The 139,087-nt window shown below is 41.8% G+C and overlaps 1 protein-coding gene across 1 annotated transcript; it reads right to left on the bottom strand.

Annotated features, from left to right (window-relative positions):
• Window positions 1-6,130: 6,130 nt before the first annotated feature.
• On the bottom strand, window positions 6,131-109,370 carry LOC120538374 (sodium-dependent lysophosphatidylcholine symporter 1-like). Its single transcript, XM_039767864.1, has 14 exons — window positions 109,265-109,370; window positions 91,076-91,195; window positions 78,186-78,310; window positions 69,479-69,611; window positions 67,647-67,725; window positions 64,464-64,618; window positions 60,698-60,788; window positions 57,607-57,728; window positions 55,313-55,396; window positions 54,233-54,316; window positions 39,230-39,342; window positions 37,683-37,826; window positions 21,901-22,077; window positions 6,131-6,460 (listed from the first exon to the last, which is right to left on the bottom strand). Exons 1-14 carry the CDS (start codon window positions 109,310-109,312, stop codon window positions 6,418-6,420), a joined length of 1,518 nt encoding a protein of 505 aa, XP_039623798.1. The 5' UTR covers window positions 109,313-109,370; the 3' UTR covers window positions 6,131-6,417.
• Between the last annotated feature and the right edge of the window lie 29,717 nt (window positions 109,371-139,087).

Raw genomic sequence — 139,087 nt, forward strand, 5'->3', positions numbered from 1 at the left:
GGTCCTAATCTGGATCCTGAGTTGGTTTGTGGTGGGTGCGGCAATGCACTGTATCAGTGAGTGCTCCTAACCTTACCAGCACCATTTATCGAGCAGTTACTGACAACAACAGATCAAACTTGGACTTAGGTAGTCAAAAGAGGAACAAGGAATCAGAGCATCTCATGAGAAAATAAGACTGAACTTACCCACAGGTATAACTTGCTTCCAAGGTCTGAAGAACATTCTGCCTTCAAGTCCAGTTAAAGAGAAGCAGGGGCAGAAGAGGGAAGTACTCGTTGTTGGAGATTCCATCCTTCCGACAAACCAGCAGCTCGATATAAGTAGAGATCAGGAGTCAACCACAGTATCCTGCTTACCAGGGGAAAGAATTTCCCACATGACTCATAGAGCGGACCGGTTATGGGCGAGGGTTGGAGACGATCCTTTAGTTTTAGTTTACATTGGAACAAATTAAAATTGGAAAGACGGGTGCATATTCTCTGCAGGAAAAAAATGTAGGGAACAACCTAGGACTGAAGCCAGGAAGCACTTCTTTACACATAGAGTTGTGGAACTCTGGAACAAACTATCGAGACATGGAGTTGAAGAAGAATCAAACTGAGATATTGGGACAGCTGAGCTATTAGCCAAACAAACGGACTTGATGGACTGAATGGCCTCCTGTCATTTGTCAGATTTCTTATGTTTCTTAATGTTTAGTTGCTCAGGATTCACAATTGCACAGGCATGCATTCGCACGTGACCGCACACAAGTCTTTACACTAAGCCGGCAATGAAAAACGCAGATATGTTTCTTTTGGAGTCTGCACTTTGCTATTCAAAGACAACTCCGGTCAGCAAAATAAGTCTAGCTGCTAATACTATTTCTGTTGTTTGTTAGGGTTTGCCATTGGTTTAAATGTTTTATCTGTTTAAATATTTCAGAATTTCATCTTGCTTCTTTCGGGTTTAAGGTTACGGTAGTGCAATACATGTGTACCAACGCAGACTGTGTGGGTACTTTTTTTTTGGAAATCCCCCTGGAATGAAACTTCTCATTACGCACCAAAAAATGAACTAATTTCCTCTGCATGATTGTTGCTTTCGATAATCATTCAAGAATAACAAATAGTTTTGTGAAGATAGCATTGATTAAATAGAAGGAAAGAAAAAATGGGCCACATTACTACATTAAGTATTATACTGCCCTTCATTAGTCTGTGCACCAATGGAAAGTCCACTAGAAACCATCGTTATTGTTGGACGTGAAAGCTCAGCATACATCTCATGCAAAATAAACTATTTTCCTTCATTCAGTAGCCCAGGCATCACTCTCCACAATTTGAAGTCAAACAATAAATTCATAATAAAAATGTTACATCCTGATTCATCACTTGAAAAATATCAAGTATTGCTGGGACATTGAGCAAGTAACATTTATCATAACGCCAGGGAGGGTGGCATGGTGGCGCAATGGTAGTGCTGCTGCTTCGCAGTTAGGTCCTCCCTGCATGGAGTTTGCATGTTCTCCCCGTGTCTGCTTGGGTTTCCTCCCACAGTCCAAAGACATGCAGGTTAGGTGCATTGGCGATTCTAAATGGTCCCTTGGTTTGTGTGTGTGTGTGTGTGGCCTGCAGTGGTTTGTTTCCTGCCTTGCTCCCTGTGTTGGCTGGGATTGGCTCCAGCAGACCCCCGCGAACCTGTAGTTAGGATATAGCAGGTTGGATAATGGATGGATAATGCCAGGGATTCCTCACCTGGGATGGCCACAGATGGTATTTCAAGTGGTATGACAAAGAGGAAGGCTACGTCACCATTCTCCAAAATTAAATAAGGGGTGTTGTCCGACTTCATCGTCATCATTTGTAGGTCATTTAGTAGTTAGTGCTCCTGTTCTATGATGTGAAAAGAATCAAGCATTGCACCTGCCATTGTCGACTATGAATGAGCCGCAGAAATGCACAGGTTCCTTGCTGTAGGCCGAGCATTCGTAAAGGTGAATAGCTCTTTTTAAGAGAATGGAATTTGGACCTTGAAATGATCCACAGAAATGGCCAAGGTCTAGTAGTGACATCTACACAAGCCCTGATCGTTATTGTCACTGATTGTGAAGTTTGATTGACACTGTTGTTGGGGGTTGGCAAAGGGGACTGAATTGGATGTAACACCTGCTGCTTAGACTTAGCCCATCTCTCCTGCTGGTGGTCCTGGCAGTGGCGCAGCAATTTGAACTGTGTGTCGCCTCTGTGTTTGAACTGCAGTGCAGCACGAGAAACCTCGTTGACTGTGTTTGATCGCCTAGTAGCACACCGGCAACCGTTGCATCATGGGGGGTCTCCAATCCCCCATACCCTTCAATTGTTGGTCTTGTGTTATTTCCTCATGACGCTTGATGTTTCATGGGATAACCCAACCCCTGAAATCATCTATTGAGTGCCTGAGCTCATTGAGATTCATAAAGGTAATTTATTTGGAAATTGTATACAGTTAAAAGCTTATTTTTTGAGTTCACCCCCCAGTACTTACTGTATGTGCTTCAAGAAATTTAACGTCATCATTTTCAAATGTGGTTTTACTTTTATAGGGGTGCAAACATACATCAAACACTTTATGGGGTGTAGGGTATAGAAAAGGCTGGGAACCATTGCACTGTGCAATGCAGAATTTCTCCCAAGACAAAATAATATTGTAAAATAGATGCAGGATATCGATCCAGGAAGCTCCATCTCTTATAATGTTCAAAGTATATTTATCCAGCTTGTTTGGACCCCACTGGTTGACTAACTTAAACCCCACTCTTTGTGGCACATTTGTGTCTAATAGGGTAAAAGGGAACACACGCTGTTACTATTTTTCATAAACAGCACAGAATGTACAGATATGAGTCAGAGTGCTAACCAGTGTTTATTAGTTATCATGACAGTACAGTCATGTAGCACGTAGCAAACAATGCTGTTGGTTTTGGCAATGACTGCAAACTCGGTAAAGAAAATCAGACTAAATTATAAATATTAAAAAATGTTATTTTCATTGCAAAGAAAAGTATTATATAGAAATATCACCTCTAAATGAAAGCCTTTTTTTAAATAAATAAAATGATCAGGTGACTAAAATATTGCAACATTCTCTTATAAAAGATGTACAGTACTGCATTTGACTACTTTAAATCACAGGTCTCTTCATGTAACTATTTAAAAAGTGTCACTCGTCTACAATGCTTGTCTAATAAGTCTGAATGGGTAGCAAAGCACAACTGCAGAAGGCCAGAAAAACGTCTGCGAGACATCATTTTCAGCATATTATCCAGCCTGCTATATCCTAATTACAGGGTCACAGGAGTCTGCTGGAGCCAATCCCAGCCAACACAGGGCGCAAGGCAAGAAACAAACCCTGGGCAGGGTGCCAGCCCACCACAGGGCACCATTTAGAATCACCAATGCACCTAACCTGCATGTCTTTGGACTGTGGGAGGAAACCCACGCAGACACAGGGAGAACATGCAAACTCCACACAGGGAGGACCCGGAAAGCGAACCCAGGTCTCCTTACTGCGAGGCCCCGCAAGACATCATATTCAGCATATTATCCATCCATCCATTATCCAACCTGCTATGTCCTAAGTACAGGGTCACGGGGGTCTGCTGGAGCCAATCCCAGCCAATACAGGGCACAAGGCAGGAAACAAACCCTGGGCAGGGCGCCAGCCCACCACAGGGCACCATTTAGAATCACCAATGCACCTAACCTGCATGTCTTTGGGAGGAAACCCACACAGACACAGCGAGAACATCCAAACTCCACGCAGGGAGGACCCAGGAAGCGAACCCAGGTCTCCTTACTACAAGGCAGCAGCGCTACCACTGCGCCACCGTGCCGTCCCACAAGACATCATATTCAGCGTATTATCCATCCATCCATCCATTATCCAACCAGCTATATCCTAACTACAGGGTCACGGGGGTCTGCTGGAACCAATCCCAGCCAAAACAGGGCGCAAGGCAGGAAACAAACCCTGGGCAGGGCTCCAGCCCACCGCAGGACACACACTCACACACCAAGCACACACCAGGGACAATTTAGAATCGCCAATGCACCCAACCTGCATGTCTTTGGACTGTGGGAGGAAACCCATGCAGACACAGGGAGAACATGCAAACTCCACACAGGGAGGACCCGGAAAGCGAACCCAGGTCTCCTTACTGCGAGGCCCCGCAAGACATCATATTCAGCGTATTATCCATCCACCCATTATCCAACCAGGTATATCCTAACTACAGGGTCATGGGGGTCTGCTGGAGCCAATCCCAGCCAATACAGGGCACAAGGCAGGAAACAAACCCTGGGCAGGGCGCCAGCCCACCGCAGATTCAGCATATTAGACATACAGTATATAAATGAAAGACCTGAGTGTGTATGGAGCAGTCTGTTCAACCACAGCCACTAGACAGAATATACTTGCCATGTTTTTGGCTTTTGTATGCACCTCACTTCTCACTACGAAAGACCTACGTGCTGCAAACACTGCCGCACGACAACGACATTGTGCTAATGAAACAGAAGAAAAGACACAACGTTGAAACGAAGCAAATGCTGCGATTCAACAAAGTATAAGTGAAACACCTCAGCAACAGAGGGCACGGCTTGAAGTTTTCGCTAAAAACATTTGTCTATCTGGAGATATTTTCTAGAGACACAGACTAATAGGACTCATATACCAGCGATACGACTAAGATACAGTATCACCAGTGTCTTCTTATGAAAGCCAGTGGGGCAGCAAGCACAAGGTTGGGCCCACGTCCTCTGCATTGGGTCATTCTTTAGAGTTAACTGACGCCACTCCAAGTTCACGAATATAATAAAACTACTAGGGAGTCTTTGGGTTGTTTTTTGTCCCGAAGACAACACCCAACTACTACAATATATTACCAAAAATGCATTTACAGAAAGAGGCCAATGGGAAGGCAATTCTATTCATGTTAGAGAAATAACAATCATCTGACCACAAGTGTGTGAATACTATATCAGGAGGACATTTCCATTTTTTACTTTAAGATTTCTGCTGAAAGGTATACGCACCATGAGCATAAAAAAGGTGATATGTAATTTAAATGTATTATTATTATTAAAAAATATTCTTTTTAAAACTGTTTTCTTTGGGCACAAGTATGTAATAAAAGTACACATTGGGTATAATGTGCGATTTGTAAATAAGCAACATTTGAAAACCTTTAAAGGGTATGAATATTTTTGTAAGAAATGCATATAAAATCCATACCATCAAGTAACAGAAAGGATGCCCTCTGCTGTTTTTAGTTTGCATGACACACAACAATTATGAACGCACACTACAGCATAAAGCAGCTAATCTGCAAATCTCACAGAGCGCTCCTCTGGTTCATCAAACTCTGTCATCGTTCACTATAGTTATATGGAAGATAATTCATTGTTAAAAAGTCGTTGCTGACCTGTTCCTTTACATATACAATATTTTTCAGGATTTTTTTATTTTCAGCAGTGCCATTGGCAAGCACCGTATTCTGCTACTCTATTATATTGCATATACAGTATATCTAGGGGCCAGAATGTCTTTGTAAGGATAATAATAATCATGAGCTGTGCTGCTCTTCCTACTAAATATCAAGCAGCGGTCTGCATTAAAATCAAAAGTCATATGTGAGAATCATCAAAGGAGGTGCAGGACAGAATGTAAAATTGAAGAAACAAGAAGAGAAATTCAAAATTGAAGTGTGAAACTCATCACTCCATAATTGGGTAAAAATCTTCCATACATAAGAGTGCCAACGTAAATGTAGTGGCGGCCAGTAATCGAGCCCGCTAGCCACTGCAGGTGATATGGCCTTGATACCTTTACAGTGTGGTGTAGTGGTTAAGGCCTTCGAGGTTGGGGGTTCAAATCCCACTACTGAGCAAGTCACTTGACCAGCCTGTGCTCCAATTGCAAAACCTAAAGAAATGCAACAAATTTTATCTCACGTGTTGCAAGTCACCTTGGATAAAAGTGGCACCCAAATATTTAAATAGTAATATTTTAAAACAGGAGAGTCTTTCTTTGTGTGACGCCAATATTATGAACCTTGTGTCCATTTCATAAAATCTTGAAAAAAAAACATTACGTTAGTATTACTACATGAAAAGTATACAGTACTTTTAATTAATATGAAAATCCAACATAGTGTAAAAATGCAAACTTGATCATAAGGTCCTGCATATTGCTTCTTTAAAAAGTAGTTATAATTACAACATCATAAATCTTGCCTAATGTCGACAAAAGGCTCAGAAAATTTCCAGTTTCACCACAGCTGTCAAATCTTCTTCTGTTCACAGAATAAGGAGTCCAGTCACTTCGGTCATTTTTGAACGTGATATAAGGAGTACACTGTGCAGTGTGTAACGGTTTCCGACATGTGACGTTTGTTTAAATCACAGTGTCTTTGTCTTCATGTGTTTCCTTTTCCTTCCTGCAATAAAAGAATGCAAGGTTAACTGGCAATTCAGACTTTGCCTGCTGAGACTGAGTAAGTGAGAAAAGCGTGTTTGTTTATGCAGCCGTTCTACATGATGGAGCGATGCACCTTCAAGGATTATGTCCTGCCTTGCGCTCGATGTGGTTGGGATTGTCTTCAGCTTCCCACTACCCTGACTTAGATTAAGTAGGTTCTGGAAACCTACTGCCCCCATTAGGGGCCGCCACAGTGGATCATCTTTTTCCAACTCTTTCTCTCCTGCTCTGTCACACCCAGCACCTTCATCTAATGCCATCTCTCTGACGTTGTCTCCAAACCGTCCAACCTGAGCTGACCCTCTAATGTCCTTGTTCCTAATCTTGTCCATTTTCATCACACCCAATGCAAATCTTAGCATCTTTAACTCTGCCACCTCCAGCTCTGTCTCCTGCTTTCTGGTCAGTGCCACCGTCTCCAACCCATCTAACATAGCTGGTCTCACTACTGACCTGTGGACTTTCCCTTTCACTCTTGCTGATAACCGTCTGTCACAAATCACTCTTCTCGATCCACTTCACCCTGCCTGCACTCTCTTCCACACTCCCCTGTTAGTCTGTCCGTAGGACTCCATATTGGCATATCAGGTGCAAAATAAGACTAATCTTGAATGAACTGCCAGTGCATAGGAAGGTATGTTCATGAATATAATTATTTAACTCACATCAGATCAATTTAGAGCCACAGATTATTCTAAAACAGGAAAAACATTTGCAAATAGTGAACATTTGATGCCAAGACCCTGTAATGACAACATTTGACCGCACAGCCACAACGCCCTTACTTTTAAATCAAATATGTGCTGTTGGTTTCATGGTTCTGACTTCTTATTAATTATTACAGTTCAAGGTATCTGTGCATGTCACTGTTAATAGTCTTGGTTGTTAAAAATAATTATTGTTTCTTTACTATAATATTAATATTAATTAATAATTATAACACGACAGTTTTGTGGGGTAGTGTTACGAATTACCCCACACAGTGAGAGTGAGTAAGTGAGGGAGTAACAACAGCAAAAACAGGTTAAATATAATTGTATGGTCCTCATGTTCAAAAGGGAACCTTCACTGACTCCCTACCCGCCCAGGAGACTCACACCGACTGAGCAATAGCTTGAGGAACTTACAGCTCCGAGGACTTTGTTTTGACTTCCATTGTCTCAGGTGTGACCAATAGGTGGCATTGCAGCACTAGAAAACCCCAGACACAACCACATAGACACAAGTCACAGGCTCAAACGCAAGATTAATTATAATTATAATACCATACAATGATGAGATAATACAATGTAATAGTGGCACCAGCACAACATAATTCTTTTTTTTTCTCTCTTTCTTTTTGCCCTCTTCTTCTCCACTCTGCCCAGTCGACTCCAACTCATCTGGATGAGGTGGAGCAGCTTCTTTTATCTATGATCTGAGAGGGCATAGCCAGCTGGAAGCACTTCTAGGTCAAAGAGAAGTCCCTGAAAGTAAGATTTATGAATCCTGGCAACTCCCCCTGGTGGCCCTCACAGAACCCGACAGCTCTGTCCCATGGGACTACAGATCCCAGCATGCCCTGAGGGTGTCCGTGTGGGAATCCTAACTCAGGGATGCTGCCACCTAGCGTATCTGGGGAGCAAATGGTCCGAGCACCATTATACTGGCCTCCCATCCAGGTAAGGAATCCAAACCTATCCCGGCTGAGATGTCAGCGTAAGTAGTTGTCTGGCAGGGAACATCCTTCCTTTCTTTCTGATTTTCCTGGCCAGATAATAGACTGGAACCTATCCTGGCAGGGATGTCAGTTCGCACATGCTTTCTTTACACTGGATACTCTAATTTCTTTGCTAAAATTTATAATGGGCTAATTAGTGAGCCAGTGGGAATCACTGCATGAAAATATTCTGTAATGGGAATTTAGTCACATCCAACTGGGATGGGGCGCTGCTTCCCATTACTTTAAAAAGAAGTGGGTGAGATAATTATCATTAATTAGTTAAAAATAACGGTATTTTTAAAAAATGAGCCTGCATTTTCTCTCTTGCTGCAAATAGTATGAGATATTTTACCTTTAGATTCATTTTCTGTTTTATATTATGCAGTACCTGTTATGAATAAATGAAAGATTGCTTCATTGTCAATGGGCCATCAAAGCCTCCACCGTCTGTATTTGCTAAAACGGTAAACTTGATTTTGCAGCAAAGTGAAACAACTTCCTCCAAATGTTTCCCATTTTCCCCCTATAACCAGTCTTCAACTCACATCTCGTGGCAGTCAGCATGCCTTTCTGTCAATTTCACAACATCGGCCATATTCGTTGACACTTTCACCACCTCTTTCCTGGCTAACTGCAGTTTAGTCTTCAGTACCCTTCTTAAATAAAATGTCGACAGATCACAATAACTTAAACTACCAGAGTGTTGACACACACAAACTCTAAGGATCATACCATCCCTGAAACTGTTCATTTTAAACACCCGTGACTACTTGTGGGGCAGCATGGTGGCGCAGTGGTAGTGCTGCTGCCTTGTAGTTAGGAGACCTGGGTTCACTTTCCGGGTCCTCTCTGCATGGAGTTTGCCTGTTCTCCCTGTGTCTGCGTGGGTTTCCTCCCACAGTCCAAAGACATGCAGGTTAGGTGCATTGGCGATTCTAAATTGTCCTTGGGGTGTGTGTGTGTGCACCCTGAGGTGGGCTGGCACCCTGCCCGGGATTTGTTTGTGCCCTGTGCTGGCTGGGATTGGCTCCCGTGACCCTGTGTTAAGATATAGCGGGTGCCAATTGACTGACTGCTTGTCATAGTTATATTTCCCCACACAACCTGCCAAGCATGAAGAGATCTGCTGCTGCTGGCCTCCTCACTATTGAGAAGACGGGTTACGTAACTCACAGAGCATGTTTGTGAGTCAGGGACTGAACCGGGATCCTTATCTGATTAGGAGGCCCCAGAAGGACCGGGGAAGGCAATTTATTTGGGACATTTTCTTCCTTAAAATGCTGGGTAGCAGTGTCCCTGGATTGTGATACCCACAAGGCATCTTGGGAATTGTAATCCTCCAGAACGGCCTTGCTGGGCACTGCGATCGATTTATGGTTCCTGCTTTGTGGGGCTTCAGTCATACCCTGTGGCCTGCAGGGGGCACACTAACCGCCCAGACCTGACACAGACAGGCACCAGGTACACGTTCAGCACACAACGCACGTTTATTAAGTGGGGGAAGAGTTTCTCCCTCGCTCCCCACAGCAGCACAGCACACTGTCTTTGCCTTCTTCTTCTTTCTCTCCCTCCCTCTCTTTCTTTCTTTCTTTGCCTCCACTCCTCCTCCAACAAGCTTCGTCCTCTTCCTCCCGACTCTGGCTTGTCTCCGGAGGCGTGACCACGGGGGGGCTGGGGTGGGCACTGCCCCCCAAGACAAGCCGTGCCCCCCCAGAGACAAGCCGTGCCCACCCTGTGAAATGCTCTGTCTGTCCAATGAATGCTCTGGAGAAGAATAACATTTGATTTTCAAAACTGAGTTGCTTTCCAATTAGACAGGCACCGTGCTGCTCACAGTTCACTTCGCCGCACATTTTGCAGCACGTTTTGAAACTGCTGACTGCATTCTTTAATTAAAACAGCGTATACGTTCCATTCTTCTTTTATTTTCTGGTTGGTAACACCAAAGGCTGTGCATAGGCGGCTTATTAAAAAACAGACATCTTCAACCTCTGTCCCTCCGCAAGCTGCTGGCTCCATGGTCGAGCCCAGCATCGCTGCTACCAACACGGAGCACAGCGCACCCACGTCAGGAACTGACACTCCAAAAGATGTAGATAAGCCTACACAATCCTCCAGCTCTGTGCCTGTGTCGGGTACTCCAAACCTCTGCCTTCAACAAAATATACAATCCGGTCTGCCTGACTTAAATATGGAGAGCCCATCCCAGCCCATTTTAATTAATTATCCCAAGCGCGCATTCGGAAAGACACTCAGATGTTTTAGTGCAAGTTGGTATCAGTATCAACCATGGCTTGAATATTTTGTTGTCCGTGATGCCAGCTTTTGCTTTGCCTGCCGCAAATTTAGTGTTTCCAGTTCGGAATGCGAGGACCTGTTCACCAAACATGGCTACACTAATTGGAAAAAAGCTCTAGAAAAAGACGGTGGCGGCTTCCACAAACATGCGCCTAGTATCCCGCACGTCAGAGCCATGTCTGCATGTGTGGCTGAGTTAGTTTATTATGTTTTATATTTTTGTCTCAAAACTACTTTTTTATACTAGCCAATCCGCGGTGTACCATATGCCGCATAATCAGGCCGGTTTCTTAATGATTTTTAAGCACAGGGAGAAAATTTACATTTGAAAAATCGGTTAATGTAATAAATCAGCAAGAAAAGCAACATTGTAACAATGCACGGAACGAACCAACACACAGTCGTCCATGATTGAAAACTGGCGGAGGGATGGGGGAGGAGGGTGCTCAGGCACGGAGGGTGGAACGGGAGGAGAGGAGAAGGACGTCCATTCCGCTCCCTCCGTCATACTAGTCTGCTGATTTCTTGTTCAGTATGCACTGCCTGCTCATGTGCCCACCTCCAACTCATCATTTGAGTCGCTGTCGTCTTTGCACAGTCCAGATGCACCTGTGACTCACGTAGACTTTTCATTGCTCTGTGCAGTTTCTATATATAATCCACCAAGACACCCGTCCACGGTAGTAGCGAGGTGGGAGGGGTGTGTGTACAAAGGGTAGGGACGTAAAGCGTGTAAAACAGTTTGCTATGTTGCACGCGGTCGTGCGTTGTAACCGAAAACTCGGTTTTTAAAGACTGCTTACTTCATTGTGTTTTAACTTCAGTTGTAAAGGATTGTTTTAAGGATCCCATGGGATACCCCTCGCAAACCGTTTTACACACTGCATATCGCGATTCACCTCCGCGAGAAACATGCTTCTATGAACAGTCAGCGTGGCTCAGAGGTGCATGTGGCCTCTATGACAGACGAATATAAATGACGCCGTTTTTTCTGTGTCGTTGCGTCCAAGTTGGTGGGCGTGGCTCTGCGAGTTGTCGTCGTATCCAATGGTCTTAGACTTGGTGGGCGTGGATCCTTCCTAGGTGTCTTACTTGTCGGCGGCTTAGTGAATCCACGCCCCTTCCAGCGTGTTTTCCATGGGTGTCTTGCCTTAGTGAATTATATATATAGATACTGAAATTCCTCTGTTTTATATATTGTGAATTTTGTTTTTGTGAATGCAATCATTGTATCTTTTATATATAGTTCCTTTTTGCCTGTTGTAGCGGGGGGGCTTTAATTATTGTAACACCCTTAAGACGCACATGCAGTGTACAGCAGACTCCTGGCAAAAGTTTGATGACGATTTTGCAGGTAAGGCTCTTCTTAATACTTTCCGTCTCTCGTGTAAGCTGACAAGTTTTGAATTAGTGTTTTCTGTCTGAAACTGCATGGAAACATCACATAATATGGTTATTAATGTATTTTGAGGTTCTGTCGTCACTTTTGGTTGGCAGAAATGGATTTTAAAAGTGTTTGGTTTAACGGAGATCCAGCCTCATTAGCATATTGTTTGGCTTGCTATAGGAGACTGAGGTAGCGCCTGACGCTGCGTGTGCTGACTGTGCCCCTTACTGCTTGTTTTATAGGTATGTTACAACGTTAATTATTGTCCTTCATTGTGTATATGCATTTGTATTTATTGTATTTGTGTATATATGTAAAAAAAAAAAAGTTTGATGACGCTTTTGCAGGAGACTGAGAAAGCACCTGACGCTGCGTGGGCTGACTGTGCCCCTTACTGCTTGTTTTGTAGATTAAATGGCAGAATCCAAATATTGATGTGTCTGTCTTCCCTTAAAGCATCAGCAACCATTCTAAAGCCGCTACACACGGCAAAAGTATCGGCACTGGGTAGCGACGGGTAAAAGCATAGTTCAACTACTGGGTCCAGCCCAGATAGAAAAGAATAGATATTATGTGAAAAGCATTGCGGAGGCCGTTCAGTTCCTTGCAGTCAATGAACTGGCTCTGCAATGGTCACAATCATGTAGGTGGGGAGGAGGGACTTTTCCATAAGTTCTTTGATTACACAATCAAAAAAGATGCCAAACTTGCAGAAATTGTAAAATACATCCCAGACAATGCAAAATACACATCCAATGTAATTCAAAATGAAATAATTGAGACTCTTGCCAAAATGGTGGTAAAAGATATCAATATGATGAAAAAGCTGACTCTCCTGGACTTTGCATTTAAAGTGATGGTACCAGGGATTGCTGTAACATTGAGAATTTGTCTGTAGTGATTAAATTTGCCCAGATCTCCATCCCTGAAGAACACCCGATTGGCTTAATTGAACTGAATCAGCTTGATGCTGAATATACTTGTAACCAAATTCTACCACATCTCTCTGAGCTAGGCTACAGCCCAGACAATTTAGTGTGTCAGTGTTTTGATGGTGCTTCTGTCAAGCCTGGTGTCCAGGCTTTGTTACAAAACAAAGTTGGTAAGTACATTCCATATGTACGCTGCTACAACCACCAGCTCCATTTAGCAGTGATACATGCAATGGAATCAGAACCTCTGGCTAAGAAGTTCTTTGACTGGTCAAATTCATTCAACACATTTTGTCACAGACATTATGTTTCACACACATACAATACACCCACACTGAAAAGACTTCTAGAAATACGATGGACCAGTCATTATGATGTCACAAAGCCCATTGTCAACAATGAGGAAGCTATAAGGGGGCTTCTCTCAGAGGTAGCAGAGGCTGACACTGCCCCTTTTGACATTTGCATAAAGGCACGTGGTGCTTTGACCCGATTAAAAAAGCAGAATTTCTTTAATACAGGAAAATTCCTCCTTCATGTGCTTGGTGTGCTGAAACAAGCCAATGCAATTGAGCATTTCTCTCAGTGTAAATTCGCGTGTACCAATTCGCTCAAAAGGAAATGGAACGTTAATTCACAGCTTGATGATAGTATTGTCATGTCTACGCTTGGGCATGGTGACTCTGGTGAACAAATTGCTCCTAATCAGACTTTTAAAAGAGCTATGTTCAGCATTCTTGATAGAGCTATTGTAGAAATGGAGACAAGATTCTCTCAGAGAAATGTTGAATTATTGAGGGCCACATCGCTTCTCCTACCAAAATCAGAATCATTTCTTGATCCTTCTCTCCTGATACCTCTTCAGGCACTTGCAGGCACAGAGCAAAACAGCATGAGCTTGCAAAATGAAATTGCTGTGGCAAAAGCAATGTTGATCAATAAACTGCCAGCTGATGCTAATCTCTCTCTGAAGCATGCAAATGCATTCAGCAGTACAAAGAGGCCTTCCCTATGTTGCATTCGCTATATGTCACAGCACTTATCATTGGTGTGTCTTCAGCTGCATGCGAAAGCTGTTTCTACTTTCTCTACTTTGAACCGCATTCTCACTTCACTCCGCTGAACAATGCTGCATTCAAGGAAGAGAACTTAAGTCATTCTGGCACATGAGAAAAACATCACAGAAAATCTAGACATGAATGAATTTATTTCAGAATTTGCCAGACTGGTCCTGTAGATAATATCCAGGTTAAAGACTGGAAACTGATATCCTATAGCCTCCCTAATGACTACAGTGAGCCACGTTTCTGTTCTTGCTCTCATATGTTGTATACATTTGACTTTCTTGATATTTACCTTGTAGATGTAGTTCTATATTTGTTCACAAAAAATAATAATACAAGTTCCATTGCCTCTGTTAATTTTATTGAACAATAGGTTATGATTTATGCCACAATTTTTGCTTTTGTTTGTTATATAAAACTATGTTATAATTATTTGACCCCCTTACAAAAATGGGGATGGATGGATATTTTTTGCGCCCCCAGACAAGCCAAATGCCCACCCACACATGATGTTCTGGTCACACCTCTGCTTGTCTCTGTGAGGCAGCTGCCTCCTTTTTAAGCCACACCCAGGAGTATTCCAGGGGGCTCATTAGGGAGGTCCGGAATCACTCCCAGGTGTGGGGGAAGCCCAAAGTAGGGCTCTGCAGCTCAAGCAGCTCCCCCCCGGTGACATCCATGGATCAAAGCAGGGCTGAACCGACAAACAGTAAGTCCATACAGCCCTGTGGGAATCCAAGGTGACGTTGCAACCCAGGGGGGCTGCCAAGTAGCACTTCAGGGAAGATTGCGCCCTTCATAAGTCACCTTCCCCCTGTCCTTTCATTACGGAGGGGTTCCAGCCAAGTAATGGTGCTGGCTGTCATCCATCACAACCCAGAAGTACTTCTGAGGGACATTCTCACGGTACTCCTGGGTTCTCTATGAAAGAAGCAGCCCCACTTCAATACGATGAGCCAGAGTCGGGAGGAAGTAGACGAAGTTTGCCTGGAGAGCGGGAGTAGAGAAGGGAAATGGAAGAGTTGTGCTGTGTGTGGTTTACTCTTTGAAAGCCTAACATTAAGTTAAATAAAAATTTTCATTTGAATTGGCACTGTGTCTGTGTACTTGTGTCTGGCGTTTTGGGTGCTGCAGCGCCCCCTAGGTGGTCCTATGTGATTTGTGGCCTCCAACTCACCTGAACCTTTTCTCTTTCTCATTCAAGTGTCTTCAATGGCCACATTCAAATCAAGCTTAAACAAATCTCCTTTGTCTCTTTTGTATTTTAACTGGCTATGTTATGAAATGGAATCTTTTATTGAGTCTTCTATGCCAAAGTCCACATCCACCTTCTACTGTACTGTTATCTCATGCCATTAATCATGAACCTTTCTACTGTTGGTTAATGGGTCTATCTGGTAATTCATTTTTTTATTACCTGATCTTGCATTTTATCTTTTTTACAATGAAATGCAAGGTGTTTTATAATGGATTAGTGGATGAATTGGAGAAATGGCTTCCATTTGTAGCACCAAATACTACTAGCACAATGCCTGACACTTTGCAGCTTGCATTTTTTCACATAAACCTGTATGAGTGCCGGGTGAGAATATTTCATATTCCATTTATAGCTGGGAAAAGCAAAAATCATGGTCCTCATGTCCAATAGGGAGCCTTCGCTGACACCCTGCCCACCCGGGGCACTCATGCCAGCTGAGCAATAGCTGGGGAACCTGCAGGTAAATAATGCAGCATTTTCTTCAGTGACTCTTCTCTTGATTTCTGTTCCCTCTCTACCATCTTTAGGGTCATTGTGACCCTAATTAGCCCCAAGTGGCAGTTAGACCACCATATAAGAGGAATACACAGGTTTCCCTGGCTGAACCTTGACCTCTGAGTTTTATGTCATTAACATCCAAAGTAAAGATGAGGGGGTGTTATGACACCATTCTAATCTGTGATTTTTTTATTTGAATAGTATAAAAAGATGGTGTTCATTTTGGGTTTAAAGGTGACGTCTTAATGGTTTGCACACAGGTGATGTCGTTTTTGACTCATCCAGCTCTGATCACAATTGAGCTCATGGACTACACAAACTGTGACACAACATGCACCGTATAAGAAGCAGCACTGTCAAATATCATTTCATCTTGGGACAGTGAGGGACAAGGGACAACTTCAGTGCCAATACCGGACACTGAGAAGCCGCTATGGGGTAGACCCAGAACATACTGAAAAGCTCACGTGGCTAGAGGTGGCTATGAAATTAACTGAGGAAGTCCAGTAGTTAGTATTCATTGCTTGGGAAAATTGGTTGAAACACAAATACTGGTGCACCATATTTATGCTGGATGGTTGCGAGACATGGACGTTATCCAGCGACCTGAGACAAAGACTGGACTCCTTTGGTACTGTGTCTCCTTAGGTACCATTGGTTTGACTTTGTGTTGCTCATGGAGTCCCGAATGAGGCGGATTGCCTGCATTGTGAGGGAGCATCAGTTACCATACTACGGCCTTGTAGCGCCATTCCCTGAAAGTGATCCGGCTTGCAGGACCCTCATTAATGAGGACGTGAGTGGCTGGACCAGGCCAAAGGGACGCCCACGTAACACCTGGCTGCGGCAGACAGAAGGTCATTTCTGGAGGGTGGGGTTGGACCGTGTGTCTGCCTAAGGGGTTTGCCAACCAGGATCCTGAGCTGTTTCGTTGTCTGGTGGGTGCGGCAATGTGTTGTACCAGTGCATGCTCCCCAACTTGATGTGACTGACCCTTATCAGAGTGTTGGGACCTAGAAAACATCATAAAGCAAAAAGGAAAATGTATGGATAGTTGAAGATTATTTGAATGTATTCTGGAAATAGAGAGAGAGGGGTTGGAAGCATGCGCTAATTACAGAGTGGTGTCGCACCCACCGCACCACAAACCATCCGGATTGGGACCCGAGTGCAGCGGGTCACACCTCAGCCCCACATTGGAACAGTGGGAGGTTTTTTTTTTTTTTTTTTTACAGTGGCTATTGTGTGCTTGGGTTTGTTTCCTGCTTTGTGCCCTGTGTTGGTTGGGATTGGCTCCAGCGGACCCCCGTGACCCTGTGCTAGGATATAGCGGGTTAGATAATGGATGGATGGATGGATAGAGTGTCAATCCTGCCACCAACCCCCAAGTTTTCCCTGCATGCCGGAAGACTGTACTGTAAATCGCTCCACATAATTACAGTAGAGGGCACTATTGAGCTGTTAGAATATCTCCGAACTCGTAATGGCAATGAGTTATTATGCTGAACTTAACGCAACCCAAAGGCAAGCAAATATAAGTTTAATACGTCTGCATGATTTTATCAATCCATTATACCCCAAATGTTGACATTGTCTTACTAACAGAGAAATGTATTTGCCACTGTTTAAACCTACACTACTAAAAATGCTTTAAGTATAATCTGATTTAAAATCTGCTGCCATTTTCTTCTGCAATTGATTTATTTTTTAGGAAAATATCATTTTTCACAACTATGTTCATTTGAATAAACTCAACTTTTAAAAATTTGAAGAATGCAGCGTATGATTTCCAAATGTTTACCTTCCCTCAGTCCTCCACCTATATAAATTGTCATACAGCGCCTTCCATAATGCTTGAGACAGTCACATTGTTTCTTCTTGACCACCCAAACTCCATGGTTTAATATTAAAAATCAAACAATTCAGACATCGTGATTAATAGAGTGCACATTGCAGACTTTCATTTCAGGGGATTTGCAGACATTTGAGTCACACAACACTTTTTCTATTTCAGGGCACCATAGTGTTTGGACACAGCAATGGCAGGTCTGTTAAAGCTGTTGTCATTTTAGGACTTTGTCGTATATCCCTCACATGCAACGACTGCTTGAAGCCTTTAATTCGTAGACATCACCAGGCGCTGAGGGTCTTCTTTGATGATGAAGCCTGTAGTGCAGCCATCTTCAGCTCTCGGTTCTTTCAGGGGCATGTCCCCTTATGTTTTCTCTTCAGTATATAGAAGGCCTGCTCAGTTAGATTTAAATCAGGTGGCTGACTTGGCCATTCAAGAATTTTCCATTTTTTAACTTTGATAAACTCCTGTGTTGCCTCAGCAGACTGTTTTGATCTTTATCTTGTTGTAGGATAAAGCGCCATCCAGTGAATTTGGAGGCCTTTACTGGAACTTGAGCAGATCAGATGTTTTCATTGTGCCACTGCCGTCAGCAGTTCCATCATTAATGAAGAGAAGTGTGCCAGGACCTGTGGTAGCCATCCATGCTCAAGCCATAACACCCCCTGCACCATGTCTAACAGATGAGGTGGTCTGCTTTGGATCTCAGGCAGTTCCTTTGCGTCTCCACCCTTTGCTCTTTCCATCACTCTGATGAGGTTCATCTTTGTCTCATCTGTCCACAAGACCATTTCCCAGAATTCTGCTGGCTCCTTTAAGTCCTTTTTCACAAACTGTAATCTGGCCATCCTGTTTGCGTGGCTCACTAGTGGTCTGCATCTTGCAGTGTGGCCTCTTTATTTCTGTTCATGACGTCTTCTGTTGATAGTCGTCTCTGACACACACACATTAGACCCCTGAAGACTGTTTCTAGTCTATCAGGCAGGCTTTTTCTTTACCACAGTAAGGATTCTTCTGTCATCAGCAGTGGAGGTCTTCCTTGGCCTACCAAGTCCCTTTGTGAATACTGAGCCCACCAGTGTGTTCTTTCTTCTTCATGATATTCCAGACAGTTGATTTTGGTCATCCTAATGTTTTTCTTGATGTCACCAATGGTTTAATTCTTGTTTTTCAGCCTCATAATGGATTTTTTGACTTTCATTGGCACAGCTCTTGTCCTCATATTGAACAATGACAACTACAAACTCCAAAGGGTAGAAGTAACCCAAGGTATCTTATGAAGCCATGAAACACACCTGAGGAATGACAAACACCTGTGACACCAATGTTCCAAGCATTATGGTACCCTGAAATGGGGGCACCATGTAGAAAAAGTGTTGCCATTTCTCCATGGTGTGACTGAAATGTGTGCAAATCCCCTTAAACGAAAGCCCACAGCGTGCACTTTAATCACAATGTCTGAATTGTCAGTCAGTCATGTTCCAACCCGCTATATCCTAAAAACAGGGTCACGGAGGTCTGCTGGAGCCAATCCCAGCCAACATAGGAACAAACCCCGGGCAGGGTGCCAGCCCACCGCAGGGCACACACACGCTAGGGACAATTTAGGATCGCCAATGCACTTATCCTGCATGTCTTTGGACTGTGGGAGGAAACCCACGCAGACATGAGGAGGACCCAGGAAGTAAACCCAGGTCTCCTTACTGCGAGGCAGCAGTGCTACCCACTGTGCCACCATGTCTGAATTGCTTGATTTGTAATTTTAAACTGTGCAGCAGAGGAGTAAATCAAAGAAAAGTGAGTCGTTGTGCCCAACATTACGGGGGACAGTGTAAATACAGTATAAACATTTAGGTATAACTTATTATTGCTACAGAGCAAAATCTACTGTAGAGAATTTGGTCAAATTTAATACAATCCTACTCTTTTAAAATGCTGATAACTGTGAGATTTCTTTTCGAGTTGTGGTTTCAACGCACATTCGGAAAGTAAGACACACACACACATAAAACCCCACATATGTGTCCAGTTATGCGTAAAGCATACAGTAAATCTCTTGAACACTAAAAGTTGAAATTTTAACTCAGTCACAATACAAAATATCTATACAGAATAATTCACTAAAGCAGCCAACCATGGCAGGCAAGACGCAAGACAGAGCCCCGCCCGCCAACTCACCGAGCCCCACCCACCAACAATTCACTACGCATGACATGACAGAGCCACACCCACCAATAATTCACTACGCATGACATGACAGAGCCACACCCACCAACAATTCACTACGCATGACACGACAGAGCCACGTTCACCAACTCACCGAGCCCCACCCACCAACAATTCACTACGCACGACACGACAGAGCCACACCCACCAACAATTCACTACACATGACATGACAGAGCCATGTTTACCAACTCACAGAGCCACACCCACCAACTCTGAGTGCATTGGATATGCACGACAGAGCCCCGCCCACCAACTCTAACCCTTCGCAAACTGTTTTACACGCTGTATACAGCGATTCACATCCGCAACAAACATGCTTCTTCTTAGATGGTCCTGCAGCGTCCACCATCGCTCTCGAAGCATACACACTGCCTGGTCATGTGCCAGCTCGCAAGAGCTCACCAAACACCGCCCCAGCCGCTTTTTGTCTCTGCTACAGTCCACATGCACCTCTGAGCCACGTTGACTTTTCATTGTTCTTTTTGGTTACGGCTGCTTTTCTATATATAATCCACCACGTTGCTTGACCGTTGGATATGAACACCCATGGAGCACGCAAGACACCCATAGAGCACGCAAGACAGAGCCACGCCCGCCAACTCACAGAGCCCCGCCCACCAACAATTCACTAAGACAGAGACCATGGTATATGCACGACGGAGCCCTGCCAACCAACAATTCGAGCGAGAGTGAAAGAATTTGCCAAGAATGTTTTCATTAATCAAGAACAAAAGTCAGAGGTTCGAAGACAAGCAGATACCGTCGTAGTTCCGACCATAAACGATGCTGACTGGCGATCCGGCGGCGTTATTCCCATGACCCGCCGGGCAGCCAACCGGGAAACCAAAGTCTTTGGGTTCCGGGGGGAGTATGGTTGCAAAGCTGAAACTTAAAGGAATTGACGGAAGGGCACCACCAGCAGTGGAGCCTACAGCTTAATTTGACTCAACACGGGAAACCTAACCCGGCCCAGACATAGAAAGGATTGACAGATTGATAGCTTTGTCTCGAATCTGTGGGTGGTGGTGCATGGCCGTTCTTAGTTGGTGGAGCGATTTGTCTGGTTAATTCCGATAACGAACGAGACTCCCTCCTGCTAAATAGTTACGCGACCCCGGCGGTCGGCGTCCAACTTAGAGGGACAAGTGGCTTTCAGCCACGTGAGATTGAGCAATAACAGGTCTGTGATGCCCTTAGATGTCCTAGGCTGCACGCGCACTACACTGAGTGGATCAACGTGTGTCTACCCGGCGCCGAGAGGCGTGGGTAAGCCGTTGAACCCCATTCGTGATGGGGACCAGGGCTTGCAATTGTTCCCCATGAACGAGGAATTCCCAGTAAGTGTGGGCCATAAGCTCGCACTGATTACGTCCCTGCCCTTTGTATACACCGCCCGCTGCTACTACCAATTAGATGGTTTAGTGAGGTCCTCAAATCGGCCCTGCCGCGGGCGCTCGCGACCTCAGGCGGAGCACCGAGAAAATGATTGAACTTGACTATCTAGAGGAAGTAAAAGTCGTAACAAGGTTTCCGTAGGTGAACCTGCGGATGGATCATTACCGGTTGTGCTGACCTATCGTTGGATGGTTAGGACCCAAAACCTCTAGGGCCCACTCTGGAGAGGCGGGGGGGCCGGGCGGAATGAGCGTCCTTCCCCTCTCCCCCCGTTCCGTCCTCCACACCCGACCGCCGTCCAGCCCCATCCTTCGCTCTGGGAGGTGGGGGCACGGCGGCGGTCCTCCAGTTTTCAGTCACGGACAATTGTATGTTGCTCTTTCCAGAGTTCCATCTTTTCATTCACTTAGACAGTCGTATCCTCAAACCCACCCCATTTGGACAACTGTGTCTTTCAGGAAGTGTTCACCCATCAATACATAATTATGCGGCATATGCTATGCCGCGGGTTGGCTAGTATATATACTATATATATTTGTAGGAAAAATTAAGGGAAATTATTTTTTTCTCTAGAATGTAGAATGAGAAACTGTCATTCTGAAAGAAAAAAGTTACAAGTTCTATAATTAGAAACATTACTGCATATGAAAAATGGCCACAAAGAGTGTTATCTAGACTTGATTTAATCTCCGGGTAAAGTTTGATCTGTATGTCAGTATGCTAGCCATCCCGAAAATGAGTGCAAATATGAACATTTGGAACAAACATCCCCTTGAGCGCTTACCTGATTTGTTCAAGTTGTGCTTTTAGTTCTTTCCTCCTTTCTTCATTTATTGGATAAAAGTAAAACATCAGCAAGCCCAGTAGCAGCAGTCCGATGGGTATTGGAGCAAAGAGGATCTTCAGGCTGGTGACCACTCTTGCCTCCTGTACGCAGGCCCCTGGCTTATACCCTGCAAAACTGAGCAGCACACCACAATTCTTTAACTTTTCAAACTGTTCAAAGGTAGGCTGATAACAATTAATTAATCTTTTAAAGCAGTGATTCCCAAACTCAGTCCTGGTGGCATTTGGGGGTGACAAGTGGGGTGACCACCCCGGGCCCCAGACCTAAGGTCCTTTTGAGGTCCGCGTGTCAAGTTATATTCTCCAGTATAGATCTCACGTTTCAAGACAGGCTTTGCAGTCTGGCGATCCTATCTATAGAAAAAGACATTACATCCATATTAGACTGCAAAGATGTCATCAACGACTTTTCCAATCAGAAGGCAAGAAAAGTGGATATTCGTCTCTGAACCTGGAAACCGGTAAGAGATTTCATGATGATACCTCTACATTAATTTCACACTTCCTGTCGAAACATTGAAACTCACATTTTATTTGTAGGCCATAAACATGTCCGAATATCAGTGCACAAAAAGATGTATCGCTAATGATAGCCGGCTGACATGACATCAACGTGAGTCAAACTGTGGGGCGCTGAAGCTGTACAAGGGGGGTGTCGAAGAAATCAAGACATCAAAATAAATTTTTTACATTTTTATTTCAATTTTAAATTTGCAAGCATATAATCACAACGAATGCATTATAATTAAAATAAAAATAAAACATTTCTATGGCATAGATCTAGTGACTAATATGTGCCTGCTTTAAAGTACACAGCCTGTCCAGGTTTGGTTTGATATTTGAGATACGACACTCTGAGCTCCTTTTCTATTTGAAGTTTGTTTCTATGATGAGCGGCGCCGCTGCTGCTGCTTTTATAGTCGCGTATTTTCAATCCAGAAAGTTCGAGACGTATCGGTATCTGTCGTGAACATTTGGGTAACAGTAGATCAGGTGATAATGCGGCGCGACTGCACCACGTTGGTAGCGTAGCCAATATTGCCAAATTGAGTTAAATAATTTCCTGCGTCTTGGGTTATTTTCATGATACAACTAACAGCTGTAAAATATTTATCAAATGAAAATATGTTCATCTCACCAAGATTGACTTCATTGGTGTCCTTGTTTACGAGATTTTTAAAAATTAAAACATATTTAATCGTTTCTTTACATTAAAAAAAATTAAATAAGAATAAATAATTTGTTCTTTGTTTTTGGGATTAGAATTACTACCAAAAACCACACAAGGCATTTTAACAGTTATTAAATCACTTTAAAAAAATAAATTGCAAATATTTCATTGAAGTTAGCCGAACACATGCAAATCTTATGGAAGTAAAAATGATACCGCGACACCGCACGAGTATCATACCTTTGTTAGTTGTATCATGGGTTATTATCATGGGGGAGCAGAATTATTCCAGGTAGAAAAGCGGGGTTCACGAAATACGAAATTTTGAGAAAAGCTGGACTACGACATCCTGCATATCGAGAGTCAGAGTGCACTTGCAATTCGAGGACTTTTCTAGAAGAGGCCCTGCTAATTTAAGCCTGACACCGCATCGCATTCCGCACTGTCGTAGTATTGTCATGAATTATGAATTGCACTTTTTAAATATTTTGATAAAGTCCGCAGGTTATCTTGAAAAAAGTTAGCTGAATACTGTAATGAGAAAATCCTGTGTATGGTAACATTAATTTTTATTAAATTTGCATGCAAGTTTATACAGTCCACACATACTAGTAACAGCGTTTGACGAAACCGGCTCCGTGTAGGGTTAGTCAGCCCAAGGCCCCATACACCCCTAAGGCCGCTTCTGCTGGGGACCCCCTGTGGCTGCAGGTTTTTGTTCCAACCAACTTCTGTTTTTTTATTGGACACTAAGTGAGTCATTATTTCCCAGTTTCTGTGTTTTGGAGTCAATGCAGAAATTACAAAACTAAGTTAGGTAGATTTTTATTAAAATATAGTAAGCAGTTATATTGGGAATAGGGCGGCACGGTGGCGCAGTGGTAGCGCTGCTGCCTCGCAGTTAGGAGACCCGGGTTCGCTTCCCGGGTCCTCCCTGCGTGGAGTTTGCATGTTCTCCCTGTGTCTGTGTGGGTTTCCTCCCATAGTCCAAAGACATGCAGGTTAGGTGGACTGGCGATTCTAAATTGTCGTTTGTGTGTGTTCTGCGGTGGGTTGGCACCCTGCCCAGGATTGGTTCGTGGCCTGTGTTGGCTGGGATTGGCTCCAGCAGACCCCCGTGACCCTGTATTCGGATTCAGCGGGTTAGAAAATGGATGGATGGATTGGGAATATGTCATTTTTTTAGTCGTTAACAGTATTTTCAACCTAATTTTAATTCCGCTTTTCTAGGTGTTCTGGTTATTTAATTGATTATTTACTAATTAGCGGGTCTTACTCTGAAATCTTTACAGCTTTCATCATCCTGGGTGTCTGCTATGCTGGTTGTTAATTGTCACTATTAGGCTTGAATGAAAGGAGCAAACTACACAGGAAAAGGAAAATAATAGGAAAACAACAATAGAGAGTTAAGCATTTATAGCTTTAGAAAAAAAAATAGGAATAGTTCAAAATTTCTTATAAATGTAAAAATTATAGTGTTGTGCAGAATAGGAGAAGAGTAAAAAAGACCAGCTAATTACCGTATATACTCGCATTTAAGTTCTCCCGCTGATAAGTCAGGACTTGATTTTTATCGTATAATTTCCAGTATTTTATAATGTCGGTCATATAAGTCGAATGCAGAAAATTCACGCTATTGGTCCAAGAGATTACGATATGCTGACGCCCACCTGAGAGAGTAACCACGGAGCACACAGCCTTTTTTTTCTGTGTATTGTGCCCACATGACCACACGGTAATACCCAAACTATTCCAAAGTGACATTTGTGTTTTTAGAGTCTCACACCCTCATACACCTTTATCGTAAGAGCATCCCTTATTTACGATGGAGCGTTTGATCAGAAGAAACTATGAAGCTGGTTTTAAATTAAAAGTCATTGAAGTGGAAAAAGAAATTGGTAACTGCGCTGCTGCAACAAAAGTCGATGTGTCTGAGAAACTGGTGTGAGATTGGTGTCGAATTTTTGAATGGGCATATAAGTCGGGGTCTGATTTTATGATTGATTTTTTCGGGTTCCAAGACTCGACATATACGCTAGTATATACGGTAAATGAGATCAGTTGTTATCGATTATTATTAATTGTGAATCTGGTTGGAGCAAAAACCTGCAGCGACAGGGGGTTCCCCAGGTCGGAGAACCACTGCTTTAAAGTCTTCAACTATCTGTTAATCTTTTAAAGTAACTCTGGTATGTAGCTGTTAAAAGCTTCCATAATGACCAAGGGTTACACGTTGTTCATTATATATTCTGTAAAGCAGTTAATGAATTGCAATGTGCTGTGTTAGTATAAGGAACAACTGACACATTGCTAGAGGGGAAGACAAATCTAATTGTTTTCCACTTGGCTAATAACGGCAGGAAATTCCAAGCAGGAAACATTCAAGCATCCAAGGCCAGTAACTTAAAGAGGTCACTCGTCTCTGATAACAGCCTGCAGTTCCGGCCACATGTTGTATACTATAGGTGAGCCCCCCATGAGGCTGATGTTACACTCCCGGTGGAAGAGGTTTGGTGAATGTTGGTAAAAATTCACACATCACAGGAGACAAGTCTTCAGATCTGTGCTTTTTTTTGTTTTTTGTGTGATAAATGAGTGACGAGAAACCAAGAAAGATACCTGAATGCCTTGAGCATGGGAAAGACGCTATATAAATAAAGGTATTATTGTTATTATTATTATTAAAAGCTGTTAAATATAGAAATATATGAAGAGTGCTAATAAGAAGGTACCTGTGCATTCAACATTTTTTGTTCCAGTAGAATTATTCTGCTTACCAAAAGGACCCCCGCTATACTAAATCAGGTAGGTATGTAACCTAAAAATTATAAAATGAAAAGGGACTTCCTGCACTTTTACCAACAGTTGAGGTCAGAGGATTACATAAACTTAAGGTTAATTCTTTAAAACTCACTTGATAACCCTCCACAGATTTTATACTAACAAGCTATAAATTTGGTATATCGTACAAGACGTCTACTTTGTGCAGGGCGGAAGTCGTTTTTTCCAACGATGTCCACAGACCTCAGAGGATTTCACTTTTTCTTGACTACATCACAATTCCAGTGGGTCACAAGTTTACATACACTTTGTTAACTGAGTCTTTAAACAGCTTGGAAAATTCCAGAAAATGATGTCAAGCCTTTAGGCAGTCAGACAATTAACTTCTGACAACCAATTAGCCTCATTGGAGTCAACATGTGGATGTCTGTTAAGGCAGACGGTCAAACTCATGGCCTCTTGGCTTGACGTAATGGGAAAATCAAAAGAAATCAGCTAAGACCTCCCAAAAAGATTGGGGGCCTCCACAAATCAGGTTCAACCTTGGGAACAATTTCCAAATGCCTGAAGGTTCCACGTTCATCTGTACAAATAATAATATGTAAGTATAAACACCACAAAACCACAGAGCCGTCCCACCGCTCAAGTAGAAGGTGCATTCTGTCTCCTGGAGAAGAATGGAGTTCGGCACAAAAGTGCAAATCAATTGCAGAGCAACAGCAAAGCACCCTGTGAAGATGCTGGAGGACACAAGTAGACAAGTATCGATATCCACAGTAAAATGAGTCTGATATCAACATGCTAACAGAGGAATCGAAGCATTACGCACATTCGAATTTGTTCCTTGGAGAGTCACAGTCAGGGCAGCTGATGGAACGGTCCTTACGGATGACACTGCAGTTGTGACCTGTTGGACTGGCTACTTTGAGCTGTTGTTTAAAGCTAGGACGTTGGATATCTCCGGGTCCACGGTCCTTGAGGTTGATCTTATAATTAGCTGTGAACCGCCCAATCTCACTGAGATTGCACAGGTGGTGAACCAGCTGAGGGGAGGAAAGGCCACAGGGATCTGAGGTATCCAGGGTGAACTTCTCCAGGCTGGTGGTAAGGCTGTCCTCCTGGCATTGCAAGCAATCTTTGCTTCCATTTGGGAGACTGGCATCATCCCAACTGACTGGAAAACAGGACTTGTCTCTATCTGGAAAGGGAAGGGTGATCGCCTGGATTGCAGCAACTACAGGGGGGGAACACTATTCTCGGTGCCGGGTAAGGTCCTTGCTAGGGTTGTCCTCAAAAGGATCCGTGATAACTTGCTCACGTACCAGCGACCGGAACAGTCTGGTTTTACGCCTAAGAAGTTTAGCATTGATCGCATCCTGGCACTGAGGGTTCTCATAGAGCGCAAACGCAAATATCAGCAGAGTTTCTTTGTAGCCTTTGTCAATTTTCGCAAAGTGTTCGACTCAGTTGATTGAGCTGCCCTGTGGGACATCCTGAGGGTTTCCGGGATCCCCTCGAGGTTGCTGGATATCATGGTTGGACTGTACACTGGTACTGTGACTGCTGTGCAGAGTGGCGGCAGGACCTCTGCATTTTTCCCAGGTTCATCAGCGGTGTGTTCTGCTCCAACTCTGTTCAGTCCTTGTATGGACTGAGTGTTGGGCAAGGTCGTGGGGTCCAGTGGCTGTGGGACATTTGTTGGTGAAGAAAGATTCACGGATATTGACTTTGCAGACGATACTGTGATATTTGCAGAGTCAATGGAGGCTCTGATCGGGGCGCTCGAGAGACTGAGTGAGGAGTCTGAGTGTCTGGGCTTGCGAGTGTCCTGATAAAAACCAAGAGCCAGGCCTTTAATGACCTCTTGGGCACAGCTGTCAGCAGTGTGTCTGTTTGCGGAGAGAATGACGACCTTGTTCAGAGGTTTACTTACCTCGGCAATGACATTTATGTCTCTGGTGACTCTTCCTATGAAGTCAGTATACGGATTGGGAGAGCATGGGGGGGTCATGAGGTCGCTGGAAAGGGGTGTGTGGCACGCAGGATATCTATGTAAAAGGACGAAGGTCCAAGTCTTTAGAGTCCTGGTGCTTCCTTTCTTAGTACAGCATGTGGTTGTGAGACATGGACGCTATCCAGTGGCCTGAGACGAAGACTGGACTCCTTTGGTACTGTGTCTCTCCAGAAAATCCTTGGGTACTGTTGGATTGACTTTGTGTCGAATGAGCGGTTGCTCATGGAGTCCCGAATGAGGCACATTACCTGATTACCTGCATTGTGAGGGAGCGTCAGTGGCGCGTTTCCCAGAGGGTGGTCCGGCTTGTAAGATCCTCATTGTTGGGGACCCTAATAGCTGGACTAGGCCAAGGGGTCGCCCACGTAACACCTGGCTGCGGCAGATAGAGGGTCATTTCCGGAGGGTGGGACTGGACCGTGCGTCTGCCTGGGGGGTTGCAAACCCAGATTCCGAGTTGTTTCATCGTGTAGTGAGTGCGGCAACACAGTGTACCAGTGCATGCTCCCCAACTTGACTTGACTTGATATCAACATCACCTGAAAGGCTGCTCAGCAAGGAATAAGCCACTGAACCAAAGATGCCAAAGACAGACTGCAGCTTGCAATGGCAGATGGGGGAAAAGATCTCACCTTCTGGAGAAATGACCTCTGGTCTGCTGAGCCCAAGATCAAACTGTTTGGACATAATGACCATTGTTATGTTTGGAGGAAAAAGGGTGAGGCTTGCAAGCCAAAGGACACCATCTCACCATCAAACATGGGTGTGGAAGCATCATGCTGTGGGGGTGCTATGCTTCAGGGGGCACTGGTGCACACAAAATCGATGGTATCAGGACCAGGGAAAATGATGGAGATCTACTGCAGCAACATCTCAAGAGCTCAGCAAGGAAGTTGAAGCTCAAGGGGTCTTCCAAATGCACAATGACCCCAAGCAGACCTCCAAAGTTGCTGCAAAATGGCTTAAGGACAACAAAGCCAAGGTATAGGAGTGGCCATCACAAAGCCCTGAGCTCACTCTGATTGAAACTGAAAAGTGTCTGTGAGCAGTGAGGCCTACCAATCTGTCCCAGTGACACCAGTTCCATCTGGAGGAGTGGGCCAGAATTCCAGCAACTTATTGGAAGAAGCTCATGAAAGGCGACCCGCAGCGTCTGGCTCAAGTTAAACAATTTAAAGGCAACAAAGTATATGGAAACTTGTGACCCACTGGAATTGTGATGTAGTTAAGAAAAAGTGAAATTCTCTGAGGGCTGTGAACATCATTGGAAAAAATGACTTTAGCCCTGCGCAAAGTAGACGTCTTATACGATATGTCAAATTTATAGTTTGTTAGTATGAAATCAGTGGAGGGTTATAAAGTGAGTTCTAAAGAATTCACCCAAAGTGGATGTAAGCCTCGGACTTCAGCTGTACTTAATCTGCATTTCGTCTAGTCTGACTATTTACTTCAAGTTTGCACAGCTTCCTTTTTTTCCTTATATTCACAAATGTGCTCCCAGATAACAGAAAGCTCTTCTTCAAGATACCTGTGCAATATTTTTCAAATGCTCTTTCTTTCAGGCAAATTTAGCAAACAAATCCTATCTTGTAAATTTTGTGGTTTCTGAAAATGATGCAAGCAAAATACATTTCCTTATTGAGCTTCCTTAATGTAAAAAAACATTTGGTTACGATGTGACTAACTTGCCTTGGAAATGAAAACACGGAAACACCCAAAATACACCAGCAAATATAAAGTAAATAAATAAAGTATAATAGAAAGTAAATAAATAAAGTATAATAGAAAGTAAAAAAAGTCATCATCCAGTCGTGATCTTTCAGTAAGATTAAAGTATTTATCTATTGTAAGTGAAAGTCAGGTCAAACACCCAGAAAGGGAACTAGAAATTTAACAACTGCTAAAGAACAGCTTAAATGGAAATATGTGTGGACAAATTAAAACTGTTGTGAAATGATACTGTTTGTCCGTTATGCGCTTATACTTATGAAAGACAGAACCTGGTGTATGTAAGTCCTGCGCTGGACTCTTTCACAGTCGGGATGCCATAATGGAAGGACAATATAGAACAAGGGTGTCGAACTCCAGGCCTGGAGGGCCGCAGTGGCTGCAGGTTTTCATTCTGACCTTTTTCTTAATCAGTTTTCACTGCTAATTAACTCCTTTTCCCTTCATTTTAATAGCCATATTTTGAAGGATTCAGTCCTCTGAATTTATTCTTTTCTTCATTAAATGACAGCTAAACAGAAATGGGATGTGAAACGAGCTGACAGATGACCAGCTAAACTGGGATTTCAAACTCCAACCAATTTCACTCCAACCGGTCTCTTAATGAGAAACGAATTCTTGTTGTTAAGTAAGCCCGTTGTTTAATTCCATGGCTTGTTGTTGCTCTCATTCTGCCACAGCAGACATTTCCAAAACCGTCAAAATGTTTTGGTGACCTGAGAGATCAGACTTTAGTTTCAGATATTGTGTGATGGGCACAGGTGAGCTGGTCATGTGGTGGATTGTTTTGTGTCTCATTATTGTTTGGCTGCTAATTAAGGAAAAAGGAGCGACTAAGGGGCCTGAATCACATCATTAAAAACTAAGGCAAATGAAGTTAATTAGCAGCAAAAACTGGCCACTAATGAAGAAGATGGTTAGAATGAAAACCTGCAGCCACTGCGGCCCTCCAGGACTGGAGTTCGACACCCCCGTGATATACAAGGAGGCATAATCCGGCCGGGATGGGGCTGTTTCAACATCCCATACAAAGAGGTACATTAATGGACAGTAGGGGGATGTCAAGACCAGTTCCTCCCATAGTATAATAGGTGGAAGTGCTCCACTGGTGTTATGATGTGAGATTTTGCATATAACTTGATAAATGTTTTGTATGTCTTTATTTGTAATCTAGGCAAAGCAATGTAATTTAGTGTTACTTTGGTGAGAGGTAGTCGTGTTTGCCCCAACCGTTTACGACTAATTTTACAACAGGATTTGGGGGGATGTGTCTTAAACCAGTTTGATGAGTATTTCTCTGCTAAAGTCTTTCAACCCCCCTGCAAGGAAGCCAGGATGTTTAACATATGGTTTGGGTTAGGTGTTAAGATGTTCTGTTTCCCCCATTGGTCTGAGATATGGCTGTTTGGAACTGGCTTGACTTAGAGGCCTCTAAGTACCATGATGTCCTATTGGTTCTAGGGGTTGGAGAGAAGAACATCTATAAATGTACGTGCTTAACCTCACAATCTCTCTCTAACCAACATATGATGAAGAAGCATCTCTCTTACTAACCTGTGATGATGTAGAAGTATCTTTCTCTTGCTAATAACTGATGAAGACCATCACACCATGAACTGAAGACAACACAATGAGGAGCACAGCTTCAGCCATTTTGAACAGACATGTGGCTAAAAGCTGAGCACCAACGATGCCTTAACTAGAGACATTAAGTAACTACAAGTCTGTGTGCCACCTGAATTACACATCACCATTTTATCAGGTTGTATGGTTGCCAATATTCAAATGTACTTTGCATTTTGTTATTATTTATGAATATTATCAGTAATACATTATTTCATGTGTAACTTAACTCCTGCTTATCTAATTGCCTGAGGTTATAGATATAGAAGGGAAGGTGGGGATAAGTTATATACAGTGGTAAGTCTGTGAGATTAGGCATTCTAAGGCTACATGTTAATAATACAATAGAGGAAAGTAGAGCAATATATATATATATATATATATATATATATATATATATATATATATATATATATATATATTACTCTACCAAGATAAAACAACTGGCAAGGACCCAGTAAGGATGTCTGCAGGGATATATGGGAGTCGTAGTCCTGCGGGACACTCCTGTTGGGTTCTTTGGGTGCCACCAGGGGGTGCTGCAGGGAGAGGGACTTCCTATTTCAGGAGGCTTCCACCAGACCCGGAAGTGCTTTCTCCGGGCTATGAACCTGGTACTGGAGGGTCTGACATGTAAGTGAGCCTCCAGTGAGTCAGAAGCAGAAGGCAAAGCTCACCTGGAGGAGGAAGAGGAGAATTGTGTAATGAAAGGCTGTGGATTGGATGGAAAGGAGGTTCAGTATTTTGAGAAAATACAAAACTTAATGTTACGACTGGGACTGTTTAGTGTGGTGTCTCCGGGGTCTTGGGGCTCAGGGGCCCCCCCTGTCTTTTACACTGTATTTACTACTAATAACTTGTTATCACTGATAAACTGAAGCAAGCTTTCTACTCCAACAGCCATGTGCCTTTAACATCTTTAGAATCGTACTGTTGGGGAACTGAAGCTGTTTTGGTTACAGGAACTAAATTTAGGGGAATAAAACAAATGGTTGAGGCTAATAATGGAAGAATGAAGCATTTGTCAGTTCCACTACAGTTCTGTCTATAGGTCAAAAGTGGATGGAAGCAACTCCATTTCCTGGTACACAGTTTGATAAAATAAAAGCTAACTGCATGCTTGAAGATTCTGTCATCTCATAGCTTCAGATAAAGGGGGTTTCCCATTTCTTTTGACATTTCAGCAGTTCTTTGCACTGTTTATTTGAGCGTGTCATTGCAGCTATTACATGTATTGACGTTTGACTCGAATTCTTAGAATGAAAGACAAGTTCAAGCATTCCACATTATGTACGTTAAATAAAGTAAAGTGAGATATGAAGTCAACGGCACTGTCAGTTCATGTCTGGATGATTTCATGCGCTATTATACTACATGCTATTTTATGTTGGAACATATTTAAAGTATCTATCTATCTATCTATCTATCTATCTATCTATCTATCTATCTATCTATCTAGTAATAAGGGAAAAAAACAAGCACCAATACAGCTAAACCAGCTATCAATAAGAACTGGGATAAGCAGGGATGGATATCAAGGGCAAAAATGTACAGGTATATGAAAATGAAAGTCAAAATAAATGATATACGAGGTGTGATCAAAAAGTACGGTGAATGTTGATGCAGAGCACCATCCAAGAGCAATGCAAGACAATTCAATGCAGGTTCTGATGTGTCCATCATAGAGCAGAGTTTGTGAAAAGTTTCAATGAGTTTGATACTGTCAGTCGTTTGTGAGCCACTGTTGAGTTCAAGCGTGTTTTTCAAGTTTGTCGTTAATAATGGATATCGAGCAACACATTAACATGAAATTTTGTTTCAAATTGCAAAAAGCTCAGGAAACCCATCAGATGTTAAAATCGGTTTATGGTGACAGTGCACAAACAATTGAGACTGTTTACAAGTGGTTTGATCAATTCCGTAATGGATCTGACTTGGTTGATGACAAGAAAAGATCAGGATGTCCTTCAACATCTATCTTCTTCTTCTTTCAGCTGCTCCCGTTAGGGGTTGCCACAGTGAGTCATCTTCTTCCATATCTTTCTGTCCTCTTCATCTTGCTCTGTCACACCCATCACCTGCATGTCTTCGCTCACCACATCCATAAATCTTCTCTTAGGCCTTCCTCTTTTCCTCTTACCTGGCAGTTCTATTCTTAGCACCCTTCTCTCAATACACTCAGCATCTCTCCTCTGCACATGTTCAAACCAATACAATCTCGCCTCTCTGACTTTGTCTCCAAACCGTCCAACTTGATCTGACCCTCTAATGTCCTCCTTTCTAATCCTGTCCATCCTCGTCACACCAAATGCAAATCTTAGCATCTTTAAGTCTGCCACCTCCAGCTCTGTCTCCTGCTTTCTGGTCAGTGCCACCGTCTCCAGCCCACATGACATGGTCTCACTACGAGGAAAATGTTGAAATGGTTTCATTCTTCATCATGACAACCCTCTTTGTCACACATCCCTTCTAGTATGACAATTTCTGTCGAATACAAACATTACGCTGTGTCCGTATCCACCTTATTCGCCGGATCTGGCATCGTGTGACTTCTGGCTGTTGCCTAAATTGAAAATGACCATGAAAGGCAAACGATTTCAATCCATTGAGGACATCCAGGCAGTCATGACAGCCCAACTAAAGACACTCTCGAAAGAAAACTTCCAGAACTGCTTCGCAAAGTGGCAGGAGTGTTGGGATAAGTGGATTCGAAGTGGAGGAGAGTATTTTGAGGGTGACTAGTAGTTGTAAATCTTTTACTGTAATAAACGTTTCTTCTTTACAACATTCACCATGTTTTTTGATCACACCTCGTACTAATACAAAGTAAAAGAAATGTTATACTGTGTTCTAAAGATAAGGACATAAATATAAAGTGAACAAACAGTAATAATCAAGCACATGCAGTTACAGTACAGAATGCTGCCGACGCCACTGGTATTGGGAAGTAGCTACCTGAGGACCTGCAAGAGGAGACGAGAGACGAGACCCTGCTGTTCTCCTCTTGTGCAGTTGTGGATCTGGGGGCCTTCTGCTTCTGTTTCTGTCCTGCTCAGATCCTGCTTGTCCTCATCTCTGAAGACATCGGTGAACAGCTTTGCATGACATTTTCAGATTCTTGGCAACTTCTCGCAAGGATTTACCTTCATTTCGCAAACGGCAGTAGACAGACACACGACAAAACTTGGGCCATTGCTGAAGCCAGAACTCGACTTTACAAACGACAGTACCAAGCAGCTCACGGGAGGACAATTGAACAGAATATCGGGTTTCAGTTGCATTAACACGATTACAAAGGTTTCTCTAATAACCATTTCACATTCAAACATAATTAATTAAGAATGAGCTAAAAGAGTTCACCTTTTAGGACTCTGACACTGGAGTGAAATGTAGACAACTGAAAAGTATTCATATCATGACATTAAATCTTTGTTTTCCTTATTATAGCAATTACCTGTATTGACGTATCAAAAAAATGTGTATTTTTTCGCTTACTTTAAGGAATCTTGTCAAGCAAATTCTGCTTACCTCACTGGCAGATATTTTTTGCTAAATAAAAGCAAAACAACTCTCATTTAAAGTTTTCTTATTTTTGGTCTAGTTTTTAAATATGATTTTTTTTTTTGCAGTGCAAATATGTGATGAAAAAATGACCAGTTAGTCAGATTAAACTGTAACGGTTATTTGAAACATAAGTAATGTATTTTTAAATCAACATTAATGATATGTTGTGTGAGAGATGGCTGGCAGTTCATCCCGGCCGACACATCCAGGCCACTAGATGGAGACTTCCCTGCAGCTTAGAGGTGCCCCAGATTCCCGCAGGGCACCATGGGAGATGGAGTTCGGCTTCACAGCCCTGCTGGGTGCCATGGGTGCCGCCATGTGACGCTGCAGGGAGACGGGGGATTTTTATTTTCCCTATAGCCCGAAAGTACTCCCAAGTCATGGGGACGGAAAAACAGAAGTACTTCCGGGCTGAAGAAAAATTATAAGTCTTCATCTGAGCCGGCAGTGCTATTGAATCACGTGGTTGAAGGACAGGGTCATGGACTATTTAAAGGACTATGGGAAACCCGGCAAGCTGAGCCGGAGTTGGGAGGGAGTGTGACAGAGCTGCTGGGAGTGGAGGATTTCTTTATTTGTATTAATTATTGTTGGAGAATTGTGGCGTGTGCGGAGCTTTGTGGACTTTATTGAAGAAAAATATTAAAAGATTCTTCTTGGTGCTTTTACAAGTGTGTCCTGGACGTCTGTCTGGTGGGTTTCACGGGGTAACAGCGACCCCTAGCGTCCACAGTTGATAAAAAAAAAAGTATCCGCTTCTATTAAAAATATTTCTGAAAGATTTCAGGGTGATTCAAAACTTTTGAATAGTACTGTATACATAAGAATAGCAAAAATAATTAACATTAAAGCATACGTAACTGTGTGCCAGCCTGGAGACAATTATTCTCTTTATCATTTACAGACTTGTTTTGTTTTTGACATTATATTTTTTAGCATATTTGTTTCCTTTTGTTTTTAATTTATTTTATTACTTATCTGATGTTGATATCTACTGTATATATTTATATATTAGTGTTTACTTGATTTACACATTTAATATACCTAATTCTTTTGAAAGATTCAAGAGGTGTTATACTGCTGCTCATTTTCACTGTTTATGTTATTTATCCTTTTTCTCAGCTTTGCTTTATTTCATCCAGTATTCTTTTGGACATACCTCAGTTGGTTGGTTGCTCATGTTATTATTAACATATTTCTATTCATGATTAATATTTATACAGTACACACCACTCCCATTTTCTTGATTTTTACCGTATTGATGTTATTTTTCATATTCTTATTTACTAGCCGACGGGCGCCGTAGCATCGGGTGTAAAATAGGAACGGAAAACGGTGAGAAAGGAATTCAGAAATCAAGAAGAAAGAAATACTTCTTGAAAGACGTAGTTGTGAATAGGTGTTTTGCTGGAGACGACAGATAATGAGTCGAAATATCTAACCCTAGAAAAAGCCACGTACAACAATAGTTTTGTTGCATGTATCTTGGGTTGATGGTTCTGAGCATGGAATCTAGCTGGAGAAGTCAATTTTCGCTGCATGCAGAGTTTGCTTTATTTTGTAAGCGTACTTCAGTAGCGTACGCTGTGTCAAAAACATACAACTGTCCATATCTTGGAGAGGTAGAAGTGTTAGCGTATAGTGGAGAGATTTGGTGATAAATTTGCCCGTGTATTTTAAAACAGTATGGTCCGTGGCCAGGAGGTTGAGTTACAGTATCTGTGCACCCATGGAAGCAAACACTAGAGAAGAGTTGTATTCTCGATTGTGTTCACGATAATTTTTAGCTTCTGATGTTTGCTGTGTAAGAAGGTGTTGTAAAGACACAGGTGGCTCCCGCAAAGGTGGTAAAGCTACTTTACCGTCGTGGCAGCACCTCGAGTGCTTGTTGGATGTATTACGCTCAGCAGGCCAGGATAGTGCATGACAGTGTAGTGAACTTCTTATTGCATTTCTGGCACTCATATAGTTGTTAGGAAGAATGCCTTTTCTTGTGTTTAGCAAGTGAGGTTCGCGTTTGAAAAGTTTTGTTGCAGGAATCGCGCTGGAAGAATGTGTTACTGGAGTGGGAGTCAGGTCATTTTTCAGCGGCGTGAATTTTTGTGTGCATTGTGAAATGTTTTGTGCAAGTGTGACACTGAAACAATTTGTCGTTGCAGTGAATTTGCTTGTGTTTGGCAAGACTGTGTTTTATTTTGAAAGGTTTACTACAAATGTCGCAGAGGAAGGTTGTACCAGTAGACAAAACTGTCGTGTTTTGTGGAAGAGAAGAATGAGGAAGAGGACGAATAGGAATCGAGAAATGTCGTGTCGGCTGCGTGTCGGCGGGACAAGTTTTGAAGTGGAAGCAGGACGAACAAGAAGAGAAATATATATCTTATTTATATTTGTGTACTATGCTGTACAATGTTAGGCTATGTTTTCTATATTCTATTGTGAATAAAATAAAATATAAAATATGAGTTTATGAGATTTGCAAATCATTGCATTCTATTTTTACCTCCATTTTACACAGAGTCACAACTGTTTTAGAATTAGGGTTGTATATACAGTATTTATGCCTTTTGACTCTGTGCGGACTTTTGAAAATCCAAAATAAATTAAAACTTGTGGACCAAATCCTTGTTTTTTAGACTCATTAATGGTGTATGTTGTGTAGCCAGACCACCCCAGAGTAGGAAAAGTTCAAAGAAATCATTGAAATCCCACAATTAGTGCGATATTCATGTCCATGATGAGTGTATGTAAACTTTTGACCACACCTGTAAAGGAGTCAGTATGCAGTACTTGACTATAATCAACATTACAACAGACTTTATCTTAATAAACAACTCACTGTAAAATTAAGTTTGATGATCCTTGTGCTATCCCGCCACCAAATTTATTAAAGAAGACATAACAGGAATAGAAGATTGGTTCCAAGTCCATACAGTTGGGGTTCTTTACTTTGAAATCATCTATCACATCAGGAAGCATCGACCTGGTGAGATGAAATACAAGAAGGTACTGTCATAGATCAGAAACATAAATAAAAAATAAAATAAATAAAACAAGTAAACTAATATCATGGCTGTATCTTATTTGAAGAGCCTATAATAATGAAAACTCCAAAGACTGAAGTACACTTTGTTGTGTATTGTGTGTCATTCTGAAGACCATCATCCAAAACTTTGTCATAGGAGTAACAAGCAGGGGCTTTACGTGTGTCTAATGGCTTATACTACTCTGACAGTCTGACGTAACTTGTTCAAAGTACACAGAGCCTTATTGAAAGCAAATCTAAGCATTCAAAATTTTCAAAGAATTTGACACCTCAATTAAATAGTTTGGTCTCATCTGAAGAGAAGATGTCTGTTCAAAATGCAAGTGAGAAAGGAGAGTGACAATTTAAAGCCAACAGGACTGAAAGGGCATGACACGGCTGCACAGTGGGAAATGCTGGCGCCAATACCAGGGCCATTCATTACCTGAGTGTAGTTTGCACAGATTTCCCTGCCACATCACCAAACATATGCTGATTTAGTTGATTTATTATTCCACATTGGTCCTGTGTGAGTGTGGATGTGTGCGTGAATGGGCCCTGTCTTGGGCATTACCGGTACTGCTAGGATAGGATCTGGCCCTTGCAAACCAGAATTAGATTAAAAAGTAAATCTGGAGTCCATTCAATGGAGACAGATCCTCTGTATGCGAACAATGTTAAGAGAGCCAGATCTGCAAGAGACGTGCAACTGGCTAACAGAGGTCTTCATTAGCTCAGAGGCAGAACTTTGGCTTTGATTCCAACAATCTGTATTTGGGTCCCAATTCTGTCATCTCAGAGAGGATGGCACGAGAGAAAGAGAGAGAGAGAGCGAGAGAGAGAATGAGTGAAAGAGAGAGAGAGCGAGTGAGTGAGTGAGAGAGAGAGAAAGTGAGAGTGTGAGTGAGAGAGAGAGAGACAGAGAGAGAGAGAGAGAACAAGTAAGTGAGCAAGAGAGTGAGTGAGACAGAAAGTGAGAGTGAGTGAGTGAGTGAGTGTGGCCAAGAGAGGGAGAGAGAGAGACAGAGAGAACAAGTAAGTGAGAGTAAGTGAGTGAGAGAGAGAGAGCAAGTGAGAGAGAAATAGAGTGATAGTGAGAAAGAGAGTGTGAGAGAGAAAGAGTGTGGGTGTCCCCTCAGTGATTCCTCCTCAGTGAGAAGAAGGTTTGAGAATGCCATGCTATGAAATGGCGGCACTGGCAGCAATTTTAAATGGTAACTCAGTACAGGTGTATGCTTTTGGTTTATCTTACTAGTTGTAATCCTGCTTTTTGGTTTACTTACATTTTAGAAACAAAAACCATTTAAAATGATACTGTACACAATTACTAATGGTAGCATAGATAATTTGAATGAACTTACCATGGTATAAGGTAGAGGGATGCCAAGCTGGCACCTGCAAGTGATCCCAATATAGCAAATAATATAAAACTACTTTTTGATGCAGCAATAATGGCTAAGACTGGAATATAACACTAAAAAAGGAAAAAATGAAATATAGTAAGACCTTAAGTTTAAAAAGCAAATACCATTCACTATACACTTACACTGCAAAAAAATATAATCTAAGCAAGTGAAAAGAATTTATATGAAGACATTAAATCTTGTTTTCCTTATTGTAAGAATTATTGACTTATCAAAACATATATATTTATGATTATTTAGCTCGCTTTAAGAAATTTTGTCAAATACATTTTGTTTACTCCATTGGCAGATTATTTTGCTAAATAAAAGCAAAACAACTCCCATTTACACGTTTTTTAGGTCTAGTTTTTGCATGAGCACATTTTTTCAGTGCAGTCTTTAAAGATCCTCCCTCACAGAACCGTATTAACTAGGAAGTTCATTATTTTTAAAGTTTGTTATTTATTTTACAATACTGGTTTGCACTAAGCACACTTTTATTAACTTACTAGCTACATGTGGTCTTCAAGACAATAAACAACCAGTTTTACTATATGGGTGAACTTACAGAGGCGTCTGCTAAGTGGGCCTGGACAGGACATATCTTGTCCAAAACGGACGTGTAGTCGAATGCATATGTGACACAAACTGAGCGGGACAGGCTGGAACCCATCTCAGATAAACGTGTGGTAGCTCGTGGTGTGAACGTACAGCGTGCATGTAGCACAAAGATGAGTTTGTCTGCTTGGGTTGAATGAGAAGTGCAAGTGCCGGGAAAATGGAAAAGTGCATGCATGTGCCAGCTCACCAAGTGCAAGTCACACTTGCATACACTTCTACATCTTCAGTACAATTCACACCAACTCCCGTGGCTGTGGTTTAGTGTGAGCAGAGCGGACTGCGCCATACACACACATATGCACACACACACACACACACACACACATACGCACACATATATCTTTCAAAGTGAGAACTGAGGTGCATGAAATCACAAAAAAATGTAAAAGTGCATGCATGCACCATCTAGTGGCTGTGGCTGAGTGTGAGGAGAGCAGTCCGTTCCATACACACATACATACATACATAATTACACACACACACACACGCACACACACAAATCTTTTGTTTGTATACATCTAAAGTGGTATTATGAAATTTTATATAATACTGCGTCTCTGGAAGAGTTTACAAAAGATGCCCACGGGGCAGAAAATATAAAAGGCTGTAAAACCTGAATATATTAGCTTTGAGCGATGGAAAATTCCTGCATAAATTAGCATGTATCCAAAGTGTTTTCTTCAAGGTGTACTTGTACTGCTTCATTCTGAGGTTCTGTTCTTATTAAAGAAATTCAGCTTTCGTTATGAGCTTCCTTGTTCAGTATATTAGTATCTAGCCGTCCCCCGTGGCTCTGCCCGCGTAGTAGCGAAACAGGACAAACTTTAAGACTCAATAAACAAAAAGGTATCGCTAGCTAAGCGGAGGCAAGGTACACTGCAAAACACAGAGACAGAGGTAGACCGACTCCCCACTCCTGATGTCACGCTTCCCCCTCCCCTCAGCCCGCAGCCTCTGCCTCGGATTAACTAGAACTCTTAGTGCAAAGTCGCAAAATCAAGCAAATTATAGAAAAAACACTCGATCTAAATCCGTTAAGTAGTTCTTTCATTTGCTAGCTAGGTGGAGGTAAGATACGCCCCGTGGCTGATGCGTGAGTGTGGAGGGCCCGCCCCCCCTTGTCTCAGTCCTCTGCGTCTCTCTCGGATTCACGCAAATAAATCGGTACCACGAGCGAACTATGATACTTAGCGCAATGTGAGTAGTCGCAAAATCAACTGGAATGTTCAAGCAAATTATAGAAAAACCCCCTGATCTAAACCCGTTGAGTAGTTCTCTCATTCGCTAACTAAGTGGAGGTAAGGTACGCCCCGTGGCTGATGCGTGAGTGTGGAGGGCCCGCCCCCCTTGTCTCAGTCCGCTGCGTCTCTATTGGATTCATGCAAATAATTTGGTACCATGAGCGAACTATGATACTTAGCATGATGAGAGAAGTCGCAAAATCAACTGGAATGTTCAAGCAAATTATAGAAAAAAGCCTGCTCTAAATCCGTTGAGTAGTTCTCTCATTCGCTAGTTAAGCGGAGGTAAGATACGCCCGGAGGCTGGTGTGTAAATGTGGAGGGCCTGCCCACCTTGTCTCAGTCCACTGCGTCTTTCTCGGAGTCGCGCAAATAAATCGGTACCACGAGTGAACTATGATTCTTAGTTTGATGAGAGAAGTTGCAAAATCAACCGGAATGTTCAAGCACATTATAGAAAAACGCCTGATCTCAATCTGTTAAGCAGTTCTCTTGTGAAAATTGGACAGACATGCAGACAGACAGACATTGGATTATATATATAGAGAGATGGGGAGTAGTTACTAATTGCTATTTTTCTGAAAGGTTAATGTTACATAATGACTTTCATAGCAGTTCAAGCACTTTGGCTACACTTCATATTTTGCTGCTAATAAATATAGATAATATGCAGTTGCTTCCACACTTGATATGACTGAATAAGAAAGTGACAATGCATTACAGTCCAGCCTTGTTTCTTATCCAAACCTATAAGAGCAACAATAAGCTGATGCAACAGATTTTGAAAGAGGGAGTGAAAAGGAAGGTGAAACAGGAGAGATACATAAACAGAGGAAAATGAAGAGTGCACAGTTGTTGTAAGAGAATTGCTAATGCCCACTGGCAGTGATCCTTAGTCCTATGACATGGCTGTGTATTTTTATGACTGACTTGTTTCACCCACAAATTATTTCAGGATACAATCCCAGCTTTAAAGAGCTGACAGGCGGCTTTTAGAAAGAATATTGATCAGGTGTGACTGCAGCATGGTGTGGCTTCATGGACGTGTAATGTCACAAGATTCACAATGGATTCTTAAATACAGTGTGTGGGATGCCCCTTTGACACTAGATCCGGGGAAGCAGCCATGGGATCCACGCTATGTCCCCGGGAACACTTGGCGGCAGCTCCCCTGGGTTGCATCGGGGCCACAGGCATGGTACTTTGGAGCTCATCCCTGTTGGGTCCCGTGGTCACTTCCTGAGCCCGTGTGGGTGGTAATGCAGCCACACCCGGAAGAGCAGCCTAATTTAGGTTAATTGCCACCTGAAGCACTTCCGGGTGGGCTATAAAGGGAGCCTGCGGCCACTACTCAGGGCGCCAGAGTCGGGAGGAGGAGGAGGAGGACGATGAAGAAGAAGCTGCCTGGGAGGAGTTGGGGAAGAAGTATTTATTGGGTGTGCTTGTGCGGGACTGTGTGTGTGTGTGCCCTGCAGTGGGCTGGCACCCTGCCCGGGGTTTGTTTCCTGCCTTGCGCCCTGTGTTGGTTGGGATTGGCTCCAGCAGACCCTCGTGACCCTGTAGTTAGGATATAGCGTGTTGGATAATGGATGGATGGATGTGCGGGACTGTGCTGTGGCTGGGGGACACGGAGAAGACGTGTCCCACAGCTGAAGAAAAATAAATTATTTTGTTGATTTTTACACGTGCCACCATTGTCAGTCTGTGTTGGGTTGGGCGCCTATATAGCGCCTTTCACAAGTGTTACAGAATTAAGTTCATTTTGTAATTAGTTGTACCCCGGGTAGCTGTTTAATACAAAACCAGCCACTCATCTCTATTTAGTTTCCTAACAAGCAATATGTTCAGTTGGAAAACCATTTAGCTAAATTTCAAATCTTGTCTGCTGCTGAATACTAAAGCATTTTGAAAACATTTACAACAGGCGGTCAGTTAAAAGTATCTTTTTTCATAGGCAGCAAGAGTGCTTGGAAAGGCGCCCATCGCAGACTTACAAAACTACAAAGGAAAACCGTCCGTGTTAAATTAGCATTTCCGATGTGTATATTGAAAGAACATTTAAACAGTAATAGAGTTAATGTAACACACTGGCGATCCTGACGTAGAGGGGCACTGACATCTGGGATCTAATTCTGAAAGGAGCAGCAGTCTGTCACAGGACACTTAAAAATATGCCCACATTTACTCACACGCGCCAATTTAGAGTCGCTAATTAGCACTTTAGTAGAAAGGTGTTACCAATTATAGATACAATAAGAAATCGAGCAAATGACCCCTTTTATTGGCTAACTGAACAGATTACAATATGCAAGCTTTCGAGGCAATTGAGACCCCTACAGCAGACAGTCTGTAATTACAAATATTACAAACCGCCTGAAAAAGGGGCCTGAGTTGTTTCAAACGCTTACATATTGTTAATCTGTTCAGTTAGCCAGTAAAAGGGATCATCTTGCTTAACTTCAAATGAACACTTTGAATGTGAGGTACGAGTTAACTCATATATCACTGAGTCTATCAAGGTGTGACGTACGAAATGACTGGCACCTCAGCATACTGCCAGTATAGGCGCTGGCGATCTCGCTGCCATGTCTCAGTTACCTACTACAGCGCTGCCATCTAGTGGATAGTCATCATTTTTTTTTGGTTTGGTGGAATTTGTGGAAAATCATTTTATAAATAGACAGGCTGTAGTTATGTCATTGAAAAAAAAAGGCATAAAGCTGCTGATGTCTGGAAAGATCTAGATTTGTTGCCAGATAAATACGAGGGGCATTCAAATATCAACAGGAATTTATGACCGACCCTTTTTTTATTGAATATGATGATTCGACTTACACACTGTTTTTCTATGTAGTCTCCTGCCACTGCAATGCACTTGCTCCAATGCTCAAGAAGCTTCTAAATCCTACAAGAATAGAAGTCTTGCACCGCGTCAATAACCTCCTCATTCGACTTGAGTTTCTTCCATCCTAAGAATTCTTTAAGTGGACCGAAGAGAGGATAGTCCCTCTCTGAATGTCTTGCACCAATCATACACTCTACACCAGGGGTGGACAAAGTCAGTCCTGGAGGGCCGCAGTGGCTGCAGGTTTTTGTTCCAACCCAGTCGCTTAATTAACTCTTTGAGGGCTGAATATTTTTTCCCAAAAAAAAATGCAGTTTTCTGAAAAGCACCCAAAGCAAGGGTCTCACACATAAATCAACATAAAATATCAGTTGCTGGGTGTTGTAGCCGCCAGTTCACAGTCCCTTGTGGCTCGAGTTGCTCATGGGGCGGCATGACAGCTGGCAGGAATGTGTGGCAGGCTGGCAGCCAGGCTGTCTTTGTGTGACGGGGGTGAGGACGGTAGCAGTAGTCACAGTCGCAGTGTATCGCAATCTGGTTTCTACCTCATGTCATTATGTGTGGCGGTCTTCACCTACACAAATGTGTTCCGCATCACGATTAGCTGGAGATCGATCAGCTGATGCCAGTACCTCGCCTTCTTTTTTCGATCTCGATCTCCAAATCACTTGCATCAAAATCAGAGCCCAAGGAGTATTTTGCTTTGTGCATTCAATTTGTCCTATCGGTCAAACAGATCAACTGAGGACGCCATCTGTGTGGCTATACATGCTGCTCTCATGCACCTGAAAAAGCCCAACACCTATGTTAGGATGCTCTTCATTGACTACAGCTCTGTATTTAATACCATCATACCTAACCAGCTGATCCAAAAACTCTATGCACTAGGACTTGCTGTGGTGTTATGGGTCCACAGCTCGTTGAGCAAAAGGCCATTCATTTTAAATAGATAATCACCGCACCTGAGGCGGCTTCGTGAGGGGGGCGTTGTTGTAGCGAGCCGCGGGGCAGTCGTCAATGTGGGCGTTTCTCACCGTGTGCACAGGTGAGGAACTGCCCACATTCGTGATTGCTCCCGTGGCTAATGCTACAGCTGTAATGGCCCCTCACGTTTTAAAAAGAAGCGCGAGTCGGTTGTGGGGGAAAAAAAAACGATCGGAGAGAAAAAGGAAAGGAAATAGAGGACGGAGGTTACAGGGAGCGAGTGTGGAAGCAGGCGGTGCCGGAGAGAGACAGACACGCGGTGCGTGCATGTGGTGGCGCGATCGGCCGTGGGCAGCTGTATGGAAGCTGGGTGTTAGGCCAACACCTAGACGTTTGAGTTGAGGTTGCTCCCGCTGAGTGAGCATGTAGCGGGAGTGCCTAGAGGAAAGCGACGAGCCGCAGAAGGCCGTGGAAAGGCAGCGGAAGTCGGGAGGCTTGGTGGTGGAGTCCCCAATGTGAGCGTCCTGGCTATTGGGGTAATCAAGTCTCGGGGACTGGGATGAGTGCCAGACCGAAGCCAGGGATCGGGAGGTCTCCAGTCTCGGGTGTGTTGTAGGAGGGCAGCTGCAGAGAGCGTCTTGCCTGCTGCTTGGCCCAAACGGGATAAGCAGGTGAGACGCTAACAGAAGAGCACCGGATTTGTTGTTGGTTTTTAAGACTGCTTCCTAAAAGAAGATTTTAACCTCTCGTTTTTAAGGATGTGTTTTTTTTCTGTTTATTGATTTTTAACCTCCACGTGTTCTTTTTATGGGTTATTTATTTAATGAACTGTGAAGAACTGCACTATTTATGGAACACTGTTTTTGACTGTTTTTAATAAAAGCACTGTTGCACTTTTTACCTTCCCCTTGCTGGAATTATTTGCCTCCACTGACTAGCTCACTCGGTTACATTATCGACGGTGTTGGGTTCAAGTGCTTCCAAACAGCCATGGGAGCGTGGAGCCAGAACCCACATCGTCACACTTGCTCTGTCCATATGCAACTGGTTACTGGATTTTCTCACCAACCGCCCCGAGTCTGGCAGGATGGGCAGACACACATCCTCCACCCTTACCCTGAGCACTGGTGTGCCACAAGGATGTGTACTAAGTCCCCTTCTCTATGCACTCTTCACCCATGACTGTCAACCCATTCACCAATCAAACATTATTGTTAAATACGCGGATGATACGACTGTCAATGGGCTTGTAACAGACAACAATGAAGCTGCATATAGGGAAGAGGTTCAGAATCTGACAGAATGGTGCAAGACTGACAACCTGGTCTTAAATACCAAAAAGACCAAAGAAGTTATTCTGGACTTTAGGACCACCAAAAAGACCAATCACAGTCTGATAACAATCAATGCAGATGGTGTGGAGAGAGTTTCCAGCTTTAAGTTTCTAGGAGTCACCATCTCAGAGGACCTGTCCTGTGCTGACAACAACTTGGCTGTAATAGGCAAAGCACAACAACACCTCGATTTTCTCAGGAAGCTAAGGAGAGCTGAGCTCCCCCAGAAGCTGCTGGTTAATTTCTATAGATACACTATAGAGAGCATCTTAACTAACTGCATGATGGCCTGCAGGTACAACAGCTGCACCAAGGCTGCTAAAAAGAGCAGAGGCCATTATTGGGACTGAACTGCCATCACTTGAACTCTTGTATAAGACTCGCTGTGTGTGGAGGGCCAAAAACATTCTCAAGGACAAAACTCATCCTGGAAATTCTTTGTTTGAGCTCCTCCCGTCAAGAAGACGCTTTAGGTCAATCTGTGTACGCACAAAGACACCAAAAAAGAGCTTTTTCCCATCTGCCATAAACTTTCTGAACTCTGAATCTCCTCAGTCTGAGATCATTTTTAATTGAACATCTGCAATAAGCTATATTGGTAATGTGTAACATACTAATGTAATACAATATCCATCCATTATCCAGCCCGCTATATCCTTACTACAGGGTCACGGGGGTCTGCTGGAGCCAATCCCAGCCAACACAGGGAGCAAGGCTGGAAACAAACCCCAGGCAGGGTGCCAGCCCACCGTAGTACTAATGTAATACAATATATGATATGTAATGCACTATTCATTAACAGGTGCAATAACAACTTATGCTGCTGTACTTTGAGTAATAATAATTTGCTCTGCTTACTTGATCACTTAACACTGTACACGACATATTTGGAATTATTTGACTTTTCTTTAAATGCACCTTGGGGCTGTCACAAAAAGTAATTTCGTTGTGTTACACAATGGCAGAAAAGTGCTTGAACTTGATCTCTCGCCAGACGTCGATGCAGTTTTTGTCGTTGTTTGCTCTTCACAACTACCGCAAGTGCAGGGAATCTCGGCCAAACCAAGGAAGCTAACTTTCCCTCTAGCAAAGAGAGTCGAACTAAAACATAACGGCGAGTTTTGTCACCGTTTGCAGTAGCTTCCTGCTCTCAACCCCTCCTGTTGACCAAAGTCAACATCCACCCTGAAAGAGTTAAAAACCAATCCTTGTCAATTATTTAATTTCATGGCTTGCTAGTGCTTTAACTCTGCCATGTCAAGTCATTTGCATATCTCAGATTATTTTTCCTTTCTAAGGATATCATCCAAATGATTTGAAGCCAAAAACAGACGAGTTATTCTCAGTCCTTCACTTTTTTCCCTTCACTTTCTTCCTAGTATTTAATTAAACCCAATAGTGCATGATAAATACACACAGAGGTGTAAACGGTAACAAGCTAAATGGGGAAATGCTGGACTCTTTTGTCATTTGCATGTTATTGGTAATTAGGAGCAATTAAAAACCAACACTACAGCTGTTTAAGACTAAAATAAGCAATAAGGGTTCAAAATCTGAACGAGCGAGACAACTACAGTGAAGCAGGAGTGTCACTTGAGCAATAAGGGCTTCTTATTAAGCAACTGAGTTGGAAGAAAAACCTGCCGCCACTGCGGCCATCCAGGACTGACGTTGCCCACCCGTGCTCTAGACTGACAGAGACACTCATTCCCAAATGGATTTTTAAGTCTCGAATAAGTCTGAGATGGAAAGACTCCTTCATTTGTCAAAAATGTAATAATGATTCGCTGCGTAACACTACTGTGTACCTCCTGCACCAACACGTTGATTACAACAGACAGGAAGAGGGGGAGAGCAGCTAGCCCTACTAACGACAAGTTCAGAGATGCATGTGTTTGTCCAATGAGTCGCGTCTGCCTTGCATTCTTTATAAGAACAGAGCCTGAAAATTCCTGTTTATAATTGAGCGCCCCTTGTATTTTGATTATAATGACAGTAATCGAGATGGTGGCAATCAATTGGAGGATGTGAAGCCTGTAGGTTCTGGCCTTGACGTGGATAGCTGCTCCAAAGACGTTTCTTCACTTGTCACGACTGTCAGGACAGCACTGGACATTCTGCCACCCACTGAGCGCAAACAGTCACCAACTGCCAAACGTGTGTGCAACAAGCGTGGACAGCGCAGAGAAACGTACGACATTTACGGCACGTGTTCTTGTAAGCTTGCACTCTGTGTGGTGCCATCCTTCAAGCTCTCTCATTCAAATGCAGACTTTTAGACACGTTATCTGGTGGAAAAAAAAAGTAATTTACAGTTTACAGTGGATTTATTTACATTTTCTGAATTTTGATCGAAAATAAAATAATAACTTTGCATTTTTAAATTTTAAATCCCGGCTGAAGTCTCACTATTTCAGTTTAGCACACCCTGACTAGAGCTGCTGATTAACTGTACAGACTGCTTCTCTGTTGTTAGTCATTAGCACTAAAACATAAGTAACATGATGGTTATAATTGGATACTAACCCTCACCTACTCTGTTTCTCTTCTCGGTACTCAAATGTGGCACTTGGTGCCATGGCCCACCTGCCAAGTTGTTTTGCCTGCCTAATGTAAAGTCATCCCTGATGGAGGATCGCAGGAATCGTGGGGATTGGCTGGCCAAGCAATGTTTCAGCTGTGGAATGGCCAATAGGGGGAGGCAGCTTGATGGCTGAGATCTCCAGGACTATAAACAAATCCAAATTATATTATGTGATATCATCTACTGTTAAACTCTGCTCCGAACTTGTAAAATTTTTATTTTTATACTGTATTGAGGTATTTGTTCTGTTCTGTGTATTTTATTGTATTGACCCCCGTTCTTTTTGACACCCACTGAACGCCCAACCTACCTGGAAAGGGGTCTCTCTTTGAACTGCCTTTCCCAAGGTTTCTTCCATTTTGTCCCTACAAGGGTTTTTTTTGGGAGTTTTTCCTTGTCTTCTTAGAGAGTCAAGGCTGGAGGGCTGTCAAGAGGCAGGGCCTGTTAAAGTGCCATTGCGGTAGTTTCTGTGTGATTTTGGGCTCTACAAATAATAAATTGTATTGTATTGTATTGTATTTTTACTAGTTTTGATAGAGTTCAATATGTATTATATGTGTGCAGACCTATACTGCAACATCCTGGGAATAAATGTCCCAGAAGTCAATGTGTTAAGCTAACAACTGTTGCTTAGCAACTGATAAACAACTGACTATCTTGAAATCCACCACTTTATTTATTTATTATAGAAACTGATTGAAATTTCTATGTCAGAAACTCCAGACATCAATAGAAATGAAAGAGCAAAAGGAACATGTGACACAATGTCTCTATCACTATATGATGGTCTTCAACACAGAGAGGTGGAAACAGATTCACTTTATTGACTACAGCTTTGTTTTAACACAATTCATCACTCTGAACCTTTTTGACAAAATGATAAACGATCCATCTTGATGTGATTAACTATTTGGTTTCCATTCTAACAGGCAAGTGATGAAACTGAAATACAACCTCTGTAAGCCATCACCATGAACTGAGATGCTTCACAAGATTTGTGTCTTATCGCAACTCTTTCATTTAACACCCACGAAGAGCTGCTCTCTTAATGCAGACTCTGTAGGAAAGTCAAGTGTGTTGATGGCAGCAGCCGCAGCACACTTCTCAGCTGAAGTGATCACAATCATTCATTCAGCCATGAAGTCAAAGAAGTAGTCAAGCAGTGGTGGTATAGGAGTACATTCGGTATTTTAAGGGATATATGGGATTGCTTATCGTTCTGATTGAACAGACTTTTTGTAAATCTTGTAATATCATTTTAATGAAACTTATGCCAGAATGTCATATTAGTCAACTTCTTCTTTCTTGTATTTTTCTGAATCAAATAAAGAACATTTTACAAAAAAATGCTGCCTTAATAATGAATGGGGAACACAGTTTAGGTTCTTCTACTCTACTTCTTTGGGTCTTCTTGACATTTATGAAGCATCAGTAGTCGGTTATTCATCTCTCACATGATGCTAAGATGACTTGTTAATATGAAGGATCCACAAGTCTTATACTGAATATGGAATATCAAAAGAAATGTGTCTCCGCTAAGCAACCTCAGACCAGCAGTCCAAAGTGATGCTTTCTTACTAGGTCACATTGCAGAGATCAATACTGTTTTCCTCTAGGTGGCGCTAGCTCCCTAGTTGGAAAAAGTTCTTTTGCAATTGCGGCATCTTAAGTAACCCGAAGCTATATAGATATAATATTAAAAGGCGATACCTCTCCCATAGTGATAAGGCGGTAAGAAATCACATAAGAGAAAATAACTTGGCTTTCTTTAATGGCGGTTTACGCGGCATTACAGACGAGGAAGTCATAGCAAGACTTTCATTAAGGTGGGATCTCGATGTATACAGTCTGCCATTTTTTTCACTGCGCTGGAAGGATTTTCAGGATTGGATGCCATTATGTCCCATCCGTCCGTCGGCTTCAAAGGTGTGCCGGGCAATGTTCCAAGGCTTTATACTCTTTCTCCATGTGCAGGCCCGCACTTAGGTAAATCATGCCATTCCAAACAAGGCAAAGAGAGAATTTAATTTCATGCTGACCCTGACACACAGAAATAGTACAATGCCCATTTTCGCAGTTGTCCCTTTCTTGTCTTCTAATGCTTGCCTAGCTGAACTAAATGATGTGCTAAATCTGGCCTTGTGTTAGCTGTGCATGTGAGAAGAAGCAGATTTAAAATATTTGCACTGAGCACATTGACATTAAACTTATATTCTGACTACAAATACACACTTCACTGAAGCTTTGTAAGTGTCATGAAGGCCCAAAGGAGTGGGTGTTAAGGTCTTGATACTTAAGAGTAAATGAGTAGCAGATGCATTTTTGTGATAGCTAAACCAGTGGTCTCCAACTCCAGTCCTGGAGGGCTGCAGTGGCTGCAGGTTTTCATTCTAATCCTTTTCTTAATCAGTGATCAGTTTTTGTAGCTAATTAACTCCTTTTCCTTTCATTTTGATTGACATGTTTTTTTTAAGATTTGTTCCCCTGAATTTCTTCTGCGGTGGGCTGGCACCCTGTCCGGGGTTTGTTTCCTGTCTTGTGCCCTGTGTTGGCTGGGATTGGCTCCAGCAGACCCTCGTGACCCTGTAGTTAGGATATAGCGGGTTGGATAATGGATGGATGGATGGATGAATTTCTTCATCGTTCCTCTGAATTGCTTCATTTCCCAAACAGAAATGAAATGTGAAGTACGTGAGCCAACAGGAGACCAACTAAGTCAGGGCCTCAAACTCCAACCAATTTCACTCCAACCAGTTGCTTAATTAGGCGCTGATTCTTGTTGTCTGCTCTTGTTGTGCAATGCCAAACATTTCCAAACTTGTTGATTTCCTCTTTTCTAAGAGCACACTGTTAAAATGTTTTGGGGGACCCGAGCAGATCAACACTACTGAGACCTTCATCTTTTTTTGTTTTCAGATAGTGTATGTATAGATAGTGTAAGACCTCAGTATGTGCGTCTCTGCAGGTGGGAACTGCAGGTCTGACATTGTGGTCAGCAACACAGGAGCACAGCAGGGGACTGTACTTTCTCTGGTCCTGTTCAGCCAACATACATCAGACTTCCAATACAACTCAGAGTCCTGCCACGTGCAAAAGTTCACTGACGACACTGCTATGGTGGGCTGCATCAGGAGTGGGCAGGAGGAGGAGTACAGGAACGTAATCAAGGACTTTGTTAAATCGTGCGACTCAAACCACTTACCGCTGAACACCAGCAAAACCAAGGAACTGGTGATGGATTTTAGGAGGACCAGGCCCCTCATGGACCCCGTGATCATCAGAGGTGACTGTGCAGAGGGTGCAGACCTATAAATACCTGGGAGTGCAGCTGGATGATAACTTGGACTGGACTGCCAATACTGATGCTCTTTGCAAGAGAGGTCAGAGCCGACTATACTTTCTTAGAAGGCTGGCGTCCTTCAACATCTGAAATAAGATGCTGCAGATGTTCTACCAGACATTTGTAGTGAGTGCCCTCTTCTATGTGGTGGTGTGCTGGGGAGGCAGCATAAAGAAGAGGGACGCCTCACGCCTGGACAAACTGGTGAGGAAGGCAGGCTCTATTGTAGACACGGAGCTGAACAGTTTGACATCTGTGGCGGAGTGACGGGCACTGAGCAGGCACCTGTCAATCATGGAGAATCCACTGAACAGGATCATCTCCAGACAGAGGAGCAGCTTCAGAGACAGACTGCTGTCACCGTCCTGCTCCACTGACAGACTGAGGAGACCCCACACTATGTGACTTTTCAATTCCACCCTGGAGGGTAAACATTAACATTTTACAAAGTTATTGTCTGTTATACCTGCACTTTTATCACTCTTTAATTTAATATTGTTTTTATCAGTATACTGCTGTGGGAGTATGTGAATTTCCCCTTGGGATTAATAAAGTATCTATCTATCTATCTATCTATCTATCTATCTATCTATCTATCTATCTATCTATCTATCTATCTATCTATCTATCTATCTATCTGATGGTCACAGTTTGCTGCTCATATTTTGGCTCATTTTGTATCTCATTATTTTTGGCTGCTAAATAAGAAAAATAAACAATTAAGGGATCTGAGTCTCGAAGAGAAAGTCAAAGTAATTTAATTCAAAAGAAGTTAATTAGCAGGAAAAACAGGTCACTAATTAAGAAAAAGGTTAGAATGAAAGCCTGCACCCCTCCAGGAGCAGAGTTGGGGACCCCTGACCTAAACTAATGTGTTACCAATAAATGAAATGTCAAGAATAAAGTAAAGATTTGAGGATGAACTTTAAGCAAGACAAAAAAACGACACCCTGCTTTGTACAAGAATGCATTTCTCTCACTCTAACATGTCAACCCATTTGTTATTATTAAAAATGCTCGACACAGACTATTCCTTCTGAGACAATGAAAGAAGTTTGGCGTGTCAAAGGACGTCACAACCATTTTCTACACGTCCACGACAGAAACTGTTCTGACCTTCTTTATCTGTGTCCAGAGGTGGTAGCGCCAAAAAAACTAAACCTAACCACTGTAACTGTGAGATACATGAACTTCACATCTGGACTTTAAGCACTAACTACATTGATGTTGTGAAATAGTACTTACTCTTGCCAGAACGTTGTATGCTTGTATTGATGTTTCATTTGAATGAGCTTCCCTCAATCAAATTCAATGCAATCTGTTATGCAGATGTTATGGCAATAAAGTATTTAGATAGATAGATAGATAGATAGATAGATAGATAGATAGATAGATAGATAGATAGATAGATAGATATGAAAGGCACTATATAATAGATAGATAGATAGATAGATAGATAGATAGATAGATAGATAGATATGAAAGGCACTATATAATAGATAGATAGATAGATAGATAGATAGATAGATAGATAGATAGATAGATAGATAGATAGATAGATATGAAAGGCACTATATAATAGATAGATAGATAGATAGATAGATAGATAGATAGATAGATAGATAGATAGATAGATAGAGCAGTATTTAGGCTTACTGTACTTTGTTTTACTTTACATTAACCTGTTATACAGTCAATTACAATATAATTGTATTCACTTGTACACATGGCCCATAATACACTGATTTTTGAGGCCCTTGCTAATCAGGAAATGTTCTAGTAGAAAAGTTTATGATGCATAAAGACCAGGGCTGGATTTTAAGGAGGGTAACAAGTGGCCACCATACGCAGGTTATGCTGGTACATATAAAACTTTTCTATTTATTCCCAAGAGATACGGCTAAAAACAATGCAGAGAGAACAAGCAAAGTGACTACATTGTCTTCCGCAATACATATTGTAAGCCACTTCTTAAAAATGCCAACAGCCAATTGTCAAATTAAATGAAGAAATACAAATATGAGGGGAGTAATGTTGTGTTCAGGCAGTACAAATAAATTGTAATTACTTACTGATAAACCAACAAAAAGAATGGTCTTCTTGCCAAATCTTCCCAGCAGCAACTGCCATATGGGAACAGACAGTGTAGCAGCAACCTGTAATGAGAAAAAAAAAATATGTTGACTTTATTGTCTGGAAAGTCTTCTTCTTTCGGCTGTTCCCGTCATGGGTTCCCACAGCGGATCATCTTCTTCCATTTCTTTCTGTCCTCTCCATCTTGCTCTGTCATACCCCCACCTGCTTGTCCTCTCTCACCACATCCATAAACCTTTGCTTAGGCCCTCCTCTTCTCCTCTTCCATGGCTGCTCTATCCTTAACATCCTTCTCCCAATATACTCAGCATCTCTCCTCTGCACAAGTCCAAACTAACACAATCTCGCCTCTCTGACTGTCTCCCAACCGTCCAACCTGAGCTGGCCCTCTAATGTCATCATTCCTTATCCTGTCCATCCTCGTCACACCCAATTCAAATCTTAGCATCTTTAACTCTTTCACCTCCAGCTCTGTCTCCTGGTTTCTGGCCAGTACCACTGTCTCCAACCCATATAACATAGCTGGTCTCACTACTGTCCTGTAGACCTTCCCTTTCACTCTCGCTGATACCCGTCTGTCACAAATCACTCCTGACACTCTTCTCCACCCACTCCATCCCACCTGCACTCCCTTCCACAATCCCTGTTACTCTGTACTGTTGATCCCAAGTATTTAAACTCATCCATCCTTTGCCAACTCTACTCCTTGCATCCGCATCATTCCACTGACCTCCCTGTCATTCACACACATTTATTCTGTCTTGGTGGTCCTAATGACCACCATAATGTCATCTAATATAATAATCCTACATGACTCCAATCACAGACAAAAAGCAAAACAAATGTCATAAAATATTATGCATCAGACAAGAATATATGTATGTGTGTGCGTGTGCATGTGTGTGAGTGTTAGTTGGCTTTGCACTATCAGCTACTGTTTTATATTTTGATAGATAACAATAAGTCAAAATGAGCACAAAAAAATGACATTCAAATGCATTTAACAGCAATGTGAAATGTTACTGATGTGGTAATTAAGCTGAAAACTCCATACGTACCAACATGATAACCACTAAATGTTGGAACGAATGGCCAAGGCCTGCCGCATGAGTAGAAAATAGGGCAAAGTTTCCCTGAGCCATCTGAAAAAGAAAAAAAATGATTAATTCGTTCAAGAGCACATCATTGTGTCACAGATCATGGTAAAGGCCGGCAAGTTTGTCAAAGAGAAAAGCAATTTTTAGAATGTCAAGTATGTGGTCAGTTAACATTTTATCTGGTCAAGTAACGTCATACTAGATGACTACAGATAATTCACTTGAAACCAAGCCTACTCGGAAATCTCCACACTAGAACTACCAGTAAGTTAACTGTTTGTAGATTTATCACAGATAAGTAACTGGGAAACAATGTGAAAAACTGACATTAAGTATTTTGTGAGAGCAAAAATAGATAGATAGATAGATAGATAGATAGATAGATAGATAGATAGATAGATAGATAGATAGATAGATAGATAGATGTGAAGGACACTGTATGATAGATAGATAGATAGATAGATAGATAGATAGATAGATAGATAGATAGATAGATAGATAGATATGAAGGACACTATATGATAGATAGATAGATAGATAGATAGATAGATAGATAGATAGATAGATAGATAGATGTGAAGGACACTATATGATAGATAGATAGATAGATAGATAGATAGATAGATAGATAGATAGATAGATAGATAGATAGATAGATGTGAAGAACACTATATGATAGATAGACAGATAGATAGATAGATAGATAGATAGATAGATAGATAGATAGATATGTAAGGCAGTATAAGATAGATAGATAGATAGATAGATAGATAGATAGATAGATAGCATATTCCTTGAACACCACAAACAAATGTGCTTATACAGGGCCAAAGAATGTGTCCTCACAGAAATAAATGTAGCCATTGTGACCAGTAGGGGGCATTGCAGAACCCCAAACACAACCAGAACTACACAAGTCCAAGGTGCAAACACATGCTTTATTGTGCTCAAATACCTCTCACAGGCTTCTCTGAACATTGCGCAAGTACAATTACAGAAAGTCTTTTTCCTTCTCTCTGTCTCCTCCATCAGTGACCTTCGTCCTCATCTACCCGACTCAACTGAATTGAGGAAGAGTGGCTTCCTTCATACCGGACCCAGGAGTACTTGCACATTGCATCCAGGAGGCACTTCCCGGTCAGGTGGAACCACCTGAAAAGGAGGAGACTTTCTCCCCACAGGTCCCTCTGGTGGCTCCCATGAGACTCAGCATGGCTGCCTATTGGAAGTCCAATTCCCATGAAGCCCTGTGGGAGTGTATACGTGAGACCCGCCAGACAGCTGCTGCCACCTGTCAGACTGGGGGAGAAATGGCTCTGGGAGGTGGTCTTCTTGCATCCTTCCATTATAAAGGTGTTCCAGCTGGGTAAGGAATCATTCATCCTGGTCGGGATGCCAGCCAACCCCTGCCTTCTATGACACCATCCATCCTTTCAGTGCAGTTAGGCACAAAGCACAACTCCGGGTAACCAATAAAGAGTCATTCTGGAGTTGAGTTGTGATTGCTTCCTCAGGTTGAGATTAGTCATTTAAAGCAGTTCAGGAATCAAGTGAGGATGGACAAATATTGAGAAACTCAGGGGAAGACATGGGGTATGCTGGAAGTGCTATATCTTAGACAGTCTACTGACCCAGAAGTAATGGCATACGGTACACCAGTAGAAATCTGTTAGTGAGGAGAAATGTTTGTACTGTATAGAACTTTTTCTGTGATTTAGCGCTTTAGGATATCAGCTTTTTGTACTTGTAGCAAAAGTGATGCACATGTTGTAGCGGTGTGGTTGGGAGTGGGCATTCTGTTAGCTTCTGACATAACATGTCACATGGAGGTATGACTGTGGAGATGGAAAAAATGGAGGCAAAGAATGAACCAGAGTTGAAAAGAAGGCTGCTATTTTACTGCCAGTTTGCACCGTATTAACACAATTAGATGATTTTGGCAACTGCTCAGTGAGGGGAGTGCACACAAGCCGAATACTATCCTTAAGTATTATTTTATATTATTTTTATGTACTATAATAAACTTGGATGGCACTACAGACTAGATGCAGTGAATGAGAAATGTCAAATAATTTTGTAGTCATGTGACTATCGATCATCTGGGTTCCACTGAAAAGGGCATCACATGCCTTAGGTTGGCCACCCCTGTCCTACACTCTCCTGTCTTTAACCAGGGTATCAACGATGTCTGAACAGAAATCTTCCAGAACAGAGAAGTCCCCAAAGAATAAAATTTAGAAAAAACGAATGCTAACCTGGAAAGCCAAGGACGAGAAGAGAAATCCACAAATCAGCCTCAGGTAGGCTTTGTGAGTGATGACACATCTTAGTCCAGAAAAGAAGTGCAACTTGGATTGTCCCAAAGGAGTAAGAACACCTGCAGTGCAGAGATTATATTACAGCAAACAATTGTATTGAAGTCATCCAAACAATGGAAACTCTTCACATTTGCCTTCATACTGAATAAAAAAAGGGAAATCAGTGATGTTTTTCATTTTTAGATTTGTTAAAGTGAAATTTCTAACCTGCTTAACTATGGAAAGAAAATGACAGATCATATAAAAGTTGATTAAAGCATGTAGGATAATGGCTATAATTGGAGACATTTTCAAATTGTAAGAGTTAATTTAAGGAATCTATGCATTTTAAATGAATTAAATACATTTTTTATGAGCGCCCTACAATTTTATTTTTAGTCACATATGATCAACAAAATCATAGTACAAGAAAAAAAAAAAGTTTACTTTTTAGTGCGTTTTTGAATAAAATCATGTCACTTAAAAAGCTACACAGTTCTCAGCACATTATAAAAACCATGACTTTGGTGGGAAGGTGATTTGACAGAAATGACTTTAGCGACAGAGTGGAATCGAACCTACGATCTTAAAGTGAAACGTAACATTCATTCAGGTTCATTTCACAAAATCCTACCCACCATGAAAACTCGTACTGTAAATTTTTGCATTTGTCTATTGGAGAATCGAACCTTCAATCTTTCTTAGTAACGGCCAACACTTTGTCCACTGAGCCAATATCACCAAATCACTGAAAAGAGTATTTTGCCAAATTTGTATACAGTGATCCCTCACTATATCGCACTTCGACATTAGCGGCTTCACTCCATCGCGGATTTTAAATGTAAGCATATCTAAATATATATCACGGATTTTGCGCTGGCTCACGGATTTCTGCGGACAATGGGTCTTTTAATTTATGGTACATGCTTCCTCAGTTTGTTTGCTCTGTTGATTTCATACAAGGGGCGCTATTGGTGGATGGCTTAGAAGCTACCCAATCAGAGCATGTATTACATTTTAAATAAAACTTCTCAGTGATATAAGATATGCTTCTCGCGCGGTGCTTGATTGTTTGCTTTTCTCGTTCTCTCTCTATCTCTCTCTCTCTCTCTCTGACATTCTCTGCGCCTGACGGAGGGGGTGTGAGCAGAGGGGCTGGTTGCACAGAAGCTGTTTGCTTAGAAGATACGGACGCACCTCTACAAAATGCCGCTTTATCGCGGTGCTTCTGCATATTTAAAAGCCCAAAAGCACGTATTGATTTTTTGATTGTTTGCTTTTCTCTCTCTCTCTGACATTTTCTACTCCTGACATGCATTCTTTGAAGAGAAGATATGTTTGCATTCTTTTAATTGTGAGAAAGAACTGTCATCTCTGTCTTGTCATGGAGCACAGTTTAAACTTTTGACTAAAGGGTGTTATTTCATGTCTAGAGAGCTCTAATAATGTTAACAGTGTGGGAGAGTTTATAAGGGCTTAAAATATATAAAAATAACCATACAAACATATGGTTTCTACTTCGCGGATTTTCATCTATCGCGTCTGGAACGCAACCCCCGCGATCGAGGAGGAATTACTGTATACATGATGAAAAACTGGTAAAATTAAAAAAAATTAGTTTGTGTACATTGGTTTCGAACTTTCGACCAATTGATTGAACGTCCAACAGGCTTGACCAATGCTGCTTAATTGTTACATGGAAGTAATCTGATAAAACTTCAATATCAATTAATTTAAATGATTTTTTTAAAAAATTAATTTGTCTACATTGCTCTTGAGCCTTTTACTGTTTGATCGAAAGTCCAACATGCTAACCACTTGACCAAAACTGCTAATTTTTCATACATATGTGTGTTGGCTAAAAGCAGCATATACTGTATAAGAGTTATAAGGAAATGAAAAATTTAAATTTGACGTATTTCACGTACAGATCCCGGATCAAAACAAATGAAATATTACATTGTCACCAGATATCAACATGCAGGCAAAGTTTGAAGGAAATCGATTAAGTAAATTCACAGTAGGTAAGAAACTGATTGCAAAGACCCAGACAAACAGAGACAGCAAGCTGAATTAAATTGAGTAGTAGTAATAATAATAATAATAATAATAATAATAATAATAATAATAATGTGTCAAAAGTGATTAAATTGACTCCTTTTATTTCAGTTGTATCTTATGACTCTTTTTACTTCCTCGTATACGAAGTACAGGGAAAGTATTGCAATTGTCGAAAAATTCAACGTTTTAGACCTCCCTGACTTTCTTGTATATTAAGTGTAGGGAAAGTATTTGAATCCTCCAAAAATTCCATTTCGAAATTTTGATGAATCTCAACATTTTAGACCTCCCTGAGTCTGAAAATACCATTTTTAGAATTATGTCTGTGTGTGTGCGTGTAAACACGATACCTTGAGTACATTTTCGCTTAGGTCAACCAAATTTTGCATACAAGTATTAGGTACAAAACATAGATTTCTATCAACCTTTGGGCTATTTCCGCTAACCGGAAGTGACACTTTACCTTTTACTCATACAGCTGTAGAGTCCTATTTATTCAACTTTACTTTTATAATAATTGTTCAATATATTATTAATTTGATTTGATTTGTTGTTGATGGTTCTTTAATGTACGTAATATAAAAATATAATCATTGCCTTGCGGTTAACTCCTCAAAATATCCATCCCCATATCTGAGTATACGAGAAAGTCGAGGGGAGACCACTCCCAATTTTTGTCTAAAGTTCTTTCTACTAAGAAATTTTAGGAGAAACATCTGTGACAAAGTTAATTCTTAAACGAAGCATAAATGAGAATGTCTGTTAAGTCTCGCGAGTCGTCAAAGATCAACCTTTGAGCAGTAAACTTTTCAGCTGACCATTGTACTCCTAATATTGGCTGATGACCTCCTTCAAGGTAATTTACCAGTAAACAGATGACATTACTTGATACCTGACACTTTTAATATTTGCAGAATTCATGCCTGGCAAAGAAAAACTCCAGTTTGCCTTGCATTACTTGTGTCAGTGGTGCAGGTGTAAGCCTTACCTGCTTGCTCTTTTACGCCCACCAGCAGTATTATTGCACAGATAAAGTAAAATCCTCCAAGCAGAACTGCAGCAACAATGTAGGCCTTCCTCTGTAGAAAAAAGTACATTTCACTCAAAATACAAATCCTGTATTAATGCAAAGTACACTAAAATAGAGAACAGCACAAAAGAGGAAGACGGGCAAGCTAAATGTAAGCAATGTAGATTTAGTCAGGAGGATTCTTTTAGGAAATGATGTTAAAAGCAAACACCAAAAAACAATAAAAGAATAAACTATCGTCAAGTATGTTTTTATGAAAATATTATTCCAGGAAGTCAAGATTATCAGTAGAACCTTTGGAACCTGCTGGAGCCAATCCCAGCCAACAAAGAGCGCAAGGCAGGAAACAAACCCCGGGCCCACTACAGTCTTATACCATTATCCTACTAATAATATTGCATGTATATTTATAAAAGATGTATACATGATGAATAGTATCTCTCTATTATATAAAAAAATCTTGGGACGAGACAAGATTTTATCAGAGAGACGAGACGAGACATTTTCAGAGAGATCATTTCACATCCCACGAGACGTGACTTTGTGCCAAGAGATGAAATGAAAACCTAACAGGTCCAAGGGGGGACAGAAATAAAAGACAAACAGTAAAAGAAGAAAAACAAAGAGTAGAAGACAAAGTAGAACGTCATAAAGAGGTGCAAAAACGTTGGCTTGATACACTTGCAGAACAGGTTAGAGATTATGAAAGTACTAAAATTCAAAAGTCTCAAAAAACTCTTAGTAAAGATCGCTTTAGCGTTAACAAACTGAAATTATTACTTGGTGAAATAACAGAACAGCAAAAAGAGTTTGAATATATGGACATAGGTGATATGACAGATTACATGTTTAATTTCAAAGTAACCCCAATTCAGTCAGGTTTATATTCATGATCACAGAGAAGCGAAAGAGTTAAACGATCAGACGTATTAGAAATTCGACAGTCAATATTGGATACAAATGCATACGTCCGAAAGTATCACACTTACACAATATTTATCTGGAAAACACGGACAAAGAAGATTCCTTGGATTTCTATATGAATCTGAAAGATCGCGCTCGCATATACAGTATAATAAACCAATATGTGGCGAATTATCAGCAATAATAGTTTAGAAAGATGGAGATATCATAGACAGAGTTGATACTCGTGTTTATGCAAAAGCACAGCACAATTCATCGCAAGCAGCAGATCCGGGAAATGACTAACGCGTAGGGCCTGCACGACGGTTGGCAAGCGAAGCGAGCAGGGGGCAGTAATAAATTATGATGAAAAGCAAGTTCTTCAAGGCATCCTGGGGTCGACACACAAAGAACCAACTTCATATGCGCAGAATCGTTCCTAGAATGAAATGGTGCTTTGTCAAGCAATAGTTCTATGAGGAACCACACAATCAAGTAAACAGCCACAAAGTACCATTGAAGAACTGTTATTTTTAAGTGTGCACAGTTAAGAATATTTTGAAATAAGCACAAATAATACAATCTTCATTTTTATCTATTTTATCTTAATTAAAATGATAATGTTTGGAATAGTGTGTCTCTCACCACATTTAAGAAACTTATTAATGTGCTGCTGTGTATAAAAAGGTTACTCTCTTCCTATGTGTTAGAATAACTGCCAAAAAATGACCTTTGAAATTCTATTTGAGTTGAACAGTTGCTACAGTAAACTTCCTTTTTTCGGTAGTGATCCCATATTGCACCTTCTGTTTAATGATGCATACTGTGTTGCAGAAGAAAATATAACTGCTTTGAAAATTATAAGGGTGGTGCAGTGATAACGCTGCTGCCTCACAGTAAGGAGACCAGGGTGTGGTGTTATGGGTCCACAGCTCGCTTAGTAAAGGCCATTTAAATAAATGATCACCGCGCTCGTGGTTTCGTGAGGGGGCGTAGTGGTTGTAGCGAGCCGCGGGGCGATCTGCGGTGTGAGCGTTTCTCACCGAGTGCACAGGTGAGGAACTGCCCACATCCGTGATTGCTCCCGTGGCTAATATGCTGCAGCTGCTATGGCCCCTCGCTGTTGAAAAGAAGCGCGAGTCGGTTGGGAAAGAGATCAGAGAAAAGAGAAAGAGAGGACGGAGGTTACATGGGAGCGAGAGAGGAAGCAGGTCGGTGCAAGAGAGAGAGAGAGAGAGACACGCTGTGCGTGTACGTGGACGAGCGATCGAGCGCTCGTGGGCAGCTGCGAGAAGTCTGGGTGTTAGGCCTACACCCAGGTGTTGATGTTGGATGTGACCAGGGGAAGGCGACTGGCTGCGGTAGGCCAGGAAAGGCAGTGGAAGTCGGGAGGCTTGGAGTGGCAGTCCTCGGTATGGGCATCCTGGAGACCAAGGAGTCCAAGTCTCGAGGCTGGGATGAGTGCCAGACCAAAGCCAGGGATCGGGAGGTCTCCAGTCTCGTGAACCGCAGTGAGAAAAGGGCAGCCGCAGGGAGCGTCTCGCCTGTTGCATGGGCCCGTATGGGAGAAACAGGTGAGGCGCCAGCATTAAAGAAGTTGTTGGATTTTAAAGACTGCTTCCTGTAAGAACGTTTTAACCTCTGATTTTAACGGATTGTTTTTCTATTGGTTTTTACCTCCACGTTTGTCTTTTAAGGATTATTTATTTAATGACTCTTTTTTGGAAAGCACTGCACTACTTATTGAACACTGCTTTTGTTTTGATATTTTTAATAAAAGCACTATGCACCTTTTTATACCATCCCCTTGCTCAATTGTTGATTGCCTCAACTGTCTAGCTCACTCGGTGACATTATCAAAGGGGTTGGGTTCAAGGGCTTCCAAATATCAGATGGGAGCGTGGAGCCGAACCCGCATCGTCACACAGGGTTCTTGTCCCGGATCCTCTCTGCGTGGAGTTTACATGTTCTCCTCATTTCTGCGTCGGTTTCCTCCCACAGCCCAATGGAACCTTTAGACCGTTCTTTGGATTTTCAGTCCCATTTAACCAACATGTCAACATTGTGAAAATGGTACCCAATGTGGGGTGCATTTGACATCTATTCATTTCCATTTGCATTTCCGTTTTATTCTAAATATTTAACAGAATATAATGCGAAACACTGCATTTTAGAGGCGGCACAGTGGCAGAGTGGTAGCGCTGCTGCCTTACAGTAAGGCTCCCTGTGTGGAGTTTGCATGTTCTCTCCGTGTCTACATGGGTTTCCTCTCACAGTCCGAAGACGTGCATATAAGACGAATTAGTGTGTGGCCGTGGTGTGTCTATGTGTGTTCGCCTGTGTTCGATGGACTGTCACCTTGTCCAACATCTGTTCTTCCCTTGTGGCCTGTGCTAGCTGGCATGGGCTCCAGTAGACCCCTACAGCCCTGCTGAGGACAAAGCAGGTTAGAAAATAACTGACTAACTGAAAATTGTAACCATTTACAAAATGTATGCTACTGCGTAAGACTATTTTTTTCACCTTAAAAACTAAGTAAAAAAGAGATTTAAAAAGTGTGCAAAAGCCATCTTCAACTGCTTTTTAAATTGTGGAATGCTTATTGTTCTCATCCAACTAATGTACTGGAGTGATGGTGAAGAAGCCAGAAACAAAATGTCAAGCCTAGGTTGGTACCAACCGCTTTAGGACAGATTGACCAGCAATGACATTCATTTAAAAGTAAACGTGTTCCACTAAGAGTAATGCTGCTTCAACGTATCATGCAAACAGCGAAAAAAACAAAATGTACTATGGTTAGAGAACATGAGTGGCAACTGACCATAGCAATGACGGATTCAGCCAGCGTGGATGAGCTGTTAAACACTGTGAAATTCTGTTCGCTGCACTTCTGAGCTGTCTTGGCGTGGTACACTCCTACAATCTGCCCTTGGATGACACAGCCTGCCAGCGTCCCAAACATCTCCACAGCCATTCCTGCAGGAAAGAAAGCACAAAAGGTGACATGGCACAGGCTATGGGTATGGCCATTTATGACTTTGTAAGAATGGTTTTGACAGAAACAGGCCAAGATGGGTTCTTCTACCACACAAGTAAAGAGAGATATAGTATTAGGTTGGCTAATGCCATGCAGGTGCAATGTGCTAGGGGTTGTCAATCCAAAACAGCATAATTTTAACTAATATTTTAATCTATGGTACCAACATATTTTAAAATTTGCTTCTGAAAGTACTGGCTGATCTGGAGAAATGGCTCCTTTGTTCTGGGCACATTGCATGCACTGTCCAGAGACAAGATATTTCACTGCTTTCAGAGACCACCAGACAAATCATCTTACTGGAGCCTAATGTTTCTTTGGAAAATCATTAAGTGGAGGATTTTGAAAGGACATCATCAGGTGTGAGGATCAAGCAGGTGACAGACAGCAGAAAGCTAGGCGCATGCCAGTTGAGCACAGATGCAAAGGTTTTACAGCTAACTCTATAGAGATTGCACGAGAATGGAGAAAGTGAACCATCCACAAAATATCAAAAGTGGCAGAGAGAGTCTTAAAGGAGGAGAACTATAAAGAGTCAGTGCTAACTACATGCAAACAAAAGTCTGATCCTTGTATCCGTTTCAACTGGGCGAGGATGTATTATCCCGAAAAGCCCAAGACATCTAATGAAGGAAGGAAAATCACTTAAGATGTGTTGAGGAGACTTTGTGCCAGCAAAGCAGTTGGTCCAGATGGTGTATCGCCACGACTGCTGAAGGCCTGTGTGCTGGAACTGGGGAGTCCTCTATGGCGCATCTTCAACCTGAGCCTGGAACAGGGGAGAGTCCCAAGGCTTTGGAAAACATCTTGTGTCACCCCAGTCCCAAAGGTATCACGTCCTGGTGAGCTGAATGACTTCACGCCTGTCGCCCTGACGTCACATGTGATGAAGACCATGGAGCGGCTGATGCTTCACCACCTGAGGTCACAGGTCCGCCACGCCCTCAACCCTCTGCAGTTCGCATACCAGGAGATGGTGGGAGCAGAGGATGCCATCATCTATATGCTACACCGATCCCTCTCCCACTTGGACAGACACAGTGGTGCTGTAAGAATTATGTTTCTGGACTTCTCTAGCGCCTTCAACACCATCCAACCTCAGCTTCCTAGGGACAAGCTGACAGAGTTGGGAGTAGATTCATACCTGGTGGCATGGAGCTGGACAGTTTGACATCTGTGGCAGAGCAATGGGCACTGAGCAGGCTTCTGTCAATCATGGAGAATCCACAGCATCCACTGAACAGGATCATCTCCAGACAGAGGAGCAGCTTCATTGACAGACTGCTGTCACCATCCTACTCCACTGACAGACTGAGGAGACCCCACACTAAGCAACTGTTCAATTCGACCGTGTGGGATAAACATTAACATTATGCAAAGTTTTTGTCTGTTATACCTTCATTTTTAATACTTTTTAATTTAATATTGTTTTTGTATCAGTATACTGCTGCTGGATTATGTGAATTTCCCCTTGGGATTAATAAAGTATCTATCTATCTATCTATCTATCTATCTATCTATCTATCTATCTATCTATCTATCTATCTATCTATCTATCTATCTATCTAGGAGTATCAACATTTGTTAAATATTAATTCTAATGGTAAATGGTGACTTGCAAATGTTGAATCAAAATTCTATTCAGAGACTGTAATATGACATTTGATTTAAAATATGATACAAGATATAAAAAGCAAGTTATATAATCTCCATCTAATTTCTAAACTAATTAATCCAAAAGAAAGTGGCAGTGAGCCACATGGCTGCTTTAATGACAATCTAACATGCTAACAGTAAAAAAAAAAAGAATGAAATGATACACATTGCTAGATGGGTTTAGTAACTTTCTATAAAATATCAAAAAACAGGAATGTAACTGTTGGTTGGATGGTGAGTTTATTACCAAACTCCTTCATGTATGGGACAGCTGCACTAGCCGCTGTGCTTCACTAAAATAAATATTTAACTTAAAATATTTCCTACAGTTTCACAAATCCATTCTATAAACATTACATTTGCAAGACTTCTTCTTCTTCTTTCGGCTGCTCCTGTTAGGGGTCACCACAGCGGATCATCTTCTTCCATATCTTTTTGTCTTCTCCATCTTGTTCTGTTACCCCCATCACCTGCATGTCTTCGCTCACCACATCCATAAACCTTCTCTTAGGCCTTCCTCTTCTCCTCTTCCCTGTCAGCTCTATCCTTAGCACCCTTCTCTCATTATACTCAGCATCTCTTCTCTGCACATGTCCAAACCAACACAATCTCGACTCTCTGGCTTTGTTACCAAACCGTCCAACTTGAGCTGACCCTCTAATGTCCTCATTTCTAATCCTGTCCATCCTCATCACACTCAATGCAAATCTTAGTATCTTTAACTCTGCCACCTCCAGCTCTGTCTCCTGTTTTCTGGTCAGTGCCACCGTCTCCAGTCCATATAACATAGCTGGTCTCGCTACCGTCCTGTAGACCTTCCCTTTCACTCTTGCTGATATCCGTCTGTCACAAATTACATTTGCAAGACACAAACATAAAAAACTAAATCAGATTTGTGATAGCACTGCATCTCTATTACCCAGAAATGTAATCTTATATAGTAAACAGATATATTTACTTTAGAAAAACATTCCTTTTTGGCCGATTTTCTGCTTGTAATCCATTGCATAAGTATATGTTTACTAGTTCATAAGAAAATGAATTAACAAGAGCTACTTGTTTTTGTAGAGGCATGTCAACTGTGTCTTACTGGGATGCAGACCCTGACGCTTGGATCTAACATGACAGATCTTAAGCCAGACTGATTGTGTCCTGTTAAGTCAGGTCAGGGAAAGATCTGTCTGGTGGGGCATTCTTTTAATTTTGAATGATTCAATCCATTAAACACAAAAGTCCAATTTGTATTTATTTAGTTGCTGAATGTCTAAAATACGTACTTACAGTAGAAAAGATTTAATTAGTCTATCTTACTATATGCTGTAGCAGAGTCTCGCTCTTTCTGGTTTCCTCCCAGGAACATGTTCAGTGCTGTATAAGGTACATGATAACACTGACAAGGAAAAAAGTAATATATTATTAATAACATGGTTAACAAAGACTTTCCAATATTGTTTTTTAAAATATTAGATAACTTTCCTTTCTGGGATGCTAAGTAAGAATTTTGCCTTTAAAATGCTAAGTCAGTCGGCCATTTTCTAACCCACTTAGTCCTGAACATGGTTGTGGGAGGGTTTACTGGAACCCATCCCAGCTATCATAAAATATAAGGCAGGAACAAACCCTGGACAGGGTGCCAGTCCATCGCAGGGCAAACAGTAGAGCCAATTTAGGATCGCCAATTCACCTAATATGTATGTCTTTGGAATGTGGGAGGAAACTGGAGCACCTGGAGGAAATCCACACAGACATGGGGAGAACATGCAAACTCCACACTGCGAGGATGCAAACCCTGGTCATCTTACTGTGAGGCAGCAGTGCCACTCCAAAAATGCAACGTTTCATATTATATTCTGTTAAATATTTAAAATAAAATGGAAATGAGCAAATATCAATGCACCCCACATTAGGTACAAGTCGGGACTTGATTTTACCGTATAATTTCTGGTATTTTATAATGTCGGTCATATAAGTCGAATGCGGAAAACCCATGCTATTGGTCCAAGAGATTACGATATGCTAACGCCCACCTACGAGAGTAACCAGGGAGCACACGGCCTTTTCTTCTACGTATTGTGCCTACGTGACCACACGGTAATACCCAAAAAATTCCGAAGCAACGTTTGCACTGATTTGTGTTTTTTGTATCTCACACCCTCATACACCTTTATTGTAAGAGCATCCCTTATCTACGATGGAGTGTTCGATCAGAAGAAAATATGAAGCTGGTTTGAAACTAAACGTCGTTGAAATAACGGAAGAAATTGGTAACTGCACTGCTGCAACAAAATTCGATGTGTCTGAGAAACTGACACTTGAAAAAAAAAAATTAAGTGTCACATTTTTGAACGGACGTATAAGTCGGGGACTGATTTTCTGATCGATTTTTCGGGTTTCAAGACCCGACTTATACACGAGTATATACAGTAACTATATTACCCCTAAATAAGTATGTCACCCCTAAGTCCTCCACAGGGTACATTTACAAGTATCCAGTGGTTACATTTCTTATGATCATTGTAATGACCAAACATCTTGAACTAGGCTCTCTGTCTCATTCTGGTTCTTAGTTAATGGAAATGGTGACATCATGAGGAGTCTTCTAGTCTGCTGCTTTTCGAAAGAACATGTTCTCAGCAACAGAACAATACTGTTAATACTCTTTGTCACACACGTGGGATTAAGAGGCATCTAAAAGGACCAACTGAAGGTAATTCCACACCAGGCCAGGGGGTGGTGAGGCACGATAATCCTTTCTCTGTTATCTTTACAGATCAAAAATGGGAAATTGTGCCTGCTTCTGTTTCCGGTCCCGAAGACGTCACTTCCTGAAGATGTCACTTCTGGTTCCGGCTCTGAAAACGTCACTTCCTGGCAGTCAACTTAAACCCACAATACTTCCTGTTTCTACTCAGCTGAACGTTGGACTCAAACCTGTACACATCTTTGCAACTTTATTTGCCTTTTACAGCCAGGGCTTAGGTATACGGGTGGCTGCCCCGAACCTTTTTCTGTGTGCTGAGGCTATTTATTTCCCATCTTAAAAATGATTATTTTATTCTTTTATAATACTTCTAATTTATTCTCCCAATTAACATAAACTCAAAATATCAATGCTGCAAAAAAAGAGTGTTTAATAGACTCACAGTCATGAAGGTCTGGAAGAGACAGTACATCATAAAGTGCCAAAAGAATTTCAAGCCTGAATTCACACTGTCTGGGAGGCTGAACCAAAGCAGGATATAGGCACAGACGCCAAATGGCATGGTGAATACGGCCCTAGAAAGAAAAATCAGAACATTTTAGATAATACACAGACAATCATTGCTGAGCACCTTTCTACATCACCTGCATATACTTTATCCACGTTTATTGGTTATTAATGTTACTTGGATGAAGCAAACAACCTTTAAGGAAAGGGCTACTGTTTATTAAATCTGGACTGCACAGACATTAGCACTGGTGTGACAATTACTGTAAATAACTCACCCAGTAAGCTGCCTTTACATTCACAGTTATGTGTATTAACAATGTTGTGAATTTCCCCTTGGGATTAATAAAGTATCTATCTATCTATCTATCTATCTATCTATCTATCTATCTAACAGAATTATTTTAAAGTAAATTGATTCTCCACATTTTCTCAAAATGTCCATGAGAAAGGTGCCATATAAATAAAATGTCCATCATATTAATGTCAGGGTATTACCACACAAGGAATTAGACAATAGACCAGATCTATTGGATGCACTTCCAATATCCATCTTAAAAATGTTGGGGAATTAAGGCACTTTCTAAATAAACAGGATTCTGAGAAATTAATTCATGCATTTATTTCTAGTAGGATTGACTACAGCAATGTGGTGTTCACTGGATGTTCAAACTGCTCTTTATACAGCCTCCAGTTAATCCAAAATGCTGCTGCAAGAATTATTACAAGAACAAGAAAATACAAACACATAACTCCAGTTCTTAAGTCCTTACACTGGCTCCCGGTTAAGTTTAGGGAAGATTTCAAAATCTTCCTTTTAATATATAAAGTATTAAATGGCCGAGGTCCAGCTTACTTGTCTGAACTTATCATGACTTACAAACCAGAGCGCACATTAAGATCTCAAGATGCCGGTCTGCTTATGATTCAGAGGATTACTAAACTAACAGTGGGAGCTCGAGCTTTTAGTTACAGGGCCCCTAAACTGCGGACTGGTCTGCCTGCTACTATAAGAGATGTCCCTTCGGTCTCGGCTTTTAAATCCTGGCTGAAGACTCACAACTTCAGTTTAGCACACCCTGACTAGAGCTGCTGATTTACTGTACTGACTGCATCTCTGTTGTTAGTCATTAGCACTAAAACATAAGTAACATGATGGTTAGAATTTGTTACTAACCCTCACCTATTCTGTTTCTCTTCTTGGTGCTCCAATGTGGCACTTGGTGCCACAGCCCACCTGCCAAGTTGTTCTGCCTGCCTAAGGTAAAGTCATCCCTGATGGAGGATCGCAGGATTTGTGGGGTAGAGGGGTCCTTTCATCGGATTAGCGCTATTTCAGCTGTGGAATGGCCAAATGAGGGAGGCAGCTTGATGGCAGAGGTCTCCAGGACTCTAAACAAATTCAAATCATATCATGTGATGTCATCTACTGTAATTTTTACAGCTTTGCATCCATTTAGAAGGATTTATTGCTGTTTTTTCAGCTGCCCTTCAGTAAAGCTCGTAGTACGTGAAGGGCGTGTGCGAAGCTCGACGGCCTGTTCAAGTGAAGCGGCGTCGCCATTGGGGTTGGCAGTGTTAGGCGTAGCACAGCAGAAGCGGTCAGAAACTAAGTAACCAGTCACAAGTCTGTTAACAGGAAATAAGCGAGAGAAATATCTGTGAGGGAGGAAGCAAAAAGAATACGACTTAAGTCAGGTACGCAGCGTGCAAAGCCAGTGTCACACAATTAAAGCTGTTTAGTTTAGGGATGGACGACTAGACTGCAAAGCTGAACTTCATAGTAACATTTCAGCTCAGTTAATTGTTTTCTATTCTGTATCAATGGCAGAATATCTGTAGTCTCGTCACCAAATTAAAACATTTCCCGTCATTTTATCTTCTGTTCCAATTACGGATGAGTGGACGAGTGGGTAGATAAATGGGTTGGTTCTACATAAAGAACAGCAAGGTCATCAGCTTTTAGTGGATATTATATGAGCTCTGTTGTATAACTTTGGGGGTTGTTTCAATTTATCACATTGTATTAAGCTCCTCAGGCTATGTGGCCTTACACAAGCTCCTAACTGAGATTAATTAATGTACAAGGCTAATGGGCTGTTTTATCTTGGTAGAGTAATATATATATATTTCTCTACTTTCCCCTATTGTATTATTAATATGTAGCCTTAAAATGCCTAATCTCACAGACTTACCACTGTATATAACTTATCCCCAACTTCCCTTCTATATCTATAACCTCAGGCAATTAGATGTAGTAAAAAGACAAGCAGGAGTTAAGTTACACATAAAATAATGCATTACGGATAATATTCTTAAATAATAACAACATGCAAAGTAGATTTGAATATTGGTAACCATACAACCTGATAAAATGGTGATGTGTAACTCAGGTGGCACACAGACTTATAGTTACTTAATGTCTCTAGTTAAGGCATAAGCCTTCACTCCCTAGCACTTTAACCACTTAAATGCCGTATGAATGACGTATGCATCTTTCACCACTCCCTAGCACTTTAATTAGGGACTCACTACCACCAGCACTAACAAACATGCGCGTGTCCTTGTGACACACATGAAGTCTCTCCACTTTTTTGGTTATGTTCCATTCAGCAACCAAACAAAGTTTTACTTCCACCGCATTTGTACACTGGGTGCCCTAAAATTCACATACATAAACAAACACATACATCTAAACAGTATTTGCAAACAGGGTGCAAAACATGGTTACCCCAAAATCCTGCTGACTACGCCAATTGTTTTATCTTGGTAGAGTAACATACTGTATATATTGCTCTACTTTCCCCTATTGTATTATTAATATGTAGCCTTAGAATGCCTAATCTCACAGACTTACCACTGTTTATAAGGTATTATTGTATATGCCTTATCCCCAACTTCCCTTCTATATCTATTACCTCAGGTAATTAGATGTAATAAAAAGACAAGCAGGAGTTAAGTTACACATAAAATAATGTATTACGGATAATATTCTTAAATAATAACAAAATGCAAACTACATTTGAATATTGGCAACCATACAACCTGATAAAATGGTGATGTGTAACTCAGGTGGCACACAGACTTATAGTTACTTAATGTCTCTAGTTAAGGCATCATTGGTGCTCAGCTTTTAGCCACATGTCTGTTCAAAATGGCTGAAGCTGTGCTCTTCATTGTGTTGTCTTCAGTTCATGGTGTGATGGTCTTCTTCAGTTGTTAGCAAGAGAAAGATACTTCTACATCATCACAGGTTAGCAAGAGAGATGCTTCTTCATCATACAGTATGTTGGTTAGAGAGAGATTGTGGTTGAGCACGCACATTTATAGGTTTTCTGTCCAACCCCTACAGCCAATCCAGACAGCCATATCTCAGACCAATGGGGGGAAATAGTACATCTTAACACCTGCAACCCCCCCAAGACCATATGTTAAGCTAAACTGGCTTTATGTCGGGGATGAGAGAAGGACTTTAGCAAAGAAACACTCGGCAAACTGGTTTAAGACACATTCCCAAATCCTGTCGTAAAATTACAAAGAGACTTAGTCATAAAAGGGAGGACAAACACAAATGCCTCTCACCAAAGTAACACTAAATTACATTGCTTCGCCTAAATTACAAATAAAGACATACAAAACATTTATCAAGTTATATGCAAAATCTTACATCACAACACTCCACCCCGATGAATGTTTTGTACAATGTCTTTATAAACAATGTCTTTAAATTGTTTAAAGAGTCTGATGCATAACTTGTGCTTTGATTGGCAGTATTTGCTCTCCCAGTGTTAAAAGTTGCCCGTGACCATTTGTCCATTACATATCTTCTTTATTTCAAAGACAATCTGAAGAACTTGGAAGCGCTCCTGATGACTTGTATCTGCTCTGGCTTGCTTCAACTGTTTCTTTAGCTTTCTGCAGTCTTCATATATCATCAGATCTGGTATTTCAAAATGAGACAAGTCCACACTTTCCACCAAACTAGCCCACTACAATTTAGTCTGTTGTGTGAATTCTTAATCTGTACTTGTTCTCTATCTAACTGCTAATTAGACCCCTGTCCCAAACTATCTGTTTAAGCATATGCAGCTGTACAATTAACATCAAAATTTGAAAGGTAACATACCACAGGTGCCAGTACAACCACTTCTGCCCAAGTGAGAGCACATGTGCCACTGCATAAACTGTTCACAAACCAACATTTGTGGCCCCTCTGCAGACATTTGGGGTTGACTTAGTTTCCTCTTGTGCTTTCCTACCCATGGTGCAACTCTTGACTGCCATCAGCCTTTACCAGTATAGGCTGGCATCACCACCATGAGACATCAAAGCAATGCATCACTCATCATTCCCCCAGTAGGCCACCCCTAGAGTTGTTTGCTCGCCATATGCATACTCGTTGTGCTAAACACCTCGGTTCAAAATTGGCCCACTGGTCCTGTGCCTGTACCACAGCCGACAATCTCAGCAGGGCTTCTGGATTAAAAGCCAGAAGTCTGCATGACCATCAACATCAAGTGACTCCGTGTGAACCCTAACTACAAAGAGGACTATTTCATTTATCTTAGGTAGAATGCCCAGAGGGGACTGGGTGGTCTCGTGGCCTTGAACCCCTGCAGATTTTATTTTTTTTTCTCCAGCTGTCTGGAGTTTTTTTTTTCTGTTTTTTCTGTCCACCCGGACCTTGTTGTCTTATTTTAATTTCTTATTTTGTTTATTATTTTTCTACTCTTCATTATGTAAAACACTTTCAGCTACTTTTTGTATGAAAATGTGCTATCTAAATAAATGTTGTTGTTGTATTTTCCCAATTAGACTACACCTAAACATCGGAGCCCATATGTCTTGCAAATGTACCAGCTGCACCTGCTTTCCTGAAGAGTTCACCAATTTGCTCAGTATCTTTAATAAAAGTATTAATTATATTAATTATCCCACTTAATTAATTAATACCCAGAATGTATACTTGATGAGCCCAAAATGAATCCCCTTATTTTGGCATTCCTAACTGGTTTGTTCAGTTTCCACCCTTTGGAATATAAATTTGCTGCAGTAATGAACAAACCTTTCCTTTTAAACTATAGCTATTGTGACTAGTCCTATTATTGCATGACTTGTGGACTTGTTACTCACTTAAACCCCAGTTAAGTGTCTTTTTCTTGCTGTCTCTTCAGTTCTTCTTCATGTCTTTGTCTTTAGTCTTTGAATGTCGTTTCTCTTTCTTTTTTTCATTCTTCTATGTAGGCAGGTCTGCAAAATGGAAGGTGACAAAGCAGTTTCTGTCCATCTCATTTTCTTGGTTGTCGACTTGGTGCCAAAACTCAAACTTTGCTTCCAGGCATTCATTGGAACAGCTTGGCACTAGTGCCACTCTGCTCCAATGTGCCAATGGTAACCCGATCTCCTGCATGGATTTTACTCTGCTAATTGCCTTCACTATTTATTACCTGCACCAACCCAAAGTCCATAAAAACCTTACAATAGAAGTAGCACTATTGCAAAAGGCCAGAAAATTGAAACAGAAATAACTATTTTCCCTTTCCTGTCTTCCTGCACTACCCTTCTATTTTTTTTTTCATTGCCTGTGTGTCCTTTTTTTATTGTATGGTAACTGCTACCTGAAAGTGTGGGCTAAACCTCTCCAGAATCCAAGTGCCAGATCCAGCATTTCTCCTAAAACTGACCTGTGCTCTTTACTAAAGACCAGCTCACTTTTCTCCATTTTATTGCATGGAGATTCATAGGCTGTCTTTTTAAACAACTGGTCAGTCAGGTTTTGAATTACTGAACCTAAGTGTGTGTGCTATTTAATTACTGCTGGCCCCAGCACTGCTGTTAGGACCTTCACACCCCTGTGCATTCCTGGCTTCCTGCCTGAGCTTGTAAAACTTCCTGCTGCACCATCCCCATCCTTTGTTCTTTGGCTTGTCCTGTTTCATTCAAACCAACTCCTAAACTGGTGCACTTTCTTTCCAACTCAGCCATTCTTGCACTAGCACATTCAGACCTTTCACACACAAGCACTTGAATTCCTTTCATTTCCATCATTCCTTGTTTAAATTACACACTTTCTTTACTCAGTATCCTTAAGCCAATATCCAGTTCATGCCCTCTAGTCAACAATTACCATTCACACTCACCAGCTCTCTGCCTTCTATCTGATCTCTTTGTCCTAAATCAAATTTCAGTGCAGCACTGGTTACCTTTCCTAACAGTGGTGAAATATCTATCAGTGTAGCATGTTCTTTAAATACTGGACAGGCCTCAGAATTACCTGGAGATTGTGGTGCAGTGGAGAATAAAGGAAGAAAACACCCTTGCTGTTTTCCCTTCCTTTCATCTCTCTCCTTTTCCTCACACTCACATTCCCACTCTTTATCTGAGCACTCATCTGTCTCATGTAAGTCACCCACCCATGTTTTAGGGTTCCAGTCCGATCTGGTTACTATTGCCCTAACTTTCACCATGGGTGGTTTACATTTCTTTTTTCCACTTCTTTCACTGCTTTCTACTTTAGCAGTGGGTGTTCTACATGCTAACACTTCACAATTATCACACCAACTGTTACATCTTTCAAAACTCTCACTCAACATTCCATAACTTTCACTTTCATTCACTTTGCTATTTTCTTCCTTATCATGATCTTCCTTATTACCAATAATACAAGCTAGTAAACCTCTTATAACAGCAGCTGTCTTCTTTAAACCTGATCTCTGTTTTCTTGCTTTTAATCCTTCCAGCCCCCTTCCATTTTGTGGCACACTCAGCTCAGCTTCTGCTTTCTCTACCTGAACTACAGGTTTCCTAGCTTTAGCCTGCTTGCCTCTGCCACTCCACTGGAAGATGGCTGACTTTAAAATGAACTTAGGCATTTCTGAGTCTACAATTTACTCTAATACAATTTGCCAAATTCGTTATGGGTTGGCCTACTTTTGCCCCTGTAAGCAAACATACACATACATACACAAAGATTCTAAACAAATAAGTACCGTATGAATGACGAATGCATGTCCCATCACTCCCTAGCACTTTAACCACTTAAATGCCGTATGAATGACGATGCATCTTTCACCACTCCCTAGCACTTTAATTAGGGACTCACTACCACCAGCACTAACAAACATGCGGGTGTCCTTGTGACACACATGAAGTCTCTACACTTTGTTGGTTATATTCCATTCAGCAACCAAACAATGTTTTACTTCCACCGCATTTGTACACTGGGTGCCCTAAAATTCACATACATAAACAAACACATACATCAAAACAGTATTTGCAAACAGGGTGCAAAACATGGTTACCCCAAAATCCTGCTGATACGCCAATTGTTTTATCTTGGTAGAGTAATATATATATTGCTCTACTTTCCCTATTGTATTATTAATATGTAGCCTTAGAATGCCTAATCTCACAGACTTACCACTGTATATAACTTATCCCCACCTTCCCTTCTATATCTATAACCTTAGGCAATTAGATGTAATAATAAGACAAGCAGGAGTTAGGTTACACATAAAATAATGTATTACGGATAATATTCTTAAATAATAACAAAATGCAAAGTACATTTGAATATTGGCAACCATACAACCTGATAAAATGGTGATGTGTAATTCAGGTGGCACACAGACTTGTAGTTACTTAAAATGTCTCTAGTTAAGGCATCATTGGTGCTCAGCTTTCAGCCACATGTCTGTTCAAAATGGATGAAGCTGTGCTCTTCATTGTGTTGTCTTGAGTTCATGGTGTGATGGTCTTCTTCAGTTGTTAGCAAGAGAAAGATACTTCTACATCATCACTGGTTAGCAAGAGAGATGCTTCTTCATCATATGTTGGTTAGAGAGAGATTATGGTTGAGCATGCAAATGTATAGGTTTTCTGTCCAACTCCTACAGCCAACCTATCTCAGACCAATGGGAGGAAATAGTACATCTTAACACCTGCAACCCCCCCAGGACCATATGTTAAGCTAAACTGGCTTTATGTGGGGAATGAGAGAAAGACTTTAGCAAAGAAACACTCGCCAAACTGGTTTAAGACACATCCCCATGTCCTGCCGTAAAATTACAAAGAGACAGTTGTCAAGGCGGGGCATATACAAATGCCTCTCACCAAAGTAACACTAAATTACATTGCTTCGCCTAAATTACAAATAAAGACATACAATACATTTATTAAGTTATATGCAAAATCTTACATCACAACAGGGCACACCAGAAACTATTAACCAGTTAGTGCGCTTTAAACAGTGGAGATGTCCCTCATTTTAAATTGTAGATACCTTGGCCAAGAAGTGTTCTCAAAATCTTGTATTTCTGGTAGTTTTTATCTGAATCAACCTGTCTGAGTAAGAACTTACAAGGTGTTTTGAGATGTGAAAATTATTAAAGTTTTTGTTTCCAGTTTGTCCGGTCCTGATGAAGGGGTAAGAGTCCTGAAAAACATCAGCCTGATGGACAACGATATGAATTGTTATTGTCAGAAGTTCAAATCCTGGATACTATGGCTTTGCTGACCCTCTGGACTGTGTGACTTATAATTATAATGTTCTCCCGCCATCTATGTGGGGTTTTCTTTCAAAACCCTAAAACTGTACTGGTCAGGATTACAACAGTTTGAGAATCTTATTTTATTGTACTCACCATGGAATGAGCTTTCCAAATCTTGTCTTCTTACTTTTGCTCACTAAATATCCAACAAAAGGGTCTGTAATTGCATCCCAGGCTCGTCCGGTGAATAGGATAACAGACACATAAGAAGCTTCCATCTAAAAAAAAGTAAAACAGAAACAAGCAGCCAATTTAGGTTTTTATGAAACTATACACTGGGCCTCCTGAATATGCGGCATAATAACAACTAATTAATGTTAATATTATAAAATACTAGGGGGCTTTGCCCCCTGCTTGCTTTGCTCGCCCACCCCCTACCGGGGCACGGTATGCGCCAGCCAGTTTGCGTCTTTGTCACTCGGATTATGAAGGGGTTGAACACACACTAAGGAGATGCAGTCTGATCAGCTGCTGGCTTGCTGCTGCTGCAGCTGAGCTGCATGTTCTGCTTGTCGTGCTATGCATCGATCATTTCAAATCCTGTACATCTGCTGAACTTAAATCACATAGTGTCTCCTTTCAAACCTTCCAAGATTTTTTTTTTATAATAGAGAGATATATATTTATATATACACAGGGTGAGTCAAAATTATGTTAACACTAATGGTATTGCTATTGTGGAGCCGACCCAGACACAGACAGGCGGACATGTTGTTAAAACACCACCACACGTTTATTTACAGAATTATTTACAAATTACTTGGTCACTAAGACTCCAGTTCAAAGGTCACTCAGACCCCAGTCACGTGCACAAACACCCCAAACACAGTCCTGGCCACAATGCCTTTCTCTTCGGGCCGCCTCCACAGCTCTCCTGAGCTTTGTCCTTCCACCTCCCGACTCTCGCTTCGAATGAATGGAGACGGCCCCTTTTATAGAGTCCCCGGATGAGCCCCAGGTGTTCCCGGCATGCCTCCTCTGGCCACGCCCCAGCATGGCGGAAGTGCCGGCTGTCCTCCCGGCAGCTCTCCGGGCGCCGTCCTAACTCTTCCCCCAGCACTTCCGCCACACCAGGGGGAAACCGGGGGAAATGAGAATGTTAAGATGGCTGTGTGGAGTTACGAAAAAGGACAGAATAAGAAATGAGACGATCAGAGGTACAACAAAAGAGGGAGAGAAATCTAAGAAAATACAGGAAGGGTTAGGGTTAGGCTTAGGGTTACCAGCTTGAAGTGGTATGGACTTGTGAAGAGGAGAGACAATGAAGATGTGGGCAAAAGAAGGATGGGATTGGAAGTCCAGTGGAAGAGAAAGTGAGAGAGGCCAAAGTTGGTGTGGTGGATAAAGTTAAAGAAGATCTGAAGGAAAAGGGTCCACCTGGTGAGGGTCGAGCTGTATGAAGAAGGTCAATCAAGCACATCAACCCCACATAGATGTAGTATTATAGTTGCTATTATTACATTGTGTTTGAATCTGCTTTGCACAGGTCGACATTTAGTGAACCCAAGGAATTAGGCAAGCGTTCCAGTAGTTTGTCCTGACCCCTCACTCTCATTCACCCCAACACTCCAAATACACATTGACACGTTCAGAGGAAGTGTGCCGTCTCTCCACTCCATTACAGTTTTGTACTGTCACATTGCCACACAGCTGCTAGGAAACACTTTTGAAGCAACTATTACAAGCAAGGAAGCGATTATTACTGAAAAAACAACAACATACAAATATTTTAAGTTGGTTCTCAATAAAAATGTGTCTCTTGCCTGTTCATTTACTACAAACATGAACAATAAAAGAGCTGTAATATAGCCAGTGTTTCATAAAATAGACCTTTTTACGAACATTTGGAAACCATTTTCCAGTTATAATTATGGGAGATTTGTGCATATAAAGCATTGCATAAAATTTTACAAGAGCAGAATATCGTGGTGGCTAAGGATCTGCATGGGTATCCCGAAGGTTGCCGGTTCGAATCCCCGTCACTGCCAAAAGAGATCCTACTCTGCTCGGCCCTTAACCTGCAATTGCTCCAGAGACGCTGTATGATGGCTGACCATGCGCTCTGACCCCAATGGGTATGCGAAAACTAACAAATCCCTAATACAAGTACAGAACAAAAAAAAATGTGAATGTTTAAGGAAGTTAGAAAATATAATTAAATCAGCCATTAGTGTTGCATGTTAAAAGGACTGCAAGGTCCTCTGTTCAGCATATTCTTTCTTTTTTGAAAGCTTTGTAACGCATGTTGTCGTCGTGGGTCTCTCTGTGAAAATTACTATGGGATGAAGAGGATGAGGAGGAGGAGGAGGTGGGGGGCCTGCACTGATGCAGTGTGTTGCTGCACCCACCACACGACAGACCACCTCAGGATCCCAAATTAAGACCCGAGCACAGCCGTGCAGTGGCTGACACCTCAGCGCCATGCTAGTGCGAACGGAGTGGAGCAGTGTGAGGTTGCTTCTGTTTTACGGTGGCTGGAGTGCCAATCCCACCTTAACTCCTCGAGTTCTCCCTGCAAGTTGGAGGACCTGCTTGCAGAAAAAAGTATCAGATGATTGCACAGCGTGGTTTACCTGAACTGTTAGCTTTCTTCCTTTTCTGGCCTCCCTACCCCAACCCCCAAGATGCTGGTCAGTTAAACACAACATCTGGAATCACTATCTGTCATTAAAACAGAAAAAAAAACTTAACTAAAGGGAACAATCTGGAAATAATTCTGAACATTTAGGTCATGGCAATTATTGGAAAGTGGACTAGTCAGGAATAAAAAAGGCCACAGTCTTAAAAACGTCATCGATTTGAAAGTTTTCAACATTTATGTGCGATCTGGCATAATAAAGCTGCTCATACATGAAGATTAACAGCTCAGTGTTAATGTGTGGAGTGGTGGCTCTGAGGCTAAGGATCTGTGCTGGTGTCTGGAAGGTTACAGGCTCAAATCCCCGTTATCAGTTGTGTCAGATTGGGGGTGCTATCGTCCCCTTGAACCCTCAGACTAGACGCCAGACACCAGGTAAAAGTCCAATACTTGACTTTATTATTAATATACAGCGCACAAAGCACCCTCCTCTCCACAATACTCATATAAATCAACAAATCCACAATAACAATAAATCCTCCACTCCCAGACGCGTTGCCACCCTGCCACCCAGCTCAGCTCAACTCTGGGATCTCCCAAATTCTTTTATATAGTCCGTGACCCTGAAGTGGTTCTGAACCCCTGTCCATGTGATTTCTTAGCACTTCCGGGTCAGATCAAAAGTCTTCTTTTCATCAACCCGGAAGCGCGTCATTTCCTCTGTCCATGTGACTAGGACGCACTTCTGGGTTGTAGGTGAAACCCTCGTTGACCTTCTAGCAGCCCCTGTGGTATCCAGCAGGGCTGTGGATGAAAACTTCAATATCCATAATTCCCTGCTGGCATTCGGACCACCTCCATGCTGCAGGGAGGGCGCCACCTGTCGGCCTGGGGTATTGGCCATGATGACTGGCCGGCCATATTCCACACAGTGTTGTGCATGAACGAGTTCAAAAGAATGCGTTCATTGAACAAGCTCATTTTTCTAACATAATGTATTTGCAAGTGAAGAACTTGAACGTGAGCTGGTTCGGTTTTATGTGATTCTGGTTTAGGTCCAGATTAAACGCTTTGCCTTACCCTGTAATGTAGGGGTGGAACTGAATCCGAATATGGTATTGGTCCATTCATCCGTTATCCAACCTGCGATATCCTAACTACAGGGTCACAGGGGTCTGCTGGAACCAATCCCAGCCAACACTCTGAGGGTGAAAGGCAGGAAACAAACCCTGGGCAGGGCGCCAGCCCACCGCAGGTCACACACACCAGGGACAATTTAGAATTGCCAATGCACCTAACCTGCATGTCTTTGAACTGTCAGAGGAAACCCACACAGACACGGGGAGAACAGGACATGCAATATGTGATGCAAATTTTGACCAGCAGCGTAATAAGTTAGTTCACCTACACGCTGGTTCCACAGTCACCATTTGTGTCACACGGTTGAAAATAGAGCGGTAATTTATATGTACAGTATACTTGCATCTATTTAATTTCTCTTTTGACCGGGAGGATATTAGCATATATGGTTATACATGTTTGTATATTTAAATAAAAAAGTCTTCATAATTATTGTATTTTATTCAAGAACACTGTAATAGCCTAATATAAGGCATGCAAAATTGATAAAAGTAAACTCATGGGTCATTTATTCTCACTCCTTAAAAAAGGCAAAATGAACTGAACACGAACTCGTTCAAAATTTAAATGGTGACCTAGGAACATGAATTTATTCATTTTAATCTGTGCGAACTGAACTTTGAGCAAGTTCTTGTGAGGTGTAAACTTGCCCAACACTGCCTGTTACTGCCAAAAGGGGTCCTACTCTTCAAGGCCCTTAACCTGTAATTGCTCCAGGGTCGTTATACAATGGCTGACCCCAAGGGATATGTGAAAACGAACAAACATCTAATACAAGAAATTGTCTAAGGTGAACAACAAAACTCTACTCTCAAACTAGACTTGCAACTGCAAACGTTTCTTCCAAACCATTTAGTAATGGCAGGCCGTCTTCCTGTTGTTACATTTTACATTTATGTATCAGAGTCAACGCGAATGATCCCGTTCTGTGATTTTCAGGTGCTACTGTACAGTTGTGGCCAAAACCTTTGAGAATGACACAAGTGTTGGTTTTCACAAAGTCTGCTGCTTCAATGTTTTTAGATCTTTTTTGTCAGATGTTTCTATGGTATACTGTAGTCGAATTACAAGCCTTTCATAAGTTTCAAAGGCTTTTATTGACAACTAGCAGAATACCCGCGCTTCGACAGCGGAGAAGTAGTGTGTTAAAGAAGTTATGAAAAAGAAAAGGAAACATTTTAAAAATAACGTAAGATGATTGTTAATGTAATTGTTTTGTCACTGATATGAGTGTTGCTGTCATATATATAGACAGACACACACACATAAATATATATACATACACATATATATGCATACATATACATATACATATATATATATACATATACACATATATACATATGCATATATAGCAAAATCCCCGCGCTTTGCAGCAGAGAAGTAGTGTGTTAAAGAAGTAATGAAAAAGAAAAGGAAACATTTTAATAATAACGTAACATGATTGACATTGTAATTGTTTTGTCATTGTCATGAGTGTTGCTGGCATATATATATATATATATATATATATATATATATATATATATATATATATATATATATATATATATATATATATATATATATATATATATATAAATATAAATATATATATATATACACATACATATCTACATATATACAGACACACATTTACATACACCTATATCTATCTTTCTATCTTTCTATCTATCTATCTATCTATCTATCTTATATATCTATCTATATATATCTATATATATATATATATATATACACATATCTCCTTTAGGGTGCGAGGAGCTGTTGCTGGGGGTGCCAGAATCCATTGAGGAAGAAAAATTTAAAACATTATTGGTACAAAATCTTAATTTATCTATCCATTCCTAAATAATTAAATGGGCAGGCTATTTCGTATCAGTGCAATATGCTGCTTGTTAAAACGGATGACTCCTAATCTTACGTGCACTTAGTGCTGCGTGGGTATTATGAACTATCGTATTTAATTCTATTTAAATTTGAAATATAAGTAATTTTTATTTGGTCGACAGAAATATGTTTAGTAGGAATGAAAGTTAAATTTAATCATCATTGCATACATTTTTCTTCACCATAGAAATTGAAAGACTAAATCCAACTTCCATTCCTATCAAAGATATTTCTGGCGACTAAATAGAACCTACTTGTATCCAAATTCAAGCTATTGAGCTGTCGCCTGCCTGCCTGCGTCACCCTCGCTTCCCAGTTACTTTTTTACCGTTCATTTAATCTTGGCTAGTCGCGGAAATATTATAACATGGAAGGAGGATTACACCGAGTATGGCTTTACCAAAACAATTATTGATGTCGAATAAAGTATCTATGATTCCTAAAGCTTAAATTGGTGATCTGGTTTTCTGCGTTAACCTCATATTTTTTCATACTGCGAGGGTAAAATGAATCGTTAAGTGCTGATATAGGCCTATATATATTGAATATATTGAAATAGTTTTACTATCAAATAATGCAAACAGTACGCGGCACGTGCTTCGCCCTAATTCTGGGGTCATCAGGCAGTACACACGCACTGCACCCACTCGAATCGAACCTCAGACGTCAGCGCTAAAGGCGAAGCCTCTCATGTTGCACTATGGTGTGTGGGTCGTTTATTTGACAGTATGTAGATCGGTGTACAGTATATATATATATATATTATATATTATTATATATATATAACTTTTGAGAATGCAACGTATAGTTTTGTCCAGGAGGAAAGCAATGTTGCCTCAAATCAATGGTAACCTTTTGTAGGGTGTGTCCCTGAGACTTATTAATTGTCATCGCGAAGCAGAGCCTTACTGGAAATTTGAGGCATTTCAATTGAAATGGGAGATCAGAGGGTATAACGGTGATGCCAGCAATACATTCAGAGTGTGGCGCTCTGCTTTTTCTGTGTAGCTGCCTTCACACAGCCTCTCCGCTGCTTTATAAACGAACGCCATAGAAAGCCATCACCTTGTCAATTGTGTAATGCGTTTTTTGAACAGGTTTAATGTATGGAAGTGATCACTCGTACTGCGTTCAGTAAGTTCTCGTGAGCTGCTATCTTGTGTGATGTTGCGATGTCTACGGCTTAATTTAATGTTATCTAAGACCCGGCACTTAAAAGTTTCTGGCTGCACTCCGGTTGTAATATGACGAAGCTGTGCGAGCTCACTTTTGAGAATGCAAGTATAGTTGTCCAGGAGAAAAGCAATCTTGCCTGAAATCAATGGCATCGTTTTGTAGGGTCTGTCCCTGAGACTTATTACTTGTCATCACGCAGCTGCGCCTTACTGGAAATTGGAGGCATCTGAATTGAAATGGGAGATCAGAGGGTATAAAGGGGCGAGGAATACATTGAGTGTGGAGAAACTCTAGAGACAGCGTGTGTATTAACTTGTGGATTTTTCTGTGAGTATTTGGTGGCAGTGTGATGAAGTTTCTTCGGAAGACGGCGTTAGCCGCGGAGCTCAGCTCAGAGCGAAATTAGATGAATGAGAGGGGAGATGATGACGTGACTCCCCCACCCACCTTAACTGTCAATCCCCCACAAACACAGTCTCTCGGAATTTGCATAAGCACACCCCTTCACCTGCAATTTTAACTTAGTTACAAAGTGATCAAAACTCGTTTATATCCTGCGTCCTCTCATTAAACTTGTATCCTGCATTACCCGTGAGCATGAGAAACACCAGTGGCAGCCTGTCTATGAACTTAATTTAAACTTTAGGTTTACACCTTGCTTTCTTTACGAAGTAGCAGCACTCATGAATATGGTAGTATGTGTCACTCGCTCGCTTCTTATTGTTTCGCTGCCTTCTCAATTATATAATGCATGTTTTCTTCAGCACGTTTTTGAGCTCTTCCTGGTTTTCTACGTAGTGCGTTGACAGTCAGTTCACGTGATTACGTGGGAGGCGTCATGATGTCACACGAAACTCTGCCCAGCACGGCTTTCCAGCTCAACTCCATTACAGTTTATGCAGAAAAATAGCTTCCAGTTCTGACCATTACGCGTAGAATTTCGAAATGAAACCTGCCCAACTTTTGTAAGGAAGCTGTAAGGAATGAACCTGCCAAATTTCAGCCTTCCACCCACACGGGAAGTTGGAGAATTAGTGATGAGTCAGTGAGTGAGTGAGTGAGTGAGTGAGTGAGTGAGGGCTTTGCCTTTTATTAGTATAGATTACATTAAGAGTGAATATCTGCAGTGTTGGCCCTTGTTTCTCTTAGAGAATCAAATATAAAATCCTACTAATAACCTACAAAGCCTTAAATGACCTTGCACCAAACTACATCAGTGACCTTCTCCATCACTATGTGCCCACTAAGGTCCTCTGATTCTGGTAATCTTGTTGTGCCCCACACTAATCTACACTCCATGGGTGACAGCAGGGCCTTCAGCTGTATAGCGAGTGCCCAGACTCTGGAATGACCTACCAAAATTAATCAGGTCAGCTGACTCCATGAATTCTTTTAAAAAACAACTCAAAACTCATCTGTTCAGGAAGGCTTTTAGCTCTACTGGACTTTATTACCCTTCTCTCAGTTTACCAGTCTGTCAAGATGTTCATGTAACCTGTGCGTGTGTGTGTGCTGGACCATCAATTATTTTCTCTGTTAGTGTAGAAGGAAAAATGTTTGTATTAGCATAGAGAATAGCAAATTAACATAAAGAGCCATAAAAAGTAATTAAAAGCTTCTAAAACATTAGATTAAGCATAAATTAGAATGTTAAGCAAATAGGATAGGTCAAGCAAATAATTCACTAAAAAAATCATTTATTTTGCATTATTTTTAAGCTTACAGCAGAAATTACTAGTTTGAGAACGTAAAGGAAAAAGAACAAAAAACGATGAACAGAAACCAGCTAGAACAGAATAAGAGGTTGAGACCACCTGTGTCCAAGGCTAGGAAGCTAAAGGAATGATACCACAGAGAAGATGGCTCTGGAAGGCACGTAACGAAACCAGCTGGATTGAGGAATCAGCAGAAAGGGAACAAAAGGCTTTTGCTGTAAGCAAGGTCACACTGATGTAATGCTTGAAGAGAAAATCTTAGTAAATTCAGGCATTAGCAAAAATATTAGAAGAATATTTTAGAAATTAACTTTAGTGTAGAAATTAAGACAAATCAAGCATGCCAAGCAATGATTAAATGAAAGCATATACTATATTTCTTTTTAATTAAAGCTTAGCTTTAGGCCACCATTATAGCATAGCTTGAAAGGCTAGAGAAGGAAGTGACACCATGAAAGACCAAATATGGAATAAGGAACTTCTGCCCAGTTGAAGAACCAATCAAGAATAAGAAAAACAGAAACTGGAGTGAACAATAGACAGTATAGCCAGGTGCAGAATGAGCTAATTGTACGAGGTCAAAATGATAAGAAATTGTTATAAAAACTTTGATTGCTGCAATGTACGGGGCTCAGCTCACTTTGGCCGTATTGGGTATTGGGTTGAGTCCTTGTTATTTTTTGTGTTGTTTTATTGCAATAAAGCTTTAAAACTCTGTCTGTCTATCCCAATAGCCTTTATTTTTAGGTAAAAAGCCTTCTTATGATGAATTTTTCACCAAGACATTAGGCCTTCCTCTGAATTTACTATTTTACTCTTCTTTATTTATTTTTCTGGTTTTTACAATACTATAAGATAGATAGATAGATAGATAGATAGATAGATAGATAGATAGATAGATAGATAGATAGATAGATAGATAGATATGAAAGGCACTATATAATAGATATACACGATCTCCTCAGTCTGTCAGTGGAGCAGGACGGTGACAAAAGTCTGTCACTGAAGCTACTCCTCTATCTGGAGATGATCCTGTTCAGTGGATGCAGTGGGTTCTTCATGATTGACAGGAGTTTGCTTAATGCCCGTCGCTCTGCCACAGATGTTAAACTGTCCAACTTTACTCCTACAATAGAGCCTGCCTTCTTAACAAGTTTGTCCAGGCGTGAGGCGTCTTTTATCTTTATGCTGCCACCCCAGCACACCACCGCGTAGAAGAGGGCACTCGCCACAACCGTCTGGTAGAATATCTGCAGCATCTTACTGCAGATGTTGAAGGATGCCAACCTTCTCAGAAAGTATAGTCTGCTCTGACCTTTCTTACATAGAGCATCAGTGTTGGCAGTCCAGTCCAATTTGTCATCCAGCTTCATTCCCAGATATTTAAAGGTCTGCACCCTCTGCACACAGTCACCTCTGATGATCACAGGGTCCATGAGGGGCCTAGGCCTCCAAAATCCACCACCAGCTCCTTGGTCTTGTTGGTGTTAAGGTGTAAGTGGTTTGAGTCGCACCATTTAACAAAGTCTTTGATTAACTTCCTGTACTCCTCCTCCTGCCCACTCCTGATACAGCCCACAATAGCAGTGTCATCAGCGAACTTTTGCACGTGGCAGGACTCCGAGTCGTATTGGAAGTCTGATGTATATAGATTGAACAGGACCGGAGAAAGTCCAGTCCCCTGCGGCGCCCTTGTATCGCTGACCACAATGTCAGACCTGCAGTTCCCAAGACGCACATATTGAGGTCTGTCTGTAAGATAGTCCACAATCCATGCCACCAGGTGTGAGTTTACTCCCATCTCAGTCAGCTTGTCTCTAAGGAGCAGAGGTTGGATGGTTTTGAAGGTGCTAGAGAAGTCCACAAACATATTTCTTACAGCACCACTGCCTCTGTCCAGGTGGGAGAGGGATCGATGTAGCATATAGATGATGGCATCCTCCGGTCCCACCTTCTCCTGGTATGCAAACTGCAGAGGGTCGAGGGCGTGACGGACCTGTGGTCTCAGGTGGTGAAGCACTCTGTAAAGCACCTTGAGCATGGGAAAGGCGCTATATAAATAAAATGTATTATTATTTATTATTAAGACCTCTGCAATTTGCCCTGGCATGCTGTCAATCAACCTCTGGGCCAAATCCTGACTGATGGCAGCCAATAGTCAATGCTTGGGGTTTTTTTTTAATCTTGGCAACATTACTCTCATTAGTGTGAAAGACACTGAAACACTCATTCACGCTGTCATCATCACTACCCGTCTGGACGACTGCAATGCAATATGTCAATAGATTACCGTATGTTCAGAATTCTGCTCACATCACTCCTGTCCTCTATGATTTGCATTGGTTGCCAGTTTCTTCAAGAATCAAATATAAAATTATTCCCGTCACCTTTAAAGCCCTTCATGGTTTAGCCCCTCATTATCTTTTTGAGCCGCTGCTTCCTTACAGTCCTGCCCGTGCATTAAGATCATCGGACGCTAACTTACTCACTGTACCTAAATACAGGGTAGTAACTATGGGGGGCAGAGCTTTCAGTGTGATGGCTCCTAAAATTTGGAATTCTTTTCCTCTCAGCCTTTGCATGGGAAAATCTATTATTCATTTCAAACTTTTTTTCAATGAGTATTATTCTTTTTCGTGTATGTAATTTCTTCTACTGTCTTGTTAATGTGTTTATTGAATTGTAAAGTGTCCCGGAGTGTATGAAAGGCGCAACATAAATAAAACTTATTGTTATTATTATTGTTTGTCGGAATTGGTGGGTTTTTGTTTGTCCGTCCGCCTTTTGAGGACTGACCACAAGCTCTCAATGAGATTAAGGTCTGGGGAGCTTCCCAGCCATGGACCCAAAATTTTAATGTTCTGTTCCCCAAGCCACTTCGTTCTCACTTTTGTCTTATGGCCCGCTGCTCCATCATGCTGGAAAAGGCATTGTGGGCTGCCAAACTGTTCTTGGATGGTTGGGAGAAGTTGCTCTCAGAGGATGTTCTTTATTCATAGCTCGGGATTGGGGGGGGCACCACCAGTACAGAGCTTGTTCAGGAATGGCAGCAGGCAGGTGAGGTGAGTGAGGTGAAGACTTTTGGAGGACAGCCTGGTGGGTGGGTGTCAAGAAGGGCAGTAAAGAAGCCAAAAAAAAAAACCCATCAGGGACAGACTGATATTCTGCAAAAGCTACAGGGATTGGACTGCTGAGGGCTTCTGGGGGAAAAAGTCATTTTCTCTGATGAATCCCCTTGCCGATAGTTTGGGGCAGAGATTCTCAACCTTTAAGTATTTGCAACCCGAGTTTTCATAACAGTTTTAATCGCGCCCCCCTAAGGTTTTCTTCAAAGGAGCCCACTAATACCACTTTGTTCATTTTTAATTAATGATATATCATAGATGCATATTTTATTATACCTAAACGTTTATCGACAGTTATCTAACTCTATATTTTTTTCCAGTATCAGAATGTAGTTTAAGTTAATTTGTTTTGATTTCAATAGATGTATTTTTCATATTTTCAATTCTTGTTTTCTTTTTGTCATATCTTCGCGCCCCCCTTTTTGTTACTTCACGCCCCCTTAGGGGGTCCTGCCCCACAGACTGAGAACCACGGGTTTGGGGCATCCGGAAGAAAGAAAAGGTGAGCGGCGCTACCATCAGTCCTGTGTTCACGCCAACAGTAAAGCACCCTGAGACCACTCATATGTGGGGTTGCTTCTCAGCCAAGGCAGTGGGCTCACCCACATTTTTGCTGAATAAGAAAGAACCCGACGCAGGCAGACAGCAGGCACAAGTTCTGCACACAACACACATTTATTTCCAGTCGTTCCCCTCAGCAGCACAGTACAAGGCACAAGGAAACACAGTACTTTGTCTTCTTCTTCCTCCTCTCTTTTTCTCTCTCTCATTCTTCTTCATCTCCACTCCTCCTCTGGCAAGCTTTGTCTTCTCCCTCCCGACTCTGGCACCCGCAGTAATGGCAGCTGGCTTCTTTTAAGCTGCACCAGCGAGTGATCCAGGTGTGGTGAAAGCCCAACGCAGTAGGACTCTGCCATCTCTATGGCTACCCCTGGTGGTGCCCACGGGACCCAACAGAGCTGCAGCGAACTCCAACTCCCAGCATATCCTGTGGGAATCCATGGTGCCACCGTTACCCAGATGGGCTGTCCTTTAGCGTCCTGGGGGAGATAATGCCCTGAGCCCACTCTCTCCTTCCAGGCACCCTAATTGTGCTCTAGCTGTAAAAATAAAGTTAAATATAACAAATTCTGCCAAGTGCTCATACTTGAAAAGTGCCTCAAGACAGCATTTCCAACAGAAAGGTGCCATGTGTGTGCCAGTGTGCCATAACAGCTACTCTGCCTTTCCCTCAGTTGTTCTCTTTGTAAACCTTTCCGACCTCTCATGGTTTCATCTACATAAGACAAGTTCCTGAAGAATCATTAAACATGTAGGATTACATTACATTTAATAATTTTATATCATGAGTTTTCTCACATGCACCACGTCCAAGAAGAAGATCTGCAGAAAGAACGCCAGGGCATTTCCAGTCATGTGATAAGGTGCTCCTCCAATGGCATAGCAAATTTTTCTTGAAAAAGGCAGATTTGTTTCAGTCTGGAAAAAAAAATAACAAGAAAACGTTATAATTTAGGCACTCGTCCCTGTCATAGCGCATATGCGCAGTCATCCAGTCTGACCGTGCGTGAGCTTTAGTATGACGAGCTCCATTCACTTCCTTTAAGCTGTATGTGTCATTAAAATGGTTTCCAATTCATGTTTTCACACAGTTATTAAAAAACTGTAAGTCACACACGATTAAACACTGGTCGATATCTTCCTCTTTAAAGTACTCTTTATTTTTAGGTTTTGCTACTTTTTACTTGCTATCTGTTAACAATGTCAGTGCCATAAATCAGTTACAATTTAAGAAAACAGACATGTGGGTAGTAGCGGTGATGCAGTGGGCAGAACGAGCTGCCACCGCAAAGATGGAGCATTCCAGGTTCAAATCCTGCACCCGGTCATCCTCTCTGTGGAGTCTGCTCACTTCTATGGGTGTGCATTGGTGGTCTCTTTGTACTCAGACCAACCCCCCCAAAATCCATGACAGTTTCAGATAGGCCAAGTACTGGCATGAGAGGTGCAGCGTGTCTGAGTGCCCTCTACAACTGACTGCTGTCTCGTCCAGTGCTTTCCTACCTTATGCCCAGGGCTGGCAGGATTATACAGATGTCAGAATGATATGTTACGCTGCTAAAATGGCACCGAAGTAAGTTATTAGACGTGCAAACCATCTCTAGTATTTCAAAAGAAATATTTTTACTTTGCCCCATTGGTTACGGCCTATGATCTCACTTTTCCAAGAAGAAGTGAATCTATAGTTCAAATGTCTTTGTGTTCTGTGAGCCTGATTCTTATATCAGCTTGCATACCAACATACAATTATACAATCATACAAAGCTTCCTTTAGCAGTTTGACTGAGAAATAAAAGTAGCTGGGAACTTTCACCTAAAAAAGCTACGATGGAAGGACAATTCAGAAGTCTAAGTCTTAGCCATGAGATTGAGTTATGTAATTATGTATCTGCTTATTTATTTATGCATTTAAAGAGCTTCTGTAAAAAGTCAGATTTCCTCAAGGGGACAAATAAAGTTCTATCTATCTATCTATCTATCTATCTATCTATCTATCTATCTATCTATCTATCTATCTATCTATCTATCTATCTATCTATCTATCTATCTATCTATCTATCTATCTATCTATCATATAGTGCCTTTCACATCTGTCTATCTATCCTGCCTACTATACTAAAGTATCTATCTATCTATCTATCTATCTCTTATATAGATCCTGATAATACATTCAGTAGACCTCATATTGAATTTTAATAGTTTGAAGCGATTAAAACTAAAAATGAAAAAAGCACGAGCAGAATTTGAACAAACCAGTGCCCACAGTGTCTGTTGATGATCAGGCACAGAGTGTGAGTCTTCCTGCTGTCTCCAATGCAGTACGTTGGTGAGTGTGAGTTATGTGCTCTTGAAATAAATTCAAGCATGTATTCTCCTAATGTGTGTTTGTGGATTTTGAGGCCGTATTCTTATATTTTGACTCAGGAAATGTACATAGAGGAAGGAGAGGTGCTCGCTTGGGTTGTGCAGTTACACTCATGTGCGCCCCCTGGCGAGACTCAGTGTTCTGGACCAGTTACTGGCGGTTCTGCTTTTCTGTAGTTTGAGACAATCAGTTCACATAGCGCTACTGGGCACAGAGCAGAGAACTATAGACTACATGGAAGGGGTCATCAGCTTACTGTATATTTAAGTATCACACAATACTTATGGTATGTTTTACTTTTTTATTTTATTGCTAATGATTAATAAATTAAGCTGATTTGAAAACAATACCTAAACAGGCTGGTTTATTTATAATTTTGCAGCTTTTCTGCATAATTGCTATGTGTGAAATGCTGACCCGTATTTAAATGGTACTTCTTCTTTTTCATGCCTCAGTGCAAACGCGCAGTTCCATGGATATCAGTTTGTATTCTTAGTACTTTGTGGGCTGACTTCCTTCTGTGGTCGTGTCGAAATACTCCTGGTGGCATTTAATCGAAATGATTCTTTCAGTTAAAGGTCGTACCAAACACAAATTAAAAATAAGTCACCCATTTCTTTCAAAGAACAAATGTGTCTGTTTATTTGAAAAATGTGTTTCTAATAGGGGAAGAAACATTAATTTGCAAAAAAATATATAAGCAAATATGTGTTAAAATACTGTATATTGGCAGAGAGATGTGTCTGAAGCACTGAATTGTTTCTTTTTTTATATCTTTGGAGTTAATAATAGCACTTTTTAATTCCTTATGACAGAGCTCTTCTGTTATGATGGACATTCCTAAATAATTGCCTTGGTGATTCAACCCACAATGCACTGGGCTGGTGAGATAAAGACATCATCAGTGCGATTATATAAAGTTCAACTTGTGCAGTTCTAATTTATTTTGGATTGCATAAAAACCCTTAGCAATTGAACACAACTTTCTTTGATACTTATTGGTACTGGAAGGTCTGCTTACTCTTTGATTAATTTTTTTTAACTGATTTTTTTGGCTATTTTTTTTAGCGATTTAGTGGCGTTGATCTTAGTGCTTTTGACCTCCACTTTTGATCCTTACTTTGTTTATCAGGCCACGTCTTTTCCCTCAATCTTTTCTTATAAAATCTTCTCTGAAAATCCTTTTCCTGTCAGTACACTCAGTCGGTCATTTTCTAGCCCACTTAGTCCTGAACAGTATTGTGGGGGTAAACACACAATTACACACACACACGCACCCCTACCACACACACACACACACACACACACCCCGACCACACACTCACAAATGCACACTAGGGCCAATTTAGTTTCACCAGTTCACCTAACCTGCAACTCGAAATAAGAAACACACTTGTTTGGACCTCACGAACAGAAAAGGCGCTCGTCTGTCTCATGTCTCGAGTTTCACATTTCAAAGAGGCCAGCATAACTGTACTAGAAGGCTGGCACACAGCTGGTAGATGTGACACGCCAAGCGCTTTTTCGGTTGGTTAAACTAACTTGGTCCAGTGTCGATATCTGACATACCCACGACTAGAGGTTGCATGATGTGACATCAGCTTTAGGAACATGACTTTCAGATTTTTAAAGGTCAGATAAGAGACTCATTCTGACCACTAAAGCTGAATATCATACAAGAAATTTCACAGACTATAAATTAACTAGATACAGAATTAATGAAGGTCTGATTTGAGAAGGCTCCTTTGAATGGAAAGCACAGTTAAGTAGCCAGACGTCATGTGTAACAGCGGCTGTCTCTGTGCTGCATATTGTCACTCACGTCATGTTAGGAATGTGCTGCTTACGGTGTTTTGGCTGACTTCCAATTCAGCAAAGCACAAAACCAACTTATACAGAATAGATAGATAGATAGATAGATAGATAGATAGATAGATAGATAGATAGATAGATAGATAGATAGATAGATAGATAGATAGATAGATAGATAGATAGATAGATAGATAGATAGGACAGGCACTATATAATAGATAGATAGATAGATAGATAGATAGATAGATAGATAGATAGATAGATAGAGTTGTGCTTGAAAGTTTGTGAACCCTTTAGAATTTTCTATATTTATGCATAAATGTGACCTAAAACATCATCAGATTTTCACTCAAGTCCTAAAAGAGAGAAACCAGTTAAACAAATGAGACAAAAATATTATACTTGGTCATTTATTTATTAAGGAAAATGATCGAATATTACATATTTGTGAGTGGCAAAAGTATGTGGACCTTTGCTTTCAGTATCTGGTGTGACCCCCTTTGCACCAATAACTGTAACTAAACGTTTCCGGTAACTTTTGATCTTTCCTGCACACCGGCTTGGAGGAATTTTAGCGCATTCCTCCGTACAGAACAGCTTCAGTTCTGGGATGTTGGTGGGTTTCCTCACATGAACTGCTCGCTTCAGGTCCTTCCACAACATTTCGATTGGATTAAGGTCAGGACTTTGACTTGGCCATTCCTAAACATTAACTTTATTCTTCTTGAACTATTCTTTGGTAGAACGACTTGTGTGCTTAGGGTCGTTGTCTTGCTGCATGACCCACCTTCTCTTGAGATTCACTTCATGGACAGATGTCCTGACATTTTCCTTTAGAATTCTCTGATATAATTCAGAATTCATTGTTTCAAGCAAGCCATCCTGGCCAAGATGCAGCAAAACACGTCCAAACCATGATACTACCACCACCATGTTTCACAGATGGGATAAGGTTCTTATGCTTAATGCAGTGTTTTCCTTTCTCCAAACATAACGCTTTTCATGTTTGGTCTCATCCGTCCACAAAATATTCTTCCAATAGCCTTCTGGTTTGTCCACGTGATCTTTAGCAAACTGCAGACAAGCAGCAATGCTTTTTTTTTGGAGAGCAATGGCTTTCTCCTTGCAACCCTGCCATGCACACCATTGTTGTTCAGTGTTCTCCTGATGGTGGACTCATGAACATGAACATTAGCCAATGTGAGAGAGGCCTTCAGTTCCTTAGAAGTTACCCAGGGGTCCTTTGTGACCTCGCCGACTATTACACGTGTGCCTTGCTCTTGGAGTGATCTTTGCTGGTCGACCACTCCTGGGGAGGGTAACAATGGTCTTGAATTTCCTCCATTTGTACACAATCTGTCTGACTGTGGGTTGGTGGAGTCCAAACTCTTTAGAGATGGTTTTGTAAGCTTTTCCAGCCTGATGAGCATCAACACCTCTTTTTATGAGGTCCTCAGAAATCTCCTTTGTTTGTGTCATGATACACTTCCACAAACATGTTGTGAAGATAGACTTTGATAGATCCTGTTCTTTAAATAACACAGGGTACCCACTCACACCTGATTGGCATCCATTGATTGAAAACACCGGACTCGAATTTCACCTTCAAACTAACTGATCATCCGTGAGGTTCACATACTTTTGCAAAGTCACAAATATGTAATATTCGATCATTTTCCTCAATAAATAAATGACCAAGTATAATATTTTTGTCTCATTTGTTTAACTGGTTTCTCTTTATCTACTTTTAGGACTTGAGTGAAAATCTGATGATGTTTTAGGTCGTATTTATGCAGAAATATAGAAAATTCTAAAGGGGTCACAAACTTTCAAGCACAACTATAGATAGATAGATAGATAGATAGATAGATAGATAGATAGATAGTTGCCAACCCCCCAGGCAGACACGCGGTCCAGTCCCACCCTCTGGAAATGACCCTCTATCTGCCACAGCCAGGAGTTACGCAGGTGTTCCCCTTGGCCTGGTCCAGCCACAACAATGAGGATCTTATGAGCCGGATCACCCTCAGGGAATCGTGCCAAATCGCACAATGCAGGTAATGTGCCTCATTCGGGACTCCATCAGCAACCGCTAATTCGACACAAAGTCAAACCAGTGGTACCCAAGGATTCTCCGAAGAGACACAGTACCAAAGGAGTCTAGTCTTCATCCGAGGTCACTGGATAGCATCCAAGTCTTGTAACCAGATAGGAAAACAGGAAGCACCAGGACTCTAAAGACTTGGACCTTTGTTCTTTTGCAGAGATATCAGGAGCGCCACAAACCCCTTTCCAGTGACCTCATGACCCCCCATGCTCTCCCAATCTGTCTACTGACTTCATAGAAAGAGTCACCAGAGATATGAATGTCACTGTCGAGGTAAGTAAACCTCTCAACAAGATAGAGATCTATTATTGTTATTATCACCACTGCTACATCTATTTGCCTGCCAAAACCACAAACGTTGACTTTCCTGGGTCACTGAAATTACAGCCAAGAAAGGCTGCTAGAAGGGGATGTGAGCAAAGCTAATGCTGTAAACCAATTTTTAATAGATTTTCCCTACCATTGCCATCTTCTTCCAATGACCATTGCCCTACATCAACAACTTCTATTGCTGGCCGGTGACAAGACCACCCCTGACAATCAGTATGGGCTGAAAATAACTGAAGAACATGTGAGAAGACAACTAGACAACTGAGGAAACTACACACAGGAGAACGCAGAGGACCAGATGGAGTTGGTCCTCAGGTTCTTTGGCCCTGTGCTCACCAATGTTATGATATCCTCTGTCACCAATCCCACCCATCCCTAAGGTTGCAGAAAGTGCCATTTGTTGGGGAAGACATCCTGCATTGCTCCAGTTCCAAAGATGGAAGGCTCCTCTTTACCTAATTATCACAGACCAGGACACTCACATCTCACAGCTCACATCTTGAAGGCCTTTGAAAGCCTGTCCTGGACTGTATGAGTCCTTTTGTGTTAGACCATTTGGACAGACAAAGCCTGGAGTGGAGGATACCATTATATCTCTGCTCCACAAGGCATAACGTGAGCTACCACAGCTATACTGACGACACACAACTTTATTTATCAATAGCGCCTGATGACCCCGACTCTCTTGATTCACTGACACAATGTCTTACTTGTGTTTCTGAATGGATGAGTAGCAATTTTCTCAAACTAAATAAAGAGAAATTGGAAATAATGAGGGTATTAGAAATAAACTTGATCCATTAGTATTAAAAATCAAGACAGAGGTAAAGGATTTAGGGTTAATTATTGATTCTGATCTAAATTTTAAATCACATATTAATCAGATTACTGGGACAGCATTTTTTCACTTAAGGAATATAGCAAAAATTAAAACCCTTATAACTTTGCAAGATGCCTGAAAAATTAACTTTTGTTTTTAGTCGGTTAGATTACTGCAACACACTCCTCTCAGGACCACCCAAAAAAGACATCAATCAATTACAACGAGTGCAGAATGGAGCTGCCAGAATCTTCACTAGGAAAAGAAAATCTGAGCACATCTCTCAGTTCTGATGTCACTACACTGGTTACCTGTGACATTTAGAATTGACTTTGAAATACTGCTTATGGTTTACAAAGCCTTACATAATCTGCTCCATCCTATATTTCCGAATGTCTCTCACCTTACACTCCAAATCGTAACCTTAGATCTTTAAATGAGTGTCTGGTTAGAATTCCAAGAGCTAAACTTAAAAGAAGTGGTGAGGTGGCCTAAAATCTGGAATAGCTGACCGATAGAAATTCGCCAGATTAATATGGTGGAGCACTTTAATAAACTGCTAAAAACACATTACTTTAATATGGCTTTCAAACAGCTTCCTTTTAGTGTAACCCTGTGTCGCAGTAGGGGGCAGTATTGCTCCCTTGAACCCTCAGGTACCACGCCAAACACCTGGTAAAAGTGCCACAATAATTATATTTATTATAATAGTGTGCACCAAGCACCCTCCACTCCACTATATTCATCAATCACAATAACAATAATAAATCAGTAATAATCACAATCCTCCACTCCCAGACGCGTTGCCCTCCTACCACCCAGCTCAGCTCAGTGTCTGGGAGTTCCCAGAGTCCTTTTATTCCCCCTGACCTGGAAGTCTTTCTGCCCAACAGTTCCACAAGTCCTTATTCCTTCCGGGTCAGGGTAAACAGTACTTTTCTTCACCCCGGAAGCCCGTCGCTCTTCCTGTGACGAACTTCCGGGTCATGATGTCCAAATGAGTCTATTGGCCTCCCGACAGCGACTCCCAGTGGCCCCCAAGGTATCCAGCAGGACTGTGTATAAAAACTACATAATCTATGAGGCCCTGCTGGAATTCGGGGCCCGTATATGCTCTCAGGAGAGCTCCTCCTAGCGGCCAGGGGGTGAGGGCCGGAGTAAAATGCCGGCAATCCACCACACCTGATATTCTGAATATGCATTTAATTATCGTTTTTATCCTGGCTCCGTAATCGATATCAACCCCTTCTTTCTCTGCTGTTCTTTTTCCGGTTTTCTGTGGTGATCTGCGCCCCCCACCACCACCCGATCAAAGCACCGTGCAGTCACTGCATTGATGGATTGAAGGCCAGAGGTCCACATGACCATCATCATCTAATTCTGAAGCCTGAAAACCATGAAGACTGATTGAGATCATTGATGTTCAGTAGAATGCCTAGTAGGGGCTGGGTGGTCTCGTGGCCTCGGAACCCCTGCAGATTTTGTTTTTTGTTTTTTTTTTTTCTCCAGTTTTTTTTTTGTTAGTTTTTTTTCTATCCTCCTGGTCTTTATTCTTTGTTACTTAGTATTGCCTAATATTATTTTTATCCATCCATCCATTTCCTAACCCGCTGAATCCGAATACAGGGTCACGGGGGTCTGCTGGAGCCAATCCCAGCCAACACAGGGCACAAGGCAGGAACCAATCTTGGGCAGGGTGCCAACCCACCGCAGGACACACACAAACACACCCACACACCAAGCACACACCAGGGCCAATTTAGAACCGCCAATCCACCTAACCTGCATGTCTTTGGACTGTGGGAGGAAACCGAGCGCCGGAGGAAACCCACGCAGACACGGGAGAACATGCAAACTCCACGCAGGGAGGACCCGGGAAGCGAACCCAGGTCTCCTAACTGCGAGGCAGCAGCGCTACCACTGCGCCACCGTGCCGCCCTTCTTATTTTTATATTTTTCTTTTTTCTTTCTTCATCTTCTTTCTAGCACTTTGAGCTATATCATTTGTATGAAAGCATACTATAGAAATAAATGTGGTTGTTGTTACTCTCACTTGGACAAAGCTGGCAGCACTGTGAGGATTCGTTTTTTGATCATTTGCAGTGCCTTCAACACCATACAGCCATCTCCGTTAAGAGATATAGAGGTGGAGGAGCCTGTGGTGTCCTGATAATGGACTATCTGTCAGACAGGCCACAGTTTGTGAGACTCAAGGCCTGCGTCTCTGAGAAGAATGTGTGCGACACTGGAACTCCACAAGGAACAGGCCTGCCTGCTGTGCTCTTCACTCTGTACACCTCCGACTACGAATAGAACACCAATCTTATGACACTCTTTCAAGGATAAGCTCCAGCTGCATCTCTTCTCCTTCTTCTTTTTTCGGCTGCTTCCGTTAGGGGGCTCCACAGCGGATCATCTGTTTCCATATCTTCCTGTCTCCTACATCCCACTCTGTCAAACCCTCCACCTGCACATCCATAAACCTCCTCTTAGGCCAGCGTTTCTCAACCTTTACATATTTGCGACCCAAGTTTTCATAACAGTTTTAATTGCGCCACCCTAAAGTTTTTTTTGAAAGGAGCCCATCAATACCAATTTGTTCTTTTTTAATTAATGATATATCATAGATGCATATTTTATTATACCTACTTAACTTTTATCGACATTTATCTAACTCTATATTTATTTTTCTACTATCAGAATGTAGTTTAAGTTCATTTGTTTTGGTTTCAATAGGTGTATTTTTCATATTTTTGATTCTTGTTTTCTTTTTTTCACATCTTCGCGCCCCACTTTTTGTTACTTCGTGCCCCCCAAGGGAGGCCTACCCCACAATTTGAGAACCACTGTCTTAGGCCTTCCTCTTCTCCTCTTACCTGGCAGCTCTATCCTTAGCACCCTTCTCTCATTATACCCAGCATCTCTCCTCTGCACATGTCCAAACCAACGCAATCTCGCCTCTCTGTCTTTGTCTCCCAACTGTCCAACCAGTGGCGCAGCTAGGTGGGCAGTCTGTCCCGGGTGGCACATTTTTGGGGGCAGCATTATTGGCCTAAAGCCTCAGTACAATTCGTGTGTAAGCAAAAGGGTTCGGAAAAATATCACTCATGAATGAAAAAAGTCAAATTCTCTGATTTTTATCCACAAATGCTTCAAAAATTATTTTCAGACACACATTTTGTGACAGTATCAGACGCAGCAGTTGAAATTTATGAGGCAATAACAAAAATAAACATGAACATTATCCCGATAATAACTTCTAGGAAGATAAACAACTGATTTACTGTATAATATCGTTTCGTTATCAATCCGAATGCATTCTTGCTCTGAGCAGAAAACATCCCCACCAATCACTTCTACACTACACTGGCTCTGGTTTTCGCTGCGTAGTTATATTAATCTAACAATCAGGACACGACTTATCAGTGCGTCTATACTATATTCTTGTCTAGTTGACGCTTATAAATAATTATATGTGAAAAATGATTCCTGTTTCTCTATATAGGAATAAATCTATGCAAAATGTATCTTAATTAGTCTCTATACGTCATTTTAATTTTACATTTAAATAGTTTAACATATTCAGATGGGCGGCACGGTGGCACAGTGGTAGTGCTGCTGCCTCACAATTAGGAGACCCGTTAGGGTTCGCTTCCCGGGTCCACCCTGCGTGGAGTTTGCATGTTCTCCCCGTGTCAGCGTGGGTTTCCTCCCACAGTCCAAAGACATGCAGGTTAGGTGGATTGGCGATCTTAAATTGTCCCTAGTGTGTGCTGTGGGTGTGGGTGTCCTGTGGTGGGTTGGTGCCCTGCCCGGGATTGGTTCCAGCATTGCGCCCTGTGTTGGCTGGGATTGGCTCCAGAGGACCCCCGTGACCCTGTGTTCAGATTCAGCGGGTTGGAAAATGGATGGATTAACATATTCAGATATGTTGGAGGGTGGCAAATTGAAGCACCGCCCCACCCTGAGCAGCATGAACTCGAGCTACGCCACTGTGTCCTCATTTCTAATCCTCTCTATCCTCATCACGCCCAATGCCAATCTTAGCATCTTTAGCTCTGCCACCTCCAGCTCTGTCTCCTGCTTTCTGGTCAGTGCCACCGTCTCCAACCCATGTAACATAGCTGGTCTCATCACCGCTTCATAGATCTTCTCTTTCACTCTTGCAGGTACTCTTCTATCAAAAAAACTCTCCTGGCACCCTTCTCTACCCATCACGTTCATTGACATACCTCAGGAAGAATGTTCCCTTGTTCAATTATTGCTGCACCAGTAGATGAGTCAGCAAATATGTCTGGCAGGTGTTACGCCCTACCAGATTTTCAAACTCGCCTCTTTGGCTTTGTCTCCCAACCGTCCAACTTGAGCTAATGTCCTCATTTCTATTCCTGTCCATCCTCGTCACGCCCAATGCAAATCTTAACATCTTTAACTCTGCCACCTTCAGCTCTGTCTCCTATGCCACCGACTCCAACCCATATAAACACCCCAATAGGTCCTGTAGACCTTCCCTTTCACTCTCGCTGATATCCGTCGGTCACAAATCACTCCTGACACTCTTCTTCACACGCTCCACCCTGCCTGCACTCCCTTCTTCACCTCTCTTTCTTCCACAGTCCCCGGTACTCTGTACTGTTGATCCCAAGTATTTAAACTCCTCCACCTTCGCCAACTCTACTACCTGCATCCTCGTCACTCCACTGACCTCCATCTCATGTATTCTGTCTGCAAACCGCTGCATCTCTAAAAACAACGTTTATCACAGTTAGAGCAACCTCATGAGCCTAAGAGCCTGAGACGCTAAAGCGTTATTAGATCGTCTCCAAAGACAGTGGACAGTTAGCCCTGCATGTGCTTTGGGTGCCCTGAGAGTGAGCGTGAGAGACGCGGTGATAACGAGAGAGAGACAGAGAGAGAGAACCTTCAGGACAAGACGTTCTGCCTCTAAAAAATTTCAACCAGGGATTGGTGGGACCTTTCTACTTAAATAAAGTGCCGGCGGCCTGTAAGGGGTCTTGAGGGGCGGTCCGCTTACATAGGTGACAAGTGTGTAAGCAGAGACCCCTGGGGCTGCCTAAGGCTGCTCTAAGCAGGGGATTCCCTCAAAGTGATTTCAGAGCATGGCTTACCCTGTGAAATGGGTGAAATCTCAGAGAAAGAGAGGAGAGACCCTAAGATTTGGAGAGAAAACAAGAGAGGAGGACATTAGGAGTCTGCTAATCTGCTAGATCTCATCTGCTTTGGCTGACCTTTTTCAATTTTCCGCTTTCTGCTCTCGCTATAACCATTTCTCCTCTGTGTGTTTGGATCAATGCCACAGTATACTGGATTTATGGCCTACGTCTGTCTTCTGTTGGAAAGAATTCCAGGCAAGGCAAGATGAAAAGGATACACTCTTATTAAAGTAGACATATGCTGTATCGCTTTTTACTAAATAAGAAAGGGCAGTGTGGGCTCTGAGAAGTCTTAGGAGACTTTAATGGGGGTAGTGACCTCCTACACATCTTCTATAACTCTGTCATCGTCACTGTGAATTCCCAATGCTGTGGTGTACTGGGCTGGTAACCTCACTTCAAGATAGGACCACCAAATCAACAAGCTAAGTAAAAGGGCACGCTCAGTTATGGGACACACTCTGGACCCCCCAGAGCAACGTCATAGCAACGGAAAATATTAAAACAAAACTGAGAGCCATTATGAACAACGCTGCACATCCTCTCTCTGGCACACTAATGCTGAGGACTTTCAGACAGCAAATCACTCAGCAGAAACTCGACTGGGGGCTCCTTTACAAAAACTGCAATATGTCTGCATAATGCCACGCTGGGACTGGGACTGCCAAGTCAGAAATTTTACTTTCATTTTCTTCCTTCTTAGTGATTGTGGTTTGTGTTCAGACCAAAGATAGATAGATAGATAGATAGATAGATAGATAGATAGATAGATAGATAGATAGATAGATAGATAGATAGATAGATAGATAGATAGATAGATAGGAAAGGCATTATATAATAGATAGATAGATAGATAGATAGATAGATAGATAGATAGATAGATAGATAGATAGATAGATAGATAGATAGATAGATAGATAGATAGATAGATAGATAGATAGATAGATAGATAGATAGATAGATAGAATCAAACAAATCACCAGGCCCAGATCATATTTATCCTCGTGTTCTTAAGGAGGCTAGTGAGTACATATATAAACCCTTGTCACATATTTTTAGGAAGTCACTGCACACTGGAGAGATTCTGAAGGACTGGAAAATGGCAAATATCATCCCATTATATAAAAAGGGTGACTGGGCAGATCTAAGCAACTATAGGCCAGTAAGCTTGACAAGCATCACAGGAAAATTAATTGAAGGAATTATTAAGATTAAGATTGAGCAACACATGGCAAGGACAGGAGTTATTCTGAACAGTCAGCATGGGTTCAGAAGAGGGAGGTCGTGTTTTACTAACATGTTGGAATTCTATGAGTAGGCGACAAAAGGATACGATCAAAGTGGAGCAGATGATATTATTTATCTGGACTTTCAGAAAGCATTTGATAAGGTGCCACATGAGAGGCTGGGCATCAGACTAAAAGAAGTGGGAGTTCAGGGTGATGTTTTTAGATGGGTGCAGAATTGGCTCAGACACAGGAAGCAGAGGCTGATGGTGCGAGGAACCTCATCAGAACTGGCAGATGTCAAGAGTGGTGACCAGCAGGGGTCAGTGCTGGGGCCGCTTCTATTTTAATATACAGAAATGATTTAGATAGGAATATAAGTAACAAGCTGGTTAAGTTTGCAGATGATACCAAGATAGGTGGATTAGCAGATAATTTGGAATCCGTTATATCATTACAGAAGGACTTGGATAGCAGACAGGCTTGGGCAGATTTGTGGCAGATGAAATTTAATGTCAGTAAATGTAAGGTTTTACACATAGGAAGTAAAAATATTAGGTTTGAATACACAATGGGCGGTCGGAAAATCGAGAGTCCATCTTATTAAAAGGATTTAGGAGTCATAGTGGACTCCAAGCTATTGACTTCCCGACAGTGTTCAGAAGCCATTGAGAAGGCTAACAGAATGTCAGGTTATATAGCGCCTTGATGTGTGGAGTGCAAGTCACAGGAGGTTCTGCTCAATCTTTATAACACACTGGTGAGGCCTCATCTGGAGTCCTGTGTGCAGTTTTGGTCTCCAGGCTACAAAAAGGACATAACAGCACAAGAAAAGGTCCAGAGAAGAGCGACTAGGCTGATTCCAGGACTGCAGGGGTTGAATTATGAGGAAAGATTAAAAGAGCTGAGCCTTTACAGTTTAAGCAAAAGAAGATTAAGAGGTGACATGATTGAAGTGTATAAAATTATGAAGGGAATTAGTCCAGTGGATCGAGTCTGTTATTTTAAAATGAGCTCATCAAGAACACAGGGACACAGTTGGAAACTTGTGAAGGGTAAATTTTGCACAAACATTAGGAAGTTTTTCTTTACACAAAGAACAACAGACACTTGGAATAAGCGACCAAGTAGTGTGGTAGACAGTAAGACTTTAGGGACTTTCAAAACTCGACTTGATGTTTTCTTGGAGGAAATAAGTGGATAGGAATGGCGAGCTTTGTCGGGCTGAATGGCCTGTTCTCGTCTGGAGTGTTCTAGATAGATATGAAAGGCACTATATGATAGATAGATAGATAGATAGATAGATAGATAGATAGATAGATAGATAGATAGATAGATAGATATGAAAGGCACTATATGATAGATAGATAGATAGATAGATAGATAGATAGATAGATAGATAGATAGATAGATAGATAGATAGATAGATATATTGTAAAAAATATAATGTTACATTTACGGTAAAATACTGGCAGCTGGGTTGCCAAAATTTTACTATAACAAATAAGGTGACAATATTTTTAGGTGTACAGTATAACTTTATAATGAAAACAGTTTTTACTTTACAACACATTCCAACAGAAGGGAATATTTAACCATACCCAGAAATCCATGTAGACCAATAAATATGTCAATCAATAAACCATTAGAAAGTGCTGTCAGGGTCAAACCCCAGTACACAGCTTCCATCATTAAAGTAACAACAACTTAACAGCTAACAGGTACCATTTAATTATACACATTGAAAACAATTCAATGTTTTAGGAAATTAGGGCACATTGTCTGGTGGGGAAGAAAAGTTTGCTTTTGTGGTGTATGGTGTCCTACAGGCGTGCCAGCTTATTGAATACATCCATCCATTTTCTAACCCGCTGAATCCGAATACAGGGTCACAGGGGTCAGTTGGTGCCAATCTTAGCCAACACAGGGCACAAGGCAGGAACCAATCCTGGGCAGGGTGCCAACCCACCACAGGACACACACAAACACATCCAGCCCAATTTAGAATCACCAGTCCACCTAACCTGCATGTCTTTGGGAGGAAACCCACGCAGACACGGGGAGAACATGCAAACTCCACGCAGGGAGGACCCGGGAAGCGAACCCAAGTCTCCTAACTGCGAGGCAGCAGCGCTACCACTACGCCACCGTGCCGCCTTATTGAATACAGCCAACCATAAATCAGCTTCCGTGATTTCAAAACAACTTCCGCACGCAGGGAAAAATACGTCTGCTAACTTTAAGTTTTTCCCCTACTATTCAAAGTCTGCGGTTCATCAGGAACAATGCGGTAAAAGGGGGCGTGTCCTTATGCAAATTCTGTGTTACTGAAACAGCGCTTTACCGTTTTACATTTTACAGTTGTTTACCTACGCTATGTAACAGTTTTACACTGTAAAATTAACAGATTTTTTCAGTGTAATTATAATGCATCAGTAAACGGTATTTAGCATATTTTGAAGGTAAAAAAATATCGATTTTACAGAACTTGGCTGTAAAAAATAATGAAATGTATTGTTTAAGATATACAGGTAATTTTCGGCACAACATAAGGCAGCTTTCCTTTTTTTCAGAACAGGTCTTTTACTTTCACCATTTACAGTATTTATACCGTTAAATTTGCTGATTTTTTTTATATTGTATATCTATTATATAGTGCCTTTCATATCTATCTATCTATCTATCTATCTATCTATCTATCTATCTATCTATCTATCTATCTATCCATCATATACTGTAGTACCTTTCATATCTATCTATCTATCTATCTATCTATCTATCTATCTATCTATCTATCTATCTATTTAAACAGCTTCTATAAAAAGCCATATTTCCCCCCGGTCGTATCCTTTGGTTGCTTCCTCATTGAATTTCATCATAATACTGAAACACGACCTTCCTCGTCTGAACCCATGTGCTAGACATGTGCTGCTCTATCTTTTTTTTTTATCTTCCATCCATCCATCCATCCACTTTCCAACCCGTTGAATCCGAACACAGGGTCACGGGGGTCTGCTGGAGACAATCCCAGCCAACACAGGGCGCAAGGTAGGAACCAATCCCGGGCAAGGCGCCAACCCACCGCAGGACACACACACCCACACACCAAGCACACACCAGGGACAATTTAGAATCGCCAGTCCACCTAACCGGCATATCTTTGGACTGTGCAGTAATTTACCTTTGATGCACATTAAGCTTATTGACCTCTAGTTACTTGGAGCAGACGGATTACCCTTTTTATACAATGGCACAAATCCTTCTTACTTAACAGTAAAAAAGGAAATCAGGTGTAAATATGCAAGATTCTATTTTCCAGACCATTTAATATTTTTTAAACTGATTATTTGTCAGTTTGTTCATAATCATGATTCTTAAACCAAACTTTCCAACCTAAATTAACCTGTTATTTATAAAAAACGAATGTTCATAAGGCATGATAGTCCAGACTCGTCACGTTGCAGACTTCTCACAACTCTTCATGTATACCTTCGGTGATTTCAGTGTGATGTACAGTAGTGTTTAAAGCTGTTGACCTCACCCCTAAGGCTGTGGGTTCAAATCCCACCACAGGTCACTCACTTGACCTGCCTGTGCTCTCATTGGGAAAAATAAAACAGATGTAACCAGCTGCATCTCAAATGTTGTAAACTGCCAAATACGTTAAGGTAAACTTCTCCCATTATACTGTGCACTTGCATGCATTAGTGAATATGCGAATGAGTGTAGAATTGGCTGCTTACTCTCTGAGTTATGTAGACTCCTTTCATTATGTTACACACCTATGTTAGCATGAACACAATAGATATTAATTTAACGCTGGTAATTTTTACTATGACAGAAATTCTCAGTTCTGCTGTAACAAATTTTCAAGACGACACGCTGTCAGCAGAAATAAAGTTCTGGCTGTGTTGCCGCTCAGGAAAACCTAAGAGCTTTTTTTTTTTATTGCATTCTCATGTACACAACTTCCTCGACTGGTCAGCTGTTACTTAATTGGCAATACCAGGAAAACTGATGTAAAGAACAAAACAAGTTGGTTGCAGTTAATTTGATTAACGATCACTGTCTATCTATTATATAGTGCCTTTCACATATCTATCTATCTATCTATCTATCTATCTATCTATCTATCTATCTATCTATCTATCTATCATATAGTTCCTTTCACATATCTATCTATATATTTATGCAGTAAGAGAAAAGACAAAATCTCAATAAAAAGAGTGAGAGTTTCCGAGTGTATACGATCAATATACTGGGAAATGCAAGACACCAAATATCAGTATACTGTATAATGGATGTATTTCAGTATGCGTTTAGTATACAATGTACGACACAAAAATCAGCATACAGTTTATGTCTTTCTGAAATCGAGTGACTATGATTCCGTTTACAAGATACAACAGGGAATTTCAGTATATGATGCCTGACTTACTTTAGACGATTTCATTTACTGTATAGTGTCGTAAACTCCCTCCTCATAATTTTGCAGAACCCGAATGTCTGGACCGCAGTAAACAACAATCCTACTTACTGTATCTAATATTTCTTTTCTTTCTTTTTCTTTTTTTTAGTTAATCATGCCAGCCTGTGTTCTGCGCAAGTCTGGACTGGGCGTTACAAATGGTTCCCTTTCACAAATTATCAGCCGCACGACTGGAGACAAATGTGAAGAGTTTACGGAACTTTTATCCCCAGAGACTTGCACGGACCTTAACGTCCCATTCTAGCTTACTGGAATTTAATACTTTTTTCCCCTTTCTGTGCCTCTTGTGCAGCAAAGCGTGCAAAGAAACACTTCTGCATGATATCGTGGCGGTTATTAATAACAGCATTGCATCCCACTCTCAGACCCACTTAGTCTAATTCAGGGGCGCGGAGAAGGGCAGGAGCCTAACCCGGCGGCACTGACAACAATGCAGGAAACGGGGGCAGCAGTCCGCGCAGCGACCATTCACGTTAGGTTAACATTAATCAGTTCGTCTTGGGTGGTGTGGGAGGAGAGGCTATAGAAAGTAACTCCTGCATACACCACGAGAACTTGCGAACTTCACGGATTCCAACCCGGGACACTGGATCCATGACGAGGCAACGACGGGACCGTTACGCCAGTCAAGAATGTCAGTACTGTATAAAAAGGCGCTGCTTACTGTCTGGTTGTCGCTTCCCCTGTCCGCGTTCTTGCACTTGCTGCCCATTGCGCTCCGCGTGCGTGTTGTGCGCGCTCAGACGTTCGGTCACACTCACCCCCCTCGGTTCCGCGCAGGCCTTTTTCTAGTGAGTCGTCACTCGCGCGCGCATCCGGTGGCCTCGCTTGCAGTTTGCGCTTTCATCTCTCATCGACTGCATGTGCACGTCTTGTCTGCACGTTACTTTGGCTCTGGTTCACGCCTGGGGTCCTTTGCGCTTGGGGTATTCGTGCATGAACTCAGCACACATTCAGGCAGCACTGAGTACAAGAAAGGAAGCAACTCTGTAAATCAGCTGGCTTAAACTTATTTATTTTATTTAATTATTATTTATTTATTTAGTTGTGCGGGTGCTGGGGGGGCTACCGTGCCAGAAGGTTTTTATTCCATCTTTATCTAAGGTCAGTGTTTAGTATTAACTGTACAGACTGCATCACAGTTGTCGCCAAAACATAAGTAACATCCATCCCGCTATATCCTAACTACAGTGTCACGGGGGTCTGTTGGAGCCAATCCCGACCAACACAGGGTGCAAAGCAGGAAACAAACCCTGGGTAGGGCACCAGCACACCACAGGGCGCGCATACACACACACCAAGCACACAGTAGGGACAATTTAGGACCACCAATGCACCTAACCTGCATGTCTTTGGACTGTGGGAGGAAACCCAAGCAGACACGGGGAGAACATGCAAACTCCACGCAGGGAGGACCCGAGAAGCGAATTTGGGTCTCCTAACAGCGATGCAGCAGCGCTACCCACTGCACCACTGTGCCGCCATAAGTAACATGATAGTTATAATTTGTTATTAAACCTCACCTATTCTGTTTCTCTTCTCAGTACTCAAATGTGGCACCTGCCAAGTTGTTCTGCCTGCCTAAGGTAAAGTCATCCCTGATGGAGGATCGCAGGAGTCGTGGGGTCCTTTCATCGGATTGGCTGACCCAGCGCGGTCTCAGCTGTGGAATGGCCAATAGGGTAAGGCAGCTTGATGGCTGAGGTCTCCAGGACTCTAAACAAAGCCAAACCATATGATGTGATGTCATCTACTGTTAAATTTTGCTCTGTACTTGAAAATTTTTAATTTTTATACTCTATTGAGGATTTGTTCTGTTCTGTGTATTGTATTGTGGCACATCTTGTATGATTTTGGGCTATACAAAAATAGACGGTATTGTATTAATTGAACTTCTTGAATGAGATGGTTTGCCACATCAAGGAGTCAGAGTTAGGAGGAGGAGAAGGAGGAGGACAATACTTGTGAGGTGGATTGGAGGAGGAAGTGAAAGACAGAGTTGCTGTGTGATGTATTGTGCTTATGTAGTTGTGGCTGTGGTGGGAAACGCTTGCTTTAAAGAGTTAGATAGATAGATTTCATACCTGAGTATGAAAAAAAAGTAGCAAGAATGTTTGAAACAAGTGTGGGAATTTGTGACACACCTTATTGGTTACTCATGCACAGTTGTGGCTCATTGCGAGTCTAACATTCCAAGAGACAGGAGGTCAGGAGAGTCCTCAGGCAAATTAAGTAAGCTTCTTCACGACAACCCTACCCTACTTGAAAACGTCTGTCTTCCTCAGCCAAAATAACACCTGTATTGGTGATTTGTTCTGATCTGTGTATTGTATTATATGGACCCCCTTCTTTTTGACACCCACTGCACATCCAACACTACCTGGAAAGGGGTCTCTCTTTGAACTGCCTTTCCAAAGGTTCTTCCATTTTTCCCTACAAGGTTTTTTTGGGTGTTTTTCCTTGTCTTCTTAGAGAGTCAAGACTGGGGGGCTGTCAAGAGGCAGAGTCTGTTAAAGCCCATTGCGAATCTTCTTGTGTGATTTTAGGCTCTACACAAATAAATTGTATTGTATTAATTGAACTTCTTGAATGAGATGGTTTGCCCGATGACTTCAGGTAGGCATACCACCTGTGGGTTTCACCTCTGTAAAGAAGCTGTCACTGTTGTTTTATAGGGTGTGAACACTGATGTCATTTCAATAATCTACCCTCTCTTCATTGTTTCACTTTCTTATAAGAATTCTGTCCAACTGCCAGATAGCCGTGACAGATATAGATACGCTACTGCACTGACCGGCCCCACAGGAATGCAATGTGAAAAAAGAGATCTCCTTAAAATACATTTTTGTTTCTCCTCCACAACAATGAGATTAGAGACAAAGTAAAATGGAAACGTTTTCTTTTGCCTCCTACTTCTCATATTTTTCTCCCGAGGAAATAAATACCCCGGAATTCTCACAAGGGTCTCCTCTAGAGTTTCAGCGGAGATCTCAGCATAGTCACACAAAGGGCCCAGATCTTCCAAATACTATCTTGACATTTTATTTTATTTAAACGGTGTTTGCTTCGCATGCTCAGTGACATACGGTGAAACTTATGGGCAGTATTCATAAAGCAGTTTACTATGATTACAAAGCTGTAGTCCTTGCTTCTAAATAATACCATTAGTTGCTCTAATTTATATTGTGGTTCACACCAATTAGGACATACTCATTCTGGGAAAAACAAAAAAAAGACAGTGAGGCGTAGCGGTTAAGAGTTTGGATTTGAAATGCTGAAGTTGTGGTTTCAAATCCCACCACTGACACCACTATGTGATCATAAATAAGCAAGTCACTTGATCTGCCTGGACTCCAATTAGCAAAACAAAAGAAAAAGTAGCTGATCATATCTCAAATGTCATAAGTCACCTTGGATAAAGGCATCAGTACAATAATACTGTATATGAATGTGAAGTCTGGAAAGAAACAAAAACAAGACTAGGAAGACATCTCACAAAATCATAGATAGATAGATAGACAGAAAGGCACTATATAATAGATAGATAGATAGATAGATAGATAGATAGATAGAAAGGCACTATATAATAGATAGATAGATAGATAGATAGATAGATAGATAGATAGATAGATAGATAGATAGATAGAGGTGAAAGACACTATATGATAGATAGATAGATAGATAGATAGATAGATAGATAGATAGATAGATAGATAGATAGATAGATAGAAAGGCACTATATAATAGATAGATAGATAGATAGATAGATAGATAGATAGATAGATAGATAGATAGATAGATAGATAGAAAGGCACTATATAATAGATAGATAGATAGATAGATAAATAGATAGATAGATAGAAAAGCACTATATAATAGATAGATAGATAGATAGATAGGCACTATATAATAGATAGATAGATAGAAAGGCACTATATAATAGATAGATAGATAGATAGATAGATAGATAGATAGATAGATAGATAGATAGATAGATAGAAAGGCACTATATAATAGATAGATAAATGGATAGATAGATAGAAAAGTCACTACACAATAGATAGATAGATAGATAGATAGATAGATAGATAGATAGATAGATAGATAGATAGATAGATAGATAGGCACTATATAATAGATATTGTAGATAGATAGTGCCCTTCTGTCTGTCTTTGGAGCTGCAGGCGTCATATCACCAGAAACACTCCCCAGGGATTGGAATAAAAGGAGCCACCTGCCTCACATCAAGGAGTCAGAGTCAGGTTGAGGAGGAGGAGGATAATGCTTGCAAGGAGGATTGGAGGAGGCAGTGAAAGACAGAGGGAAGGAAAAAAAGAGTTTATGTGTGCTGTATTGTGCTTATTGTAGTTGGGGCTGTGGTGGGAAACGCTTGTTTTAAAGAGTTTCCTACAATAAAATACTCTTTAGCCTTTCAACTTGTGTCTGAGCCTGCTTGTGTTGGGTGTGTTGGAAACTGAAATACCCCGTTGTCCACATAATCAACATGCAACACGTTGTCAGTCTCTGGCACCATGATTAATGGGTATTTCTACCCTACTTGAAAACTTCTGTCTTCCTCAGCCGAAATAACACCTTACCTCAAAGTTACAATTAGAGAAAACCCATCAGTCTGTTTGCACAGACACCACCAGACTGGCACAAGTAAACGTGGAGAATGCAGATGCCAATAACGGGAAGTAAGCCTTGTGTACGAGACATGTTCAATCATTTATCCACCTGAGTATGAAAGAAAGTAGCAAGAATGTTTGAAACAAGTCTGTGAATTTGTGACACACCTTATTGGTTACTCATGCACAGTTGTGGCTCATTGCGAGTCCAACATTCCAAGAGACAGGAGGTCAGGAGAGTCCTCAGGCAAATTAAGTAAGCTTCTTCATGACAAGGTGCCAGTTCACATGTCACATGAATCACAGGCTGCCATCTGAGAATGTGAGCCCCAGTAGCTGAACTATCCGCCCTACAGTCCTGACTGGGCTCCGTCAGATGATTTCCTGTTCCGAGTTTTGAAGAAATCTCTCCGTGGACGGCGATTTTTCAAGTGATGAAGACGTCAAGGCAGCTGTGTAAAAGAAGATTTTCTTTTAAATTGGGTTAAAGTCATTGCAGGAAAAGCGGATGAAGTGTATGGAGCGATCAGGGGACAATCAGGATGAAAAATAAAACAAACATTTTTACAAAACTCTTTTCTTCCCTACTGGGGCAGATAAATTATTGAACGCCCCTCGTTTGCGCTGCTGCAATTCTATAAAAAATGTCTGGACAGTGTTGGAGAAAAAAATTCGAATAGTCCTTTAGCGCGTTGGACTCTTAGGATTACAAGGTTTTTCTTTTAGCTAATCAAATATTGTTGTAAGAGACGCACCTGTGTTGAGCTTATCCTTGAAGGAGTACCATAAGATGACCAAAATAACACTTTATACTGATATGGCTACATAAATCATGTGTTGTGATTTACATAGTATACTGGAGGCTCCAGTAGATGGTGCTGGGTGGTGGTTGGGAACGCTGGTTAGAAAAGATGTGAGGAAAAAAAAGGGTTAAGAAGAAGAAAAAAAAAGAGAGAGAAATACAAAGTATTTATTGTTACTGATTTCCTGCTTTATTTAAAAAGAATCCACGTACAACTCACACACACCTAAGTATAGCTCTGAGTGAATCCTTGTGAAAAGAGCCTTTATAAACGTTTGTTAGTACGGTGGTTAGCCAATAATTGAGATGAGAATGTTTCAAATTACAAATGTTTCGTAATATATACAAATGTGCATTTACAATTCTTTGCACTAATAAATGGATGTAGCTGTGTTGAATGTATCATTGAAGGAGTGCTATAAGATTACCAAAATAACAAAGACGCTTTATACTGACTCTTCTCTTTGTGCTTTAAAGTCAGATAGTGCCCACTGACTATGTGGAGGAATGGGTATGACCGAGGAGGAGTCCACCCTTAGGGATCTGTGCAAGAAGGAAGACAGGAGGACAGCCGACCCCGAGTGGTCTAGCAGACCCCGGCGGAGTCAGCTAAGACGGAGGTCGGTAGAGAGAGGGCCGCGGCGGCTGAGCTAAACATGCTGGGAAGGAGCTGTGTCAGGCTGGCGTAGCCCCATTGATTGCTGCAGGTTTTCATTCTCGTGTTTTAGCCTTGTTTTAACCATTTGGATTTTTTTTCTTTACCTTTTTATGGATTATTTATTAATGAACATTTGACTGCACTGCACTCATCATTTGGACACTGTTTGTTTTTTAATAAAAACACTTTTGCTCTTTTTTGCACCATCCCCTTGCTTCGTTGCTTCTTCACTGTCCAGCTCATCTGGTGACGTTACAGACGGTGTCGGGTTCAAGAGCTCTGAAACTGGAGACGGGAGCGGGAATTGTCACAAACTAATGAAGTGAACAAGGGATCAAGAGGATTCTGGGACCAAGAACAACACCCCTAACCAAATTACATTTAAAGTTAAAACATTAGTAAATATAGTTTTGACATCAATGCAGTGGTAGCGCAGCTTCTTTGCAGTAAGGAGATTATGGGTTTGCTTTCCGGGTCCTCCCTTGCGTGAAGCGCACTTTGAGTAGCGAGAAAAATGTTATGTAAAGAATTATTATTATGAAGCAAAGTAAAAGAAAGGCATTTTTATGAAAATATCCACCCATCCATCGATTATCCAACCTGCTATATCCTAACTACACGGTCAAGGCAGGGTGCCAGCCCACCGCAGGGCACACACACACACACACACCAAGCACACATTACGGATAATTTAGGATCGCCGATGTACCAAACCTGCATGTCTTTGGACTGTGGGAGGAAACCCACGCAGACACGGGGAGAACATGCAAACTCCACACAGGGAGGACCCGGGAAGCAGCGCTACCCACTGCGCCACCGTGCCACCCTAAAATTCTATTGTACGAAATAAAGAGAGTAAATGTGGCAAACATTTGGACACCCAACTAATTCAGTACTTAGTGACACGTTCTTTGGCAAAATTCATAGCTTGTAAACATTTTCTGTTGGCAACTTTCGAATTCTTCTTTTGGAATTTTTTCCCCCATTATTCCATGCAGATTTCTTCCAACTGTTCAGATATTTTTGGTCTATCACCAGCCACCATAGAAAAAAAAAAACAAAAAACACTTCACCCTGTTCCAGTATGGTGCTGAGGTGTCACGCGTTGCACGGCTAAACTCGGGTGCCAATCTGGTGGTTCGTCGTGTGATGGGTGCGGCGACGTGCCATCAGTGCCTGCTCCCAACCTCAACAGCATAAATAAGATCTACGCACAGATTTTCAGGTCTGGGGACTCTGGCGACCATACCAAAACCTTCACCTTGTGCTTCTTCAGGTCATTTCAAAGTGTGTTTTGGATCATCGTCTTGTAGAAGCCGTCCATTTTTCAGCTTTGGTTTTCGGGAACCCTATAAACCTTACAGAGCGTAAAGCATTTCTTCTTAAATTTTGTGTCCAAGTGTAGGGACTCTTCAGGCTCCTTGTTAAAGTGGCAAACAAAGAAAAAGATTCCAGCGAGCCAACAGACAGCAGGGATTCCGCTAGTTAGAGTGAAAGTCGTCCTACACCAGCGTTTCTCAACCTTTAAGTATTTGCGACCCGAGTTTTCATAACAGTTTTAATCGCGCCCCCCTAATGTTTTTTTTTGTAAGGAGCCCACTAATACCAATTTGTTCTTTTTTAATTAATGATATATCATAGACTTATTTTTTATTATACCTACTTAACTTTTATCGACATTTATCTAATTCTATATTTATTTTTCTAATTTGTTTTGGTTTCAATAGATGTCATTTTCATATTTTCGATTCTTGTTTTCTTTTTTTCACATCTTCGCGCCCCCCTTTCTGTTACTTCGCCCACACGTTGAGAACCGCGGTCTTACACAATAAACCCTCCTCTCTCTCGTCTCCCTCACACCAGCCACGATTCTTTTCAAAGGTAAAGTGCAGGTTCATTTATTTTACATACTGTTACTTTGGGCAGCACGGTGGCGCAGTGGGTAGCGCTGCTTCCTTGCAGTTAGGAGACCTGGGTTCGCTTCCCGGGTGCCCCCAGCGTGGAGTTTGAATGTTCTCCCGTGTCTGCATGGGTTTCCTCCCACATTCCAAAGACCCCTTGTTAGGTGCATTGGCGATTCTACGTTGTCCCGTGGGGTGTGTGTGCCCTGTGGTGGGGTGGTGCCTTGCCGGCTTTGTTTCCTGCCTTGCCTGTGTTGGCTGGGATTGGCTCCAGCAGACCCCGTGACCCTGTAGTTGGGATATAGCGGGTTGGATGATGGATGTTTCTAATTTATATTTTGTATTAATCATTTTAATATGAATATTTTTGGGTTGTAGAACAAATCATCTGAGTTTCCATTTTTTATTATGGGGAAATGTGCTTTGATATATACGAGTGCTTTGGATTACAACCACGTTTCCGGAATGAATTATGCTCGCAAATCGAGGCACCACTGTATATTTTATTATGTAATATATTGTAATATTTCTATTACCCTATTATATTGTATTGAGGATTACTTGTGTTCTGTTCTGTGTATTGTATTGTATTGACCCCCTTTTTTTGACACCCACTGCATGCCCAGCTTACCTGGTAAGGGGTCTCTCTCTTTGAACTGCCTTTCCCAAAGTTTCTTCCATTTTGTCCCTACAAGTGTTTTTTTTTGGGGGGGGTTTTCCTTGTCTTCTTAGAGAGTCAAGGCTGGGGGCTGTCAAGAGGCAGGGTCTGTCAAAGCCCATTGCGGCACTTCTTGTGTGATTTTTGGGCTCTACAAAATAAATTGTATTGTATTATATGGTATTGTATGGCATTGTGTTAACCCTAACCCTAACCCTAACCCTAATGTATAATCTGATTTTGTAGAAAGGTTTTTCCTTGGCATCGGGTTATGTTTATTTTAAAGACATGCGATGTGCTCTCTGCACACATGGCACACATTTAGATGTCTAACAGGGTCTATTTTGACTGCAGACGGTTCATTGTAATCAGAAGATCGCTGTCTGTCAAACCAGATTAACGAGAGCACCTCTGATCTTTGCAGTTCAAAATCCCCAACCCAACTCTGAGCCGCCTTCATGAAGCGTTAGATTGGTTTAGAAATGTGACACCCAGTGAGCCGTCCCCACCCAGTTATGAGCAAAATTCACACCAGCGAGATTACCTGCAGGGAAGGCTACAATGCTGACCCAGCATGCCAGAGGACAGGCGGCTCCACTACTGGCAAAGATGCCCGACTGTCTCCTTTGAAGAGAGTGTGGCCAAAGAGAAAATGCCAGTGGTGGCTGTATGTGCGCACACTGTTCCTGGAGGGAATACAGAAGACCCCATCAGTGAGAATGCAGCCAAATTGGAACGCAGCACTGGGTTGCCATAGGCTCCATCCACAATGCTGTAACATCAGCTATTTGTTTTTTGGTCCTATGGGTGCCCAGAAGGCACGGGCCATCAACGGCAGTTTGTTTTGGGATGTTTAATTACCGAGGTCCCCTCATATTTAAGCCAATTGAAAAGTGTGTTTTTAGTTTTTGTCCCTCCCTTTCTACCTCTTTCTCTCCTTATTCCGCTACTCTGAATTGTATTCTATCTAATAAAATGGTGAAATACGACACATTTTTTGTGTACCTTTACATTCTGCTGTTCTAGGGTTGACATTACAGTTAGGGTTGGGAAAATTAATTTTAACGCTAGGGTTTGATTCTAGGAACAAATCTTTACATTTAGGGATCTGGTTTACAACTGCTTTTGGTGTTGTTTGGTTACGATTAGGACAAGTATGTGAATTTCCCCTTGGGGATTAATAAAGTATCTATCTATCTATCTATCTATCTATCTATCTGTCTATCTATCTATCTGTCTATCTATGTATTTGGGTTAGTGTGTAGAGGAATCGGACTCACTTGCTTTCTGTACACACATGGCTGCCTGGCCTTTGGCATGTGTACTTCGACCAGGGTCGTCATTGTCCTTTTCCCCTTGTGTGTTATATTATTAGAGGTAGTGCTTGGTCCTGGTTGCGGGTTAGGGTTAGGGTTAGGGTTAGATCAGAGTCAGACCACACCAAAACACTCAAGGCCAACTTAGGATTGCCAATCACCATTATCTTTTTGCCTACCTTTTTGGCTTAGTACTCCAGTTTTCCTTCCAAATACCAAAGATCTTCAGCTGATTGACACTAAATTGGTCCTGTCAGAGTGGGCGGGTTTTGTCCTCAAGTGCACCCACCATATGGAGGACTCACGCTACGGTCAAGGCTGTTTCCTGCCTTGTGTTCGATCAACTCCAGGTACTTATGATCCTATGTACCATGTCATAGCAGTTGGTATTAGAGCCAGCTCACAGTTCCAGAGTCCAGGGTCCACAATCCATTCTGTTTCCACCTTCTCCTCAAGTCCGCATGGCTCTCCAGGTTCTCCTCTTTTCACATTCCAAAAAGGTGCAGGTTTGGCTGATTGGTCCTGAATCTGTGCGTGCGTTTGTGTGGTGGGCTGGCATTCCATCCAGCGTTACCTCAGCCTCCTGGCCTGCAACCCAGAGACCAGGGTTAGAATAAGCGGATTCAGAAAATGAACACTTTTAAAAACATGCTTTGGCTTAAATGTTGTTATCTTTGTTCTTCTCTTAAAACCTTTATGTGCAGCAAAAGGTTTTACGTTTCGTGTTTAAATTAATTGAATGTTAAATGAATTTTAAGGAACTATCTTTGGGCATCGCTTACAGTGCTAGAGTGCCATAAATGTCAAGTTTACGTCGGTCAAACGCAACAGAGCTGATGTAGCGCCTTCATTTTTGTTTTAGAAAGATTAGAAAAAGAATATACAGTAAATTTAACTCAAGGACAGCAAATCTCATTTTATTTTTCAGCTTGGTCTATCACCAGCCACCATAGAAAAAAAAACAAAAAACACTTCACCCTGTTCCAGTATGGTGCTGAGGTGTCACGCGTTGCACGGCTAAACTCGGGTGCCAATCTGGTGGTTCGTCGTGTGATGGGTGCGGCGACGTGCCATCAGTGCCTGCTCCCAACCTCAACAGCATAAATAAGATCTACACACAGATTTTCAGGTCTGGGGACTCTGGCGACCATACCAAAACCTTCACCTTGTGCTTCTTCAGGTCATTTCAAAGTGTGTTTTGGATCATCGTCTTGTAGAAGCCGTCCATTTTTCAGCTTTGGTTTTCGGGAACCCTATAAACCTTACAGAGCGTAAAGCATTTCTTCTTAAATTTTGTGTCCAAGTGTAGGGACTCTTCAGGCTCCTTGTTAAAGTGGCAAACAAAGAAAAAGATTCCAGCGAGCCAACAGACAGCAGGGATTCCGCTAGTTAGAGTGAAAGTCGTCCTACACCAGCGTTTCTCAACCTTTAAGTATTTGCGACCCGAGTTTTCATAACAGTTTTAATCGCGCCCCCCTAATGTTTTTTTTTGTAAGGAGCCCACTAATACCAATTTGTTCTTTTTTAATTAATGATATATCATAGACTTATTTTTTATTATACCTACTTAACTTTTATCGACATTTATCTAATTCTATATTTATTTTTCTAATTTGTTTTGGTTTCAATAGATGTCATTTTCATATTTTCGATTCTTGTTTTCTTTTTTTCACATCTTCGCGCCCCCCTTTCTGTTACTTCGCCCACACGTTGAGAACCGCGGTCTTACACAATAAACCCTCCTCTCTCTCGTCTCCCTCACACCAGCCACGATTCTTTTCAAAGGTAAAGTGCAGGTTCATTTATTTTACATACTGTTACTTTGGGCAGCACGGTGGCGCAGTGGGTAGCGCTGCTTCCTTGCAGTTAGGAGACCTGGGTTCGCTTCCCGGGTGCCCCCAGCGTGGAGTTTGAATGTTCTCCCCGTGTCTGCATGGGTTTCCTCCCACATTTTAAAGACCCCCTGGTTAGGTGCATTGGCGATTCTACATTGTCCCGTGGGGGTGTGTGTGCCCTGTGGTGGGGTGGCGCCTTGCCCGGGTTTTGTTTCCTGCCTTGCGCCCTGTGTTGGCTGGGATTGGCTCCAGCAGACCCCCGCGACCCTGTAGTTGGGATATAGCGGGTTGGATGATGGATGTTTCTAATTTATATTTTGTATTAATCATTTTAATATGAATATTTTTGGGTTGTAGAACAAATCATCTGAGTTTCCATTTTTTATTATGGGGAAATGTGCTTTGATATATACGAGTGCTTTGGATTACAACCACGTTTCCGGAATGAATTATGCTCGCAAATCGAGGCACCACTGTATATTTTATTATGTAATATATTGTAATATTTCTATTACCCTATTATATTGTATTGAGGATTACTTGTGTTCTGTTCTGTGTATTGTATTGTATTGACCCCCTTTTTTTGACACCCACTGCATGCCCAGCTTACCTGGTAGGGGTCTCTCTCTTTGAACTGCCTTTCCCAAAGTTTCTTCCATTTTGTCCCTACAAGTGTTTTTTTTTGGGGGGGGTTTTCCTTGTCTTCTTAGAGAGTCAAGGCTGGGGGGCTGTCAAGAGGCAGGGTCTGTCAAAGCCCATTGCGGCACTTCTTGTGTGATTTTTGGGCTCTACAAATAATAAATTGTATTGTATTATATGGTATTGTATGGCATTGTGTTAACCCTAACCCTAACCCTAACCCTAACCCTAATGTATAATCTGATTTTGTAGAAAGGTTTTTCCTTGGCATCGGGTTATGTTTATTTTAAAGACATGCGATGTGCTCTCTGCACACATGGCACACATTTAGATGTCTAACAGGGTCTATTTTGACTGCAGACGGTTCATTGTAATCAGAAGATCGCTGTCTGTCAAACCAGATTAACGAGAGCACCTCTGATCTTTGCAGTTCAAAATCCCCAACCCAACTCTGAGCGCCGCCTTCATGAAGCGTTAGATTGGTTTAGAAATGTGACACCCAGTGAGCCGTCCCCACCCAGTTATGAGCAAAATTCACACCAGCGAGATTACCTGCAGGGAAGGCTACAATGCTGACCCAGCATGCCAGAGGACAGGCGGCTCCACTACTGGCAAAGATGCCCGACTGTCTCCTTTGAAGAGAGTGTGGCCAAAGAGAAAATGCCAGTGGTGGCTGTATGTGCGCACACTGTTCCTGGAGGGAATACAGAAGACCCCATCAGTGAGAATGCAGCCAAATTGGAACGCAGCACTGGAGATTTGACACCTTAAGGGCAAATGAAGGCTTGGGCTATAGGGACATCGGGAACGTCTACAGTTCTAGCTTCATAAATAAAAGACCTTTGTCTGAAATCAGAAGCGATTCTCCTGCATGAAGAGTTTGGAGAATAGAAAGCCAAAGAGTCAACTGGTGGACAGAAAGGAAGCCAAGATCTTGTGACAGACCAGAAACGAGAGATGTCCTTGGTGTGCTGCCACTCTTGCAGGTAGACAGGGAGATTTAGGCCCAGAAGGCAGCAGGCTTTACTTTGTGCTACTTATTACATCCATTAGTGTCATTTATTTTACAAATATGGTGCCCTTATTATTTTGTTTAATAAATGCTTTTTGTTTTTTTTACCTTAAGATTCTTTGGTGTATTTCTGGGGACAGATGGTTTCCAAGAGGATCCTTCCTACTACAGTTCTCATTATAAAGCGTTCATTCATTTATTTTCCAAACCCATTTATTCCATATAAACAGGCACGGCAAGAACCAAACCTTAATGTGGTGCCAGCCCATCAGAAGGTTAGGTTAAGGGAAAAAAGACAGGGTTGCCATAGGCTCCATCCACAATGCTGTAACATCAGCTATTTGTTTTTTGGTCCTATGGGTGCCCAGAAGGCACGGGCCATCAACGGCAGTTTGTTTTGGGATGTTTAATTACCGAGGTCCCCTCATATTTAAGCCAATTGAAAAGTGTGTTTTTAGTTTTTGTCCCCTCCCTTTTTACCTCTTTCTCTCCTTATTCCGCTACTCTGAATTGTATTCTATCTAATAAAATGGTGAAATACGACACATTTTTTGTGTACCTTTACATTCTGCTGTTCTAGGGTTGACATTACAGTTAGGGTTGGGAAAATTAATTTTAACGCTAGGGTTTGATTCTAGGAACAAATCTTTACATTTAGGGATCTGGTTTACAACTGCTTTTGGTGTTGTTTGGTTACGATTAGGACAAGTATGTGAATTTCCCCTTGGGGATTAATAAAGTATCTATCTATCTATCTATCTATCTATCTATCTATCTATCTATCTATCTATCTGTCTATCTATCTATCTGTCTATCTATGTATTTGGGTTAGTGTGTAGAGGAATCGGACTCACTTGCTTTCTGTACACACATGGCTGCCTGGCCTTTGGCATGTGTACTTCGACCAGGGTCGTCATTGTCCTTTTCCCCTTGTGTGTTATATTATTAGAGGTAGTGCTTGGTCCTGGTTGCGGGTTAGGGTTAGGGTTAGGGTTAGATCAGAGTCAGACCACACCAAAACACTCAAGGCCAACTTAGGATTGCCAATCACCATTATCTTTTTGCCTACCTTTTTGGCTTAGTACTCCAGTTTTCCTTCCAAATACCAAAGATCTTCAGCTGATTGACACTAAATTGGTCCTGTCAGAGTGGGCCGGGGTTTGTCCTCAAGTGCACCCACCATATGGAGGACTCACGCTACGGTCAAGGCTGTTTCCTGCCTTGTGTTCGATCAACTCCAGGTACTTATGATCCTATGTACCATGTCATAGCAGTTGGTATTAGAGCCAGCTCACAGTTCCAGAGTCCAGGGTCCACAATCCATTCTGTTTCCACCTTCTCCTCAAGTCCGCATGGCTCTCCAGGTTCTCCTCTTTTCACATTCCAAAAAGGTGCAGGTTAGGCTGATTGGTCCTGAATCTGTGCGTGCGTTTGTGTGGTGGGCTGGCATTCCATCCAGCGTTACCTCAGCCTCCTGGCCTGCAACCCAGAGACCAGGGTTAGAATAAGCGGATTCAGAAAATGAACACTTTTAAAAACATGCTTTGGCTTAAATGTTGTTATCTTTGTTCTTCTCTTAAAATCTTTATGTGCAGCAAAAAGGTTTTACTTTTCTCGTGTTTAAATTAATTGAATGTTAAATGAATTTTAAGGAACTATCTTTGGGCATCGCTTACAGTGCTAGAGTGCCATAAATGTCAAGTTTACGTCGGTCAAACGCAACAGAGCTGATGTAGCGCCTTCATTTTTTTTATTTTAGAAAGATTAGAAAAAGAATATACAGTAAATTTAACTCAAGGACAGCAAATCTCATTTTATTTTTCAGCTTCCTTTTTTACGGACGTTTGCCACGGTCTGTGGTGTAAGTGTAGGTGTCACACTTGACATTAAGCATGTGTCATATATTTTGTTGAAGAACCTCCTGGGCAACTTCTCCCTTCACCATCTAAACATACAGTAAGAATTTATTTTAGAAATAGGAAGTGAAAAACAGCTCATTAAAAAATACTAATGGCTGAAAATAAACATTGAAACGGTTATTGCTCACAGTATATAGGACTGAATGTATGTAATTATACAAATCTTGATATTTATGGGGTTATGAATGTCTGAGGGGGCCTCTGCCCACCATGAAACAACAATCCTAGCTTTTTACCATGCAACATGTGGCAGCAGGGACACCTCACGTTACCCCTTTTCTGTACTATCAAGAGGTAATGGGACAAGAACACGCCTGACGGACTGAATATTTACAATTGGTACCCAGACTCTGGTATGCAGGGAAACACAGACACCACTTGGACATCTGGTCCTGGATGCGAAAGTCTTCTTGGGTTTTGCTTGGAAGTAAAGCTCAGAGAAATATATAAATGCCTGTGAGCAATGAACTCCATCATGGCCAGTCCAAAGCCTGAATGATAAAGAAGGAGGGTTAGGCGAGGGGCCAGATACCCCTCTCCATAAATCCTTGCAAGCTACAAAAAAAACAAGAAAATCACCACTCAGAACATCTCTGCGCTGGAAGGAGATGGACTTCCAGCAAGAGGACCCATGACTTTAGAAGGTGAAAGTGAGAAACATCTGAAAGTCACTCAGCCGACTACCTTCTTCTCAACCAGAGATATCACCATCATCAGGACATGGAATGTAAGGACCATGTATGAACCAGGGGAGCCAGCACAAGTGGACTCCGAGATGAGGAATTAAACTTTCAATATATTAGGAATTGGTGAGTCTAGATGAACCGGCTCCAGGCAAAAGAGACTCACCAGAGGGGACCAGGAGGAAGACAATGTGCCCTCATACATAGGGGGTGGCCTTGATGCTGTCCAAGGACCCACAGAGAGCACACATTGGGTGGAAAGCTCAGGGTCCTAGGATTATCACTTGAGCATCATCCAGTGCTATGCACTGACAAACAACACCAAAGAGGAGAGAAAGGAAGAGTTCAATAGCAGACTGGGAACCATCATGCAGAGAGGTCCAAGAAGAGACATCACTAACCTTCTGCGAGGGCTATGAGGAGGTCAGCAGAGATTGGGTACGATAAATGCTAATGAGGGGAGGGTTGCAGACCTAATTGAAAGCTTCTTCCCTCTGTGATTGCTGTGTTGGATTGGACTCGCATCTTGACCAGGATGGAGGTAGATTCCTTACTAGGTGAGGAGGTCAAAATGGGAGGACAGAAGGATTCCTCTGAGTTCTGTTTTCTCCTTGTGCAAACAATGGCAGCATCCCACTGGTGGTACTCCCATATGGATACCTGTAGATCAGTCAGGGAATTGTAGACACATGGAACAGCCCTGTTGAAGATCTTGGGTACCATCAGGGAATGCTGCAGAGGATTGTTACACCTTCTTTGATGGGCTTCCACCTGACCCCAAAGTGCTTCCAATGTGCAATGCTGTGGTATTGGAACTGCTCCTGGGTTCAGAATGAAAGAAGTTGAGTTTCTTACATGAAGGTCAGAGTTGGGGGCAGAGTGGATGAGACTGCATGGGAAGTAAGGAAGGAGGCAAGAAGATTTTGTATTATACTGTTGCTGAAAAGATTTGGAAGTATTCAATTCAAGTGATCACAGATCCTGTTGGGGACAACACTAGCAGGGACCTTACCCGGCACCGAGAGCAGCATTACCCCCCTGTAGTTGCTGCAGTTCAGGAGATCACCCTTCCCTTTTCCAGAGGGGGACGACAAGTCCCATTCAGTTTGGGATGATGCCAGTTTCCCAAATGGAAGCAAAGATTGATTGCAATGCCAGGAGGACAGCCTTACCACCAACCTGGAGAAGTTCACCCCAGCTGGTTCACCACCAGTGCAATCTCAATGAGACTGGGTGATTCACAGCTAATCGGAGGATCAGCCTCAAGGACCGTGGACCCAGAGATATCCAACGTCTTAGCCGGAGGATCAGCTTTGAACAACTGCTCAAAGTAGCCAGCCCAGCAGGTCACAACTGCAGTGCCATCGGTAAGGACCGTTCCATCAGCTGCCCTGACTGCGACTCTCAGAGGAACAGATTCAGATGTGCATAATGCTTCGATTCCTCTGTAAGCAGGACGTGGGTTGCTAGACCACAGATGGTGTGTCACTTGCTCACAGATTCCTCTAACAAACCCCTCTTTATCTTGCTCTCAGAGCTCTTGCAACCATCATTCTCAGTTCCCGGTACAGACCAGAATTGCCATTGAGCCGTGCGCTCTGACTCCTCTCGATGATATCCAGGGTGCCCTGCGAGGTGAAACACCTTCTTCTGGGAACACCGGTAACATCAACACAACCTACAGCAACCTCCAGGGTATTAGAAGTATTATAAACAAGTAATCAAAAAATGTTCTGTTTGAACCCAAGACTGTGCTGTGTAGTTGTGTCTGGGTATTTGGGACAGTGCACCTCATAGAAGGATAACCAAGATGACTTGGGTATCACAAGCCCTATCTATTGAGAACCAGATTGACCATGTCTGCACTGCTTAAAAATTCGGAAGGCCCCTTCAAGACGTGTGTGTCAAACGAGGTGATAACACTGCTTTAGACCATCATCTCCTGGTAGTCCAGACTGAAGCTGAAGTTGAGGAGGAGTACACAATGGACAACAGAACACTGCAATGGACTACGCTTTGTCCATCAAAAACATGGCTACAGCTCTCATACTTATGGACATACCACTCACATTATATGTGTAAAGTGAACATCAATCTCAAAATGCTTTGATTTCTCTAAAGAGATGTTAGCACAGGCTGATGCATAAGAACCTAAATCTCAGCCAGTTGGGCAGCCGGTGTAGAGAGAAAAGATTTGTTTTAAGAAAAAGAAAATTCTAGAAAAGGTGGTGCTGGAAGTCAATTGGGCACAGAAGCCTTAAAATATTATATTTTAGGATGACCATATACCCTGATTACTGACAACATTCACTGTCTTTGACACAAGATCATTTCATTTGGTTGTTACCACACTGCTGTTGGAAACAACAATATGGTTGTACAGTTTGTCACGCATGCCCGTTGCCTTCCAGGCTCCTCAGAGGTGAGCACTACCTCTCCGGGACACAAGGGGGCGCTTTCACCCACAGTCCAGAGAACCTGCCCAAGGAGGGCAACTAACTCCGCCCCTTCCCGGTCCAGGGACTATAAAGCAGAGATGCTCACGGCACGGGTCGTCTTATTCTGGGAAGAGCAGACTGCAGGAATGACCTCCTACCTGATCAAGTGACTGCTCTACTGAGCCCTGAATCAACTCTCAGCTCGACCTGGCTATTTTGCTTTTGTTTTGTTCTTATTATTAGTATTTACACCGTAATGTTTATTTTCGGGACTTGTCACTTATTAAAAGGTGGACATGTGTGTTCCCTCGGTAAACAACAAGTTTAATGCAACAAAACACACACGTAATACACAAGACGGAATACTCTATGATGTCGCAGGTTTGGCCTTTTTTGAATTCTTAGCTATCAGGATTTTCAGGGACTGTTATTAAGTGTCGAATATTATGAGTCAGGTGCATGAAAACGTTGATATGGCATACTGAAATAATTTGAACTCGTGTGGTGCTGAGGTGTCACCCATTGCACGACTGCACTTGGGTCCTATTTGGGGTTTGCTGTGTGGTGGGCGCGACAAGTCGCCGTATCAGAGACACTCACATCCTCCTCCTCCACTTCCTCCTCCTCTTCCTCCTAGTGTTACAGCCACAAGGAAGTATCACATTTTTCAAGGAAGCCATTTTGGGAATCCAAATGATTTTTTTCATAGTTCTTCACAACACCAATGGCAGTGTCAACTATACAAGTCACAAGAACATTGCTTGAAGTGAACAAGCCTTTTTATTTTCTTTTATTTTTTGGTGGTATGCCTTACAACACCAGGGAACCTGGGCACAAATCACTTCCTGATCGCCATTTGTACTGTACAACCACAATGTATTTCTTGTATAGCCCCAAATCACACAAGGAATTCTGCAGTGAGCTTTAGCAGACCCTGTATTTTTGACAATCCCCCTCCCCAGCTCCGACTCCTTAAGAAGACAAGAAAAAAACTCCCCAAAAAGAACCCTGTAGGGGACAAAAATGGCAGAAATCTTGGAAAAGGCAATTCAGAGAGAAGACTCCTTTCCAGGTACAGTAGGTTGGGCATACAATGGCTGTCACAAAATGGGGAAAATACAACACACAAAACAGAACAAGAGTAATCCTATGCACAGAGCTAGATGACCAATCTGCCATGGCCCACCTCGGAATTACAATACAGTGGGTACAAAAGACTCTTTGCTTTGGCACAGCACTCCTCTCACCAAGCGTGGGCACAGAGCAATGTGCCAACTCTGAAGGTAACATGCAGGAACAGCTTAGGCCACTCGCCAGACTGAATGTTTGCTTTGTCTCCCAGGGTCCGAGTGGGATAATGTGGGTACTGCGGATTGCTTCCCACTTCTTAAAGGGTGGGCTGCTAGTCTGATCGTCTTTTTATGTCTTTTCCTGCTGTTATACGTTGCATGTGTAATTTCATTTGCTATTGCATAATTTCTTTTATTTCTACATGCAGATTAAACACAATTTTTTAAAACTTTACATACACAATGCAATTCTTATCTTTTACAGCATTTACTATGAATATTTAAAGCATATTTAGAAATATATAAGCTCTTCTTCACTTGGGTGGACCCTCCCTGTTGTTCTGTTTGTTTTTTCCTCTAACACTTTCTCCGTTTAGACATTGCAGGGATAAGAGCTTGACATATTACTAACATTGCACTGAGATATTCTGTCAAGTGTCTTAGTCTTAACGCCGCTATCAGAACACCCACAGCATTGTGTAACGTCGGCCCCACGTCTCTGCAAAAAACGAACTTCCTTTTGGGTTGGGCAACCTCACCGTCTCAAACGAGGCGGGCCAGCCACATCACTCGGCTGCTCTGACAATTTTATCACGTTAATCTGGAAACTTTTTCATCAGTTGCACATTACTTATATACTGTAAAATACAGCTCTCGTACTTGTATACGCTTGTAGATATGGAAATATCAAAATCTGTGCCATGGAAGCTCAGGTCAGATGGGGAGGTCAGAATCGTCGTTCGGTAAATGAAGTAACAATCTGTGCACTGCTTTACGCTTATCACCCGCCTCCAGGTGCCCTGCGTATGGATTTTGCATGTTATTCGTATGTTTTGGTGGGACATTCCTCTTCTGCCACACTTGATATGAGGGTGTTGTGCTGGGGATCTGCCAGCGTTCCCTCAAAAGGACACTCTTTGTAAGTGTTCTGAAAATAAATACGAGTATTATAGGGGTGTAAATAATAAAATATATTATGGGGTGTATTGGTATTGGAAGAGTATTGTTGCATGTGCAAAGCACACAGAAATTCTAACTTGCAACAACAAGGGACGACAGAGGTTAACAATTGTAACTGACTAAACCACTCATGCTTTTTGATTTCAATGTTGTGTCACATTTGGAAACTTTTTCCAACGATTTCCAGTCCTAGCATTTGAGTGTGGTGAAGTGGTTAGGGTTTTGGACTTTAAACCCGGAGGTGGTGGGCACATTACCTGCATCGTGAGGGAGCGTCAGTTACGCCACTTTGGCCATGTGGTGCGATTCCTCGAGGGTGATCTGGGCCAAGGAGACGCCCGCGTAACACCTGGCTATGGCAGATAGAGGGTCACCTGGAGGGTTGCCATCTGGGATCCCAAGGTGTTTCATCATGCGGCTGGTGCGGCAATGTGCTGTACCAGTGCATGCTCCCCAACCTGACCTAACCTGATCTTGGTGGGTTCGAATCCTGCTGCCGATTCTGTGTGACTATGGTTGATGTTACGTGTCCCGTCAATGCTGGGGTCACTACTACTTTATTTATACAGAACACAAAAAAATAAGACTGTGCGTGTAACACTTTTTATTTAATAAATTAAGAAAATTAACTACGATAACCTTCAAAATAGCTCCCCTCTGAGTTGATACACAGCTGTATACAATCCTGCCAACGTTCAAAGAAACTCCGCAGATCATTTTCCGAAAGGCTGATGAGGGTCTCTGTCGGTTTTGCTTTCACATCTTCTACTGACAAAAAATGAGTTCCTTTCAGCACCGACTTGTGCCTTTCAAAGACGTGGACATGAGACATGCACTCTTTACCATGATCCTCAGTCAATAATTGAACAGTTTCCATCGCAGATTTCTTTAGTTTCACAAGAAACTTGATGTTAAAACTCACTCTTCACTCATGCACGCTGACATTTTCTGAACGAGGGTAGCAAAACATCTACATTAGAACACGTGTGTCCACTCGTACCGAGTGAAGTGATCGAGCCGAGTCTTTTCTCACTGTGACAAGCTAGAACAGGTTCTAGAACCATCTCTTTGTTTCTCCCAACCCACACTTGGTCCCTGAGCTATAGGGTTCGTTTTGTGTCGGACCTTGTGTGTGTGTTTGTGCGTATCTCTACAGTGTATATATACTAGCTGTGTAAGCCTGTGCTGTAAAAAGCCTGGGGTCCTAGAAACTACTGAAATCGGCGGAAAAAAATGGAAATGTACAGATGTCAGGTAATTGAAAGGAACTACTCTGGGCATCTCTCTCCTAGCAGGTTTTGTTTTGCCGATGTGCTCGCATCGCTTGGGTATCCTCGGAGGGGGAGCCCTTACTCCGATTCCACCTCTCACTTCCGGGAAAGACAGACAGACACACACACATTCACACATAGATGTTTATATACAAGATATATACCATATAAACCTGCGGATGAGTCTGGGTTTGATTTTACTGTATAATTTTCAGTATTTTATAATGTCGGTCAAATAAGTCGAATGCGGAAAACTCACGCTATTGGTCCAAGAGATTATGATATGCTAACACCCACCTGAAAGAGTAACCATGGAGCACACGGCCTTTTTTTCTATGTATTGTGCCTACGTGACCACACGGTAACCCCCGTCTGACGCGACGTTTGAGCTGTTTTGTGATTTTAGTATCTCACACCCTCATAAACCTTTATCGTAAGAGCATCCCTTATTTTCAGTCAGAAGAAAATATGTAGCTGGTTTTATGTTAAAAGTTGTTGAAGTGGTGAAAGAAATTGGTAACTGGGCTGCTGCAACAAAATTCGATGTGTCTGAGAAATTGAGGTGAGATTGGAGGAAGCAAGAAAATGTAAAAAAAATAAATAAATAAATAAAAAATTAAGTGTTACATTTCTGAATGGGCGTATAAGTCGGGGTCTGATTTTATGATTGATTTTTCTGGTTTCAAGACCTGACTTATACGCGAGTATTTATGGTGTATATATATATATATATATATATATATATATATATATATATATATATACAGTACTAGCAAAATACCGGTACATTGCAGCGGAGAAGTGTGTTAAAGAAGTTATGAAAAAGAAAAGAAAACATTTTAAAAATAACGTAACATTTGCTTTCTATTCGTTTGCATAAGCACAGTCCTTCACTTGTATCTCGCGAATATCGTATTCGTCGTAGGCATGACAAATGCCAGCGGCAGCGTGTATGAACTTAATTTAAAGTTAAGCTTTACACCATGCTTTCCTATTTGTTTGCATAAGTACAGTCCTTCACCAGCAATTTTAACTCCGTTACAAAGTGATCAAAAGTCTTGTTTATACCCTGCGTCTTCTCATTAAACTTGTATCTCATGAATATCGTATTCGTCGTAGGCGTGACAAACGCCAGCGGCAGCGTGTCTATAAACTTAATTTAAACTTACGGTTTACACCGTGTGCTTTGTTTCCGCAGTAGCTGCACTTATGAATATGCTTGTATGCGTCACTTGCTTCATACAGTGGGATGCAAAAGTTTGGGGAACCTTGTTAATAGTCATTATTTTCCTGTATAAATCGTTGGTTGTTACGATAAAAAATGTCAGTTAAATATATCATATAGGAGACACACACAGTGATATTTGAGAAGTGAAATGAAGTTTATTAGATTTATAGAAAGTGTGCAATAATTGTTCAAACAAAATCAGGCAGGTGCATAAATTTGGGCACCGTTGTCATTTTATTGATTCCAAAACTTTTAGAACTAATTATTGGAACTCAAATTGGCTTGGTAAGCTCAGTGACCCCTGACCTACATACACAGGTGAATCCGAGTATTTAAGGGGTCAATTGTAAGTTTCCTCCTCCTTTAATTTTCTCTGAAGAGTAGCAACATGGGGGTCACAAAACAACTCTCAAATGACCTGAAGACAAAGATTGTTCACCATCATGGTTTAGGGAAGGATACAGAAAGCTGTCCCAGAGATTTAAGCTGTCTGTTTCCACAGTTAGGAACATATTGAGGAAATGGAAGACCACAGGCTCAGTTCAAGTTAAGGCTTGAAGTGGCAGACCAAGAAAGATTTCGGATAGACAGAAGAGACGAATGGTGAGAACAGTCAGAGTCAACCCACAGACCAGCACCAAAGACCTACAACATCATCTTGCAGCAGATGGAGTCACTGTGCATCGCTCAACCATTCGCGCACTTTACACAAGGAGATGCTGTATGCGAGAGTGATGAAGAGGAAGCACAAACAGAGCCACTTGAGGTCTGCTCAAGCACATTTGGACAAGCCAGCTTCATTTTGGAATAAGGTGCTGTGGACTGATGAAACTAAAATTGAGTTATTTGGGCATAACAAGGGGCGTTATGCATGGAGGAAAAAGAACACAGCATTCCAAGAAAACACCTGCTACCTACAGTAAAATATGGTGGTGGTTCCATCATGCTGTGGGGCTGTGTGGCCAGTGCAGGGACTGGGAATCTTGTCAAAGTTGAGGGATGCATGGATTCCACTCAGTATCAGCAGATTCTGGAGACCAATGTCCAGGAATCAGTGACAAAGCTGAAGCTGCCGCGGGGCTGGATCTTTCAAAAAGACAACGACCCGAAACACTGCTCAAAATCCACTAAGGCATTCATGCAGAGGAACAAGTACAACGTTCTGGAATGGCCATCTCAGTCCCCAGACCTGAATATAATTGAAAATCTGTGGTGTGAGTTAAAGAGAGCTGTCCATGCTCGGAAGCCATCAAACCTGAATGAACTAGAGATGTTTTGTAAAGAGGAATGGTCCAAAATACCTTCAACCACAATCCAGACTCTCATTGGAACCTACAGGAAGTGTTTAGAGGCTGTCATTTCTGCAAAAGGCGGATCTACTAAATATTGATTTCATTTCTTTTTTGTGGTGCCCAAATTTATGCACCTGCCTGATTTTGTTTGAACAATTATTGCACACTTTCTGTAAATCCAATAATTTCATTTCACTTCTCAAATATCACTGTGTGTGTCTCCTATATGATATATTTAACTGACATTTTTTATCGTAACAACCAACGATTTATACAGGATGACTATATACTGACTATTATATAATGACTATAAATAATGACTATTAACAAGATTGCCCAAACTTTTGCATCCCTCTGTATTCTTTTGCTGCCTTCTCAATTGTGTAATGTGTTTTTTGTTCAGCGCTTTTTGGAGCTCTTCCTTGTTCTCTACGTGCTGCACTCACAGTCACTTCACGTGAGCCGCTCTCTTGTGCAATCTTGCGGTGTCCACGGCTTTACCTGACCATCTCATCTTCGTTTGCAGAAGCACAGTCCTTCACCTGCGAATATTTAGCGGCAGAGTGTTTTTATTGGATTGCCCCTGACGGGCAGGCGCTCAATTACATGGGAGGCGTGACGATGAGAGACGCAACTCCGCCTCACACGGCGACCGAGCTGCAGGTATGGCCATATATATGTACATAAGTAGGTTCCAGTTGTGACTGTTACGCGTAGAATTTCGAAATGAAACCTACCCAACTTTTGTAAGGAAGCTGTAAGGAATGAGCCTGCCAAATTTCAGCCTTCTACCTACACGGGAGGTTGGAGAATTAGTGATGAGTGAGTCAGTCAGTCAGTCAGTCAGTGAGGGCTTTGCCTTTCATTAGTATATAGTCACATATATGCGCATGGGAGACAGCTTACGCGGTTGATTACTTGTACTTCCATGCTGGACCAGGGGTTGGCGCTGTACTCTTAACTCTTTCTCCTTTTGACCTACGTAAGAACCACAATCCTAAGCCCTCCTCTGGTCCCCTGAAGTTTCCACCTACCAGTTCCTCTTCCATGGCATCAGATCCCACCTCCTCATGACATCAGTTCCAGTTCCAGGACTACTCTCTGATATCACTTCCTGTCTGTCACATATTTATAGCAGCTATTTTTTAACCAACCTCAGTTCTGTTTGGAGTTCATGTCTATAAAAACTTCAACTTCCAACTAACCTTTTTCAAGTAAACAGGGTGGATCTCAAGCCTTTTTTCTTTGTCCTTGTGCTTATTTTATTATAAATGATAGATATAATTGATTTATCCCCATACTGAGCACACATGCAGAGATAAATTTGTGCTCCCAGTACACCTTTTGGCCACAGAAAGCGTAGGACAGAATGCCGTTCCTTTGTGGTGCAATTTATAAGCTTCACAGCCATCTTCACCACAGGGTGACAACTCTAATACTAAACTGCAAGGACAGGCGGCAGGCCAGACAAAACCTGTCACATGACATTCTCAGACACATCCAATTACTACTCCTCTCGCCTTCACCGTTTCCAACGAAAATATAAAAGTGTGGAAACTTTGTGAATGTCCCTCGTAAATATAAATGATTTAGATAGGAATATAAGTAACAAGCTGGTTAAGTTTGCAGATGATACCAAGATAGGTGGATTAGCGGATAATTTGGATTTTGTTATATCATCACAGAAGGACTTGGATAGCAGACTGGCTTGGGCAGACTTGTGGCAGATGAAATTTAATGTCAGCAAATGTAAAGAATTACACATAGGCAGTAAAAATGCTGAGTATGAATACACCATGGGAGGTCGGAAAATCGAGAGTCCATCTTATGAGAAGGATTTAGGACTCTAAGCTATTGACTTCTCGACAGTGTTCAGAAGCCATTAAGAAGGCTAACAATGTCAGGTTACATAGCCTTGATGTGTGGAGTACAAGTCACAGGAGGTTCTGCTCAAACTTTATAACACACTGGTGAGGCCTCATCTGGAGTCCTGTGTGCAGTTTTGGTCTCCTGGCTTCAAAAAGGACATCACAGCACAAGAAAAGGTCCTAAGAAGAGCGACAAGGCTGATTCAGGGCTACAGGGAATGAGTTATGAGGAAAGATTAAAAGAGCTGAGCCTTTACAGGAGATGAAGAGGAGACCTGAGTGAAGAGTTTAACATGGTGAAGGGAATTATTAGTCCAGTGGATCGAGACTGTTATTATAAAAATCATTGAGTTCATCGGGGACACCATTGGAAACTTGTTAAGGGGAAATTTTTGCACAAACATTAGGAAGTTTTTCTTTACACAGAGAAACACAGACAGATGGAATAAGCTACCAAGTCGTGTGGTGCACAGGAGGACTTTGGGGTCCTTCAAAACTCAAAGTGATGCTATTTTGGAGGAATTAAGTGGATAGGACTGGAGAGCTTTGCTGGCCTGAACGGTCTGTTCTCATGAGCAAGTCACTTCACCTGCCTGTGCTCCATTTGGGGGGGAAAAAGGAAGCGTTGTAAGTCGTCTTGGATAAATGAATCAGTCCAATTAGAAAATAGTAATAATTGACATAATCTTGGCGAGTCGGTAGTGAAAGCAGTTATTTAACGTGACATGCACAGCGACTCACTCTGATAAAAATCAAATATGTCTTTAGTCATGTGGGTGGGCTCTGTGTGATTGAGAGCTGACAACAAATGAAAGCCAATCCAGGAGTTCAAAGCCTATAATGCAGCAACAAGGAGTAAGGAATACGGCGGCTTTAGACCTCACAAACAGAAGAGAAGCTCACCGGTCTGATTTCTCGTATTTAAACCCTGCAACAGAATGGAAAAGAGAGAAAAAAAAAACAAAACGGGCAGAGATTACAGCTGAACTCGCCATAGCCATTAACCCTTTGTACCTTTACACCAGCAGGTGAGATGGGAGGTGAAACAGATGCTTGGCAGCAAACATCCAGTTTCTGAATTCACTGCACACAACACAGAACTGTCGAGAGGATGAGTCTACTCAAAGTGCACAAGCCACGAACAACTCCTGGACAACAGACAGCAGTCAACTTGATCTTGACACCTTTCAGATGTTGAGGAAAACCTACATGGACAAAATGGAGGCCACGACCTGAACCCAGATACCTGGACGGATGAAGCAGAACCATTAAAAACTGTGCCATTGCTGCCATATTTAAAAGAGCCACCACCAGTTCACAATGGATTTCAGTAACCCCTTGCGCTGGTTCATGTTACAAAAAATGATCAGACAACAAGTGGATGAGTCCTTACACTAAACGCTGTGAGCACAGGGCAGGCGCTATATAAATAAAACTGATTATTTCTATTATTGCAGTCATACTGCGGATGACCAATGGAAAGAAAATGAAAGCTATTCAAATAAAAATGTTTTATTGTGACACCAAATCAGATATGTGGTCTTTGTTGTCTATCTGCTATCCTTCCAGAAACTTCTAAAATACGACAGGACTCGTCACTGCTTCAGTTGTGGTTGTGACATACAGAAGATGGCAAGCCTGCAGTACAGGGTGTGCGGAAGCTCGACTGTTTCATGTTGACAAAGGGGTAATGCCGTAACGTTTCCTTTGCATGCCACTCAATGAATCTGCCGTAAGATGGCTGATCTGTCTTTCACTCAAGCTTCAGGTAACAAACCCCACCACCCCATTAACACACACACACCTCTCACAGCAACTTGTTCAAAATCAAAACCCATCTCACACACTCGCAGTTAAGAATGTTCATTAAGGAGCATATTTTAATTACGGAAATCCTTGTTAAATTAAAACTAGACCATAGTATTCTAAAAAAGTGTTTATACACATACATTCTGTGTATTGTTTAAAGGGGAGAGAAAGACAATTAGCGTGCAAAATCAGTTCAACTTACTCAGCAAGAACAAAGAACTCAAAACCTCCAAGACAACGTCTGAGGAGCTCTTTACGGTTTAACTAATCAAATTAAAGTATCACAACCTCCAATGCCGCTACAGAGTATGAATTAAAACACCGATTCTTTTAGATCTCCGGTAATCCAGGGCTTGTGGTTGGGGTAGGTTTTGATTTATTTGACAGGGATTATGGCATCCTTGCAGAATTTCATATACAGGGTGAGCCAAAAAGTACCACCACATTTCAAACGTTGATTCTACAAAAACGCTACAAGATCAAATACATTTCATTATTACGACACAAGAAAGGTCAACTCCCCGCATTTTAAAAATGAATGATGTCTTCAAGGTGGTGGCCACAATTAGCGATTCACTCTTCGAGATGATTTCTGAAGGCTCACATGACTCGTTCGGCCATTTCAAGGGAAATACGGGCGATTTTGTAGCAAATAGTGTCCTTGAGGGCTTCAAGGTTTTGAGGTCGGTGTGTGAATACCATTGACCTGAGGGAGCCCCACACAAAGAAGTCGCACGTGAACGTGAAGGCCACCTGACATCGCCACGCAGGGAGATCAGCTTCCCTGGAAACCTCTCCCGCAAAACTTGCATGGCTCTCCGTGCCATATGAGCTCTTGCTCCATCCTGTTGAAACCAGGAATCCACTGTATCTATTTCTTCTAGTTGGGGCTGCATTTCAAAGTAATGTTCTGAAGTGACGGTGATCGTTGCTCCACCGTCCTCAAAAAAGTAAGGGCCAACAATGCCAAATTCTGCAACGGCGCACCAAACTGTAACACACTCACTGTGCAGGGGTCTCTGATGAAGTTCACAAGGGTTTCCAGCCCAATAGTGAAAGTTTAGCTTATTTACGCAACCATTCATGTGGAAATGTGTCTCGTCGCTACTCATGACGATGGCATCTCGATGGGCAGAATGTTGGCACACAACTCTCTACAGCTCTCCCGGTCTTTCTCAGTGAGTTCTTGCACTACCATCATTTTGTATGGATGGAAATTAAGGTCCTCATGCAAAATCAAATACTTGTTGGACATGCCTAAGGCAGCAGCAGATCTGAGCACTGAACGTCTAGAAAGCTGCAAAATTAAGACTTGCAGCTTAGATGTTTTCAGGCGTTCGTAAAGCTCTAGGATGGTCTGCAGATTTTCTGTTCAATGTTGTACCCGTCTGTCTAAATTTAACCACCCACTGAAGAATTGTTTTCCGATTTGGGACATCACCGTTAGGAGGAATGCTGAAGTGCGTTCGGAAGGCGCGTTGTGTAGTGATGATGGATTCATTGCTTTTGAAGAACACTTCGATGGCAAAAGCATGGTGTGCACTGGACCTTGGCATGCTGCAGACTGAAAACTGCAAGGGACTGCCTATCAAAGGACCCCCACCCCAACCCACTCAGCCACCTCCTCTACCTCACGTAATGACCTTGAGAAATGTGGTAGTTCGTTTTGGCTCACCCTGTATAAACTGCTTACAGTATCCATCATCAACATCTGAACACAGTCCAGTCAGTGCATTCAAAACAGCCTTGCAGTGACTCAGACTTCTCATCCCACACTTGTGTGAGTTATAAAGACGGCTTTACAGACTGGAGTAAGATGGACACAGGTATGATCTGATGAACCTAGTGTGGAGTTTTGCTCTCGATTCATCAGCACCTTTAATGTTCCCACAGCACTGATCAATCGTTCCATTGTGAAGAGTACTGGTAAAAACCAGAGGGTTTGAACACTGGGTAAAATCGTCCAAAATAAAATTCGGAGAGCCGTGAGACAGTGATTGAAACTTCTGTACCACACTGGAGATGGCGCTAGTGGCTTCACTTATTGCTGTCTTCAGGTGAAGAATATTCACAATCATGATGAAAATTTGAGGAAATGGTCCGGGCAAATAAACGGGGAGCAGACAAACAGACAGAAGTTCTGCATCCTTCGTGCACACTATTTTGCTAACCATCCCCGATTTACACCATTATTTACTTATATAAAGGCAGATGTACATGCCATGGTCTATCCAAATGAACTCGCGCATCAAATCCATCGATTGTTTGGTGGTCATCTGAA

The sequence above is a fragment of the Polypterus senegalus genome, chromosome 10 (assembly GCF_016835505.1).
Source record: "Polypterus senegalus isolate Bchr_013 chromosome 10, ASM1683550v1, whole genome shotgun sequence".
NCBI classification, from domain to species: domain Eukaryota; kingdom Metazoa; phylum Chordata; class Cladistia; order Polypteriformes; family Polypteridae; genus Polypterus; species Polypterus senegalus.

Bases quoted from the DNA above. Each gene is read 5' to 3' on its own strand.
- LOC120538374 (XM_039767864.1), bottom strand. From the start codon at position 109,312: ATGGGCAGCAAGTGCAAGAACGCGGACAGGGGAAGCGACAACCAGACA. The intron at 60,789-64,463 runs GTCAGTTGCCAC...TTTTTTCTACAG, and splicing joins CTGAATCCGTCATTGCTATG to AGGAAGGCCTACATTGTTGC. The intron at 37,827-39,229 runs GTAAGTTCATTC...TCATCTCACCAG, and splicing joins TCCCTCTACCTTATACCATG to GTCGATGCTTCCTGATGTGA.